This window comes from Natator depressus, chromosome 26, assembly GCF_965152275.1.
Source record: "Natator depressus isolate rNatDep1 chromosome 26, rNatDep2.hap1, whole genome shotgun sequence".
Classification (NCBI taxonomy): Eukaryota; Metazoa; Chordata; order Testudines; family Cheloniidae; genus Natator; species Natator depressus.
In genome coordinates this window covers 7,776,294-7,914,945 of record NC_134259.1, presented here as the reverse complement: position 1 = coordinate 7,914,945, position 138,652 = coordinate 7,776,294, and the positions used below count along the sequence as shown (strand labels likewise).

General features: G+C 42.7%; 2 protein-coding genes and 2 long non-coding RNA genes across 6 annotated transcripts; all 4 read right to left on the bottom strand.

Moving 5' to 3' along the window:
- Positions 1 to 12,872: 12,872 nt before the first annotated feature.
- On the bottom strand, positions 12,873 to 21,593 carry LOC141978192 (uncharacterized). Its single transcript, XR_012636347.1, has 4 exons — positions 21,553 to 21,593; positions 19,539 to 19,821; positions 13,139 to 13,370; positions 12,873 to 13,028 (listed from the first exon to the last, which is right to left on the bottom strand). It is a non-coding gene; the product is annotated as an uncharacterized LOC141978192 (long non-coding RNA).
- Positions 21,594 to 40,204: 18,611 nt separating this feature from the next.
- On the bottom strand, positions 40,205 to 59,137 carry BNIP3L (BCL2 interacting protein 3 like). Of its 3 annotated transcripts, none has more exons than XM_074939928.1 (6): positions 58,665 to 58,683; positions 49,829 to 50,015; positions 47,485 to 47,557; positions 45,193 to 45,320; positions 44,280 to 44,429; positions 40,205 to 42,960 (listed from the first exon to the last, which is right to left on the bottom strand). In XM_074939928.1, the coding sequence occupies exons 2-6, from the start codon at positions 49,993 to 49,995 to the stop codon at positions 42,912 to 42,914; spliced, it is 567 nt and encodes a 188-aa protein (XP_074796029.1). In that variant the 5' UTR covers positions 49,996 to 50,015; positions 58,665 to 58,683; the 3' UTR covers positions 40,205 to 42,911. The 3 variants fall into 3 exon arrangements, with proteins under 3 accessions (XP_074796029.1, XP_074796027.1, XP_074796028.1); XM_074939926.1 differs by lacking the exon at positions 58,665 to 58,683 and adding an exon at positions 58,932 to 59,137 and having other exon boundaries at positions 40,206 to 42,960; XM_074939927.1 differs by lacking the exon at positions 58,665 to 58,683 and adding an exon at positions 58,932 to 59,129 and having other exon boundaries at positions 40,214 to 42,960; positions 45,193 to 45,296.
- Positions 59,138 to 62,808: 3,671 nt separating this feature from the next.
- Positions 62,809 to 137,824, bottom strand: PPP2R2A (protein phosphatase 2 regulatory subunit Balpha). Its single transcript, XM_074939938.1, has 10 exons — positions 137,700 to 137,824; positions 134,956 to 135,033; positions 92,204 to 92,301; positions 74,347 to 74,512; positions 74,034 to 74,146; positions 73,423 to 73,600; positions 71,990 to 72,154; positions 70,380 to 70,549; positions 69,730 to 69,821; positions 62,809 to 65,870 (listed from the first exon to the last, which is right to left on the bottom strand). Exons 1-10 carry the CDS (start codon positions 137,704 to 137,706, stop codon positions 65,591 to 65,593), a joined length of 1,347 nt encoding a protein of 448 aa, XP_074796039.1. The 5' UTR covers positions 137,707 to 137,824; the 3' UTR covers positions 62,809 to 65,590.
- Positions 127,201 to 131,196, bottom strand: LOC141978089 (uncharacterized). Its single transcript, XR_012636330.1, has 3 exons — positions 131,061 to 131,196; positions 128,615 to 128,701; positions 127,201 to 127,513 (listed from the first exon to the last, which is right to left on the bottom strand). It is a non-coding gene; the product is annotated as an uncharacterized LOC141978089 (long non-coding RNA).
- Positions 137,825 to 138,652: the final 828 nt, after the last annotated feature.

The window sequence follows — 138,652 nt, the reverse complement described above, 5'->3', positions numbered from 1 at the left end:
TTTCTCCAAAGGCAGCAGCTGGAGGGTGAGCACCGCAGGGGAAGGGGGCGAAATGCTGAATCATATTTGGGGGGGGGGGTCAGCGGTGACCCGGCTCATGCAGCGTCCCCTGGAGTGGGGGGAGGCGGGTGGAGACAGTCAGAGATGGGGAAGAGAAAGAGACAAGGAAATTTGCCCATTAATCAGGACTTACCTCCGGAATTAGTGACCTTGCAAGACAGGGAAGCACCCAGCAGTGCCAGACCCCCACCCCAGATCTCACTCCTAAAAGGGGGGGGGCAGAGGGGAGGCACTAAATGGCTGTTGAGATTTAATTTAAATTAAGGTTCAAGGCTAGAGAGCGCGCGCGATAAACCCTCCCCTCCCAGCTCCTAGCAGAGCCCCTGCGTTGGGAGCTTGGAGCGGGGTGGGAGACACCCCAGCCCCGCGGATCAGCTGCTCGCCCCGATAAAAGGGAGTCGCCCAGCCCTGCTCATCTTGGGGGTTTGCCCAGCGCGGCTTTCCAGGCGCTGTCCCTTCAGCACCAGCCTGCCCTCTGCATGACTCAGAAGAGATGCGGCTGCTATTGTTAGGGGGAGAGGGAGGGGGGGATCAGCCCCAGGCAGGTACGATGGGAGCCGGCAAGATGATCATGTCCATATTGCAATGCTTCCATCCATCCCTCCACCCTTTTATTATTTAAGGGCGTTGCATTAGCTGCTGGGTTACAGTCCACACACACACACCCCCTTGTAACACACTGAAGTCCTTGGCTCCCATGCCTAGCCTCCCAAGAGAAGGTGAACAGATGTAAAAAAAAAAATCTTATTCCATCATTTTTCATATCTAAATGAACCGTTCAAAGGTCTGGAGAGAGAAAAAATGTTGCCCTGATAATTTCTCAATGATTGATTGCAGCCGACTGCACTGTGAGTCTGTGTACGTGGGGCGGGAGAGGGGAGGAGAGATATTTCTATCACAAAGGTAAGTGGTACAACACACAATAGGTTTAATGTAGCTGTAACCATCATCAGATGTCGTTAATAATGCTAATCTGTATTAAGGCTAAATCCACATTCAATATTGTTCTGAACCAAACTCAGTTGCTAAGCTATTCATTGCTATGCATTATTCATTAATATGCATCTATGTATATGCATACATTAAATGTTAATTTAGAGGCAACTGTGCCCAAAAGGGTAGCAGGCACCTTAGTGAGAAACACATTTTTTTAAAAGAATCAATATATTGTCACTAATAAGGCAAAGTGCCCAAGTAACGCCAAGGTCAGACGCAAGAGAAGGCATAAAATAAATGCACAACCCCGTTATAAAAGATTCAACTAAAAAGGAAAGAAGTAAGCCTGGAGTGTTGCCCTGAAGGATGATGGCGATGTGCTCTGGTGACTGATGAGGGGGAGAACAGTCCAGAGACACAGGTCCTCAAGGGAATAAACCCGACTCCTCCTTTTCCTCCCAAGATTGTATCTGGGGATGGCCCTGGGCTGTAGCCAGGCCAATCTCAGGTGCCCTTATGGGACTCAGGGCAACATATGGTCTATCAGGTAAACTAAATCCTGTATTATTTAAGCTTTATAAATATTAATAGCCAAACCACTGCTGAATAGGCAGTCACTACCAGCCTCAGAGAGCACTGACAGAGTCTTCAGCCTGTTAACATCACGGAGCAATTGTACTGACACATTCTGCAGTTGCTGCAATGTAAGTCATGGTTTTCAGGGATACCCCAAAATAAAGCTCATTCATTGCTTAACGCATCCCTGGAAGGCGCTTGGGTACCACAGTGATGGCCACCAAAGAAACATCTCAATAGACTGAAATTCCATAACCCAGCCTAGGGGGTCATGAAGGCATGGAGGGCTGGGAAGAGACCTGGGTCTTGAAGAAAAGTTCACAACTTCCCAGTGTTTCAGAGCTGATCAAGGCTACTCCTACTCCCAAGGCTTCCACACTGTTCTCATGCTCAGAAATGGCCCCATTCTGCCTCACCACGGCAAATGCCAACAATGCATAGCGCAATCACAGATCAAGCAGCGTCCCACAGCCAGTTCCCCTTTTCCACAAGTAACTCCATCGTCTTTCCGCATCTGTATGACACTTCTGGGCACGTTCAGCATGGACTTTAATTGCTGTGCTGTGTTTAGGTACCGTGGTGACTGGTGATTTATGAGAATTATGAGATGCTTACCAAGATTTGGAAAGGATGCAGTGCCCTATCAAGTATCTAACTTTCTGGTTTCACATGTATACTGAACCACAGAGGCAATAAAATTTAATCCTGCAGGATTCCATCCACACAAAAGAAATTACAGAACCCCTCTGAAGCAACCCGATTCTAGATCCATCAGTCTATGCTCTCAGGCCTGATGTAACCTCATGATCAAAAGGTTCCCTAGGTAACTAACAAAACAACGTGGAGACCTGTCTCAGATTCATCATGCACTCTTCCGTCATGGTCTGAAATCAGACTGGAAGATTACAAAACTCTAGCTACCCTCGAGTGGCCCAGCCATCACCTCTGTAACCTCTTTCCCCCACCAGCCTATAAACAAAGGTTGATCTGACCTCAATGTTTCTTGAGCAGCACTCTCCATACATCAGCTAGTCAGGCATAACCAATGCCTCCTTTATCAAGCACAGGGTATCAGAGCCCATTCAATAGAATAACTCCCCATGACTGGCTTTGGGGAGCTATGGGTGTGATCTTCAAAGGATCCTAAGGGTGCTGGCATGACACTTCCTTTGAAAATCCAAGTCTATATGGTGATATTCTTCAGTTTGGTTATTTCTGGCACCTTTGGTTTACAATTTTGTCAATTTATGATCATTTTATTTATATTGGAAAATGGGGTGTAATTTTTTTGAGGTTTTGTTATGACCTGTGAAATCAACCAAGAGTCAGGCCTTTAAAAATGATCAATTACAGTCACTTTATCTTCTTCGTTTTTGTAAGTTTGTATTGTAATTCTTTAGTAAACCTATGTAACTCCATAGTTTTATTGCTACTCCGTTAATTTCTTCCTTTATAGAAAGTGCACTCATCAACCTAAGTCTCTTTCACATTCATTCACTACAGATCAGAGAGCTATAAACATAAATGTCAGCAGATCAAATGCCGCTTGCCGGTTTGTTTTCATGTTTACACAACAGAAAAAATGGAAGGTAGTGACGGAGCAAAGGCAGGGAATCGGAGGATGTCTTGCTGAAGATGAAGACCAGTCATGGACCTCAGAGGTTTTGTCTGCATTTCACAGTTAAATCGACTGTGCTTAATTCAAGTTAGGCAGCTCAATGTAAGCCAACAGGTCTAAGCGCGTCCGAGCTTGGTATTCGCACACATGCTTAGCACATTTACTGTTTGCAGTGCTGTGGTAGCTGTGTTGGTCCGAGGATATTACAGAGACAAGTTGGGTGTGGTAGTACTTTTATTGGACCAATTTCTGTTGGTGGAAGATACAAGCTTTTGAGCGACAAAGAGTCTTCTTCAGGTCTGAGGAAGAAAACAGAGTGTCTGAACTAAACACAAGTTGGGACAGATTGTGAAGCAGAAGACGTGGGAGGTAGTCACTTGAAATGAAGTGGGGAAATGGGGGTTATATAGTTAAGCACAAAGGGTTTGAAGTGGGCCATTAAGGGTCGTAGGCAATGTGGTGTGTCACAAATTGTTGTAATGAGCCATAAGACCAGCGTCGCTGTTATACCCATGGCTTTCAGTGTCTAGCAATTTAAGGTCCCAAGGTCACCTTTTGATGATATTGTGCACATCTCCTTTGAGGACAAGCATTGAAAGATCAGCTATGAAGCAATCGCTTAATGAAAAGTGTTCGCCCAGAGATGATATGATGTTTTTCTTATCATTTTTCTGTGTGAGTTCATTTGAGAGCACAGTGATTGTCTGGTTTCACCCACCTAGTTGTTATTGGGGCATTTTGATTCACTGGATGAGGTACTGGTACCCCATGTTGTGATAAGCATGTGTAGGACCCATGAATCTTGAAAGGTGTGTTGTGGGAGGTATTGATCATCATAACAGTGGAAATATGTCTGCAGGTTTTGCATAGGTTGTTCTAACAGGGTCCGATGCCGCTTTGAGTTTGTATGTCTAGGTCTGTGGGGAGCTTGCTCCTGATGGGTGAGTGCGGGTTTTGAAGGCTAGAAGAGTGGGGTTCAGGAAAGATCTCTTTCAAGATGTGATCCCCATCAAATATGGGTTGTAATAGTTTAATGAGACCCTGTATGTGTTCCAGTGTGAAGTGGTAGGTGATAACAAAGCATCTGTGGTCAGGGTTGGGTTGTTGTTTTTTTCTCTATTGAAGCAGGTTCTTCTAGGGTATTTGGGTGGACTGTTCCATGATGCAATCTGCTTCTCTCTGGTGGAGCGTGCTTGTTTAGCGAAGGTGGTTTTAAGTGTGTTTAGGTATGTATCCCAGACTTTCTCTTTCGAGCAAAATCTGTGGTAGCTGAGCGTGTAGCTGTAGATAACAGATTTGTGTGTGTGTCTGGGGCGATTATTGGATCTGTGAAGGTAAATATGGTGATCGGTGGGTTTCTTGTGTATCATTGTTTGTGGAGTTCCATCATTTAAGCTAATCATGGTGTTGAGGAAGTTGATGCTGGTGTGGGAGCATTCTAGAGAGAGTTTGATGGACAGTTAGTAGTTGTTGAAGTTGTGGTAGAAATCTATGAGGGATCTTAGGTCTTCCGTCCAGAGGATGAAAATATCATCAATGTATCTCAGGTATATAGTTGGTTTTGTGGCACATTTTCCCATAAATTTTCCCTCAAGGTGGCCCATGAAGAGGTTGGCATATTGGGGAGCCATCCTAGAACCCATGGCTGTTTCCATGGTTTGGACAAAATGATGGTATGGGAGTTTCATCAAACAATTACAACCCATATTTGGTGGGGACCAAATCATGAAAGAAATCTTTCTCACACTCCTTCTTCTGGCCTTTAAACACCCGCCTCCCCAGCCTGAGCACACATTTACTGTCTCTAGCACATTTACTGTCATGCATCACATCCACCCTTGTGCAGCACCCAATTATGTTAGACACAATTGTACCCTAGTGGCCAGTGGATGACATACATGTCCTCAGCATCCAGTCCAGTGAGGCTATGGGTCTTGTCCAGCTCTTGGTATGAGAACCTGGTTCTTTGCCTCAAGCTGTAGAGACTCATGCTCTGGATGTCCTCAGTTGAGTGTCCAATGTTGGTCAAGATGTTGGCTGTCGCGCAGGTGGGGACCTATCTTGGATCTCAGAAATCCCAGCCTTGGAAGGATTTCAGAGCCTCCCAGGAGACCTCCTCTGTCCACAGGAGGATTGTGGGAGGAAAGGTCAAACTCTCAGGTGTGCGAGAAGAATACACTTTTGACTGTTGGATCACCTAGCAGCTGTGGTATCTTCAGCAATGCCTCCCTAGACCCGCAAGCCCAGAACAGTGAATGATGCCTGCTCTTTGTGTGCAAAGGGATTTATTGCACCAAACATCAGCTTGACTTTCTATGACCAGAGTAGCTATGGAGTGTTGTTATCCCCTCATCATGTATATACTGTATATCCGTTTATATCTTTTACCTGCATAAGCTTTGGTATATTCTCTGTGCCTCCATATCACTCTCCTTTTGCCTCACAAACGGACAGTTGTTTGTAAAAAGAAGAAGAAAAGGAAATGGCAAACAAACAAAACAAACAAACAGTAACTCCCTGAAAAATTGCAAAACTGTCATAGAGATACAATGTGATGTTCACCTGGACCGAAACCAGTGCGCCAATATGCAGATTCCCTATCAGTTACAAATAAACCAGCATGTATGCTTGGAAGTACGATGGACCCGAGTCTGTTCTCATACCACTGTAAAGAGAGAGTGATGTCAGTGGCACAGCTTTGTAAAACTGGTGTGAGCTCAGAATCAGGCTCACTAAGTCTAATTCACATAGTGTCAAATTCTGATACACTTACTCATATTACCTTTCTCCTCAGAGGATCCTATTGATTTCAATAGGACTATTCCAGGATTAAGGCACTCCTCAGTGTAAGTAAGAAGTTCACAGTCTGGCCCCTCGAGATTATGGGCACAGATCCTCAACTGGAGCAAATCAATTTAGCTCCACTGATTTACCCCAGGTGAAGATCTGACCCAATCATGTATGCACAGTGAGGGACAATAAATCTTAACATTTACCGTACCACAGCATTATCCTTTTACCCATATTTGTGGTATTTCCTGCACTTAACACAGGAGCTCCATAAGCACCACCATCAATTAATCTGCTGCAAGTGGAAGTGTCAAGCTTTTTATTACCCCCATTGTAGCACGTGTAAAACAAGTTTCAACATGCATATTTTAAATACCACGTGATACAGGTCAAACCACGTGACTCGTCACCGAGTGGCATTTGCATCAAGAATATGAGGCCGTGCTTACAAATCAATGTGCAATATCACATACACACATCAACCTGTTACCATATCCCATTAACCATGGAGGCAAAACGGGTGTTTCATCAAACAACTACAGTAATTAATAGACACAAACTCTTCTGTTGTCCATTCAAATCATGAAAGTGGACCAAATTTCCCCCACTTGCATTATGTGAAAACAGGGCAATGCTTACACCTAAGGCTGTGCAAAATGGTCAGACTAACCCCCAAACTGCAAAGTACTCACCTGGTTTTAGATTTCCTTGCCAACTAAGTTCAGCCTAGGTTCGTCAGCAGGTTCCTGGATTATGATGGCAGGTCCTAGAGCAAGCCTGGTGCCAGTCTAGGATTTTGAATCAAAGTAATGTAAAATTAATGGTTTTACTTAAGAACAGCAATACTGGGTCAGACCAAAGGTCCATCTAGCCCAGTATCCTGTCTTCCGACAGTGGCCAATGCCAAGTACCCGAGAGGGAATGATCAGAACAGGTAACCATCAAGTGATCCATCCCCTGTCGCCCATTCCCAGCTTCTGACAAACAGAGGCTAGGGACACCATCCCTACCCATCCTGGCTAATAGCCATTGATGGACCTATCCTTCACATGATTCTGATGTGAAAGCAGGTGAGCTTCCATCAGTTTTTTATGAGGGAATTTTTGTTCCTGCCTGAAACTCAGACTCATGCAAATCCATCCAAAACAAAAGTTAGCCCCAGCCCTTCTGAGGTGAAGCACAGTGATACTTAGAACCAGAGATCAGTCCCAAGTATGGAGTTCAGAGCCTAATCTGAACTGCTCCAGAGCACTCTGTTGCTCATATTCCTTGTTCACATTCTAGCCCCCCACAGAACAGCCAAACAGCTGAGTCTGGATCTAGAATCCAACTTCTCCAGAGTTCACTTTTGTTTGAAAGTCATTTTCGAGTTCAGATCCATCTAACAGCACAGCATATTTAAACCTGCGCCTGTGTGGTTCCTTACACCATTTATCTTTGATACAATTTTACTTGTATGTATTATTTATTCATATTTAATAGGGGAAAACAGATACAGACTAGCAACCAATACTCTGGAATATTTAGAGCAACTAATCAGTTTACCGAGTTCATGAAGAAGTACAGATACCACGATCCAGAAAGGCATGTCTATTAGGAAAGCATTTAAGTACATGCTCAATTTTAAGCACGTGTTTAAGTCCCATGGACTTCGACACAATTCAGTTCCTGAATAGGAAATTTAAGCACATACTTAAAAGGTAAGGGTAAATTTTTCAGACGTCCTTAATTACTAATGAAAATGGCACTTAGGCTCCTAAGTTATTTTAAAGCTTTGTCTACTTTAGTTAGCTCACAGCAAGATGGGGTGTGAATCTACCCCACACTAGCCTGCCGCAGATTGACTGTCGTACCTCAACAGTTTGTCAATGTATTTTGATCTAGTCCTCTTTGATCAAAGCACATTAACAAACTATTAATGTGCGTCAGCAGGATCCACACAAATGGTTAGAGCGCGGCAGGCTAGTGTGGGGTAGATTCACACCCCAGCTTGCTGTGAATTAATTGTCCATGTAGACAAGCCCTTAGGCACTGAGGGTCAGTGTTTAGAAGCTTAGTTCACATTGAAATCAATAGAAGTTGCGTGCCCAAATACCTTTGAAAATCTGGTGTTTAGGAGCATAAGGGCTGGTCTACACTGGGAATTTACACTGGCATAGTTATGTCACTCAGGGGTGTGAAAAATCCACAGCCCTGAGCGATGTAGTTAAACTGACCTAACCCCTAGTGTAGACAGCACTAGGTCAGCAGAAGAACCTCGCTACCACCTCTCAAGGAGGTGGATTATCGATGCTGACAGGAGAACCTCTCCCATCGACATAGGTAGCGTCTGCGCGGAAGCGCTACAGCTGTGATGATGTAGATGTTGCAAGTGTAGACAACTCATCAGACTTATTGAAATGTGTTAGGTGCCTAAGGCCTTTTGAAAATTCCACTAGGTGCCTTTCTGCATCTTTGGGCACCTAAATACCTTTGGGCCCGGACTTGGATTTCACGTATAGTGATGTAAATTAGGAGTAATTCTATAGCAGTCAATGAATCAAATTTAACCTTGGTGTCAACAGATGAAATGCCTTTAAAGTAAATGGAGTTACACAAATGTAAAACCGGCTTTGAGTAAAGAACTGGTCCCATTTGAGTTACACAGATGAGTAAGTGAGATTAGAGTCAGGCTGTAACAGCCTTTAGCATTTATGCAGCACTTCCCATGTTCAAAGTGTTTCATGAACATTAATTAACCCTTGCAATATTGCTGTGAACAGGGTTAGCAGAGCTAACAAAAAAAAATGTGAACAGTTATTTGCCAATAATTTATTTGCCAATCAACAAGAAACTTAACTGAATACATTCGTCCACTGACGTTAGTCAATGAACTAATAGACTTGCTTTAATAATGGAAGGGGAAATATTTGCTGAATAATTTAGGGAACGAAAACTGCATCGAAAGAATTTTTAGCCAATATTTTTCAACTCTCTTTAAAGATAAATAGCGTTATCTCCGTATCATAGATGGGGAAGGTGAGGGAGAAAGGTCACGTAACTTGCCCTAGGCTACAGAGTGAGTCGGTGGCAGAGGTAGGTTTATACTATAAATATTATGGTAGTGCCTAAGGCCCTAACTGAGATGAGGGCCCCACTGAGCTAAGGATTGTACAGAGAGCAAGATACAGTCCCTGCCCCGAGTTTACCGTCTAAATAGACAAGACACACAAAGGGCTGCACAAAGCCCACTAGGGATTTTGCTATTACTTCTACACGGAGGTATTGGATACTATCGTGATTGGTCAGAGTATAACGCTAAGATATATAGATGGGGAAACAGGAAAATTGACTTGCTCCTAGCCACACAGTAGGTTGTGGCAGAGTGGGGTTTAGAACTTGGGGCCTCCTGACAGGCCAGTGCCCTATGCAGTAGACCACACTGTCTCAAGAAAACTCAGGACATACAACTGTGCACTCATTCTTCTAGACCATGTTGCATCTAGCTAATACCATGATCCTACATATTTCAGATCCTACATTTCACGAGATTGCAACAACCCGCCTGACTTCTCAAGCACAAAACAATAGAAGTGTAATTTCTGCTTTATTAAATTCCCTTTCCATAAGTACCTACATGTGTACTGTGCAGCTGAACGATCAAACTTTATTTGAATTAATAATGCAATGCAATGCAATACAAGCTTTAAGTTACTTTAACTCCCCTGCAACCTTTAGGTGAGACCCTTGCCCCAAATACGTCATTTGGTTCACTGTTTAAAGATTAAGAACTCAGACAGAAATTAAAGCAGAACATTCTGCCTATGTCGCCATTATTAAAAGCAAATGACAGAGACTGCCTCAAAAGCTGGAGCTTTCATTATTAAAAAATTAATTATTAATATCTTCAATGTATGCTAAATTTATCATGCAACATAGGACTTTGTCACCCCTCAAATATGTATGTTTGTGAAGGCAAAATTCCATGAAACATACATTTCTTCCTGTATATTTGCAAAAGACAGAAGGATTAATATGATGAAGCAGAGGTCAAATCCTTAGCCGGGGTAAACTGAGGTTTCATTAACTTCAGTGAAGCTATGCTGATTTGCACCAGCTGAGGATAGGACTCCAGATATTCAAAGATTTTAGGGGTGCAATTCATGCTTAATTTGCAACCAAACATGAAAATTAGGCACTTGTGCATGTAAGTGCTTAATTTGTGCATTGCAAGCACAAAAAGCCATTCAAATTCATGCACAGTTGCATGCCCGATTTCTTTGGACATCTGAGGTGAAACACTGGCCCCGTTGAAGCCAATAGCAAAACTTCCATCGTCTTCAATGGAAGATTTCATCCCCGATTAATTTATTAGCCACAGGAATACAGATTTATCCTAGGTTTACACCATTATTTACACCAAATATTTACACCATTAAAGCAATATTGGGATTTGGGCAGTGCCCGTCAGGTAAAAGAATCTATAGTACACTTATTCTTATAGTACACATATTCTTGCTGAATTTGGAGGGGGGGGGGATTTCTTTCTGACCCCTGTGAAGATGAAGATTGAGATTTGATTGCTCCATTTTAAATGATGCTTCGAGAAGAGCAGAGCCACAAAGCTTGGCTCTAAAGCCACATCCAAATCCAAACTTCCCCAAAGTTTGCGGGTGATCACATTCAAGGTTCTGATTCGAACCCATCTCCGCAAACAAACATTTTGCAGCCGTTGGAATTATCCACTTTTTTAATGCAGTTCTGTAACAGCCTATGAATGTTACTACCTGAGCACCTGCTATGGGAAGAACTATTTTCTTTTATTGGTTATCAATTTAGTTACCACTGATGTAATCAAGCTACCTCATAATTCTCATGTTATGGGGCAATGGCGAAGTATCAAGAGGAGGAAGTGGATAGCTTTCACTACACTTCAAAATCATACACTAACATCAAGAACCAAACCCTAAAACGCTTGATTAAATGGGAACTATTCTGGCATAGCATGAAAACTGAAAGACCAAGCTGTAGCCAGAGAAATCATTAGCTAGCTTCCCTTTGGGATATGATAATTGCTGAACTGTTTGACAGCCTCTCCTGATACTGAGCACTCCAAAAGAGAATGATGGTCATTTGAAAACATTAAAGACCAAAAGAAAGTCTTTGGGCAAATGAGTTAAGTCTATTCAAATGCCCAAAGCTCATTTATTTTCCTGCTCCATTTTTTCTTGCTTACCCTTGTTTTCCTTTATGGTTTTTGTCCTCGGCAACCTCGACTCACGTAAACCTGTCTTGGTGAATTTCTGCCAGTCAGGGTTTGTTGCCAATGAGTTTTAGTCCATGAAAACAGATTGCCTAAAAGCTACGTTGTGCCATCTTGCCCACAGCCAGTAGGGCAAATATTTAGACATTTAGGAATAGATTTTCCAAAGGCACAAATGGAAATTAGGCACCTGATTCCCACTGACTTTGGATGGGAGTTGGAAATCTAACTGCCCTTTCAAAATCTCACCCTTCAAAATGATTCTTTAAAAAATAAATGAATGTTTGTGAAAAGTGCCACACTACCGTCTCTGGAGTCTAAATTCTTTCATCTATCCCCGCAATGGTAAAGCATGAACGGCAACAGTGCAAGCTCCTTCACCCCAGATTCTGCCTTTGAGATGAGACTTCAAACAAAAGTATTGACTGCATTTGGGTCATTAAATAGGCCCTTGACATTTTCACAAGGGCCGGGGTGTTAACCCCTACCATACCAGTCAAATTTCAATTCAAGTAAATACGTTATGTCAACCTCAGATCTTCCCTGTATATGGTATTCTTTTCCACTTGTCTGAAAGATCGCTGAATGTTTGGTGTGCAATGTCAAACAGCAGCTCCGTTCCACACCAGAAGGGGCTGCATTTCAGTTGTCATGGAGGTGAACTTCAGGTTAGTCCGCAAATCAGTACATAAAGCACTTTGAGAGGAAGTTGCTATTAAAGGCTCTAATTCAGCAAAGTACTGAAGCACAGGCTTAAATTAATGGGACTACACACATGCTTAAAGTGAAGCAAATACTTAAGTGACTTGCTGAATCAGGGCCTAAAGGTGAGATCCTCATCTAAATCTCTACTCTTATACCTCCCATCTTCTCTCTCCCTCCACTTTTCCCCACCCTTCTGCCTTAATCTTCCCCTCATCAGCTCCCATTCAAAGCTTAAACCTGATGCTTCAACCCCAGCAACCCTCCTGAATGGCCTACACAAATTGGGAACATTTTATAATCTTGCTATGGAAGAGTTTCAGAACTCTGCTGTCCCTGCTAGCCCTGAAACCCCATGAATTCCTGAGATTGTAACTGACTGCCCCTTTAAGAAACACAAATGCAAAGTAACGCCTCAAGGGAATTACAGTGCATCTCGTTAGCAGAAAGTGGGCATAAAAAGGCAGATCTCACCAAATCTCTTCATCTAGAATGCTACTAGCTCCAATCATAATAAAGCTTCCCTGGGAATACACTGCTATGCTAAACCGATGGATTTTCTGTGGATGGTAAGTTCTTACCCTACAACTGAAAATAAAGATTCAAAAATACATTTGTGATATCAGAGATATTTGTTTTAATTACAGATGTGTGAATAATTGATTTTTTGGTTTACCTGCAATTCTGGAAAAAAAAAATCATTTCAGGTGAAACCAAACATTTCATTTTGATTTTGAGCTTCTTTTAAAATGTTTTTTTTAAAGAAACAAAGAAATTTCAAAAGAAAAAAAAAGTCATTTTGAAGCAAAAAATCAAATCAGATCATTTTGAACAAAACCTTTTTATTTTTTCAGATTTTTTGTAGGTTTTTTTTTTTTTTTTTTTTTTTCCCTGAGTGAAACATTTCAATGAAATCAGCACAAATTCACCAGGATCAGATCTCAAGGGGGGAAAAAAGAAGCCTGGAAACTTGAAGGATGTTATGACTGAATGTATCAAGCGAGAAAGAAATCCACCAACTCTTGGTGCAAGACCCTTCTCCTTTGCACCTCTGGCCAATTAGAGCAGCCTCCCTGATTCTCTCTGTCTTGTCAAGTCTTTTGCCTGTATCAAAAATAAAGATTTTTTTCTCTCTCCAGTGGAAATATTTCACACAGCAAAGCATTTTTGGATACAACTCGTCACAAAAAGTTGCATCGTACTCAGAAACTCACCTGCAATGGAACGTGTTTATGCTCTGTTTATCTGGTTTGTTCGTTGGTTACGAGAGGACCTTATCTTTAAGCTGCATTAAGCAGCTTCACCTGAGTGGCTCTACTGTCTATGATGGCCTTGATGGGTATTTTAAACTTGGCTAACAAACAGAGCCATGGCCTTGGAATGATGGGCATGTAGCAAAACAGCTCTGGGTCCATTTTTTCCCCTCATTGTTCATCTGAGGAATTCCTGGAGAGAGAGAGAGAGAGCGAGAGAAGGTGAAAGGTTTTGAATCCACTGGCAAAGGTAAACAGATTGTCATCCTTTATTTAGGGAATGGAAATGAAAACCAGAGACAATTCTTCAGAAAAGAATGCATCCCTTGGCTAGAATGTTATTGAAGACAGAGTTAGATTGTCCAATCCTCCCACACATGAGATGAGCACTTTCAGAAATAGCCAATGAGTCCCATGAGTAAGTGTTCACCAAGGAGTGTAAGGGTTCAGTAATCTGTCTTTTCCTGGCTCCACCCTTCTTCACAGACAAAGGGCCCGATTCTGATTACAAATCCACCAGCAAGAGTCAGGTGTAACTCCATGGAAGTCGGTCGAGTTACACTGGTGTAAAACTAGCACAAATGAGACAGAGTCAGGCTGAAAGCTTCTCAATATATTCAGTTTTATTATAATTCATCAGTTATTAACTCAGATTGGGGCCTCCTTAGGGGCCGTGCAAACACATCATAAGAGACGATCTCTGCCCCAAAGCAGATTCCTAAATCTTATGCCAAGATTTTCAGAAGCGTCAAGAGATTTTGGTGCCCAACTTGAGAAAGCTTTCAAGGGGCCTGATTTCCAGAAGCTATACTCAGTCCATTCAGGCCCTTAAAGGTACCTCAAGCTGGGCACCCAAAATCACTTGTTATTTTTGAAAATCTTGGCCTCACAGCCTGAGTAGGCAATGCAGACAAAGGAAGTATTATTAGCCTCTTCTACGGATGAGGAATTTACACAGAGAGAGATTAAATGGTCTGCTCAAAGTCATAGATGGAATCTATAGCAGAGTCAGAAATAAAACTCCGCTCTCCTGAGTCCTACTGCAGCGATTTAGCTACTAGACCCCTCTCCCTGGGAATATAAGTGCCGAGGAAAGACTATGATAGAATAGAGGAGGAAGACAAGGTTGTCACAGTTCTGAAATGCCAAGCTTGACCTGGCAGACTGAGAAGTATTAAACTAAAATACCACCTCCTAACCCTACAATGCAGAAGGAAAAAAATCAGACCAGTCTGCGTTGCTTCATAAAACCCATTAGCCCTGGGTGCTTTTTAGCTAAGGTTAAACTTGAACCAATGCCTTCATGCTCTGCTTATTGAATACATCTAATCTCATTAAACCACATTATGACCTTTTGTTTTATAAATCTATGTGCTTCCCAGAGCTTCCGGAGAATTAACTCATGAACTCAGCACCAAATCTCTCCCCCTATCAGCTCTGCAGTGGAAACTCTTCCAGCACTTGGGTTAGAATACTAATACCTTATGATTACATAGCACCCGATGACCAGAAGGATCTCAAAGCGCTTTACAGCTATTGCCTGGATCCAGCTGGCTGCTGCATGGCTGTGCTAGTCATTACAGAAAATCTCATCCAGCAGAAGGACAAGACCCCACTGTAATGCCTAAATTAGGGAGACAGATTGTAGCAGCCAGGGGGATGCAGAAGGGGTTTTCTGGCCAGGAGATATGGTGAGAAGCCATGCTAACGAGCAAGCATGCTTTATACATACAGGGCCACTTTACCCACCAGTGAAATGTGGCCACCTCTGGGGCAGAACACAGCAGCTGTTTTAATGGCACACAGCAACGCTGCACAAAAGCTGAGGACAGGAAGTGAAGAAGTTGGTAGCTGTAATCCTGCCCTGGCTTACACCAATCTAAACCAAGAGTAACTCAGGGTTACTGTTGTTTAAAGCCAGTGTGAGAGCAGAATCAGGCCCACTGTACTAACTGAAATTGCAGTTTATTATTATGGTAGCACACAGGGGCTGCAACCATGAATCAGGGTCCTAGTGTGGAAGGCGCTGTCCAGACATATACATTTCAAGTGTAGATAATACAAAGTTTGCTACAAGCCTCAATATATTTCTATAGTTAATAAGTAGCTATACCTGAAATGTATGTGTTTGGCACCTGCTTGGAGCACTGGGTTAGACAGGGACTACACAAGGGGTTTGCGCTGAAACAGCTATGGACCCCAAGATAGACAAGGCCTTGCTGTGAGCCGGTTTAATTGACGTGGGGTTTAAACACACCAGAGGCCATGGAAGCTTTTTTTAATCTACTGAGGATCTCAGTACAGCTAACATCACAGCAGTATCTAGCTGTGCTGGGTAACTGTGAAAAAAAAATTCCCGTTGCAGAGAGTGCGCATTAGTTGTCCAAATCTGACCGTGAAACCCTAAGCAAGAAATCACTTTATTCTTCAGGAGCGTCAACATTAAAATTGAAGCGGGAAAAGCAACTGATGGTAAATCAATTCCCCCTGCATGATCTCTGGCTCTAACGGCAAACAGGCAGCCTGGAATACGCAAAGCATTTAAGCGTGTGAATAGTGAAAACAATGGGACGACTGAGCTCATAAAAGTTAAGCACGTACTTAAGCTGTTTGCTCTATCAGGGTGCTACAGTGCTCAGCATCTTGCAGGACTGAGCCCCAGAACACAATGGAGAACTTCCCGGGTCCATTCAATTCTGTAGCGTACTTAGCTTCCCATCTGGGTAGCTTTTATCCAAAGGCTTGCGGGGGGGCGGGGGGGGGGCGAAGCCACCCGCTAATTGGTCACCATTTTCTTTTCCTAACAGAAACAGACAAGTTAGTATTAAAGTACGACGTGCACCAGCTGCTCTGCAATTTTTCTATTTGCTTTGCTAATGGGCGTAAATGTAACACTCTGGCACAGGATCTGATACTGCAAGCTGCACACATATTAGCAATCCCACTGAAGTCAATGGGAATATTTGTGTAAGGATTGTTTAGGTAATAATCTGTAGGGTTGGGCCCAGAGTAGTTCTCTCACTTAAGCTCAGATCTCTTTCCCCTTCTTCCCCACAGCCCAAAATCTGATTAGGAAGGGAAGGTGCATTGTCTTGGGGCAGCAGTAGGGAAGTGAGAATCAGGACTCCTCGGTCCTACTCCTGACTCTGCCACTGATACACTTTGTGACCTTTGGCAAGTCACTTCACCTGTTTGTGCCTCAGTTTTCCCATCTGTAAAACGAGGATGATACTCCCCTATCTCTCAGGGGTGGGTTGTAAGGATTAATTCATTCAGGATTGTAAAATGCCTTGAGATACTGGGATTAAAGGCCCATGAAATATTTAATTATGAAATGAAGTGACCTGAAGGCTCCTTGCATTACACATAATTAAGCAATTATCCTCTTGAAAACTGGCTCTGAGGACTGTTAATGTTACAGTAAACGGTTAGAGTCTCAAACTCAGTGTACTAGGTGTACGTATCATCCTCAGATGGATGAAAGACCAGTCAGTTCTGAGGAGCAATGAATTTAAATCACATCCCTCATCAGAGGAGCTCGCGACTCGGAGGGGGATTGAGCTGGTGAGCCAGCAGCGTATTGAGGCCTTAGAACTCTAACCAGGCACAGCAAAATTGACACTACAAGAAGGGCACCTACCCCCAGGGCAAATCCAGAATGTCATCTTACCAGGACCTGGGGCTGCGTAGGGAAATCAAGCCTCTTGGTCACACAGCATGGATGCTCACAGAGAGAACAGACTGCTGGGATCTTTTACATTGCAAGGGAAGTGTTACCATTCTCATTGGAGAGAAAAGGTTAAGGTCAAAGAACTCCGGAGATCTAGGTTCAGTTCCTGACTCAGCAACAGGCTTTCTGTGCACCCTAATACGAGTGATTTAATTTCTCTGGGTCTCAGTTCTCCATCTGTAAAATGGGGATAACAATACTCCTTCTCCCACCCTTGGTCTGTCTTCTCTATTTAGATTGTAAGCTTTTCAGTACAGGGAACTGTGTACTGCACCTAGCACAATGATGCCCTGATCTTGGCTGGGGCCTCTGGGCACTACCATAATCATCAAAATTATAGTGGTCTTGCCCAGTGCCAGGAACTCAACCCCCCGTGTTCTTATCCCAGCTCTGACAAAGGTTCCCTTTGACCTTGGGGGAGTCACTTCTCGTCTGCGTGATTCAGTTTCCTCATTTATTAAATGGGGCTAATAATACTGAACTGCCACTCCAAAATAGATAGATTAAATAGATTCACCCCTGGTTTACGGTGTCTTTCAGCAGCATAAGGCAAAGGTCCACGGCGGCAGAAAATCCAGCAGGGACATTTTACTACTGCTACCGATAAGCCACAGCCAGCTCGCCAGGCCTGATCCTGTGAGGTGCTAAACGCCCTCAATTCCCACTGATCCTGGAGGATCAATGCTGTGAACAGCAAGCTCCCAAAAATGCACAACCCCTTTTTCTCCCCAGCATAGGTTTGTATTGAAAACTGGCCCTGATTTGCCTCCTCTGCGCAACGTACGCTGTAACAGAGAGAGCAACGCAAGCCCACGCAGAGATGCCTCAGCTGGAACACACAAGTCTCTGGCGGGTTAAAAAGAAAGCAATCCTCAAGCATGTTTGAAGCAACAGGGTGTCAGCTGGAGCCTGCACTGAGGCTGCTCCTATCACCATTCATAACTAAATCAGGAGGTAGCAAGTTGCTATAGTAATGGCAACAGAACGTGGCATGGCTGCTCCTCAGAGGGCGTGAAACACCGCCTTCTTAAAGAAACCCTGGGGCCTGGTTCTCCTCTTTCCTAGGGGCTGTCTACCCGCACCTCTGCACTGGTTTAGTTAAACCACTGAAAACCCCTGTGTAGAAGTTCTTATTCTGGTTTAAGAGGGGCTCACTGCCGTTCAGCTTAACTGGCTTAAATTGACATGAGCCTGGTTTAAGCCCAGGTTAAGTGCCCACAACAGGGCAGGCCGCCCAGGGCGCTGTGGTCAGGGGGACGCTGTGGTTAGGAGTCAAGGAGAGGGGTGGGCCTGGGTGTGAGGCCACGGAAGGGAGCTCAGGGCAGTGGGGTAGAAGGGGGGCAGCCGTGGCCAGGGAGGATGGGCGGGAAGCCCAAGGAGGCAGCGGGGGTCAGGGGCACCAAAATACAAGTTTGTCTCGGGCGCCATTTTCCCTAATGCCGGCCCAGGAGTATCTGGCACCGGTTTAACTAGATCAGTTTACAAATCACATCTTAAGTTAAACCGGTGCAACTCTGCATATAGACAAGCCCTGAGAGTGGTGAAAATCAGGAGTGACCGCAGTGAGATCAAGGGAGTTAAACGGGTGTAAGGGGAGATCAAAACTAAACCTGGTCTCCTTTCATATTCCCAGAGGTTATTTCCAGTTTCTATGAGTAAAAGGCTTGACGATGAGCGGTACCCATCACGCTCGTAGTCCTGTTGACAAGCGCCCTGGGAGGTGTTCCTCAACACAAATGCTCCGTGTCAGAATCTGACCCTTCCAAAAGAAATGTTCTTTTACTGTGGAGAAATCGGCACTTGAGCTGGACTTCCAGAACTGACCCCCTGTTGTAAAATTCAGGGGGCTGGTTTAAAAACACCATCAAAAAGACTGTGGATGTTAAATTCTATCGGTCCACTTCTCAGTTGTGATTGGCCTCGACGCTCCTCTCCAGCAGTACAAAGGGGTCAGAAAGCCACTGGAGATGCACCTCAGGAATTACCCCAATGCAATGGGCCTCACTGCCCCATATAAAGCCAGCGCAAGACTTCTTCCCCACTCAGTATAAGGGTCGTGTCAGGGATGGGCTGGGACGATCAGAGGAAGGGGACATTTGAGGGGGACAAAGGGGAATGTAGCCAGAGCACTGTGCTAAGGGTGCATGGGGAGCAGAGTGTAAATTATAGCAGCCCTAAGGCTGATCTAATTTACACCATGGGCACGGCAGGACCCCAACCTTCTCCAGAACACGGGGAGCACAAGGTGGTTTATAAAAACCCCTCCCCATTGTTCCCATGCCAAGCAGAGCAACCCAGAATCAGAGCCTGAAGCAGTTTTCCCTACGGCAAAGGCCTTGGGATGGATTCTGCTTGCCATTACAACAACGTAAATCTGGAGTAACTCCAGTGGATTCACACGAGAGCAGCACGTGTTTCACTCTCACATGGGCACTTTGGGTTGCTAAACCTTTCTTTTCTTCAACCAAAAAGTTGAGGAGCTGCAGCAGCCTGCTTAGCCATTTGCTGGGCATCGTCAAACCACCATTTAACGCTGCTCCCCCGGGCAGCGCCCGCTTTAATTTACTCAGCTGGGTGGCAGTCAGTTCTGATAGGCCAGGCTGATGCCTTTGCTTGCCTCATCGATCTTACCTTGTCTTCTCCAATTTTTAATGCTGACCAGTTCTCCGCACAAAATGGGGATCTGTAGCAAGCAATTATTTCAAAGGAGGCCCTGTTGCCGTGGTTACCAATCGTCAAGCTCAGGCGTTTGCAGGCTCCGTCGAGATCAGCCTTCCTCTCGGTTATGTCCCGTTCTTTATATTACAGAAAGATTTTTGCTCTCAGGCACCCGGCCAGATAGAAAGTTGGGCTAGGAATGAGTAAACGCCTCAGGATGTGGGTCATTCCTGGAGGTCCCGCATAAATCACAAGGCTGACGAGAAATAAGGAAAACAACAGATGTGACATTTTTAGCCTGTCCGTGAAGATTTCGCAAGGATTTATGACAAGAAAATATCCTGAGGACCTGGCTTTCTCTCTGTTATTATGATGTGCATTACAGGAGCAGCAGAAAGCCACAACTGTGACCACGGCCTCATTGTGCTTGGTGTTGTACAAACACACAGTACCAGACAGCTCCTGTTCCAAAGACCTCAGAATCTAAGGAGACAACACTGATAAAGGGTGGACAGGAGGAACTGAGGTCCCGAGAAATTAAGGGCCAGAGTTTCCAAAGAGCTCCACCTATTTAGTGCACGTTGGGTGCTGGCTGCTTCAGAAAATTTGGCCCTTATAGAAGTGTCTAAATAGGAGCAGAGCTCTTTTGCAGGCCGGGCCCTAACTGTGGGTGCTGAGCACTTGAAAAGCTGACCCTGAGTTCTTTCAAAAACCAGGCCACATGTGGCTTGTCCAAATTGCAGAGCCCGCAGTTGAACCAGGCCTCCTGAGTCCCAGTCCAGTGCCTTAACCATAAGACCATCTGCTCTCTCTTTTCTCCCCATCCCCTTTTGTGGCTCTCCCTGTTTATAACCAGGTAATCTCCAGGAGGACCTGCCTCAGAGTTATATATTACTTTGTGCTTGATAAAAGAAAAGGAGTACTTGTGGCACCTTAGAGACTAACCAATTTATTCCAGCATAAGCTTTCGTGAGCTATAGCTCACGAAAGCTTATGCTGGAATAAATTGGTTAGTCTCTAAGGTGCCACAAGTACTCCTTTTCTTTTTGCAAATACAGACTAACACGGCTGTTACTCGGAAACCTGTCTTTGTGCTTGATAGTTACTGCAGTTTAATTTCACATGTGTCAGTAAGGAGGGGGGCAACCCTAGATCTAGGTACCCTTAAATCCCATTCAAGAGGGTTGTAATGGGATTGCCACTCACCGCTGGTGCACCTCCTTGCATCTAGGTCTGGGAAGGTACCTCCCTCGCTGCTCGTTGCTCACTCTGCAATGGTCTTTCTTCTGGTAACTTGGCCCTCTGGCCAGGTCATCATTTAGTCTACCTCTTCGGGGGTGACAAAGTCCAACAGAACAACTCCAGGCAGTGTTCAGCCCCCCTGCTCAGGACTCTGTCCCATTACCAGTGGCTGGTACGTGAACCCAGGCCCATCACGACTCCAGGTTCCAGCCCAGGGATCCTCTAACCACAGTCCAGGTACTCAGTCCCCATCCCTTTGCCATTTCCCTGGGCTCCTTCCTACCAAGCCTCTCTATATTCTCTTCCTGGGTTCTAGGTTTACTACAGGACACTCTACTCCCCACGGCTACTTCATCCCCTTTAGCTCATCAAAATATACAAAGTAAATATCCTTAAATCAAACTCTAATAAGCTGTCAAGGAGCATTTTTCTTCACCTATCTGTATATTTCGATTACTGATAGAAATATATTTTTGTCAGTTTGTGTGTACAGTGAAATCGACATTTACCGATGAAAGTCTGTTGCTTCCAAGACGAAATGGGCTGAAACTGGGTCCTTTCATTTCTGGAGTTATTGAGCCAGATCCTCAACTGGTGTAAATCAGTGTAGCTCCATTGGCCCTGCATCCTTAATGATGCTTAGGGTGCTTTTATAAAGTTGGGAAAGGGGTGGAATCAAACTCAAGAGTAGAGCGAGATAAGGTGAAACAAATGAGACATCGTCTAACTTCCATTCCTCACCTACCTTGAAGAAAAAACACCAGTGTCTCTTTTCCCTCCTTCTCCGTTGATGTCCTACAGTTGTAGACTTTACTGGATCTTCCGTGTAGAAATGACCTATTCTATGCTCAGGAATGCCAGAAAGGAAAAAGAAAAAGAGAACAGGATTTTTAATTCCACCATAATCTATTCAACTGGGTTTCTTGCAAACACTTCATTTCAGGGACCACGCAGACCAGAGCCAGGAAAATCCAACCTAATATGGACACTTAAAAAAACAACATCAAATCATACAGCAAATACAGCAAATCGATCACTAGGAAGTTGACCAATCTGTAGTTTAAGGTTAGGAAGTACTATAAATTAAACCATTTGTCATTCCCAGTTGCCTGAAATGAGGAAACAGCCAATTTTCCTCCCATTAGACGATGTTCTCACATGGGCTGCTGGCTACGGACCATTTTTGAAAATCTGGTCCTTAATTTCTCTGAGAGAAAGCATCCAAGACCTACAAAGAAAGGTGAGTTCTCACCAGAAGGTAGCCTGAGCGCAAATCCTAGTGAAGACAAACCAGTATGAGTTTTAGCTACAGTTAGCAGGTTGAGTTAGGATACATCTTCTCTGCAGAGTTAAACTGAGCTCTTACTTTGGTGTTGCTCCAACCCAGCTCCTGTCAATGCACAAAACCCTCTGATCGGAATTTAGTAGTGCTTTCAACCCAGCCTAGCTGGCCCATCCTGGGACTATACGCTAAAACCCAGACGCTGCTTTCACTCAGGTTGATAACCTGCCCATTTTGCAGTGAGGACGCAGGTTAAATCCCACAAGTGCTAATAGTCCTCCAATGCCTTCCCCCAATTCCCACCATGTGACTAGAAGGACAGACAACTGGTCACTGGGAAAGAACTTTAGAGCAGCTCAGCTCACTGCAGCACAGAGAACTATGCAATATCTCCCCCCCCGCCCCGAAAAGCCCTAGAGAGACACACAGAGGTGACTGCAGTGCCAGTGAGGACACGGTTACGTGCTAAAATAACCCAGGTGCTCAGACCTGGATGTAGATCACATGGGTTAGCTCTGCCGTGAAGACAGAGCCTTAAAAGGCGACAGGGCACCCTGGTGTTTAAGTTGTGCTGCTAACTCATGTTAAAACTACGCCTGCCTCGTCTTCACTAGAATTTGAACTCAAGTTAAGAACACACCTTTTTTGTCATGAAAACAAGGCCTAGGTGACTTTGGAGACTAAATCCCACTGACGAAATCCCTACCCTCTCTGGCTCTGTTCTCCAGCTGTCAAACGAGGATAAAATCTTGCTTGTTACCCCCCCCCCCCACACACACACACACTTTGTTTGTTTGTCTTGTCCATTTAAAATGCAACCTCCTCAGGACAGGTTTCAGAGCAGCAGCCGTGTTAGTCTGTATTCGCAAAAAGAAAAGGAGGACTTGTGGCACCTTAGAGACTAACCAATTTATCTGAGCATGAGCTTTCGTGAGCTACAGCTCACTTCATCGGATGCATACTGTGGAAATTGCATACTGTGGAAAATGCATACTGTGGAAATTGCAGAAGACATTATATACACAGACACCATGAAACAATACCTCCTCCCACCCCACTCTCCTGCTGGTAATAGCTTATCTAAAGTGATCATCAAGTTGGGCCATTTCCAGCACAAATCCAGGTTTTCTCACCCTCCGCCCCCCCACAGACAAACTCACTCTCTTGCTGGTAATAGCCCATCCAAAGTGACCACTGTCTTCACAATGTGTATGATAATCAAGGTGGGCCATTTCCTGCAGAAATCCAGGTTCTCTCACCCCCTCACCCCCCTCCAAAAACCACACACACAAACTCACTCTCCTGCTGGTAATAGCCTATCCAAAGTGACCACTCTCCTTACAACCTGCACGAAAATCAAAGTGGGCCATTTCCAGCACAAATCCAGGTTTTCTCACTCCCCCACCCCCATACACACACAAACTCACTCTCCTGCTGGTAATAGCTCATCCGAAGTGAGCACTCCCCCTACAAAGTGCATGATAATCAAGGTGGGCCATTTCCAGCACAAATCTAGGTTTTCTCACCACCCCCCGCCCCCAACACACACACAAACTCACTCTCCTGCTGGCAATAGCTCCTCAGGACAGGCACTCTCTCACTCTCCGTGTGCCCAGCACTCAGTCCAATGGGGCCCTGATCTTGGTTGGGGCAGCTAGGTACTATTGCAATACAAATAATGATAGGTAAGATCGTCCAGTAGGGAGCAACGTTTCCTGCAATGCTGCACATTGAGACTTTTGAGCAGGGTGACTTGGGCCATTCAAGGTGTGGGGGGGGGGCTCGTTTGCATCCCTTGTGATGCAATTTGTTTTCACTTCTCTGTGCTTGTCCCTGGTTAATGAGTTTTTAGTGCACTGACCCCTACTTAAATCACTGGTTCAAAAAATGAGAATAATTAATCAATTATCGGAGAGGGGCCGGCTCACTATCATTCTCACGTACTGATCATAATCACCACCATGAAACGTCCCTTTTCGGATGATCAGTCCCTTAGCACAATGAGAGACCTTCCTGCTCTGCAGCCTTTGCAGCCTGGATGGTATAACATGGCCACAGGCCAGGCTTTGTCCCTTTTGTGCTTGGCTCACTTCCAATGACACTGTTTCCTGTTGGAAAATACTTCCCCCACCCCATCCATGTTAAATGACCACTGCTGTTAACAGGCAATCCTTTGTGAAGCACGCTTTATGTTTTTGCTCCTCAATAAAGGCTAATTCTGTATTACCAAAGGAGTTTATGAATCCCTCAAACTGTGCAGTTTATAAACATCTTAATTCTCATGCTGCAGCTGGCTTGGTATTAATGTTTTAATTGCAAACTACTATATGTCTGTCAGTAGCATCTAGATGCTGCCATGGGTCCCATTGTGCTTGCTCCTATACAATACACAGTATGAGACTCCTCGCCCCAGAGAGCTCACTGTCTAAATAGAAGGGGGGGGGCGGGGGGGGGAAATGACAGAGAGATTAAATGACATGCCCAATGTCACACAGAAAGTCAGTGGCACAGTCAGGAATAGAACCCTGGTCTTCTAAGTCTTGGTCCAGTGCCCTATCCACTGGGAAACACTGCGTCTCTGGTAATTGCACCTTTGCCCAAGTCCCTATGGACTATTTAAAGATAATAATCCCATATTGCAAATCATGTCTAGTTTGTCTTAATAAATAACATTATTACTGGAGCAGGTCAAGACGCCCTTGCTCAATTTTTATTTGGCTCTTTCTCTGACGAATTCCTCCTGCGTTCACTGAACTCTGAAGAGGCTGAGTCCCTGCCAGGATGTGGCCCACTGAAATCACAATAGCCATTGCCTGCTACCCTTATTGAACCTCCTTGTACCTTAATTTCCCCGTGTATACAATGGGGCTAAAGATACTTAAGGACATCGGTAAAGCCCTTTGAGATTTGCAGGTGAATAGGGCTCTGTAACTGGCCAAGTGTTGTTGATTAACATATAGGGATAGTAGCGGTCTCTATTCCTAAAACCACCCAAATGAATTCACTGATGCTCAGGGGGGAAGCTTCCAAGTATGAGCGCTGTGCTATGCAAAGGAAAAATACTCTTCCAACTTAATGATTTCCTCGCTTCATAGCTGTAGAGTTAAAATCAGGAATCAGAAGCAGCCCTTTGAAAAGGTGAATATCCCTCACACTCACCCATAATATTTTAAAGACTTGCTGGAGCCCAGACTGCTTCGCCATCTGCTGACGTGTCCGGCCCAGATCTGCAAAGGTACTTCCATGCCTAACTCAATCTGGGCCCCAGCGAATAAAGAACCAGGGGTATTTTTGATTTGCCTTTTGCCGCGATGGATTTTTTTTTTAAAAAAAGGCAAGACCAACAAACTTTAAAGGCTCTTCTGAGGCTGGATACAAAATAGGGCTTCTGTGTAGCAGCCTCCCTTAAAAATCAACAAGAAAGCTTTTGGTGGAGATTGTCCACGGAGCCTAAGGGAGTTAGACACTCAATTCATGGAGTCATCGATTTTAAAGCCAGGAGAGAGACCATTACGTCATCTAATCTCATAGACTCATAGACTCTCAGAGTTGGAAAGGACCTCAGGAGATCATCTAGTCCAACCCCCTGCTCAAAGCAGGCACAATCCCCAACTGACCTCATGTAGAACACAGTCCACAAAATTCCACCCCGTTACCTCTGTATTTAGCCCAAAAATCTCCTGTTTGACTAAAGCACAACTGTAAACACGTGTAGTGGGAGACGGGCACCTCACAACTCCCTTCAGCTCCTCTGCAGTTCCCAGCCTTGCTTTAGGTAAGGGAGTGCATGACAGAAAGCTCAGGCTCGAGAGAACAGGCATCAGCTGCCCGGATGGGCTGATCTACTCCGACGCTTACAAAATATTGGGGCTGACAGGGAAGTTGCATTGCTGGAGGGCAGCAACTTCCTGCTACGGTTTTTACTGCTGCTGCCCTCCCTGAACTGCTGAAGCCAGCCGGCTAATCCTAGGAATAATAAACTGGGAGCAACCCAAAGCTAAGCCATGCTGTAGTAAACAATTCTCCTACGGGCTCTGGCGTGAAAGTGAGGGCATGATCTAAGAACCTCAGCAGATAGACACCCACGCCTATGCCACAGTGCAAGATTTTCAAAAGTGACTTGTGAAGGTGGGGTCCCAACATGAGACGCCTTAAAAAGGGCCTGGGCTTTCGGCCTCAGGGCTCGTCCACCTGTTGCAGTCCTTGGGCTCTTCAAGATTGGGAGCTGTAGCTGAAAAGTCACACGCTTGCTCCCTTTCATGCGCCCTACAGGAGACTGTGTATAAAGCTTCCTAGTAATGTTTGTGTCTATCCCATTTATACTCAACATCGTGAACATATATAATCTATATGACATGTGCTTCATTTTCTGCCTCTGTGTTTTTTTCTTCAAACCTTTTTTTATCACTAGAACACCACCACCAAACAAAAAACAAACCCAAAAAACAAAAAAAACCCACCAACCAAACTGAACAAAGAACACGAGTTACAGGTTATTTAACGAAAAGGAGTACTTGTGGCACCTTAGAGACTAACAAATTTATTTAGTCTCTAAGGTGCCACAAGTACTCCTTTCCTCTTTGTGAATACAGACTAACACGGCTGTTACTCTGAAACAGGTTATTTAACATCTTTCTGTCAAGGGTCCCGTCTCAGTCACCTGGGGTTGGAGGCGTGAAGAGCACAGACCAAAGGAAGGGCTCACAAGCCATCTGCAATGCAAAGCCAGCTCTGGGGAGAGAGGAACACTGATTTTAAAAAAGGGTTTGGTTTTGCCCGCTGTAGAGTCACCAAAGGAGGTCCAGTCTTAGGCAGGGGAGCAAACAGGAGAGACCCCTTGGTCAGTGAAGGGGCTTTCTGCATCTGTCAGGCAGCTGCCTGTGAAACCCTGGAGACAAGGACTAGACAGGGCCCTGAAGGGTGGTGAGATGGATCAGGCAGCTTTCTTGTGTTATCTTGAGTCTCTGTTGATAAGGAAAGCCCTGTGAAATTAGCTGGAGCTGAGCAGTTGCTTGGAGTGTGATTTCACCTTGCCCAGCTGGTGCATCAGCTCACAGGGCCTGATTTTCAGATAGTGCTGAGCACCTGTCCTCTGACAATCAGGCCCATTTAGTGAGTCCCAAAGGGGACACTCAAAATCACTCCTCACTTCTGAAAACCTCGGCCTTAATAAAGGGGTCAATAGAAACAACTCGGAATAGACAACGTAATAAAAATGGTCGCCTTTCTAGAGCAGGGATCATTCTCTATTAAATCCTATGGAATGGTTTTAAAAATAACCCGCAGAAAGATCCTTTTTCATTAAATTGCAGACAACTTCTCCATCAGGGTCGTGAAGATAGATCCCGTTCTGACTGCAGCACTTTAAAAGCAGCAAACCTCATTGAAATCCAGGAAGCTCCTCTCTGTGTCCCTTGCAGGGGGGGCGGGGGGAGAAGAGAGCACTGACAATGCGGATGTTTACCAGGGGATTTCAGGGGGGCTGGGAGCTACAGCACTGCAACTCACGAATGGCAGCACTGCTTTTCCTTTGTGACATACAGGCATGTCCTTTGCTTGTTAGGCAAACCAACGGAGAAAGAGACGTTACCGTGTTTAAAAGCTATCGAAGAAACAGGCTGGGAGAAAAAAGGAACCTGACCCGCATCGATGAATAGGGAGGAAACCTGCCTGCAAATATACTGTTGTCATGCCAGCCATTCCCGCTACCAAGAAACCAGCTGTCTGCTAGCAACGACCCCACCCACTGCAGACGGCTTTCTGAGTCTGCTTGGAACGGTTTCATCTGGTAGTCTAGACAGTTTCTAGGGAAAGTCAGCTTTCATGGGTATCTCCATACAGGCTGGCCAGTAGAATGGTGCAGAATCATTTATTTATCAGGATTCTGCCTGCATTTCAGCTGGGTGTCGAGACAGCTGCTAAGGACTCTCCCCCGCAGTCTGTGTCCTCGGCTCCAGGTATACATTCATGACACACCCCCCCCCCCATCCTGTTTTTGTTAGGGAGGGAAATTTGCATCTAGGGGGAAAACAGCTGAATTAGTGTAACTACAATTCTTCTTCCTGCCCCAGGGTGCACCAGTACCGTAGGACTCAGAAACTATGGTGACGGATGCTTTAAAAAAGTATCTATGTGGGGCTAACTCCTGCTTTTCTTACTCCCGGGGGTGGTCCCATTCAAAAACATATGTACGACAAACCTGTGTCTTTGTTCATATGATCAGTCCCATTTCAACCTGTGCATAGGTCAAATCTTGCTCTCCTTAATCACACAAGTAATCACACTGAAACTAGTGTATAGGCCAAACCCTGGCTTTCTTATTCACTAGTAGTCCTATAGATCAAAGGCAAGATAATCAATTTGGAGGAGTTAATATAACTCAGTTTAATATTTAGGTCGACCTTGATGAATTGAATTGCTACAGCCAGCATCTGTCTCCTCTCTCAAACCTCAAAACCCATGCATTCCTGACATCAAAATAACTATTCCATTCAGAGATTATTTTTCCCTTCCTCTGTTTTGGTTTGTATTTCCTTTGATTATCAGAACAGGCAAGTGGCAGGAAAGAATGGACTTCACAGGAATATTTTCCGCACGGCTTTACTCCTCGGACATGAGCATTCGAAAAGCCACCGCCAACTCACAAACCCACCAGTTCAGTTCACTTCACATTGGCCAACAACAACCTGGGAGGTGAAAGACTCCATATCCTGTTTTTAAAAAATCCCCATCCCTTCCCTTCTTCCCCTTTTTTTGAACCTTCATCTAAATAGTTCCTTTCTTACTTTTTTGAAATTTCAGAATTCCAGCCAGCTCTACTCCAAAGCCTGTGCCAGGTGTTGAACCTCCGTGGAGTGCCACGCAGGACAAAGATGCTCTGATGGACGAAAGTTGCAAAGTGAGAAACCTGGTTACCTTAATTCAGTTTAAAAATGGAGACTTTGAACTTGGATTATTTTTCTGAGGAAGTTATAGCTTTACAGGGGAGGGGACGTTCGAGAAATTCTTTGTGAATCCAGCAAACTAATTATTTCCCAGTGTACGCACATGGGGTAAGACGGAACCTCTGTGAGATGCTAAAAGTTGCCTAGGATAGAAGGCAATTGAGAGCTTTTCAGGGGCAGGAAATGTACCCTTCTTCTGAAAGCATCATACACGTTTACAGCATTATCTTAGGGATTCTTATTAACAAGCTGCAGTACTGGACACCTGCTAGACTAATTACATCTCAGCATGTCTGAAGACAAGAGTTGTGCTGGGAGCATCAGCGGACAGAGCTGCACTGAAAACAGCAGCTTTAGAACGGATAGTGCGGGCTTCTGAGAGGGCTAGACCGCTCTTCAATCCCCCTTCGTGGGATCCCTTTAATAAACACAGCAGGGGTAGTCAGCATGATTGGGAGAATGGCACACAGGACAGGAAATCAGGATTCCTAGGTGCTATTCCTCACTCTGGCCCTTATCTAAAGCCCACTGACATCAATGGAAGGACTCCCACTGATTTCAACAAGAGTTGGATCAGGCCCTCTGCTGCTAACGTGCTGCGTAACCTAGCAACTCACGGTCTCTCTACACCTCAGTCCCTCCATCCCTGAAGTGGGAGGGTCCTGATACTTCACTTTGTGAAGGGCTCTGAAACCTGCTGATAAGGCAATGGGTGAAATTCACCCTGATACAGAGAGCGGGCACAAGGCCTATGCACCATTTACCTTGCACAGAAAAGGACCTCGTGCACAGTGAATTTTACCTACCCTTCTAATCGGTATAGCTGTTAAACCACAGCAGGCTGTCTTTCATATCGTCACTCTTCACCTCATAATCCATAGTACGGGCCTGAATTTAGTGAGCATCCACAACCCCCAGACTAAGAGAATTCCAATCCCTAGGCACAGCACAACATGGGGTCCTTGTGGCTCTACCCTGACAGCCCAGCCTCCTTGGAGTAGCAGTGGGACAGGGCCCTTTCCCTTCACAGGGGCGGCAACATAGGGCCTCTCTCTGCTTAGGAGTGGCAGCAGAGGCTCCCCACCCACTCAGAAGCACTAGAGATGGCAGCAGTAGGGGGTCCCCATTGCTTATCCTAGCAGCCAGGCTGTGGCTACTTGGGTGGGCGGGCCTCCTGCCAGACAGATCCCGCTGCAGGATCTCCAGACCTGTGGGCTGGGAGTTAACACTCCATTGAGATGCATGGGACCGTTCACCCATCTGAGAGCTATTGTTTCAGGTGGCCTGCAGATGCAGACAGACATCACTGCATCATTTATACTCAGGTCACTTTTCAAGCTTTTCTTCCAGGCAATAAGGGCTAGAAACTTTTTTTTTTTTTTTTTTTTTTTTTTTTTTTTTAAAAGGAAAACTGGATTCTGATGTACTCACACAATTCCAGGATAGGAGCCTATAGTGCTCATACCTAAATCCAGCCCTATCCCCATTGAAGCCGAAGGAATAGTGGGTGTTTGATGCCTCTCAGGATTTGACCTTTTAGGAGGTTTAAATTATTGTCTCTGCCCAGCTTTCTAATCTCACTGCCTAACCTCTAGGGATCATCGTTAAGATTCTAGCTCACTGGCCCATTGCATAAGATAGAAGTATTTGCAGCCTATCAACAATGTTTTCATCTTTCTCCATAGGAGGTCCAGAGAAGTTGTCAGATAATCACCAGTCATCCAGAGGAACACAGGTTTCCTTCCTGCATAAAGAACCGAGGGAACAGATTAGGGAGACAAAATTTTTGTTTCACAGATTATACCAAATCTTTCTTGAACTGGAAGAGTTGGTCTTCCAACTCTGCGGCATCTATGTCCTAGGCATGTCTAACAGATGTGTGATATTGTATTTGGGCAGGTTTCAGAGTAACAGCCGTGTTAGTCTGTATTCGCAAAAGGAAAAGGAGTACTTGTGGCACCTTAGAGACTAACCAATTTATTTGAGCATAAGCTTTCGTGAGCTACAGCTCACTTCATCGGATGTTTGGGCAGTGCTGTTTGTATAATTTAGGGCTCAGTCCTCCATCTTGTTCCATACAGACCGACACCTGCACCCAAGCAGATGCCCACTGCTTTCATTTGGGGCTCCAGGCAGGTACCAGGGCATCCACACAGAACAAGTTGCAGGATCGGGGGCTTAGACTATAAGCTCCCTAGACCATGACCCATGTGTTCGTCTCAGTTTGGTACACACTGAGCCTAGGGAATAACACAGCATTAATAGAAGACTAACTCCTGAGCTGGGTCCTTGTACCACACTCACGATCATAGCCAGCAGGCTGGAAAGAAGCACCTTATTAAAACTTACCGCAGCGTGGACACCTCTCCACTGAACTGATACCACCAGCTTGCTTCACATGGGCTGCTAAGTGTCAGATGTTCAGTTTTGAAGGGTATGTCTATACAGCAGCTGAGAAGTGGAAATCCCAGCTCGGGTAGTTATACACATGACTAGCTCTGACTGAGCTAGCCTGCTAAAAACAGCAGCATGATGGAGGCAGCACTGGCAGTGTTACGGGCTTGCCGGTAAGTACATACCGAGGACCTCAGACGGGAGTGGACTCAGGCAGCCAGCAGAGACAAGCCTCAAAAACCTTGATGGGAGCAGCTGCAACTCCACCCAATTCAGTGCAGGTTTGAGTCTCTTGGGACTCTTCTAAACAGAAAGGATGAGCCAGATTTTCAGCTGGCGTAAATCAGCACAAATGCAATAGACTTCCATGGAGCTCCAGGGATTCATGCCAGCTGGCACAGAACTAGTAAATATGAAATAAATTATTGGAGATCCTCAGACAAAAAGGACCACAGAAATACTGTTTTTTAAACAAACATTCATTAACATCCCTCTGAAGTAGGCATGGACGTGCACAAGTCCATGGGGCCGGATGCGTTGCATCCGAGAGTGCTAAAGGAGTCGGCGGATGCGATTGCAGAGCCATTGGCCATTATCTTTGAAAACTCATGGCGATCCGGGGAAGTCCCGGACGACTGGAAAAAGCCTAATGTAGTGCCCATCTTTAAAAAAGGGAAGGAGGAGGATCCTGGGAACTACAGGCCAGTCAGCCTCACCTCAGTCCCTGGAAAAATCATGGAGCAGGTCGTCAAGGAATCAATTCTGAAGCACTTAGAGGAGAGGAAAGTGATCAGGAACAGTCAGCATGGATTCACCAAGGGCAAGTCATGCCTGACTAATCTAATTGCCTTCTATGACGAGATAACTGGCTCTGTGGATGAGGGGAAAGCGGCAGACGTGTTGTTCCTTGACTTTAGCAAAGCTTTTGACACGGTCTCCGACAGTATTCTTGCCAGCAAGTTAAAGAAGTATGGACTGGATGGTGGATAGAAAGTTGGCTAGATTGTCGGGCTCAACGGGTAGCTATCAATGGCTCCATGTCTAGTTGGCAGCCGGTATCAAGCGGAGTGCCTCAGGGGTCGGTCCTGGGGCCGGTTTTGTTCAATATCTTCATAAAAGATCTGGAGGATGGTGTGGATTGCACCCTCAGCAAGTTTGCAGATGACACTAAACTGGGAGGAGAGGTAGATACGCTGGAGGGTAGGGATAGGATACAGAGGGACCTAGACAAATTGGAGGATTGGGCCAAAAGAAACCTGATGAGGTTCAACAAGGACAAGTGCAGATCCTGTACTTAGGACGGAAGAATCCCATGCACCGCTACAGACTAGGGACCGAATGGCTCGGCAGCAGTTCTTCAGAAAAGGACCTAGGGGTCACAGTGGACGAGAAGCTGGATATGAGTCAACAGCGTGCCCTTGTTGCCAAGAAGGCCAATGGCATTTTGGGATGTATAAGTAGGGGCATTGCCAGCAGATCGAGGGACGTGATCGTTCCCCTCTATTTGACATTGGTGAGGCCTCATCTGGAGTACTGTGTCCAGTTTTGGGCCCCACTTCTTGTAGAAGGATGTGGAAAAATTGGAAAGAGTCCAGCGGAGGGCAACAAAAATGATTAGGGGACTGGAACACATGACTTATGAGGAGAGGCTGAGGGAACTGGGGATGTTTAGTCTACAGAAGAGAAGAATGAGGGGGGATTTGATAGCTGCTTTCAACTACCTGAAAGGGGGGTCCAAAGAGGATGGCTCTAAACTGTTCTCAGTGGTAGCAGATGAAAGAACAAGGAGTAATGGTCTCAAGTTGCAGTGGGGGAGATTTAGGTTGGATATTAGGAAAAACTTTTTCACTAGGAGGGTGGTGAAACACTGGAATGCGTTACCTAGGGAGGTGGTAGAATCTTCTTCCTTAGAAGTTTTTAAGGTCAGGCTTGACAAAGCCCTGACCTGGGATGATTTAATTGGGGATCGGTCCTGCTTTGAGCTGGGGGTTGGACTAGATGACCTCCTGAGGTCCCTTCCAACCCTGATATTCTATGATACTATGATTCTATGATCCCCATTTTATAGATGGGGAAACTGAGTCACATAGCTAGGGTAACTTTCCCAAGGTGATGCAGCGAGTCAGTATCAGAATAAGAACCCTGTTCCCCTGACTCCTAGTCCTAATCCACATCCCTGCCCCAAGAGAAAAACCCTTAAACGGACGCAGTAGAAAATAAGCTCAAGGTAAAACAATACATAAAAGCTAATGCGCCAAACTCAGCAATGACAAGGAGGGCATGGTAAATTGGTCAGAAGAGGGTGTAAGCAATAGAGTGGCAATAACGTGCACTGATTTGGTTTTCAGTGGGTGTGCAAAACATGTAATTTACATGCTGAGCTGCGTGTGTGCAACAGGAACAGCAACTCATCTCTTTGGGACAGGGACTGTGTCTTCCTATACAGCACCTAACGTAGTGAGGCCCTTATGGGGATAAAACGCCAAGGTGAGTGGGGGTGAGGGGATTTTCTACTTTGTTGTACTTAAGTTAGTTTTTCATGCTTCTCTTCTTGTACACCCATCCAGTTGCACTTATTTTGCACACCTACACTGGTGCATGTTACACTCATGCCCACCTAAACAAAATGGGCAATCTACACCACCACTGAAATTTGGCCCTGAAACTTTCCCAAGACGGACATGCCCATACACCAGGCCTGAGTTTGGCTCCATGCATTTAACAAAGTGAAGATGTCTGAGAGCAGCCTGCCTGCATTCTGCAGCAGCCAGTCACTCACACCGTGCAAAGCTCGGAAATTTAATAGCCTCCCAGCCGCTTGCTCCTAATTTTACATTCGCTTTGACTCGCCTCCACTCTTAAATAGAGCAGTGACTTCTAGCGGACTCTCGCCTTTCAGCAGGAAATGGGACCGATGACGTTTCAGCACCAATCTCGCTCTCATTTCTGCTGAGAGAGAAAAGCCGGGGCCTGAAAAGTGCCAGAACACAGTCGTGAATAAGCTTGCCTGGGTGACATCACTTGTCATGCCACTGCGATCCCAGCCAATTGGGTATGTTTTCTCTCACGGAAACTCGTTTCCCCCCTTACAAGGGAACCTATTGCAAAATAGTACCCATGAAGGGAAAGGGTTAACTCCCTGGTTGTTGCTGTTAATCCCCCGCCCCACAAACACAGACAGACGGTGAGGCAGGAGCAAGAACTTCCTTTCAGTTCTGCACATCCATGTTTTTGTTCAGCGCTGTTTTTAGAGGAAAGAACAACTCACTGCTGCGAATCCTTTAGAGTGCCTTAAAATGATAATACCATGCAGGCCGAGATCTTTGTATTGCCAGAGCATCTTCAATCCCAAGTCAAGGCAGTTAAATTCTGTGACACCCCTCCAGAGATAAGCAAATAGTACATCTGACCTAGATGGGGAGAGCACAATAGAGAATCTACACTGGGGCATACCCTGGTTATATCCATCATGTAACTGGGCCAAACTGTGACTTGCACTGCAGCAGCTTACCCCAGGATCAAGCAGGAATAGGATGCACTGTTGCAAACTGCAGCGTACAGTGGCTTACCCTATCTACCCCAGGGAGCATCTGGCCATGGCTGTCTGAAATACCCAACACAGACAAGGCCTCAGTGACTTGTAACAAGCTCAAATGTGAAGACAGGGACAGAGGCAAAACAGAACCCTGACCGTCTGCTCTAACAATCAGACAACGCTCCCTCAAAGAGAAATCTGGAATTGTCAGTAAATTTCACCTTGAAAGAAAAACAGAAGGTGGTCCCGAGTAGGTTGAAAGCAGTTTTTGCTTGCTCATCTGAGTGGGAAAAAACAGTGTAGCTGTCTGGGAATTCAAAAGCAGGTTATAGATCATATTACCAAAGCCTGGGCTCTCCTGTTGTATATCCACAATTTGTGTGCCCATAACTCTGAGTATGATTCAGGCCATTTAGAATCAAAGTAGATAGATAGATACCAATTTTTACAAACACACTCACCACGATAGTACCTGAATATGACTCCACTTGCAAATCAGGCACTTAGAACATAAATCACAGGTCCCAAAAGGAAAGCCCAGTACAGGCCAGGTTGTGCCTGTCAAAATCAATGGCAAAATTCCCATCAGCTCCAGATTTTGCCCTAAATAGTATTTACTGATTCTAAATTAAAGACTCAGGAGTGGTGCTGGCTTGACAACCCCGGAGAATGCTGTTCTCTGTTCTCCCCCAGAAGAGATGTAGCATGGGAAATAGCCGTGCCAGCTTCTTCCACATGGCAATGTGCCCTCAACACTGTGCTGGAGGGACCACCTTGCCAGGATGAAAAAGGAAAGTTCTCCACGCTCCATTCAGTCTGCTGCCTTTTTGGCAAGACTTTTGACTACGGATGCAAATTATAGCAGGGAGTTTAATATTGTGGACCTCTGTGCACGATGAAATCCACCAGCCAACCATCAGCCAATTATCCCTTTCTGTCTGTGGCCTATGGAACCGAAGACTTGCAGGTAAAAGGATGCTTTATCCTTACCACCAGTCCCCCAAACTATCCTTTCCACCACCTATATTTCTTCTCCGTCCCATCCCCAGAAACCAGCTAATGGGGAAAAACCTGACGCTCCATGTTTTTGTCAGCTCTGTTTTTAATTTTACATAAAAACGGAGTTGTGGATTTTTTAATCCAACACACCCTCCCGCACAGGAAATGTGAGCTCAGAAATCTCTTCTACATGCTCCAGGGAGCAAAGCTGAGGTGGAATAAGCAGGATGGTCAGAATCTAATCTTGGTCTAACTGATTTATGAAGTCTGAATCACTGTCCTCCCTACAGACCTGCCCCCTTTTGCTCTGCCGCTTCCTATGACCTGGAAATGCGATGATGCCTCTTAAACACACCTGTTTTGGGCTTTGCATAATCCAATAAAATGGATCAGGTACAAATTATACAGGTGGCACCAGAAGAGTGCGTGGCTCTGTACAAAGGTTCACAGAAGCCATAGGAAACAGCACCGTATGTGCCCCCAAGAACTGCTGTCCTCAAGGAATGAGTGTGTACTGTAAAGTTCAATACAGTACAGAACAGTGGTGTGTGGTCCCACTACACAGAATTGGTGGATCTTCTGGAGGAGGGTGCTTGCCAGACATTAATTAAGAGGCTGTTCCAAGCATGAGAGGCTGCACAAAGACAGGAGCGGCTGAAGGAAACAAAGGGAGCAGTCAGGAGGGAAGACGGGGCAGCGCATAGAGAACACAAGGGCATGCAGGAGAGATGAGGGCAGTTACGTACGCAGCGGCAGAAGTGCTTAGCGGAGCGTTCAAGGAGAGGATGAGGGCTTTGAACTGGATGAAGGGAGCGGAAGCCAGCAACAAGACTCAATAAATGGGAGATAAAGAAGCAGAGGTATGATCCTGCGTTCTTTGGGCCAGATACTCAGCTGATGGACTTCAGTGTTGCGTTATTCATTGCAAAGTATTTATGAAGTTTTATACCAGCTGCTGCTGTGGCTGATTGACTTTAACAGGAGCAGGATCAAAACCCAGGAGGGAAAGATGGTAACTGTGGCATGTAGTGCTTGGCCTGCCAAACTTCCATTTTATATCCTATACAGTCCAGCTTTGGTCTAACTTGTTAACGACTCTTACAAAAATGGTCAGAAACATTCTTTTGTTTTCCAAGCAGCAGAGCAGAAAGCACCAACATTTAAGACTTGAACTACTTGAAATTTATAACTGCTATTTTCCTACAAATTCTCACAAAAAGGAGGGAAGGAAGGAAATCTTCTTTATCAGAGATTTTCAAAGGAGTGCAAGAGAGTTAAATGCCAAACTCCCATGGACATTCAGTGGGAGTTGGGTCACTAAATCACTTGGGCTCCTTTGATAATTCAGCTGTGGGAGCAGAGAGTGGGTAGAGGCAGTGGGCATAGGAATCAACGCTTGCTCTGCTGGCATTAATCTTTTGTAGCTAAAAGTCTGCCTTGTTCAGAGCAATTAACAAATATTCTTGCTGCCTTACTATCCTACAAATGTCCCAACTCAGATTTCATTTAACTGGAACAAGATATCATCCTGGGTACTGATAAGTTGTTGTATTATGAGATCGATAACATGAAGTCCTGCCGTGTAGCTGGGAGTATGACCTGCCCCCAAAAGCAGTAACATTTGAAATACTTCAAAGAGAACTTGTTTTATACTAAAGATCTATATAGTTTGCTGGGTCACAGTCTAGGAGTACCGCAGGGGAAGAATATTCCTATAGTCGAGGCCTCTGCAATCTAGCAGACAAAAGCATAACAAGGGTCAATGGCTAGAAGCAGAAGTCTGACAAAAGCTACACTCAAAGTTCAATTTTTTAGCGGGGGGAGGGGTGGTAACTAACTATTGGAATAACTTAGCTAGGGCCATGGTGGATTCTCCATCAGCTAAAGGCTTTCTGTCAAGACTAGGTGTCTTTCTAAAAGATATGCTCTATTTTAACCAGAAGTTACGGATTTGAAGAAATTACTGGTTGAAATTCTATGGTCTGTGTTATGAAAGAGGACAGAAATTATTTTAATGGCCCCTTCTGGCTTTAATCTATTAATCTACTTGTATATGGCAAGGGCATGCAAAATTGATCTGCACTGCAACTTGAGATTTGTCACCAGAAATCCCACAATCTGCAGAAACAGACTTTTTTTTGCTCATGCTACCGGTTGATATCAAAGAAGTGTTATTGTTTAAAATGGAAAATGCAAGTTTCCACGCTGCTCACTCTTCTGTCTGCACTTCAGGGTTAACAGCTAAGTTTACTTTGCTTAATGGAGAACCTCCCTCCCTCTCTTCCCTCCCCGGAACATCAAGAGTAATCACACTTTAGTGCTGCAAGGAGAAGTTGGCTGAGTCAGCTGCTCTTGGCCAAGTCAACATGCAGTGCAGGACACAGAGACTTATTTAATCAACTGGAAGTAAATTGAGCTTTGTCTTTTTCTTGTGGACGGCTGCAGTATATACCCAACATGCGATTTTCAAGCGCAGTTTAAGGTTGTAGGTTCCCTTTGAAATCTCACATCTATATACGCATGTGTGGTGGTGGCAAGAACCATGAACCATACAGCATAATACCAGAGCAAGTAAATCAAAACTGTCATTTAATATCCTCTTCAAGTCCCCAATTCAGCAAGGGACTTAAGCAAACAATGTACTAAGTACAAGAGTAGTCCCTCTGAAATCATCCACTGCTTAAAATACTTTGGGTGAAATACTGGCCACACTGAAGGCAAAACTCCCATTGACTTCAATAGGGCGAAGATGTCATCATTTAGATATGAAGTGCTTGAACTTCAAATTGGAGGATTTGACCTCTCAAACTATCGTATTCTAAATGTAATGGTAGGATTTTCTGTTTTTAGGCTTACCCACGTAGTTTAAAATAAACCAAAATACTAGACACGATGATAGGCTCTGTATCCCTATGGAAATTGCCCAAACCAGTTGCTTCTTCAGATTGAAAGAGAATTTGAAACACCCTCCATCAGCAAAGAAATCCACAGTTCATAATCTGTCAAGTAAAACAAATTTATCAAATAAAATCAAAGCCACCATTTGAATACTTTAGCTGGTATATATTGCCTCCTGTCATTAAAATGAGCCAACTTTGTTGGACCGCATAGGAATAGAGTTATGGGAGAACTCTGTATACAAACAATTTTACTGGCAATTTCAATCCACTTGGAACTTTCACAGAAGGGAAACTTACTCAAGATTTAGCTTATTTTTCTGTTTTCTTTTCCAATCTTGACACGACACAAAGTGTGTGCACTGTATGCATATAGCTATGTACAAACAGAACCATCAAGCTAATGAAATGTGTGATTAAAACTTTTCTGCAGTCAGCCTGATTAACACACACCAACCCCTTTTACATGAACCGGACAGCTCTTGTAGAGAGAGTAAGAGCACCACTGAATTGGAAAGAGTCTTAGTAGCCCAGCTGAACTGGGAGACTAATAGCCCTCTGCAACTCAGTTATGATTGCCATTTAAAGAACAACATTGTTAGAGAAAGAGCATTTCTGGTCTATAAAATGTTATTACATTTTCTTACTTATGCGGACCCTGCACTGAGTCTTTTGGGCTTCTAAGTAATTTAGGTGCTTTTGAAAATTTTATTCTTCATTTCTTATACTTTTTTCCGAAATTTTACATTGAAAAAGAAAAAACCAGGGAGGAAATAAAATGGGCCACAAAAACTGCTACTTTTAAAATGTATATAGGTATTCTCCAATACCTTGACATCCTTAAGGTAAGGAATAATCTTGTGCTAATACTGTAAGGGCAGATGCTCAGCTGCTGTAAACGGTCATAGCTCTATCGACTTAGAACAAGGAATGGCCTCATCTCTTCAAATTGCATTGGTAACTGAATTGGGAGGAGTCTTAGAACTATAACTGGCCCAGGAGACAATGGATCTTAAAGCACAATACATGGTTCTTATTTTTGGTGTCACAGTCTTCCTGATCTATAAGGAGATCAAGGTGCTGGGAGAGGATGGAAGTAGTGAACATGGTTGACGAAGGCAATATTTTAATTACTTTTCAGCACAAGAACTTGATGATCCCACTCTAATAAAGACAACCTCTTGGTTCATTTAACTCAGGATAGTTATTACTTCATAAACAAGCAGCAGCATAAAGTTATCCAACATCTTCCCTGGGGGGGTTGGGGGGTGGATTTGGTACAAAGTGATCTAACAGACACACAGTTTTGTGAGAGCTTTAATGGCACAAAATGTTTATAGCTACAACTTATACATGTACTGTAAACTGTATATAATGTTACAAAGTGCTAACTAAATATATGAAGGATGCATAATCACTTTGGCTCAGTTAACTTCAATAATTTCAACAAGTGGGTCAATTAAAAAATCTGAATTTCTAAGAGTCTTCCGTTTTCACTTTTCAAAACAGAGTAAGTAAATATGTACTTGCTACAGTTAAGTTAGCCTGCCACATTTTTTTAATGTGTGAGTTTATGTATTTTTGCTTGATCCTATTTACAAATATTTTAAGCCCGTTTTCACTGAACGTAAGAAAAATGAAGCCTGCATTTTTTTTCAAAACTGTAAACAGGTATAAAGCTTTTAAACAATATTTATCCTAACAAAACTTCAACTATCAATAGCTGAAACCCCTTTTCAAATGATACAACAATCTGTTTCAGTTCATTGTAAAACTAAAAGTTGTAGACTTCCATCCCGAGCTTATATTAGGGTATCAATAAATACTGCATTGTATCATTGTATGATAAGTGCTACAGTGATCAGGTATCCATTTTTTCAATAATATTTTCCATGAACAATTTTTAATTTCACAGCTGCTTGAAATCTTAGCACATAGCTGTGTTTATCCTCTAGTCACAAACTTGAAACGTATTAATTTATCAAGTATTATGCAGATGAATCCATCTAATATGGATGGTGTTTATTTAAAATAAAGATATTCCCTACTTAATATAAATCTATTTTTCCACTATTCCAATTTTCCTACAAAAGAAGATGCTATAATTAGTACTAATAAAGTATACCAGCCTTTCTCCCCTTCCCATTTTACTTAGGTCTCTCAAATAAGGTGGTTCATACTGCCTAAAAACATCCTTGCCACTTGTTTCTTCCACATGTCTGGATGAAACCCAATATCCACGCTTGAAATAAATATGTAGTTGTAGATAATTCAAGAGCTACTAATATTTGAGATTTAAAACAAAACACAGATGTCTAAACAGAATACTTCAACTACCCTTTCACCCTGGACTTGTCTTAAAACCTTCTCCTAAAGGCCGTGAGAAGTGGAGAATAAAACGAACACATTTTAGAAATGGATTTCATACTTCGCCTCTTTGCTCCCTGAGGTGCCTTTTTTTAAAGCAAACCTCAACTAGGAATTAGCCTCCATGTCTGAACTGTTTTGAACTATCACTGCTATACCAAATCATCAACTTTATCCGATGCAAGCAGAAAATTTAAGGTACCTTTCTCTTCCAAACTCGCTGACCAGATTTTCTTAACATTTTCTACAAGTCAACCTAATGCATTTTCTATTTAAATGAGACTTTGCTAGTTTTAAAATTAACACTGGTTCCCTAAATATTTCGTATTAAAGTCTATATTATATTATTTATCTATGATAAAATATATATTTAAAAAAAACAAACAGAGTATTCTATCCTTCAGAGTCATGCTACATGTTTTGAAATCCAATAAAATCTACTTAAGGACATGGCTATGTCCTGATGCTTTTTAACAATTTGGTACTAAAGCTTCACATTTTGAAAAAGGTGTCACTGAAGAAGGACAAGACTGAGTGTTCCCAAAGATAAAAGTTCAACAACATTACTGAAAATTCTACCTAGCTACATAAGACGTCACTAGTGACCTTAGGATCTACGTTATCCCCAAGGGAGACCGTACAGTAAACAATGAGAAATGGGAATATTAAAAACTTCACGAAAGGAGACATCATGTCAGAGATTTACAGCTTGTGCTTCTTTACACAACTGCAAGACTGTTCCCAACAGCAGGTCAAATGCTTTGAGTAGCCACTGAAACGACCATATCTTTGTAATTGTAGGTGGTTTCAGGAGACTCCCCTTTTTACAGCGAGTCTAAATATACCAAAAATATTTGCATTCAAACTGCTTTTATAAAGGAAAACTTTACATTTAAAATTTTCCAGTAAGGAAAAAGCTAAAGGAAAATAAAAGCTTCTTCACACGCAAACAACGCAATTCCTCTTACGTTTTCTAGCCATTGGATTTTCCTACCAGAAACAAGGAGACTATTTCATAGAAAAGACAAGATTATGACAATTATCTAGTATTAAAATATGCTGATGACTTTAAGTTGTTATCCTGCTTTACGTTTTGTGCAGTCTTTGCCTTCTGCAAACTAAACGTCATGGCCAAAATAGGGGGTTAGTAAATTACCCAAAAAGCTGGTTTTAAAATTTATTCATTCTTTATTGCCAATGATTTTTTAGTTTGACTTACAGCCAACAGTTTCTAAAAACAAAGACTCACTTTTACTCTAACCAACCTTGAGTTTCTTTTAAAGAGATTGGCAATTGTTATAATACAGTCCACATTTATTCCAAGAGCGGTTTCAGATTTAAGTCAGGTTGTACTAGAGGAGGCAACAGCATCACTGATAAAATTATAATTTGCTGGTGGAATTTTTGTACCTAAAGAAGCCCTTGCAATGTATAGACAATTGTAAAGTCTGTTAGGCAACTGACGTGTTTTGCAGGCCAAAGGGTGCGGGGAGAGAAGGTGGGTAGTCAAACACCTCAACAGAGTTCCAACACAATACTGAATTCCAAGGGTTACTGGAACCTGGATATGTAAAGAAAGGGCGGGGCTGGGATCATGCTTAAAATGGTCTCAAGTTCAAATGTACTAATGTGACAATAACATCTTCACAGGTCACGTGGATTTCCAAGTTTTGCACTCTGCTTCTCTCAATAAGTGCTGGCTGAAGGCGTGGTCAGGCGTTTTCCAATGTAGATGCTGAAATAAAAACATAAAACATTGTATTTCATGGGAGTAGTACCCTTCACAACAGTCCTTGCTCATTCAATTGTACTAGTTTGCCCTTGTCAATCGTTCCCTTTTTTTTTGGGTGATGTTCTTCCATAACACCCCCTTCTCTTCTATATAACTGACTTTATCTAAACACTTAACTGTAAAGGCTGAGATTTCCAATAGAGCCCAAGGGATTTAGGTACCCTGATCCCATTGAAATTCAATAGGAGGTGGCTGTCTCACTCCCTAAGGCTCCTTTGAAAATCCCAGCCAAAATAATACGTACACCAAATTCTTTACGCTACACTTAAAGAAAAAGATATTAGCACAGGCTTTAAAACATTGAGTGTTATGGGCTTACAAAAAGGCAAATCTCTAACAAATTAACCGAGGCAACTTCCCTACTTTATTTCAGAAATACACTTATTTGCTACCAGACAGCTTCTTTTCACATTTTCTATCCAGCTAGTTTAGCCAATAACTAGGACTAAGGAAAAAATCATTTACAAGAATATGTTAAAATCAGAATGAAAGGCAAACTTTGTGCAAGAAGTTAAATAAAAACTGAAATATGGTATTTTAAACAGTACATTTCTCAGGCCCCACCACAAGAGGGCGTGAGATAGATATTTGCAAACCTAAGGCCTTCAGCATACTCAGTCATCACTTCTAATTACAGAAATGCTAACAGCACTGAAAATTCAGTAGCTGATTTTGAAAGAAAGAAATATACACATCACAGTTTGTACCCGTTTCAAGTTTCAAACCCTTAGTTTCAGTACCATCATGCAACTGCAGTAATGCGAGCCACTCAGAATGAGTGGGAGCTTACACATGGGTCTGGAGCATTATCTAATGATGTTACACAGATTTTTCTTGGCGCAAAAGGTGAATAAAAACTAGAATATTTATGCTTAGAGTCTTATTTTTCTTTTATTACACTATACTCTCAGGAATTTGAATAGAATGAGCAAATGAACAAGTGGGTCATGCCACAGGACACTGCAAAGCTTCTTTGCAGTAGGATCTCAGAGTCAATTAAGGTCACTGATTTCATGATAATCTGTGCATTCTGAATGCATGAACATTCAATCTCAAACTTTTCCTACAATCAAGTAAAAAAAATTGGCGTCACTGCAAAGGTAGTTTTCCCTACATCTCAAATACACTTGATGTATCAGCACAACGTCAAGGTAATCTGATCACTCTTATTATGCTCTTCCTCAGACTGGTAACTCCAATAGCACTACAATAAGTATACAAGCAATAAAGATGCAAAGTTTAAAATTAGTCTTTGTACTTACCCTAGTCCCAGAGCCAAAACATGAGATATAAACAGAGATGGGATGAAAACCTTAAGAAACTCGGCAGAGAAAATGCCACCTTTCTTCATAGCTCCACTCTTTCTCATACTTAAAGATACTGCACGTTTAGGATGTCTGAAGTGAAATTCCCTGATGGGAAAAAAATAGACAGGAATATTGCAGAACTGCACAGAACACTGCCAGATTTTTTTCAAGGTGAACTAGACAGGGCAAAAGCCAGATTGCAGGGGGACCAAATTGAAATATGAGGCAGCGTTGAAAGACCACTTACTCAAGTACAGAGACAATGGGAGCACAAGCTGAAGAGACAAGCAGGTCTTGGAGAGGAAATTTCAGTACATGACTTGTTAGTAATAGCCACAGTTTTGTTTCAAGCAGGGATGTAGAAATCTCCCAGATATGGACAGCATCCTCCAATTTAACTAACGCTTCGCACTCACATAGTGCTTTCCATTCATGGGTTTCAAAGCTTGATAGCATCTAGGGTCCCTGTGGCATCATAAGCATTATACTTATTTTACAAATGCAGAAACCAAGATGCAGAGACTTTAGGTGACTTGCCGAATACCACACCAGTCAGTGAGATGTTACACAACCCCACCAATGCAAGCTCCAGGTACCCTACTCTAACAAGTAAAGACACTGGTGTTACTGGAAAAAGTAACTTCATATTAAGCTTATTGTTGGGTTGCTTTCAGTAAAAGGATCTCAGTTATGCTAATACATTTTTTGCAGCATTTATTGGTTTTATGCTATCTATCCTCCAAGGGAAACCCAAGTCTTCCAAGTGATGAACCCATTTTGATAGCCTGAATAATTCCATATATATGTGCAGCATGATTCTTCTTTCCTTCTTACGAAGGAGCGTTTATAAGTAAAGAGTTCAACTCACTTGGGAGGAATGTTTTCAGGCCTACTCGACCAGTGTGAAACCCAGTCAGCGCTTCTCTTCAAAACTTCCACCTCTTTCTCTCCTTCTACTGCTTCCTCTTCAGACTGAAAATACACATGGGACATGCCCTGTAACAACACTTAATCAGCTATTCCGCATGGTATTAATTTTAAGAGCACCAACTGCAGTGACAAAATGATAAGCAGCAGATGTTGGCAGTTTTCATTCCACTGAGCTCTTTCTGCATATGTTGGGATTGGGGAGGGAAAGGCAAGGCAATGATGACTGAAAAGATATTCTTTCATCAAGCGTTTATTTGGAAGGGATTTTACTATGCCCACAGGGTCCGCTGAAGTCAGTGCATCTCTGATAAATGTATTATTTTATAACAGACTTAAGCAAGCTTCACTGTCATGATATTTAAATATATATATATTACAAATTAGAGCGAAGAACAATTGAGAGGATGATTTTAAAAATAGTCTGAATAAGATGGTGTCGCACAAAATGTTTTCAAGTAAAAACCTTTCCCTAAAACTTTAGCGATTCTTAAATCACATGTAATCAAACGAAAAGGGCAGTATTTCTGCCCAAATTGTACAAAAGTATTTTAAATAATTTCTTCCAGAAGCTTGTCAATGTCAAAACAAATCTCTTTTCTTTGTTATTTTACTACCGTTATTTAACATGTATATATGTATACTACGGTAGACCTCAACTAGGTCTGGGCCCAATTACGGTAGGCACTGTACACGCATATGGTAAATGACAGTCCCTGCCCCAAAGATTAATACCCGCTTCTCATGAAAGGATTGCCATATACAGTGCTTAATTTGTAATGGAAGAGGTGCCAGGGCTCAAGAAACTGTTTTACTTTCATAGCTGACGCAGCAAGCTCAGAGGTGCCGTGGCTATGAACTGCCAAGCCTAGAGCTGTATGTATTGGCATTCCCAAGCTGTCCTCTCCCCGCTGAACTCAATGGGAGCCTGAGACCAAATTCAGCTTTTAGCAAGGTTACATTTCACCACTTGGAGTACAGCTTAGCTGAAAGAGGCACCAGAACAAATGGAAAAAGGGAGCCATGCTGAATTGTAATAGGGAGATGGCAACCCTGAATGACAAAACAAAAAGCAAAGGAGCTCACTCAGAGTAGTACGGTTCTCTCCAGGGCTACAGAAGGATGACGATCCTATTGCTCGGCCATCCTCTCTGACAAAAATTAAACTCGCACAGTTCGTTTTTCCACTACTGCTCTCAACGTGTACTGATGAAGACAGCAAATTTCATAAAATGACCAAACTAAGAGTTCAGCATTAGATTCCCCCTCCATTTCGGGTTGAGATGACTGAGAATTATGTGAGCTCACTAACCACAGAATGATGATCCTGAAGTCTTAGGTAGTAATTTAAATATTTGTAAAACAAATAGTTCTATCACATACCTACATAATTAGATGTGAAAAAGAAATCCTGCCAATCTCTCTGATAACTTGCTACTACATTTACTCAATCACATTATTTCAAGTTCAGGATTGGTGCCTGATATTCTCTCTCTCCAAGATTTAAAAATTGAATTTTTATAAAGTCCAAGTTGTATAACTCCAAAGCATGTGTTTCAAACTAGACTTTTTTTCCCTCCCCACTGCTGGAATTTAAACATACAAACAACTCTTTCTCTGCTCAGTAAATTATAAAAACAATTTTTTTTTATAACACCACCTCACAGAGCAAAGTTTAATAGACATATTATAATCTCCTAAAATACAAGTTTATAACATAGTTACCATCATAACCTTAACTATACAAAAGCTTTAATGATTCATTGAGTCTATTTACATGGAAGTAAGCAAGAATGGATAATTTTGTTCACACAGTTCAAGTCAAATGGTTAATTTTAAAAAGATAAAAAAGAACATGGTACAATACAAGTAAACACGGTTATTCCAAAAGGCTAAAGGACATTTCCAGATTTTGAACAAACAGGCTTTCGACAATTGGAGTTTAATATTCTTGGCCTTTAATTCAGTATAGGTACTGTAGACTCAGATGTTTCCATACCATATTAATAATGCATTACGGGAAATTAACAGTTTAAAGCTGTATATTTATATACAGAATTTATCGTTTTAAATATTTGGCTTCAGTCCTCTAGCATGCTTCACTAATTTATTTATTTTTTTTTTTTACTCATCTTGATATGAAGTTGTCTATTTACAATAGACAAAATTGTGTCTTAAACACTGCTCTCCTAGACAACATGTTGTGTACTTTAGAGTTTACTGGAGAAAGTACCTGAGAACTATTGTCTTTACTCGTGTGCATTTCCACATCAAATGTTATCTGTCCGTCTTCTTGAGGGGAAGGGCTAAAGGAAAGAATGATGGCATTACTGTCACTTTTGGGTTATTAAATTACTCAAACATCAGTTTAATTGCATCATAGTTCAATTAGTTCTACATATAAGGTACGCAGACAATGCAGATGAGAAACAAGGATCCTTTATCATTATGCCCCACAAGGAAAAATCCTCCAAGCCCCAAAGAATTCCCATATTCCCAGTTTGTTCTTGTTTTCATACCATCCCCACCCTCAACTACCCTTCAGTTAATCATAAAGAGATGGGCAGGACCCCCTCTACCATCAAGAATCAGCACAGTGACTCGACTGTAACTCCGACCCAGGAGCAAAAGACCAAAATGGAGTCCTGAACTCTCATCCCCTGAGAGGCAATACATTGCTATTGTTGCTACATCACTGGGCCATCTTTCTGATATACAGTAAAACTAACCTTAAGCAGTCACTAGCAAAATCAAGTTACCTAGAAGATGGATCCCTCAAAGGAGTTTGAATAAAACTGTACCTGAAACTTTGTAGGTATTTTAAAAGTGGCTGCTTAAAGGACTATATCTGTGGGACGAATTCGTTAGTGTTGTTCCATGGCACACTAAGGAATTTCTCCAGCAGGCATTACATGTTACATACCCAAATATCTTTTAATAGTTAGCAAATTAACCCAAAGGAATAAACACGTTTATTTTCAATACTAAAACCTGAGTATACTCTACTACAGGGTTTCTCTTTAATAACATTCACACCCAGATGGGAAAAAATGCTAGAGAATTTAAAATCAGGGAGAGTGTAAAGGTACAGCGTGATGTAGACACGTCATTTCATTGCATCAAAATTGTAGACACCCTTCTTTAATCTGATATTAGCCCTCGTTAAAAAGATGGATAATGAATGGAAAAAAAGTTACACCGGGAACAGGACCTTTCTTTTAAACTACTCAGTAAATGGTTTATAGCCGTTTGCATTTCTTTCTACAAATGTTTTAGACCTCAGGTTTCTATAAATATCCGACTCTTGTCCATAATCATGAGCTGATACGCTCACTACAAAATTGGAAGTTTAGTTTTCCAAGCATTTGCTGTTGAGAAAAAAGAAAAAGGGATTTATCTTCATCTGACATTTTTATCTGACAGTATTTAAATCAAAAATACTGGGGCAATTAAAGGTGTGGGGGGAGAGAAAGTCCCTACCTTGATAAGAATGAAAATGAGCATTACAGACACTACCTATCAAATGTTTCTAGTTGAACTGGACAGTGAAAACATACTATGCGAGTTACTGGCAGCTTACAATTTTCTTAGAAATAAAGGTATAGCAAACAGTTGGCTTTTTTCTGAGGGAGTAGCTTTTAAAAAAATTTTTTTTTTTTACTCTTCTGGTCCATTGTACTTGGTAATTCTATTTTGAAATGATCATTGAGTTAATGTCAAGTTCCATCCATATTCATTGTAGGTGGTACATCTGATCTAGCTTGACATAAATGTTACATACTTGACATGGCAAGAAGAGAGCATTTGTCCAGCAATATAAGAAAAAGAAAAAGAGGCCCCTAAGACAGCTCCAACACAGTCTTAATTGTCCAACAATTCTGAGGGTGATACCTTAAGAGTACCGCTTGCTTTGACATGACAAGCAAGATTATTTTACCAGATATAAATAAATACATTTTGCCTTTAAGGGAAAAAAAGTAGTTAGGGCTTTTTTGAGTGAAGACACTTTTTTTCTCCCAACTACTTCCTCTGTGAGAGAAAGAGGGGTGGAAATTATAAGTCAGTTGTCTATTCTATCACTACCTTGCATTTATTCTTGCCTGGACACACAGTATACAGATGTAACTGAGTAAGTTACTTTGAAAAAATTCATAAAGCCAATGTATTACATTTTTATCATAGTCAATACTATCTTCAGTCACAGTATCCCTTGTTCTTACCTTCTCTTAAATAATCATGCATCAGTAATCACACGGTTAATTATTTTTTACACAGTACATGAACAACGTTAATATGAGATTTCACACTGACATTGATGCAATTTGTTCTACTCCTGCACTTTTTTACTTTTTGTTTAACAACAATTACTTGCTTTTCAAACAAACCAAGTTCTATACTGCTTAAAGCTGGCAGGATTCAGCAAGTATTCCAAACGGCACATAGGCTGGATGCAGAAGTATACAGCTAATAAAATGTTATTTGCCCTTGATTAAAGCATCAAGAATGGAAATTGCATCACATAACGTATGAAAAAATGAGTGGTTCAAGGGAGACTTGATACAGCTGTGTTTCCTTACCTGTCACAGTGGGAACTAGCCCTTGAACTACTCTGTCCTGATTCGTGCTGGGCATCCAGAAGGATTTTTTCCATGTCTCCATTGTGGATAGAGGAGGACGAAGGGACATGTTCCAGGCCCCCATTTTTCCCAGTGGCATTATCATTGCTATTGCCATTGCCGTTCATCTGTAACTCCACCCAGGAACCTGTTGGGCCAGCCAGACGGCACTCATTAAAAGCAGCGAAACTAAAACCTCGCTTAAAGTTTATCATTCACACGCAGAAAGAATGTGAACATGGTGAATTCAGATAACATCCACGGATGCCAGAAAAAAGAAAAATGCTCATAAACAAATAGAGAAGACAAGAATGGCAGGTTTGTTTCCCCCTGTCCCTTAAGTTAACTGTAGACTTAATAGCTCTGAACTAAACAGTCTTGATTTGGGTAACTAGAAACAACAACAGTCATTCCCCTCCCTCATGCTATTTTTTTTTTTTAAATCCCCTGACAGGCATCCCCTTCATATGTATCAGGTTTAAGCTCCAAATCCTCACCACCCCTCTCTCTACACCCCACTCTTGAACCAAACCAATTCCATTCTTTAATATTCCCTTTGTTCTTCCCCACTTAGAGTTTCGTGCCTTTCTCCCCGCAATGCCCCCTGTGCTTGGAACAACCTCCCTCTCTAGCCATATGGCAAGCAATCTCCTTTTCCTCTTCCCAAACAAACCTCACTTCTTTCAGCCGGCCTTCCAATCCCAATCTCTTCTCCAGTACTATCCGTTACCCCTCACATCAGAACTTTAATAACTGGGATTTATCCAATTTAGATTATAGATTCACAGATCTATGAATTATTAGATCCTTGAGGTAGGCCCCTTGTTTTCCCACATATTTAAAGAACTATGCACATCTACTGTACGCTAAGAAACTAAGTTGGTTATAATTAGCTGGAAATGGTGCTTGTGTGTTCACACATATGCTCCATTGTTTATGCTCGGTATGTGGGAAAACTGGGGTTCTCACTTTGTAATACGTTGAGCTGGGCGGGCGAAGTCTCTAACCATCTTAAAGTCTCATCTAAATATTTCGTTTAACATTTTCTAATTCAAATAGTGCAAATAATTATTGTTAACCTAGTTAACCGCTTTCTTATAACTGATAGTTACAACCTATTTTTGCAGGGAAGATTCTATATACTAAGTACTACACTTCGCCTACATATATTGTAATTCATCCTGCCTCTGCTCTTATAACTAGTTTTAACGACAGGATCTTAGTGTAAGGGCCTCAATTGGATTGAGAAGCTGCATGCATCATATTAGCACTGAAAACACATGCTTTAAACTACTAAAATACAAGAACATAATTCCAACTGCAGACTGTACTAAACATGCATAGTAACAACATAAAACGTTTTACCAGTACATTAAGCAGTCACAGATTTAATTTAGGATATTCTGAAAATATTCATAAATAGGTAGTTTATGTTCCGACTGGCGAATTTAAACCACTTGAGTCCTCACATATGGGTCACCTATTTAATCCAGTGCCCATTCAACTGCAAACCTGTGGTTCTTATTCAAACTCATTAACTGTATCACTTGAGAATATAGACAGTTTACTTTTTAATCGGAGTCCATTAATCGTTTGAGAACAGTTGGCCTAAGCTGAAACACTAAGTTTCTTTTCTGCAGAAGCTCTTGTTCTTTGGTGCAGTAATTTTACGTTTGGTGTCGCTTTTGCCTTACATGGCTCAAGCAATTCATTTTATACCTTTTTTCAGACCCTCATCTCAGACTACATTCAAATTCAGAACCTGATTACATCCTATTTAGTCTGAAGAACTATGCCACTGAGATGTTACAAAGTAGTTTGTGGAAGAAGTCGTTGTTTTGCATCTTTACATACTAGCAGGGGTTTTCTGTTGTCAATACAGCTCTTTGGTGTAACTAGGATTTATTATGGCATACAGACAATCTAAATACTCTATTTTAAAATCAAAACTATTAGCACGCTGGACTACTTTAAAAACTAACAATTTTGTTTAACGGGAGGAATTTTCAATAGCAACAACTAATGGGACTCTCACCCTGTTATCCGAACAATATAAAGTTGCTACCTCTTAAACAAAAATTGTTTTCAAAGCTTAATACAAATTTTCTTCCTGTCAATATATGAACTGCGATAGCAGAGAGCAAATACTCTCAGAAATAACACATAACTATTATCTTAAAAGTAACATGCTTTTCTGATTCTTTTAAAAAACTTACGACTGTCACACCTAAAATATTCCTTCATCGTTTGTTTACTTTTTGCATTAGGGTATAAAAGGTGTCACTGTTATCTTGTATAATGTCAGGTTCCCCAATCTGTGTCATCTTTTCACTTCAACCAGGGAAGAGAAAAAAACACTGTAAAAACAGAAACTGGGAGACTGGAAAACCTAAAGTATTGGCAGGGGTAGTAGTAGAAACTACTTTTAATTCATTTTTTAAATTTACTAGACTAAATTTAACACTGTGCATACAAACTATTGGCCAGTGATTTTTTTTTTTTTTAAGTGAAAGTGAAATTTTAAATGGAGATTCAGTTCTGGTCCCAGGGAATATCACCACCACCGGCCTCTTAAGGTATTCTACCTTGGCTACAAAAAGCTCAACAATATGCAACCCATGTTATTTGATTCAAACGAAGCCATCAATTATTAATTATGCTTAGTACACTCACGTAGAGCCCATGTTCAGACAGGTGCTGGGCTCAATTACATGAGCTGCAACGATTTTATGGTATGACATATCGCAGTGACCTTTGTGGGTGATAAATTATGGGCGAATGCACACTGCCCATGTACAAACCCATACGCATTCTGGGAGTGGAGGTCAGATTCCAAGAATTCCTTTTCTGGTTCCAGAAGTTGTGTCATAGAACCAGTGGATCAACTGCTAACTCTTTCATACCCGAGCAACTTCTCCATTACGCTTCGGTAACCAGGAATGTCTCCCAGGCTGGAGATGCTGTTGATTATATTCACTAACGCAGCGTGTTGGTTCCAGGAGTCTTACAGAGCAGCTGCAGTGAGAAGATGATGGTGTTTCTGCCACTGTCAGAGCACTGCAAGATGATCTGGAGCCCATGCACCAGTTGAACAACCGAACGTCTGGCTGTTTAGCCAATGAAGCACTCGCTGTGGAAAGGCAGTTTTAGGTCAGACCAACCAGCATGGAATGGTGGGACTACTCTGTATTTCAGACCTGGGATAATCAGCAGTGACTGCAGAATTTCAGAAAAGGAAGGCCACGTTTCAAGAAATATGCCAGGACAGTTGACCTACCCTAGAGCAACCCCCTTCCATTATGAAATCACTAATATCTGTGGGAAGGCATGCTGCAATTGCAATTAGGGAATTATTTAGCTCAGATAGCTACAAGTCAGTTGGTAACAACTTTGGGTTCAGAGAAACTATGGTGGGATCTCGAATGTCTGAAGTCAATGAGGAATTTCTTTTCACCCTCAGCCACCCCCACCCCTGCTGATGTTGTACAGCAGAGTTCAGAAACAAACAATCGGCAAGAAATGAAGGCAGAGATATTGGAGGCTGACAGTAAACATAAATAAGGAAGGCCACTTCTTGTAAGGTTAGCCTTGTGGAGGAGTTTTGGTAGATGACCAAAGAGGAAGCCTGGGACTGCAGTGAAGGACTAATCAGAATGGACTGCTATAACCTATCGCTGCACTGGCATGATTAGGACTCAGTTGTGCTTAAGTTTTGGCTACAAAACACAGTCTTAATAGAGCCTATGCTACATTGTGGAATTTGCTGTTTAAAGTTGTGTTAGAGGCACACTGGAGGAAACAAGTTAAAACAGAATTAAATACTCCTCCCATCAAAAGAAGGCCTAGGAGAGAGTTTACATGACAAGCTGCACGTTCTCCATCTGACCACTCATCTCTGATGAGTCAAAACATGTTTAATTAGCGTCAACGCATTGTGATATCAAGCTTTAACACTGCCACCCATTTCCAACACAGAGCTCAAGGAACAGCCACAAATTGCTGTTTGAAAAGGTGCTTGATGATCCCGTCCATCAAAGACCCTGTGTTATAACCTTCCTTCTGGATGAGATGGGCTGGATATGAAATCCTCTAAAGTCCATTCGTGCAGCTCCAAAGTGATGGCCAAAAGTAACTGCTGGAGATCACGTATATTCCCTTTTCCTCTGCTTACAGATCCAGATATGCTGGCTGTCTAGTATTAGGACTGGGAGGACCAGCAGCAACGTTATCCCAGAAAAATATTTGAGACTAGAACAGTGGTTCTCAACCTGCAGCCCTTTCAGCACAGAGCTGCGGCACCTGTGACATCCTCGGGTCCCTACAGGTAGTATTGGATGCGGCCCACATAACACACTGTGGGCCAAATAGGTTGAGACTAGACGAGACTAGGTTGAGACACTGGACTACATTAACCAAGTTAAAAAACAGTGCTTCTCATCCCCAACCCAGCCTCTCCAAAGAGTAATATTACCCCCCAAAGGGAGAACATTTCATTTTGTCACACTGTAGTTTCAAGCACCACACTAAAGATTGGCACTTTATTCCTCCTAAAATTTTAACCAGCCACCTGAAAGGTATCTGTTTTGATAAAAATTGTGAATTTGACATTTTCTCAAAAGAGAAAATTGTCCAAAAAGCAATCTGAAGCAATGTCATGTACTTCTTAAAATAGAAATTTAGTCAAGAGATTAGTCTGTCATAAAAGTGACACGGTCAGCTTTTTTTTTCTTTAAACTCCTTACAGATAGCTAACAGATTAAAACCAAAAGACTAGTTACTTTTCCCCATTTTTTACTTTCTTGCATTTTAATAAACTTGGACACACCACATACAAATTTCAATTTTGTTTTTAAATGAACAAGTTCAGATTTACTTTCAGGTTCTCATGGACTAACACAATGATAGGGTCACATACACAGCAAAGGAATAATTAAATGTTAAACTTTCATTAGAAAATTTATCTGTCAAGGAAAAAAATTCCATAAAGCTTAGATTTCACAAAATTTTTACCTTAAAATTCTGGACCTAAAGTGATATGACAGTGTCCCCTTTACAAGCAACAACTGTATGTATCCAGATCATCAGGCATACAGAGATGCTTAGGAACTGAAGCATGTACGAACATGATTGTTTGCCACACAGCTTTAATAACCTCGCTTCTGTAAATTAGGTCATACTACAGAAAAACTTTAGCCAAGGCTTGTTGCAGAGTAGGATGGATTTATTGTTTTGGGTATTAATCAAAATTCAATTTACTTTTATTAGACTCTGTTTCTCAAACTGACATCACAGAGTCCTGTTGAAGGCAATGGGGCTCTATGCAGAATAAGCATTTTACCACACTACACGACTGCAGGGGTTGGTCCAACTGGCTAATTTCTGCAGTAACATTAAAGAAATTCACAGGCAAATTTTCCTAAATTCTACTGCAAGTCTGAAGCAGTGAAAATGATGCTTTCTGGCTCATGGCCATGATGCAGTCACAGCATCTTCTATTTGATAAAAAATTCCAATGGACTTCGCTCTTACCCTTTAGTTTTTCATAATCTCATAAAAGCTATAGAATCTAGCATAATCTGTTGACTGCTGAAGTATCACTCACTAAATGCTTAAGTAGTAATTAAATATACCATTGTCAAAAAAAAAGCTTTTCCATTTCCCACAGTAATATTTTCCATCCAACAGATATCCCACACTAACACTTTAGGGTTTTTTGCTTCACCTTTACAATAAAAAGGCCAGAATGATGTAGCACTACTTCATTAGCCAGGGACTTTGAGCGCTTTACACAAGTACTGGTGGTCACTTTCCAGCAGCACTCAACAATAGCAACCTATAGTACTCAACAATAGCAACCAGACTTCTCACAAGACGGGATGTAGAGCCATAACAGAGACTACCCTGTTTTTTCCTCAGTAATGTAGTAAATATTGTTGAAAAACAGACACAACATAATTGTAAGTGTGTTTCAGTTTAAATTGTTGAGTTTGGGGGGTTTTTTGTTTATTTTTTGCTAATATCTAACAGAAGGACGAGGTAAGAATTCAAATCCGAGTGAGGCATCAGGAAATACCAGAGAGCGCACACTCTTGTGGTTAGTGCACAAGACTGAAGTCAGGAGTTCCAAGTTCCATTCCCAGCTCTGTCACTGACAAAATGGGCAACCCTCACCTCTATATGTGATTTGAGATCTTTGAATGAAAGGCGCTAAATAAATGCAAGGTATATTTTAGAACAAAAATGAATTAATGTGTAGACTCATTAGTCTGACAAAATTCAACCGGCAACTGGTATTGAGCCTTCATGGAGGTGACTGGTTACATCTGTTTTGCTCATGGGGCCCACTGCTGAAAACACTCCATGCTACCACATAGCACTTGCCAACCTGAGGAGCTGCACTGATTTCACTAACTCTTTATGCTCTGATCCCGCAGAGAGATATCTGTGGCAGCCCTTGGAGGCACCTGCATGATGCCCCACTAACTTCAATGGCAATGTGCCCCTGTGGAGTTCATTTCAAGTTTCGGACCTAAAATGTTTACACTGAACCCCCTCTTGCTGCTCTCATCTTACAGATTGACGTCTCCAACACAGTAAGTCAGTCACTGTAGTAACAGTGAACAGAAAAAGGGAAAAAAATGAAGTATGGAAGAACGAATATCTTCAGATCACGGATAAACTAATTTTAAGTTGTAGAACTAAACATTAGGTTTACTTGGACACGCCAAATATAAGATGAAATTTCCAAAAATTAAAGTGAAATCTTATCAATTAATATACACTGATATATTTTTACACGTTAACAGCCCTGAATAATTTGGATATGGTGCCTTTGTTTTGTTTATTTGTTTGCATGTGCAGTTCTCCGAGGCCAACACACCAGAGAAACACACTGCTGTAATTAACATGACACTCAATGCACAGACATCAAATGCAATGGCAATGTTGTTATACCGACATAGTTTACTCTCATCTAATACATTTCCCACTGAATTACGCGAGATCACTTAGCTGGTCCTATTGAAATGGTTTGTGGATGATTTAGCAAACTAGGATAGAGGGAACGGTTAATCATTAATACATTTTGTTTTACCACAGTATCCTTGGCACTTAAAAACAAACCAATATATATATATTGAATGGCTGTGTATTTGAGATGTAAAACACATCAGTTAAACCAATGTGAGTTCCTAGATAAAATCACCAGTCTTCCACACAAATATTATCCTTAGAACAAAAGGATGCAGCAAAGCAGCTGACATACATGTGAGATACTGAGAAAAACAGCTCACGTCAGTGATATTGAGTCACTGAATAAAGTCATTCCCACAGTCAAGCTCCTCCCCACTTTCTTGCTGTACCATCATCTTTGCTGTTAGAACCAGTCACTAAATAAATTCATTCCTGTCACAAAACAAACCTACTCCCTCTCCCCATTAAATATCAAGTCACATCCATCTTTCCTCACATCCCCTTACCTCATATCCCTGTTATTAAGCCTGCTACTAAAATTCCCCGCCCCCTTCTGCATTTGACTCACCCGCTGTACTTACACCCTACCCTCTAAAACTTACTGAGTTAAACGTGATGGTTTGGTCTCTTGATATTACCTAAACTCAGCCATTCAATAAACCTATCACCACCACAAGATAATCCACTGCCCATGGTCCCCTCAGCTGCTTCCCATTCTGACCAGCGCCAATTTCATCCCCCTTTAACTCCTGAACACCCTCCCCTTTTGTCATCCTCCCACAGACCACCAGCCCTCATCTCCACCCCACACTACACAATAATACACCTCCCCTCACCACTCTGTCTAGTATGCAAGACGCAGACCACCCCGCCCTCCAAAAAAATCCATCCAGGGGGCCTCCAAAACCATAAGCGCCTTCCAACCCCCTACAGCGTGTCTTATTCCTCCTCCACACCCCAGTGTCCCCCAATCCCCTGGAGCCGCCCCACAGACCCTATTCCTCCTCCACACCCCAGTGTCCCCCAATCCCCTGGAGCCGCCCCGCAGACCCTACTCCTCCTCCACACCCCAGTGTCCCCCAATCCCCTAGAGCCACCCCGCAGACCCTATTCCTCCTCCACACCCCAGTGTCCCCCAATCCCCTAGAGCCACCCCGCAGACCCTACTTCTCCTCCACACCCCAGTGTCCCCCAATCCCCTAGAGCCTCCCCGCAGACCCTACTCCTCCTCCACACCCCAGTGTCCCCCTAGCCTCCCCACAGACCCTATTCCTCCTCCACACCCCAGTGTCCCCCAAACCCCTGGAGCCACCCCGCAGACCCTACTCCTCCTCCACACCCCAGTGTCCCCCTAGCCTCCCCACAGACCCTATTCCTCCTCCACACCCCAGTGTCCCCCAAACCCCTGGAGCCAGCCCGCAGACCCTACTCCTCCTCCACACCCCAGTGTCCCCCAATCCCCTAGAGCCGCCCCACAGACCCTATTCCTCCTCCACACCCCAGTGTCCCCCAATCCCCTGGAGCCGCCCCGCAGACCCTACTCCTCCTCCACACCCCAGGGTCCCCCAATCCCCTGGAGCCACCCCGCAGACCCTACTCCTCCTCCACACCCCAGGGTCCCCCAATCCCCTAGAGCCGCCCCGCAGACCCTATTCCTCCTCCACACCCCAGGGTCCCCCAATCCCCTAGAGCCGCCCCGCAGACCCTACTCCTCCTCCACACCCCAGGGTCCCCCAATCCCCTAGAGCCGCCCCGCAGACCCTACTCCTCCTCCACACCCCAGGGTCCCCCCAGCTCCCTAAAGGCCCTCAGGGTGCCAACGTACCTTCCCCCAGAGAGTCCCACAACCCCCTCCCAGTGAACCCCAACCCCACAGACCCTCCCCCACCCCTCGAAGCCCCCCAGGCGGACGCAGCCGAATCCAGTTCGCCCGGGACCCTAGGGATTGGCCCGGAGACGCTCGCGTGGACCCGTTCTCCACCAATCCCAGCCGCGCGGGGGGGGGGGGGGGGAAGAGACACTGGGGGGGGGTGTCGCGCTCCCCGCAGGCCCTCTTCATTTACATGTCATTTGCCTATGCTAATGCACTCACTGTTGAGGCCGGGCTCGGCCGGCGCCCCCTCGGCCGGGGGGTTGTTGTTGTTGTTGGGGGGGGGGTGGTGCTGCGGCGGCTCCGGCAGGCAGGACATGGCGGCGCGGCGGCAACTGACGAGCCTCCGGGGCTGGGACAACAACAACAAGCCAGACTCCGCACGGCCCCAGCACCCCGCCTCCCGCGGCGGCGCAGGCGCAGCCCTGAGACACCGCCCACTCTGACGCAAGAGGCTGCCGGCGAACGGCTCGGCCTCAGCGCGCAGGTGCCAGCGTCACGTCATCTCCAGGAACGACGCACGTCCTTCCCCGAGGCGCCGCCTGGCCATCACTGCGCTTGCGCCACTCCGAAGCGCCGTCTCTTTACACTGCGCATGTGCCACTCCGAATCTGTTCCCCCCGCCGCCGCTGGTGTACTGTCTACACTGCTCCTTCCCAGCGCTGAAACTTGCAGCGCTCAAGGGGGTGGGTGTCAAGTGGCAGTGTAGACAAGGCCTCACCAACTCCTAGGGAAACCAGTTCCCTCTCCCTGCAGGTGGCAGACAGTGGGGGAATGGGGAATTCCCAAACAAGACCGAGACAGGACTCTTGCGGGAGGACTCAGGGACAAGAGAAAGGGATGGTATATGTTGCTTCCTCCTGTACGTCCCACGGCATGCGGCGGATGAAGTGGGTTTTAGCCCGCGAAAGCTTATGCCCAAATAAACGTGTTAGTCTCCAAGGTGCCACACGTCCTCCTCGTGTTTTTTTAGTCAAAGAAGGTTCTGCAGTGGTCAGGAAACTGAGGCAGAGAACTGCATATTGGGTTTTTTTAAAAATAGATCTGTATATTTTTTCTGCTGTTAAAGCGCAACAGTGGGTTCAAGTACTGTGAAAAGTCTCTGTGTGTTACATACTATGCCTACCATATGGCCCCGTGAAGAGGTGAACAAGAAGGCTCACACTGGTAATGGGATTCTGGGGCAGGCAGGGTGTGTTTAGACTTTGAGAGAGCCCCCCCGGTCAGCACTGATTTGAGGGACTGGGCAGTGGCCATTGGAGGGGGTGCTAAACACACAGTCTGCTTAGTGAATGGAGAGATCCAAAGACGGCAGGAGCCCGTTCAAACTGTCGCTGAGAGGCTTTACAGACTGAGGGATTCAGCAGCTGGATCCACCCCCTGCCTGGAGGGCAGGCCCAAATAGATGTGTGATGGGCCAAACTTAGTATAAGGAATTCAGCTGCTGCTCTTGGTGACATCACTATGTGAGCATGCCAGATCTAAGGACTTGCACTCCCTCTTCTCCACTGTTGGGCTTGTAACAGACTCTTTGTAAGGCCACATGAAACAACTTATTTGTACTTTGCAGAGAGGGGCCTAACCAGGATTCAGGACTATACTGTACCATCTACCGTATAAAAACATCTCACAGACAGTCCCTCCCCCAAAGTGTTCAGTCTCTCTTTTCTTTGTGCTTCAGCTGGAGTTGAAATGTACGAAAGATATTCCTTGAAATCTGCATGCAGCTAGATTTGGCCACATGGACTTTAATGTCAATTGGCAGTTGACGGTTCAAAAAGCAGCAGACATTGATGCAAAGTACTAAAATTCCACAGGATATGTTGACTTTGCAAAATAAAACCATGCGCAGGACTGTTTTAAAATCCTGCTGCAGTCCCACTCTGCCATACCCGCTCCCATTATTGTTTCTTACATTTATGTTTATCCTACACCCACCTCCAAAAACCTTAGATCCCGCATATTCCACAAAAGGGACAGATGCTCCCCGCTACTAAAAAAACAGTCGGTATGTGTAGATATAAACATAATTCAGACAAATTTTACCACTAAAACAAATCTTGCTTAAGCCATGTAAAAAGCACTTTTACTCCTCGTAGACATCAAATCTAGCCCTTACTTAAATGTAAGTATTAAAACCTTTATTTTAGAAAAAGAAAAACTTGCTTTACATTGCTGAAATTTCTGTTTGAGACAAACTGGAAAGATGTAGCCTTCTCCCGCAAATTAGCGCAGACTGTTTTTTTGCCCACCCGATCCTGCCCCCAAACAAAGTACTTTTTACCTGCTCCTGCTATTAGGGCAGTGGGTCCTGCGGGACCCAGGGGATCCCAGTCCTCCTGCATGGCTCTATTGCAAAGTACCAATCAGGTCTGGTGGGAAACCAAATACTGAAGCCCTCTGTACTCTTGCTCACTCTCTCTCCTAGGAAACATTTATTAGCTTCCTAGTGGAAGATACCAAAATAGAACGAATAAGCATTGCATCAGAAAAATTCTCTGCAAGACCTCCCCTCCCCATTTTAAAGAAGCAGTGAATTGTTTTTGAAATGTTGAAGGACTGTTAAAGCTCAGCTGGGAGAGCAGACTGTGGATGAAAAGGCTGAACGGGTTTATGGCGTGGAAGACAGACAATCAACAGGGAAGCAGCAGTTTAACAGGGTTGATCTCTGACCTATATTGTTTTCCATAAGGCAGGTCTTTCTATTTCCCTTGTTCCAGCCACTGCTCCTAACAGCTTTCACCTGTTACTCCTTTGTGTTAATAAATACAGACATGACAATTTTTCAGTGCCCAGTTGAAAAGGAACTTTCTGGGAGTGAATATGCATGACAAGTTCGAGGGGCCAGTGGGCACAAATAGAAATACCTTCAATAAACAAAAGGCAAATCACATGGATCAGCCTGTGGACATGTCTCCTATTGCTCAATTAGATAGAGGGGTGTGTTTGGGGTTGGGAACCTACGTGCCTTCTGTGCATTACCACGGACGTGACTAGTCTCGAGTAACCATACCTTGTGATGTCCAATTCCAATTTATCAGAATAGACACATTAAAACTAGGAAATGTGATTTCAAAAAAATCCTATACCCCTAATAAAATATTCCAGAATATTAAATCATGCACCCCCACACATCCAAAATATAGTTTTAAATGTTAAATAGGGAAACTTCCCCCTTTTCCGATTACCAGATTACTTTTTCTGAGGGCAGTAATCTCACCCCTTTACTTCAACCACCACATCTGGTCTTCTCTTCCAGTGTGGCTGGGACAGAGAAGTGTTCCTCTTTAACATATACAAAGGCTAAATTGGAAGTTAAAGTCCAGATTTAGCGAGGTATTGAGTAGGGTGAAGAGGAACCCTTCTATGTATTTGACATGGCTAGGAAATGAAGGCAATAGCTACTTCTCAGCAGAAAACAGAGATTTAGGGCCTGGTACTGCACCACTGAAGTTAAAGGGAACATTGGCCACAGGCCGTGTCTACACACACAAGTTGCACTGGTTTTACAACAGATTTAGTTAAATCAGTGGAAAAAGTATTTGGTTGAACAACGGCTAATACTGGTTTAAACGCGGTCTGTAAATTTCAGTTTTTCCACAGGTTGTTGCACCATTTAACTAAATCCATTTAAAAATCACACCTTTAGTCAAAGGGGGGAGCAAGACTGTGTTTCAACAACATCCGAGACTTCAGTTAGGGGGCAAGATTGGTCTGATAGGGTTTGGGTCAATATGCACTGAAGTTGATTGAAAGGCTTGCATCGTCTTAACTGGGAGTAGGATCAGGCCCCTAAAGAGACGAAGCTACTTCCTGTGATTCTGTTCTTGTGGAGGGACCAGAATTTTCTTGCAAACTCTCCTTCCCTCCCAGCGATCTAGGAACAGGTCCAGATGCAGCAGTGCAAATGAAGCAGGGTGATTTGTTTCATTCGGATGGGGGGGGGGGGGGAGGGGTAGAGGAGCTATTGGTAACCTGAAAATCCTCATGAAATAAGGGGAGTAGAGGATAAAGAGCAACCTGACAGAAGTACATTTATTCTTATGCATACTTTTTATTAATAGAAAATAGAATTAGCATTAGCATATAAACTGATCAGCAGGATTTACAGTGTACGTCAATAGACAGTGTGATTAAAGAATTATAATATATATAGTTGGAATATATGTGGCAACCTCAATCAGTAGCTAGTTTTGGGGGAAAGAGGGATTTGTTAGTGATATGGAGTGGCATGCCAGAGTGCCACCTGTCCATGCGAAGCAAAATTCAGACTCTCTTAAAGCCACTTTATCCTTTTAAAACCATGGGCATTCCTGACAAGCACGACAGAGGTCCCAAAGGCAGTTTTACTTTAATTCAGTAGTGCTAGCAAGTTGTGCTTCAGGCTGTTTGTGAAATCTGCCTGTTCACGGTCTGCATCTTTGTTCCATCGCAGATTCCATTTTGTGTCTTTGATAAGCGAAGTGTTCAACTATTCAATACGAAATCCAGAATATACACACACACACACACACACACACACACCCACACACAAGTTAAACATGCGAGTAAAACAGCACTCCTTACAGATGCCACAACCCCCTACAGAACACTTGGATTGCCCCAAAACAACAGATGTGATTAGATATACCACCATCTTTGCTTTATCGGCCCTGGCACACACAAAATCTAATTGCCGACCCACTCCCATGGCCAGGGTAATGAACAAACCTCAGCCTTGATCCTGGGAACACTTGTGTACGCAATTAACTTTACTCACATACGCAGTTCCAAATACTTCAAGGAGACTAATAATTTGAGCAAAATTAAGCTAGTGCACAATAGTACGTGAGATTGTGGCCGAATATTTGACTTGCCCATCAGTTACGATCCCCAGGAGCGTTACATTTTGCTAAGGCCAACAAATGAAAATGAATAAAAGGTATCGCTCATACTCTCACAAAAGGCTCACAGGTTACAAAATATCAATGTTACAAAAGAGTTATATATTGTATCCACGCAAAGCGAAACGTAATGAGTATTTAGAGCGTTTAACATTTTCAAAACACTACACAAGTTCCAATGAAACGAAGGCATAGTGTTGCATCAGTGATCTTGCTAACTATGTGCAATCCTGCCAACATTTTACAGCAGAAACAATGTTTAAGTTGATTGGGTTACTGAAGCATTATAGAAATTTTACTTGCAACTAAACCACAAAAATAATGTAAACGTAGTTGATTTAGAAGTATAGTTCCTCCCAATCAAAGGTAGGCTTTACTATGGACTAAAACGCCATTGACTGTTTGTTGAATGGTAAGTACAACTTATTAGACCTTCTAGTGCACCAGAAGAGCACAATTAGCAAAAACATACTGGAGATAAAAACCCACAAGTTTTTTAAAACGTTAGTATCCAATTCTTCATCTTTGGATAAGCCTTATTTGCTTAAAAAGAGTTTAAATCAAGTTACAGACAACTATTAATATTTATCTCATGCAGTTTCTGTACTTCAAGCATTTTCTGATCATTGCACCTTTTAAAGTTGATCTTTAATTGCTTTGAAAAGCCAGAAGAAAGAAGCAGCACTCATATGGTATTCTACATTTTCATTCAGACACTGATAGCAATAAAATACAGAAAATATATATGTACTCAGAATGCAGTGTAAATTCTCATCTATAATTACTTGATATTAGTTTTCCACTACATCATACTGTTGAACAAGAATTTTAACAATTAAAAAACACTGGCTTTGTATTCTAAACAAGGTATTACATAAAATTAGGATGAGATTAAACATATTAAAAAGTTAGTGCCCAATAAATGGATTTGAATTATACAAATTCAGACACTGAGACATAAGGGATAGTTTAATTAACAGATAAAGGGGCTTTAAGGAGATGGAACAGGTCAATTACTGTTCAAGAGTATGGCAAAGTCTGGTCGCATTTCAAGGTTTTTGAAATGGAAATGGTCAATAAATACCAGAGTTAGAATGATCTTTTTCATACATGAATGACAGCCAGACAGTTGCAAAAACCCTCCCTCTCCCCCTGCCCGCTGAAAAATAATTATAATGAATACTGGTTAAAATCATTACAAAAAAACATCACTTTATTTTCATGCATCTAAGGTAAAACACAGAATATTTGTAGAAAGAGGTAGATTAAAAAAAGAAAAAAAAACCCAGATTCTTCATTCTTTGTCACTTTTATTCAGTAGTTTTTTTTTTTCTTCCTTATTTTCTCTTTTTGGTGCCAAACATGGCAAGGAGTGATTACAGTCAACTGCTTATTAAAACATTGTTCGCAACATAGACCCCTTCCTTTACCACTGACCCCAAACTGACCCATTTCATGTGCTTTATTTCATTTTTTTCTATACACCACCACCAGGGAGGGGTGGAGGGGATGAAGGGGAGGGAAGGGGGAGTCCAGGAGGAGGAATGCTACAAGCCACAGCAAGAATGAGCTGCATTTAATAAAAAAGGGCCACAAATGATACAGTAATGAGGTTACACAATTAAATCCCATAGCATGACTGAAGGCTTTCCCTGTGTTTGACGTCATCACAATGGAAGGCATAAAAAGTGGAGTAAACCAATGTTGATACAGTCCAATCTAGTCCATTAGGCAAGATGGTGCAAGTAGTCATTAAATTAAAAAGTGCCCTACCCTCACCTAAATGGCTAGCAAACATGGAGAACACCACTGTGATGAATCATCAGAGCTTTCTCCATGTAGCTAAAAAAAGTGTGTCATATGGCACATTTTTAAACACTGGAAAGGGGTGCCACAATGGACCTCTCTCTTTTATTCTCTTTCATTTACAGGTACAAATGCTAGATTCAACTATCTCAACTATGCAGGAAGTGGATTCTTCGGTTAGGAATGCCAACCCTAATTCACTTTGTCTTGAAATATATACAAGTTGTTTGTAGTAGCTACAGCAATGATATTTTCCTTGGGATGCCAGGCTGTATGTAGTATCTTCTTGTTGAAGTCTAGGCTGTCAACACTAATTTCATCCTTCTTTCGCTTTCCACTTGCACAGACTTTGCGGGGCTTCAAAACGGTGCGGGGTTTATTATTTTCCCGTGATGCTTCCAAGGTGATGTCTCGCTTTGTGTTTCTGTCAAACATTCTGAAGAAATTGTTGTAAGATCCCGTCATGACAACACTGGAAATAAGAAAGCTAAAGATTAATCCAAGAATGCCACATTTTAAAAAAGGAAGGAGTTATTTGTATTACGGTAGCGCCTGGAGGCCTCAACTGAGAACAGAGCTCCACAGTGCTAGACGCTGTACATATAAATAAAAAGAGTCCCCGGCCCAAAGAGCTTACGCTTCAAACAGAGAAGACAAAGGGGAGTGAAAATAAAGTATGTGTTCACATTTTACAGATAGGGAGCTGAGGCACACAGGGGGATTAAGTGATTAACCCAAGGTCCCATGTGAACCCACTCATCACCCAACTCCCAGTCCCATGTCTTGACCACAGGATACGCTTCCACTCTAGAAGAGCCCAGAAATCCTGCCTTTCCATTCCCTTTCACCTCTTCAGAAAATACCTTTCAGTTGCACAGTGGTGGGGAAACAACGTCACCTATTTTGGGACTGCTGCAGTCAGATGCTGTGTGCCCTCCACTCTTGAAGTCAACGGGAGAGGAGGGCACGTGGAACCTTACAGAACTAGGGCCCGTAGCGGCCAATAGAATTTTTTCACCTCAAACAGCTATTTTAAAAGCCACTAGAGGTACAACTCAGATTTTTATCCGGAACCTCACTCAATCATCAACTACCTTTGCCAAGACCTTGTGACAGGGAGCTCTCGCTCTGTACATTCTTTGTCGTAGGAACTCACATTGTGCCAAAATTAACCCCAACCAGCAGTCCCCATGGAAAGCAATACTTCAGAAAAACATCTATGTTATTAACTTCAAGAAGTAACCAATACGGTCATACCCCAACTCAAAACAGCAGTATTCTTTGAATCACAGAGGACCAATTTTGACTCTTTGGGGGTTAAACACTGTTTTAAAGTGATTATGGGCTCCATTCTACAAGGTGTTGAGCATCCTCAATTCCAACTAACGTTGGCAGTTAGTTTACTCAACATGCTTCAGTAGATGCTCAATATTTCACAGGATTAGGCCCTATAGATCATACCTGTGACCCCCAAGGACCTTCTGATGCCAACAGGGGTACACAGGACTATAGGGATCACATGACCGCTTCTGGTGAACACGTCAGATTTCCACTGAAAGCCTGTGTCACAAAGGTCATCCCTGTCACTGTGAGCTGTATGTACAGATAATATGTGAGGAGTTAAGTGTATGTACTAAAATTTATGTTCTCTAGGTCTGCGGTTGAAAGCAGGTCACTCCAAGGCAGCGTGTCTTGAGACAACACTTATCCAGACGCTTATCTCCCTGGGTGACATACAATAGGAGTCTATTAGCATACTAAGTCAGATGCTAGTAAAGAGCTGAAGAGGACTTCAGAAGGAAATTAACAGGAAGAGGTCAACAGTGGGTGGGGGGAGGAAGGCACTCAGGTCAACATTAAAAGTCTCTCTTGGTATATTTGGCAGTGCAGACACACACCCTGGCATCCATCCGTCTGTGAAGAAAAATTGCCAGTGGGCTTAATTTTGTGAAAGGGAGCCTCTAGTCGAGAACCCTGGGGAGAGGACTTGGGGAAGCTATCTTTGTAGAAGATTAGGGCTGCAGGAGACCTCAGGAGGTCATCTAGTCCAATCCCCTGCTCAAAGCAGGGCCAACCCCAACTAAATCATCCCAGCCAGGGCTTTGCCAAGCTGGGTCTTAAAAACCTCTAAGGATGGAGATTCCACCACCTCCCTAGGTAACCCATTCCAGTGCTACACCAACCTCCTAGTGAAATAGTTTTTCCTAATAGCCAACCTAGACCTCCCCCACTGCAACTTCAGACCATTGCTCCTCTTTCTGTTGTCTGCCACCACTGAGAACAGCCGAGCTCCATCCTCTTTGGAACCCCCCTTCAGGTAACTGAAGGCTGCTATCAAAACCCCCCTCACTCTTCTCTTCTGCAGACTAAATAAGCCCAGTTCCCTCAGCCTCTGCTCATAAGTCATGTGCCCAAGCCCCCTAATTTCATTTTCGTTGCCCTTTGCTGGACTCTCTCCAATTGGTCCACATCCTTTCTGTAGCGGGGGCCCCAAAACTGGATGCAATACTTCATATGTGGCCTCACCAGTGCCTAATAGAGGGGAATAATCACTTCCCTCAATCTGCTAGCAACGCTCCTACTAATACAGGCTGGTCAGGCATGACTTGCCCTTGGTGAATCCATGTTGACTGTTCCTGATGACCTTCCTCTCCTCCAATTGCTTCAAAATGGATTCCTTGACGACCTGCTCCATTTTTTTTTCCAGGGACTGAGGTGAGGCTGACTGGTCTGTAGTTCCCCAGATTCTCCTCCTTCCTATTTTTAAAGATGGGCACTATATATTTGCCTTTTTCCGATTATCCAGGAATTCTCCAGATCACCGTGAGTTTTCAATGGCTCTGCAATCACATCGGCCAACTCCCTCAGCACCCTCGGATGCATTGCATCCGGCCCCAAGGACTTGTGTTTGTCCAGCTTTTCTAAAGAGTCCTTAACCTGTTCATTCACCAATGACTGTCTCTTGTTGGAGACAAGAGAATGTCTTTTGAGTTAAGTTTAGGTTCTAGAAAGCATGTTATGATTTTGTTTTGTATACAACTACTCCTCGTTTCCAATATTCTCCCTTTCTATTACTTGACTCTCTGTTCTTTGATACCAAACTTATTCTTGTTTTCACTATAAATATACCGAAGTGCTGTATGTTCAGATGAGTGGGGATTCCGAGTTGACTCCTTGCAAGCTGGGGTGTGCTATTCCTTTGGGAGCAGCGAAGCAGAGTTCTGTGAGCGTTCAGTGTTGAGTCTGAACACTCCAGAGGGATGCTCAGAAGAGTCAGGAGTTGGTGTGTGCCTACTGCTAACCTGTTCAGAAAGAGCGAGGCCTGTGGAAAATTGTGTTGCCAGAAGCTAGTGGATTCAGGGAGCTCAACCACAGCGGGCACCGACAACATCCTCACACTAAGGGCAGGTGCCTCACAACCCTGGGAAATGTCACAACCTGTTACAAGGTTCTCTGATTAAGACAAGCATTTGAATTTCTGCACGTAAGCAGTCAGTATTGCCCTTATGGCTAGCAACAGAGTGTCCCCTGGAAAGAAATGCCTGATAGCCAGAAGGAGTCGCATTTTGAATTTGGCTCAAAGTACATGGCTACAATTGCATGAGCATCAGGACCAAAATATACCCAACTTTTTATACACCTTAGAGTTGGCTAGTTTTAGACCATCTAATGGAAATATATCAGATTTTCAGTTAGGCAAGTATACTTAGAGATTATCCAAATATTTAGATCAACAGCTGTTTCATTTAAAGAGAATGATCCCCTCATGATGAAACAGATGAGGACTCAATGAGCTGCTTCAGATTTGGCAAATGAGTGGCTCAATGCATTTTTTTTTTTTTTTTAAATCATCATTCAACTTAGGTTAACAGAAATATTACTGGGGAGACGGCCATGCAAGGCAAGCTTGAAAAGTCATTTAAAAAAAATAATGAAATTCTTAGAGGGTTGTCTACCTATTTTCATGTTTTGGCAAGACAGGATTATTAAGGAGAACAACACAGCTCCCAAAGCATACTAGGAAACTTACAGTCATAAGAAATATATACTCTCCAGTGTGAAGAGTACCGAAGGCCTCAATCCAGCCATAAAATCTCCATAAGCAGATTCTCACCCCCTGCGCATCAAATTGCAAGACTCCCACAGTAAGGGCTAATACACATTACATTAGCTCATAACACTGTAAAAAAAACAACCAAACCCAAGAAGAAAAGGATTCATACATTTGAGGCTACATTTTGTATTTCTCACGTCAGAAGGAACCCATAGTGCTGCTTCCCATTCTCAAAAAACTCAGGCTTAAATATGTGAAGAAAAACTATTAGACTTGCCTGTCTGATCCATTCCAACAGCACTCAAATTTGTCAAAAATGCAATCATTCTCATACAGAGAACAAAGTTTACTTCGGAGGTATTCATGTACCTAGGGGAAAAAAAGTTTCTTTAATATTTGAAAAAGCATGATTTGTCTGTGAAAGCGTCCAAGCAAGCTACATGGAGACCAACCCGATTCTTGAGGAAAACTGAACAGGACCCCCTTCGGATACTTTCAGTCCACCCTATAAGTTGACAGGAAGCGTCACAATTGGCCCTCTGGCACTGGACTGTCCCTAAACTGAGCAAGTGTCCTGCACAACACTGCCTCCTGTTGCCCAGGCAGAAAGGTGTGAACTCTGGTCTCCTCTCAGATGCTGCAAAACACCATCACTATGCTAACTCGTGGCCCAGAATGCAAGTCACGCTATTGTGCCCTTCACGATTCCCACCCCACGAGAAAAAGCATGTCATACATGTTCAAATGTAGATCTTAATCCTACAATCAGACCACAAAGAGCAGAGCCCCATATGTCTTTGTGCCCCACTGACTTTGCTGAAGCTCTGAATAGGAACACACAGATCCAAATACGGGATCAAGGCCATACTCAGTACATGACATACTTCCAAGGTTTATAATACCAGTGTATGACATTTCACTGGATACCTGGTATGTTTCCACAGGTCTGTTTTCCATATTTAAATCCCAGATCTTCACCGACAGATAATCTCTAGTCATCATATATCGACCACTATGGCTGAATTTTACGTCGGATATGGAAGAGATGATTTCAGAGAAAAACGATCTGTTGCTAGGGTCTTCTGGTTCTTCAAACACTAAGTAAAAGACAGGCATGCCGATCAGCAAAGTACTCTAAGTCAATTCCATACAAGCTCACACGCTTCAAAACAATAATTTCAATATGAACCTTGGAAAAAAAATCTCAAATGGTTCTGGGACAGCATTTTATACATGCACCGACCGATGAGTGTCTCCCATACCCCAATACAGCGTACTCATCATTTCACGAGACAGACATCACACGACACAGACCAATTAGGAACACTGCAGATGCTCTTAGTTATCTGGTGTTTGATTCCCACATGAAGAAGAAAACTTATCGCCCTAAGTAATATTGGCACAAGGACATTAAAAGTTGCATACTGATGTATACGGCAAATGCCACTTATGTTCATGGCCTAAGGCTGTAACATCCAAAATACTGGAAGAATTAAAACCCATCAGATATAAGACCTTTGGACCACGGAGCGCATCTCCTCAGAATTCCAGGATACAAGTCCCTGCTAAAACAGGGATATACCCAGATAAACTTATTACACATTTACAGCGTATTAGCTGTGCTAGAATAAATAGCCTTGCTGCCCTTATGTGCAGTATTTCAGAAAAATAAAGCTTTGTAATGTGACCTACATGCAGTGAAGTAAATGATGGATTTATTCAAACTTTTTCCTGAAGTGAGCCTCTAAAGAGATAGCGAATCGAGTGTATGTAAGACTGAAGAAGTAAAAGGCAAGTCACTGTACATATTGCTTCCTATAGTTCGATCACAATAAAAAAAAATCCAAGAGAGTGAAGAATCTAACTTTTGGAGGGTGTACTCATTTGCAAGTCTTGAGCATTAGCGACGGATCTGAGTTGGAACTGAACCGGTAATTTAAAAGTTAAAAGGCTGCATTAAGCTGTTTCCAATCCTCTCAATTGGCCAGTCCTCTGGCATTAATTTTTTTAAGTTGCAGTAACATTAAGTTACTCTTTTCACTCAAGCAAGGAGATAAAAAAAAACCTTAATGGGACACTGGGTTTTTTTCCTTTTCCCCCCATACGAAGGAAATTCACTATACACTCACAGTGAGGTCTGTTAGACATTTATTGACAAAAGCCCCAGTTTACAGTACTTGATGCTTTGGCACTACACACAGCACTGTCTACACTAGAAAATTAAGTTGGCGTAACTACTTCACTCATGGCTCTGAAAAATCCACACCGCAAACCAGCGTAGTTAAGCCAACCTAACCCTCCAGTGTAGACAGTGCTGGGTAGAAAGAAGAAGAATTCTGTCCACCTAGCTATCGCCTCTCAGGGAGTTGGATTACCTCTGCTGATGAGAGAACCCCTCCCGTCAGCATAGGTAGTGTCCAGCTGGCTCAGCTGTAGCATTTCAAGGGCAGATAAGCCCACAGCTTCACCTAGTAGGGAAATGCGGAACGCTTTAAAAAAATGTGGGGGGAGGGGAATCAATTAAAAGTAGAACTCACATTTCGAATGTCTGTCACAGAGTGCCGATGCTCTCATGTCACACAGACGAATTGTTCCTTTACTACTGCTGTATACAAATGTGTTACAGCTGTTAGGATGGAACTCTGCAGCTGTTATCACCTCTGTCAGCTCTTCCATGTTGGCAGGCTTAATATCTACAATATCTAGAGTGCGTTTTATTAAGGAATTCTCTCTTCAAATGTTCAGAACACACTTATACAGCTCTATACATTTATTCCACAACGCCTCTCCAATTACCAATAAATGGGTATCTAAAACAGACAAACATAAAACAATCCAAAGAAGAAGGCAGCAGTGTGGCAGCAGGGAACTGGGAGACAGGACTCTGCCACAGGCTCTCTCTGTGACCCGGGGTAAATCACCATTTTTCTGTGCCTTTGTTTATCCGCTTGAAAAAATGGAAATGTAGTCTTCTTTTAATTGGCTATAAAACCAGTCAACATACCCTGAAATATAAACACGCCGTCATTTAAAAATTCTTCTATCATCTAGTAAGCGACAGCCACCAATATATTTTATAAGCTTAAAATAATTAAAATCCAACCTTCTAAATAAATGATTTTGCACCACATCAGTTGTTCGGTTTTGATCTGTAGAACATCAGCTGGCCTGTGTCTAATTTTACCAAATGCCGCAACATAACCAAGGCTGATTGTCACAGGAGTCATGGATTTTGTGATTTCCTGTCCCCCCCCCAGGAACTCTGACACTCCTTATTTTCCCACTGCTCCAGCTCCTGCTCCCCACACAGCAGTGGCTGAATATGCTCCTGTGGTTCTAGAGACCTAGAACCTTTGCGCATGTGTGCAGGAGTGGAGGGGTGGGGCAGCAGGGGAGCAAAAAGAGAGAGAGAGAGAGAGAAGGGGGCTGGGAAGTTCTGCAGCAGACCAATAACTTGAGGAACTGAGGATGGTACCTCTCCCGCAGACCTGGCTCTTAACGTAGCTCAAGATCTGGTTCAAAAGACAAATACTTTCAAATTCTTCTCTTTCCAGCTCTGCTCCTCTTCTGTTCCGGGAGCGCTACCTTTTCCTCCTTTCTAACAACAAATGCCATAACTTTCCCATAATTTTTTTGCCAGGAAAACAACCAATATTAATCATAACTCTGCTTTGCCTTATGTTGCTTAAAAAGGATCCTACGGTATTGGCATGCCAGAAACAATATTCTCTGCAACTGCAAAATAACTAAGAAATGGAAGCAGGTTTCCCAGTGGTAGCTGTGTTAATCAGCAAAACCCCCAAGCCTGCCCAAATAAATTTGTTACTCTCTAAGGTGCCACGAGGACTCCTCTTTTTTTTAAGCAATGGAAGGTGTCTTAAGCATACACTTCAAGGGAAAAGAGAAATCTAACAACTTTAGTTATGGCAAAAAGTCCTTCTCCGACAAAAAGACAAACAGAAAAAGATACTAAAACTTCGGTCTGTAATTTCTAGGTGCCACAGATTAATCCGCAAGTCATCTGCAGATAGGTATGTTTCATAATCACTATTGATGGAGATAGAGTTGATGTGATACGTGTGAGCATTTGCAAATATTCTTCGCGGACTGGCTTCAACCATAAGATCCATGGGTCTGAATACTGGCACCTGCAAAATACAAGAAAACACAAAATATAAGCTGTGCATGTAATACAGATAAATGTGTACTGCCAGCCACCCATCCAATGCACCCATGCACCTCCACCAGCCTGACAAACAAGAACCCTGAAGTCATTTCAAAAATCCATGTCCTACGCATAGCAGGCAAGGAACTGCTGGAGTACAGTACGTGGGACACCATAGAAAACTCACAGTTAATATCACTGTACAAAGGATGGTCTTGTAGCGAACGACTGGCACATGGAGTCAGGAGTTCTGACTTCTATTGCCAGCTGAGCCACAGACCTATCTATATGGGACCTTGAGAAAGTCACTCAACTGCCTCTGCCTTGGATCCCGATCTATTAAATGAGGCTAAATACTTACCTACCCTCAGACGGTGACTCTGAGAACTATCACACTAGACAGAGGAGCTACTCACCCGTAATGTTGTAACTGTAGAAGGGTCCCTATACCGCCCATCTTCTTCCTTCAAGTTATAGCCCTCCGGTCTTTTGTCCCTTTCACTAATTTTCCATAACTTTATTGTTTTATCTGAAATAAATATATTAAAATATATTAAATTCTCAGTTTAAAAAAAAGCATAAACAAACTTTGATGCTAGTCAAAGCTGAGTATGCTGTAAGTAAGGACAGAAAGAGGAGCAGAAAATTTGAGATTCATTCTACACAGCTTTATTCTGCTTTCAAGCTTACTGTGTACAACAAAACAAAAACAAAAACAAACAAACTTACCATTTGTAGACAATAAAAACTGAGCAGCATTTTTCTGGGGTAACCACCGAATTTTGTTGATCTTTTCTTCAATTTCTAAACTTTTCAAGTAGTCAAATTCTGGTTCATGGCTTTGAAAAGTACTGTAAACATTGTATTCCCCTCTGCTGAGGCTCTGGATTTTGTTCTAAAGAGAGAGAAAAGATTTGTTTCTGAGAATTATATGATTAAGGCTTATATGCAGTGCACGTGTACCAAGCTTGTAGGGGGGATGTTTACACAGAGTGCATATGTAGACTAATGGTTCGAACAGGAGACTGGTAGCCAGGACTATGCCTGCCTCGGCCAGTCTTGTTGTATATCCTCTGACAAGCTGCCACTTCTCTGTGTCTCGTTTTTCCAATTCTACAAAATGGATGCAACAAGCCTCATCCATTTCACAAGGGTTTGGGTAAAGTTTCAGCACCACAGAAGTGCCGAGTACATACTGTTACTTTTGATATGGCACAAAGACGGTACAGTTGTGCAGACACTTGATTTTAACCAATCCCCCCTTTGCACTCACTCAGCTTTCGCAGTTTTCTTTTTGGGCTGTCATTTTCTATGCTTTGTTTCAATGTGATCAGTGTTTAAAGTTTCAGAAAAAAAATCCTTCAGTCATTTAATCCACTCGTGCACAATTTACAACATAGTTACTTGCCCCCTGTAAATAACTCAAAAGAGCTGAACTTTGAATCTTCTAACTTTGCAAATAAGCAGCCCTCAGAGCTAAGAAACTGTCGGTAAGTTTTTTAAAACTATGTTAGCATCTCATCCAGCCCACAGAATACGTAGTTTCCTAGGGAGTATAGTCCCCAAAGTCTCCAGAAGACACACTCTGCTGCACATCGGGTTAATCTAGTCTGAGGAAGACTGACCTGCTACTCAAGTTGTGAGAATCCCAAACGCAACCACAGTGCAAGCCAGATATAAATATATATAAATCAGCTCTTCCACCCCTGAACAGTCTTAGTTCCTGTTTTCTTAGAAACCCCTTTTCCTTCCTTTTGGGAAGCTACGCTGGGAAAAAAAAGAAGAAGTCAAAGCTTCTACAGTGAAATCTCAAAGTTACAAACAAAAGAGTTACGAACTGACCGGTCAACCACACACCTCATTTGGAACCAAAAGTATGCAATCAGGCAGCACAAGTGACAAAACAACAACAAAAAAATGCAAATACAGTCCAGTACTGTGTTAAGCATAAACTACTTAAAAAAAAGGGGAAACAGCACTTTTCTTCTGCATAGTAAAGTTTCAAAGCTGTATTAAGTCAATGTTCAATTGTAAACTCTGGAAAGAACAACCATTAGGTTTTGTTTGGAGTTACAAGCCACCTCCATTCCTGAAGTGTTCCTAACTCTGAGGTTCCACTGTACCACCTTTAGCCAGCATAGCTTTAATATTAAAACCACACCTGTGATTGACAGCCTATGCTATGAGGGCACCCTGGATGGATGGAAGAGCTGCCTGGAATGATGGGAAGCCTCAAATCTTACACAGGCCGCTGCTCCCCCGGCTAAAAAGCTTTTTTTTTTTTTTAAATGTAATGATTTCTTAAAGGCACTCTCACACTGGAGAAATTTGACCTCCTCTTATGCGAAAAGTGACCAGGGAGAAACAGTTCACAGCTGAACACACCGCTAGCTTCAAAACTTGTGTGGTTTCATATCCCACTAGGTTCTAGCAATCCCACCATCACCATCTTAGGTTGACAGGTGAATCATGCCTTTGCTGTGATGAGCTCTGGGTTGTGAAATTTGTCCCTCCCTTTATTTATGACTCAGGTCCTTTCATCCACAAATTGTGCTCCCAAATTATCTCCTGGTATGATCATTACTGGCCCCAAACACATTACATTTTCCAAATCCCTCTCTCTTGTACCACATCCTTACATTTTAATGCAGGCGAGGAGTTATTAGAATTTATCATGTTGTAGAGTAAGCCAGGAGCAAGGAGAAGAAAGCTGCCTTAGAATTCACGCTATTTAGCACCAGAATACCACGCCCACCAATTATTTTGGCCTTCCCATCCTAGAAAGAGGAAGGAACTTGCTGCTGTGCTTCAGTCATGCCGAACAAGTTAAGCAGGGTCAAGCAGTCAGTACACTGAATGGGAGATTTCCAAGGCAAAGCTATGGTGCTGTAGGATGTGCTGGTCATGATTCAGTCGCGTTCTCTACTTTGAGTCAATACTAACCTCAATGTTTCATACTGACACAAACTTGTTTGTGGATTAATAAAAAAATATACAGGACTAGAAGGTACTATAATGTAGGAGACACCATCTCTTTTGCATGAAAAGCAAAAGGTCTTTGGAGTCACTTTGGATATCGTAGAACTCAACATAAAAAAGCAAGAGGTATAAGCAAACCCCTGTCCCTCTAACTAGGGACGAATTCCAACTAGGATAATTGCAGTCCTCCTCCATGAGTTCCTCGTGAAGTTTCAATTGGATACAACATTCATTTCCTGTCCTAGCTTACGTAACATTTTTTGCTTTATACTGTTGAACAGTTGCCACATCCCAACTCAAGACATGGTAGCATTTCAGTGGTAGATGAAGTTACACATGCTTGTATAACGATACAGAGGCATCACATTTCAGTGACGCTCTCTACATGTTATAAAGAACTCTAGAATGCGCTGTGTCTGATGAAAGGTGAAATATGAATCTAAGATATATTACAAAATACTGCTGTGTAAATAACTGCATTTATGAAACAACTCCTGTGCCAAGGTCACACACGAGTAGTTACAAAATAATAAATTCTGGTGTATTATTAGGGCATCCATTTTTCTGAACTTATTCCCTGAAATCTCAGGAAAGTAGTCAACATATATGCTCCCAAAGCTCTATTTTGAAGGTAGATTTTCTGCTCTTTGCCACTCATGTATTTCTGTGGTCCCCATCACCAGAGTGTGACTCCTGAACACAAATGAATTAATCTCCAAAATGTTCATGTGAAGTAGGAATTATCATCTGCCTTCTACAGATGGGGGGGAAAAATGGAGGCTAAATGACTTGCCCAAGGCCACATATGAAGTCTGTGGCAGAACTGGGAACTGAAGGAGAGGTTACTTACCTGTAGAGTAGCTGGAGTTCTTCAAAATGGTTTGTACGTATGGGCACTGTTGAGATTGACTGAGTCCTAACCGAGGCGGAGTCACTCGAGGCGGGGGATGCACTCCAGATTCGTCATAATAAGGTAAGATGCATCTTGAAACTCACTTTGGCAGTCTGGGTAGAAATTGGTTGTCCCTTCACCCTTTCAGCAAAGGAGATAAAGAGTCTGGGAGAGGCCCTGGAGGGACTTATTCTATCAAGGAAGATGGCAGGAGCCTCGCACACTTCCAGAGTATGAAGACTAGCCTTTTCTCTTGGGATGAGGCTTGGTGTAAAATACTGGGAGTCGAACGCCCTGACTGATGTGGAATTCTGATATGACCTGAGGTAGGCAGCAAGGGTGGGGATGTAAGGTCACTTTGTCATGGTAGAAAGTTGTCTAAGAGTAGGTCACAGCCAGGAGTGCCCCTTGCTCTCCTACTCTCCTGTCCGAAGTTATGGTTATGAAGTTTGGAAAGACAAATGAAGAAATGAACAGCTGCCCATGGGTTCAAATGGAGATTAACTCAGGGTGTTCAGAACTAGGATAAGGTTCCAGGGTGGAGCTGGCGCCTTGTCGTGAAGGAAAAGGTTAGACAAACATTTAAAAATTCAGGCTGCACTAGAGTGAGCAAAAACAGAAAAACCTTCATCAGGTGAGTGAAAGTCTCTAATGGCAACTAGGAGGACCCTAATGGAACTGAGTAACAAACCTTGGGGTTCTGTAATTAATCAGGTCAGTTGATTATGTCTTTGAGGAGATATGGCTCAATGGGCAAGCCAGGTTTGGAAACACTTCCACTTTTGCAGGTAGGTTTTCCTCAGGACAGATTTTCTACTGCTCAGGAACAGTCTTAACTTCAGGAAAACAGTTCAGTTCTACGTCTGAGAACCACTGAGGAGCCAAACCTTGAGATGCGGTGAAGAGATGTTGGGGTGGGGGTCATGGTGCCTGATATCCGGGTCAGGAGAGCCGCCGTGAGTGGACAGCAAAGATGCACCTACAGAGAAAGGGGCAAAGTAGATTTGGGAACAAGTAGATTTGTGGCCATAACCTCTCCTCAAGTACAAGCAATGGAGCATCACACTGGACAGCATTACAAAAAGATATCTATCTCCAGGAGGCCCCAGGGCTGCCATATGCTCCAAAAAACCAAACTGCTGAAGATCACTTGTGGTGTTTGTCAAAGTGCCTGCTCATGGAGTCTGCTATGGTGTTTTTCAGAGTCATCTGGCCATCTGAAACGAGGGATTGAAACTGCTCTTTGGGCTTAAGGCAAAGGATCACAAAAATGTTAACAAGTATAGAAAATTATATTTTGCCATCAAGGACTGATAGTTCATGATCCTAAACCAGAGAGCAGATGATGAATAGCTCTTTTGGCTTAAGAGGTCAACATGCTTGTGCATTTGTCCGAGACAGTCGATTTGAAGCAAGCTTGTTGATGGTCGTTGTCGAGGCTGTCCACAACCAAGGAGCTGGGGGTGTCCGCCATGCAGGCTAGTGAAAATAGTGCCTCATTAGGGTCCATGAGTTCCTTGTGGCTGTGGCCTCAGGAGAAAGGGGAAGGTGTTGAAGGCCCCTTAAAAGAGTCGCCGTGTCTGTAGGCTTCCGCTGCCGGTACCGATGACTGCGCCATTTGGTGCAGTTTGCTAGAAGACGTCTCAGCGCGAGGTGTACCTGAAGTATTTTTGATGGGTACCAGTATCTCGGTACCAAGGCCTGCAGGAATCTTAGCAGCACTTTTACCGGGTATCTCCTTCCCTGGCCTCAGAGATGACTTTCCTCTCCTTTTGGAGTCTGTCTCCGGGGAATGGGTTTTCTTCATTTTGGGCTGTGTTGTTTCCTAAGCTGCCCCATAGTCTCTGCATACCAAGGCTGAAGTCACCAGTGCAGTCTGAGCGGTAGAGGCCTATGCACGTGGGATGAGGAAATAAAGAATTGGACCCCACCAGCCTCAAGGAACACTCCATCCAGAGAAGCTTCAAACTTCCCTCAGCTTCTGCGATGCCTTAAATCCAGAGCAGGCCTCGCACTCAGATGGGATGTGAAACTCTCCAAGGCAGCAGAGGCAACTGGAATGCCCATTGCTGAGGGGAAAAGAACTGTGACAGGTCTGGCAGGCTTTGAAACCCAGTGTCTTTGGCATATCCGCCGCTGTCAGGGAGACTGCAGACAAACAAAGGCTGAGTGTGAAGGCGGCCCTGGCCGCAAAAAGAAAATTGGGGGGTTGGGGGGGGCTCCAAAAAACACACATCTATGCTTAAAACGTACAAGAAAACAACTAAAGACCAAAACAAAATAAAATGCTAAAAAACCCACAGAACAACATGGTATCTGAAAAGCTAAACAGCAGACACCACACGGCTCTCTCTCAAGTTGAAAGTAACTGAGAAGGAACTGGAGACTGTATATCCTTGCACAGGAGCACGAGGTTGCATAGGGCACAGGCACTGACATTGCTAACTAAAATCACCGATCAAAAGTGCACAGGTGCACTCGCATCCAAAGGTGGAACACGCCCATAGGGACTGTAACTTGAAGAAGAACTTAGATCTCCTGAGTCAGAATCCAGTTTCTTCACCACAAAACATTTACTCCTTGTATTCAAGGGTAACTGGAACTGGCATGGAGCCAAGGTGCAGATGCTGGCTTGATGCACATTAAATTTAAGCAAATATTTACCCAGTAACTGTTCAAATTAAGACACACACACCCGTTAATAAACAACGCTCTGTATTGAAAACAGGAAGTCTGCATAAACACACAGAAAAGGTACTCAACTACACAAGACCAACGGCAGCACCTGCCTTTCTGACAGCTCTCTGAGGATATCCTAGCCAGTCACACTGGACTCTGATCTTCAGTCATGCCAGTGACCGGAAATTAAGGGGAGCTTTTCAGAGCAGCTGAGCATTAAAATCAAGTATTCAGTGACTTCCACTTCCTTAAACAGATCCTAACTTGTAACCAGAATTGCTAGACTACGAACAAGTTGCTGCCTATCCCCACCTCTCCAAGACCGTTCTGATATTTAAACAGGGCAAGATTCCATATCCTGCAAGTTCAGTCATCTGAATTTTCACCACTTCAGTGGCCCATAAAACAACTGAGGCAATGTTCTCTTCTGAAACAGCATAATGATGCAACACATAAGGGTGCAACAGAATTTGTCCCACCACAAAGGTGACAACTCATAGCCAAAAAAGTTGCAAAAGCAGTTAAACCCCTAGTGGGTTGGTCCTGGGGATTCCAAGTGGACAAAAATGAGCTGGACCCAGACAGTGCTGGCCGTGAAGAAAAGCTGATTTAGGAAGGAAGCTTCCTGAACCAAATCACTGAGGATAAATGGTGAAGGAAACTTCTTTGGGAAAGCCACGAAGAACTTTAAAATCCTAGAACTGTACAGCCTTACACTGCTTAAAAGGACTAGCTGTTCTGTGATGCCCCAGGAATCGTCAGATAAGCAATCAGAATATTTGCTACGCAGTGAAAATGTTTGAGTTGTATAGGCTGTTGCCAGGCCAGCTGCAAAAATAAGAACTAAACGTGTGAAAGAGACGCTATTTTGACCCCAATGAAACAATGTACTTCTAATTATTATTTAATCCTATTTCACAGAATATCAGAGTTGGAAGGGACCTCAGGAGGTCATCTAGTCCAACCCCCTGCTCAAAGCAGGACCAATCCCTAATTTTTGCTGCACATCCCTAAATGGCCCCCTCAAGGATTGAACTCTCAATCCTGGGTTTAGCAGGCCAATGCTCAAACCACTGAGCTATCTCTCCCCCTAAATTTTTTTGCCTTAGATCCCTAAATGGCCCCCTCAAGGATTGAACTCACAACCCTGGGTTTAGCAGGCCAATGCTCAAACCACTGAGCTATCCCTATACTCTTTTAGGGGTGGTGATTTTAAAAGGTAAAACTGATTTTAGGACAGGGCTAATCCTGGGTTTTTAATATTTGTATTTGTTTTACTAAGTTGTGTTGATGTAAAGTTTGTGTTTACGTTTATATTTATATTTACAGTATTATGCACAATGGTCTAAGGCTAAGGTGCTACATCAATAAATTTGAATGGGTCAGAGATCTAGGATTCATGGGTTATTCAATTTATTCTGCATTAATAGATTATGGTACAGAACTACAAGAGTCAACTATAAAGATAACCTACCTAGGGAAGTCAAGATTAGCTGTTTAGTCTTTTAGATGGTAATAATTAAAGTTTCTTGGACACTAGCCTGTATAAAGGCTATTTATTTAGCATATCTATATTCATAAAAGCATAAATCTGCAGTGAATTTCACATTACAGTATAGCCAACAGAAGATTATAGTAAGAACATCCTGCATTTTACATTACATTACAACCATAATGCAGCTAAACAAAATTATTTTAAGGCTACTTGTCCTGATCAAAGTCAAATAAACTCCACTAGATGGCACTAACTGACCCTAGTGATTTATTTGCCCAAGACAAGTTTCAATTCTGCACAGGCTGGAAGCAAACAAGTTGTTGCAGGCAGTGGAAGAACCACCTCCTTCGAGAATGGCAAAATTCTCATTGCTTAGGCCTTTTACAACTAGACTGAATGAACACTAGAAAGCGTCCTCTCGCAAATCCACCCCGTATCGACAGGGAGATAAAAGGGACTCTTACTCCTCCTCCTCCTCCTTCTTTGACACTCAAGCCAGTCTGAAACCTATTTGTCTATTTCCTGCGGACTATACAACTCAATCATACAGGTCATTAAATATTTTTTTAATGTTTAGCAGCTTTTAAAAAAACCTTATAGGTAAGGTAGTTTTGGCTCATGATGTGATCACAATTATGGCAAGATTAAGTAAATTAGTTATACCTCTCTGAAGAGGCATGGTCTAAGTATAGATTAGGGCCCCAAGCACTACCTAACTCTAATGCCAACTCCAAGTCGTCTAATTCCAATGCCAACTCTGTGCAGCCTCTGCTAAATTAAACTTTCTACCTCAGCTCCCCTACCTTTAAAATGGGAATATGTACCCCACCAGCATACTGGGAGGATTGTTTGTGGAGTGCTATGAAGACAAAAGCACTATGCAAGTACTGGTTATTACATGGATAAAAGAATGCCATCAGTTCCATATCTTAACTGGGGTGGGATTTTCAGAAGTGCCTAAGTGATCTAGGAGTACAAGTCCCATTCACTTAATAGGATTTATGCTCCCAATTCACTCAGGCACTTTTGAAAATGCCACTAATTTAATAGGCTGTGACATTCTGAGCCAAACATCGGTGCAGAAGTTAACAAACATGCTGTGGGAGCAGAGGGATCAAATCTTAAAGTCCTTCCAAAAGCACATCCTTTGTCTATCTACAAAACGTCTCTAAATGGTATCAATGATGAGCAGCTTCCTCTCTGGTTTTGACTGAGTATTAGCTAAGCTACTCACTAGCTTTGAAGCTGGTCTGGAAGAATTTCAAAATACAGCCTCAAATCTGCATCTCAAATTGTTACCCACCTGAACATAATAATACAACTATTAAGATATTTATTAATTTCTATTAACTAAAAAGCAGACCGTGATTTGCTTGTCAAGTAGATTAATACGCCTCTCTACTGCTTATATCCACGCACAAAAACAAAAAGTTTACTTATTTTAATATGAATGCAATGACTTTCATAAGCAGACACTTCCAAAGAGGCCAACGCTGACAATGACCTGCTTTACCCTTTAAAGATTTAACAAAAGGCTCTTAAGCCAAGAGATTCTACACTCTTTTGTTGAATAGAAGTAAGCCTATTCTATTGGATAGTCATTTCCACAGCTCAGAGCTTGTGACATATTCACGGAGCTTAAATGAAGTCAGAATTTCCACCTAAGAAAATCAGGGCAGCAAGATTTTTTTTTTTTTTTAATTTAATACAGAGAAGACACCGCTATCTAATATTAGTCACTGGTGCAAGAGATGGAAAGCATTCTGTACCTGATGCAAACAGATTTTGTGGGGGACAACAGCCATACACACACACACACCCCCCCCCAGATCTCAACTAAATACAGTACAGTATACATGAAACATATAACTTGGAGGGTAGTAATGTACACATTGTTCATAAATCTTGATCCCTTCTTACTAGCGGACTTACACACGCATATATATTTTTTCCAGAATAGGAAAGACAGATCCATATCGGCATCATTTCAAGGTATTTTCCCCCATGCTCTTATTTTTATCCCTCCTTAACGACATATGGGCAGTCATCTGATGTTTAATTCACAATGTGTTCAATACTGCATATAAAGTTATGTCTTTAATTCAGACAATTAGTATATCCGTCGAAAACTCTTTGACAGTCACATGCTTTTCAACTGCTTTACGTTGCTTCAAGAGGGGGGTGAAAGAGTCACCTATGCGCTTTGTATAATTTCTATCGCGTACTATTCTTGCCACCCAAGTTCTCCAGTCCCCGGTGCTATTAGTTTTAAATACCCCAGAGAAGTAATGCCAGAATCAATTTATTAGTGTTTGTAACACACTGTGAGAGCCACAGATGAAAGGCCCTACAGAAGGGCTAAGTATTATGACGGTCTCTCATTTGAAAATTATTCAGAACAAGGATAGAGTTAAAGGATTGGAATAAATACTTGATGTATATGAACCTGTCTTCAACCCTTGCAATTATTCATCAACAATAGGATCTCACTCATCTGCACACTTGATAATTTGCACAGTGGCTGTGTCTCCTCACTCCTCAGCAAACATTTAAAAGCCTCCAAGGCAGTGAAATTTCACTGCATGACTTCATTATTTTTACAGGGTATATTACAGTACATGCTGAAGTCTTAAAAATAAAATACAAATTGCCAAATAAGTCAAGTTCATTGCAATGCACTATGGTTGTTTTATTGTGGTTACTCGAATTCATAGAATGCAATAATTTTCAGTGAGCCTTAGTCAGTGTATAGTTCTACTGTAGATTTAAATATCACTAAGCTTCGAGTTAAATCAGAAGCCAGAGAGATTACATCACATTCAGTAGCAAAAAGTCCATGTCAATCTGTGAGCCATGCTAAAAGGGACAAGAGCCAGTGGCAGATTTAACTTCGGGGCAGCGTCTGATCAAAGGGAAATTTGGTTAATAGGTAGGGTTGCCAACTTTGATTGGACATATTCCTGGAGGTGTCATCGCATGAGATCGTCTTGAATGAAAGATTCATGTTTAATTCCTGGAGACTTCAGGATAATCCTGGAGGGTTGGGCAACTCTATTAACAAGAAATTGCTTTGTCAGCCAACTCTAGGATAATGAGAGCAGGCACAGACGCACACAGTTCTGCCAACAAGCCATGGGAATTCGTTTAAGGATACGATAATTAGATACAGTACCAAGGGACAAAAAATCTTATTAACATCCTCTACGCCTCTCCATCTGAAGTCAATGTATTACACAACGTATTAGTGATAATACTGTTCCATCCTCAAAAACACTTCTCTCTCCAAAACTCCCCTGGAAGGCAATATTCCCATTTTACAAGTGGGAAACTGAGGTTGAGTGCCTTGCTCAAAACCAAAAAGTGTCTCAAAACCAAGCTTAGAACTTCCTTGATCATCTTCCTATGTTCAGAGAAATATAGCTTTGCATGAATCCCATTCATTTTTGAAAAAAGAAAAAGGAGGACTTGTGGCACCTTAGAGACTAAAATTTATTTGAGCATAAGCTTTTGTGAGCTACAGCTCACCTCATCGGATGCATACAGTGGAAAATACAGTGGGGAGATTTATATACACAGAGAACATGAAACAACGGGTGTTAGCATACACACCATAACGAGAGTGATCAGATAAGGTGAGCTATTACCAGCAGGAGAGCGGGGGGGGGGGGGGGGGGGGGGAGAGAGAGAGACAGACACCTTTTGTAGTGATAATCAAGGTGGGCCATTTCCAGCAGTTGACAAGAACGTCTGAGCCCTGGTGTACACTAGGAGTTGAGGTCGAATTTAGCAGCATTAAATCGATTCAACCCTGCACCCGGCCACACGAGGAAGCCCTTTTTTCGACTTAAAGGACTCTTAAAATCGATTTCCTTACCCCCCCCCCCCCCCCGGACAAGGGGATTAGCGCTGAAATCGGCCTTGCCGGGTCAAATTTGGGGTACTGTGGACGCAATCAGACGGTATTGGCTTCCGGGAGCTATCCCAGAGTGCTCCATTGTGACCGCTCTAGACAGCACTCTCAACTCAGTTGCACTGGCCAGGTAGACAGGAAAAGGCCCGCTAACTTTTGAATTTCAATTTCCTGTTTGGCCAGCGTGGCAAGCTGCAGGTGAGCGCAGAGCTCATCAGCAGAGGTGACCATGATGGAGTCCCAGAATCGCAAAAGAGCTCCAGCATGGACCGAACGGGAGGTACGGGCTCTGATCACTGTATGGGGAGAGGAATCCGTTCTATCAGAACTACGTTCCAGTTTTCGAAATGCCAAAACATTTGTCAAAAGCTCCCAGAGCATGAAGGACAGAGGCCATAACAGGGACCCAAAGCAGTGCCGCGTGAACCTTAAGGAGCTGAGGAAAGCCTACCAGAAAACCAAAGAGGCGAACAGCCGCTCCGGGTCAGAGCCCCAAACATGCCGCTTCTATGGTGAGCTGCATGCCATTTTAGGGGGTTCAGCCACCACTACCCCAGCCGTGTTGTTTGACTCCTTCAATGGAGATGGAGGCAACACAGAAGCAGGTTTTGGGGATGAGGAAGATGATGATGATGATGAAGTTGCAGATAGCTCACAGCAAGCAAGTGGAGAAACCGGTTTTCCTGACAGCCAGGAACTGTTTCTCACCCTGGACCTGCAGCCAGTACCTCCCGAACCCACCCAAGGCTGCCTCCCGGACCCGCCAGGCGGAGAAGGGACCTCTGGTGAGCGTACCTTTTAAAATACTATACATGGTTTAAAAGCAAGCATGTTTAATGACTAATTTGTCCTGGCATTCGCAGCTCTCCTGGATGTACTCCCAAAGCCTTTGCAAAAGGTTTCTGGGGAGGGGAGCCCTATTCCACCTACCATGGTAGGACATTTTACCACTCCAGGCCAGTAGCAGGTACTCGGGAATCATTGTAGAACAAAGCATTGCAGTGTATGTTTGCTGGTGTTCAAACAACATCCGTTCTGTATCTCTGTGTTATCCTCAGGAGAGTGATATCATTCATGGTCACCTGGTTGAAATAGGGTGCTTTTCTTAAGGGGACATTCAGAGGTGCCCGTTCCTGCTGGGCTGTTTGCCTGTGGCTGAACAAAAATGTTCCCTGCTGTTAGCCACGCGCGCGCGGGGGCGGGAGGGGAGGGGGGAGAAGGGAGAGGCAAAATGTGACCTTGGAACGAAAGCACATGTGCTAGGTATGTAATGTTAACAGCAAGGTTTACCATGAAAGAGTGTACCCATTTTTCTATAAAATGTGTCTTTTTAAATAACACTGTCCCTTTTTTTTCCCTCCACCAGCTGCATGTGTTTCAAGGATCACAGGATCTTCTCCTTCCCAGAGGCTAGTGAAGATTAGAAGGCAAAAAAAAAAAAAAAAAAAACGCACTTGCGATGAAATGTTCTCTGAGCTCATGCTGTCCTCCCACACTGACAGAGTACAGACGAATGCATGGAGGCAGACAACGTCAGAGTGCAGGAAAGCACAAAATGACCGGGAGGAGAGGTGGTGGGCTGAAGAGAGGGCTGAATGATGAGAGGAGGCAGGATTCAATGCTGAGGCTGCTGGAGGATCAAACTAATATGCTCCAGCATATGGTTGAGCTGTAGGAAAGGCAGCTGGGCCACAGACCACCGCTACAGCCCCTGTGTAACCAACCGCCCTCCTCCCCAAGTTCCATAGCCTCCTCACCCAGATGCCCAAGAGCACGGTAGGGGGGCCTCCGGCCACCCAGCCACTCCACCCCAGAAGATGGCCCAAGCAACAGAAGGCTGGTATTCAATAAGTTTTAAACTTTTAAAGTGCTGTGTGGCCTTGTCCTTCCCTCCTCCACCACCCCTCCTGGGCTACCTTGGCAGGTATCCCCCTATTTGTGTGATGAATTAAGAAAGAATGCATGAATGTGAAGCAACAATGACTTTATTGCCTCTGCAAGCGGTGATCGATGGGAGGAAGGGAGGGTGGTTAGCTTATAGGGAAGTAGAGTGAACCAAGGGGCGGGGGGGTTTCATCAAGGAGAAAACAAAACAGAACTTTCACACCATAGCCTGGCCAGTCATGAAACTGTTTTTCAAAGCTTCTCTGATGCACACCGCGCCCTCCTGTGCTCTTCTAACTGCCCTGGTGTCTGGCTGCGCGTAGCCAGCGGCCAAGCCATTTGCCTCAACCTCCCACCCCGCCATAAACGTCTCCCCCTTACTCTCACAGATATTGTGGAGCACACAGCAAGCAGTAATAACAGTGGGAATATTGGTTTCGCTGAGGTCTAACCGAGTCAGTAAACTGCGCCAGCGTGCTTTTAAACGTCCAAATGCACATTCTACCACCATTCTGCACTTGCTCAGCCTGTAGTTGAACAGCTCCTGACTACTGTTCAGGCTACCTGTGTACGGCTTCATGAGCCAGGGCATTCAGGGGTAGGCTGGGTCCCCAAGGATAACTATAGGCATTTCAACATCCCCAACCGTTATTTTCTGGTCTGGGAATGAAGTCCCTTCCTGCAGCTTTTGAAACAGACCAGAGTTCCTGAAGATGCGAGCGTCATGTACCTCTCCCGGCCATCCCACGTTGATGCTGGTGAAACGTCCCTTGTGATCCACCAGAGCTTGCAGCACTATTGAAAAGTACCCCTTGCGGTTTATGTACTCGCCCGCTTGGTGCGCCGGTGCCAAGATAGGGATATGGGTTCCGTCTATCGCCGCACCACAGTTAGGGAATCCCATTGCAGCAAAGCCATCCACTATGACCTGCACGTTTCCCAGGGTCACTACTCTTGATATCAGCAGATCTTTGATTGCGTGGGCTACTTGCATCACAGCAGCCCCAATAGTAGATTTGCCCACTCCAAATTGATTCCCGACTGACCGGTAGCTGTCTGGCGTTGCAAGCTTTCACAGTGCTAGTGCCACTCGCTTCTCAACTGTGAGGGCTGCTCTCATCTTGGTATTCATGCGCTTCAGGCAGCGGAAAGCAAGTCACAAAGTTCCATGAAAGTGCCCTTACGCATGTGAAAGTTTTACAGCCGCTGGGAACCGTCCCAGACCTGCAACATTATGCGGTCCCACCAGTCTGTGCTTTTTTCCCGAGCCCAGAATCAGCGTTCCACCGCATGAACCTGCCCCATTAGCACCATGATACACGCATTGCCAGGGCCCGTGCTTTGAGAGAAGTCTGTGTCTATGTCCTCATCGCTCTCGTCACTGCGCTGAGGTCGCCTACTCGCCCGGTTTCGCTTTGCGAGGTTCTGGTGCTGCATATACTGCTGGATAATACGTGTGGTGTTTAATGTGCTCCTAATTGCCAAAGTGATCTGAGCGGGCTCCATGCTTGCCGTGGTCTGGCGTCTGCACAGATTGTCTGCCATTGCTCTGACGGAGGGAGGGGCGACTGACGACATGGTTAACAGGGTTGGCTTACAGGGAATTAAAATCTACAAAGGGGGTGGCTTTACATCAAGGACAAACAAAAACAACTGTCACACAAAATGGCCCCCTCAAGGATTGAACTCAAAACCCTGGGTTTAGCAGGCCAGTGCTCAACCCACTAAGCTATCCCTCCCTCTGGTATTTCAGGCAGGACTGAATCTCCATTAAAGTTTTCAAGGTGCCCCGACAGACCTCACCAAAATGATTGTCGGCCGTCGATTTCACGGAGGGAGGGAGGGGGGAGCAAATGAATACAAAACAAACCTGGTTTATTTCTTGTTTTGATCCACTCCATCTATCTTTTACATCTTTGGCTGGCAGCAGACGGTGCAATAGGACTGCTAGCCATCCTCATCTCCTGCCTGCCCAGCAGAAGATGGTGCAATAGGACTGCCTGCACAACTGAAGAGAATGACCTGGTCGAGTCACTCCAGATTTAGTCCCTGCACCCATGTCTGCCCAGGTGCTCCTGACCGACCTTACCGAGGCGGCCAGGAGCACCTCGGACACGATGACGATGGTTTTCAGGGCCTATTGCACCATCTGCTGCCACAAAGCAATGGGTTGCTGCTGCTGTGTAGCAATGCAGTACCGTGTCTGCCAGCACCCAGGAGACATATGGGGACAGTGAGCTGAGCGGGCTCCATGCTTGCCGTGGTATGGCGTCTGCACAGGTAACTCAGGAAAAAAGGCGCGAAACGATTGCCTGCCTTTGCTTTCACAGAAGGAGGGTGGGAGGGCCTGACGACATGTACCCAGAACCACCCGCGACAATGTTGTTTGCCCCATCAGGCGTTGGGATCTCAACCCAGAATTCCAATGGGCAGCGGAGACTGTGGGAACCGTGGGATAACTACCCACAACGCAACAGTCCGGAAGTCGACGCTAGCCTCGGTACTGTGGAAGCACTCCGCCGAGTTAATGCACTTAGAGCATTGTGTGTGGAGACACACACAATCGACTATATAAAAACGATTTATAAAAAACCAACTTCTATAAATTCGACCTAATTTTGTAGTGTAGACATATCCTGAGGAACGTTGGGGGGCGGGGGGGGGGGGGCGGGAGATAAACATGGGGAAATAGTTTTACTTTGTGTAATGACCCATCCACTCCCAGTCTCTATTCAAGCCTAAATTAATTGTATCCAGTTTGCAAATTAATTCCAATTCAGCAGTCTCTCGCTGGAGTCTGGTTTTGAAGGTTTTTTGTTGAACAATTGCCACTTTTAGGTCTGTAATCGAGTGACCAAACAGACCTAAGTGTTCTCCGACTGGTTTCTGAATGTTATAATTCTTGACCTCTGATTTGGGTCCATTTATTCTTTTATGTGGAGACTGTCCAGTTTGATCAAGGTTCCTGGGTTAGTGGTTCTGTTGGGTGGTGTGTGGTTGCTGGTGAATATTTGCTTCAGGTTGGGGGGGCTGTCTGTAAGCAAGGACTGGCCTGTCTCCCAAGATCTGTGAGAGTGATGGGTCGTCCTTCAGGATAGGTTGTAGATCCTTGATGATGCGTTGGAGAGGTTTTAGTTGGGGGCTGAAGGTGATGGCTAGTGGCATTCTGTTATTTTCTTTCTTGGGCCTGTCCTGTAGTCGGTGACTTCTGGGTACTCTTCTGGCTCCGTCAATCTGTTTCTTCACTTCAGCACGTGGGTACTGTAGTTGTACGAACGCTTGATAGGGATCTTGTAAGCGTTTGTCTCTGTCTGAGGGGTTGGAGCAAATGCGGTTGTGTCGTAGAGGTTGGCTGTAGACGATGGATCGTGTGGTGTGGTCTGGATGAAAGCTGGAGGCATGTAGGTAGGCATAGCCGTCAGTAGGTTTCCGGTATAGGGTGGTGTTTATGTGACCATCGTTTATTAGCACTGTAGTGTCCAGGAAGTGGATCTCTTGTAGATTAGTCCAGGCTGAGGTTGATGGTGGGATGGAAATTCTTGAAATCATGGTGTAATTCCTCGAGGGCTTCTTTTCCATGGGTCCAGATGATGAAAATGTCATCAATGTGGCGCAAGTAGAGTAGGGGCGTTTGGGGACGAGAGCTCAGGAAGCGTGGTTCTTAGTCAGCCGTAAAAAACGTTGGCATACTGTGGGGCCATGCGGGTACCCATTGCAGTGCCGCTGATTTGAAGGTATACATTGTCCCCAAATGTGAAATAGTTATGGGTGAGAACAAAGTCACAAAGTTCAGCCACCAGCTTTGCCGTGACATTATCGGGGATACTGTTCCTGACGGCTTGTAGTCCATCTTCGTATGGAATGTTGGTGTAGAGGGCTTCTACATCCATAGTGGCTAGGATGGGGTTTTCAGTCATTTATGATTTCGTTTAACAGACTACTGTGTATATATGCAATGTATATATGCAATAACTTGCATTTTAAAGTAAGAAACTTATGGCATAGGTGCATTTTCTAAGCTACCAACAGATTCTAATCTGAATAAAAGGATATTCAGTGCTTGGTTACTTAAAATAACCAGTTAACTTTAGACGTGAGCAAAATTATTACAGTAAGGAAGCAAAACTTACCCACAGTTCAAAACTCAGCAGAAGGAACTTCTGTGTTTAGTTTTCGGAGAGAATTCCCTCTGCTGTTAAGACCTTTACATCGTAACTTTTAGCAGGCAGAAAAAAATCTGCTCTTAAATCACCCCAAAACAAGCTGCAAAGAATCAATGCTGACAGAAGAACCTTGACCCATGTTTGCCTGATATACATTAGAGTGTAAAGGGCCATCTTTGGCCACATGCTCCCTTAGAGCCACTTCTCATTTCCCAACAGCTACACTGAAACCGGCATTAAGGAACATCCCCAAAAGGCAGCAAGCTATCTGAAGTGACAACTTCAAGAGGTCCCCAAGGTTTTTAGTCAAATTTTGTTCGCACTATAAACTGTTTAGACAACCATTTAGAAACAGGACCAGATCTTTAAAGACCCTAATAATGTAATCAATTTTGATAGTTCTTTTGGTAGCTGCTTTGGAGTTTCACTGTTTATTCTCCCAGCACCTTAGAATGATCAGATACTTATTATACAGCAGAACTGCACAATTTCTCATACAAGTATACACCTCACTCCAAGAGGTCACTTGCAGACAGGGGAAGAGTTTTAATACATGACTTATTTTAAGCACAGTTAACACTCACCTCCTGCTCCTGCTGAAAGATGACAACTCTACCTCCTTTGTCTCCTGTTGCTAGTAATTCTCCAGAATGGTTAAATTCTACCGTAGAAATTATATCCGCTGCATAACCAAGAACAAAAAAAACCGTGAGTCAGCCTTTCTTCTAAACATCTACTCAAAAAGTCAAGAAAATTATAAATGGTTAAGGAGTACAAACAGAAAATCTTTCCCGACAGCTTGACAAAGGCTCATTTCAGTCTACATCAGTCTTATTCTCTGAATAAAATGCTCATAACAGGGAAAATGTCCAAAATTGTTTGTTCATCCAGAAAAAGGCCGGTAATAGTGGGTTTTTGGTTTTGTTTTGGTTTTATTTATATATATTTCTGCTCATTTCACCTAGACCTCTGCCATTCATTTTTAACAGTAGAACCGGACATGTGCCCATTACCCATACTGATCTCAAAGCCTGTCTCTTCAGGACTGTATGTACAGATCTGAAAGCTTTAGGCAGAATTGTTTTATTCGGGTGGACATGCTCAAACATCAGCATCTGAGGAATGCAAGGAAGCAGAACCACAACAACTACACTCAAGTTAAGATCTTAAGTTCAAATGACGGTCTTTTAAAAAAAAAAAAAAAAAAAAGTAGAGGAATTCCTGTTCTCAGACTACTTCCTCATCAGATTTAGACTGGGTTTTTACCTGCTAAAATTATTTACTAAGGGTTTTTTTCCCCTTTGAGAGTGCTATATAAAATTGGGCAAGTTTTGTAATTCTATATACGGAGTACTCATCTCTGCCAATCATCCCTTTAAGAATGGAATTTAGCCTACAATATGTACACAACTGGTCTTGCAAGAGAGGCAATGTCAAATGTCAAACGTAGGATGAAAATTAAGCCCATACCCACCAATGTATATTAATTCCTAGCACACATACAAATACACACGTTTGTTTTCATCTGAGTTATATCTTTCCTCTGCAGAAATTAAAACTCAGCATAAATTATTTGGAACGTTGTGCGTGGATTCCTTTAGACTTCCTGAATCCTACATGACATGCTATTAAATTAATTTTTAAATTTAAAACATTCAGAATTTAAAAATGTTTCAAGTTTAACCTTTAAACTTGCCACCCCTGATCCAACTCAACCAATCGTCAGAGCATTTTCATTCTAGTTACTTTTTAATACACAATACGCTATAGTGTCAGCAAAGAGACAGAGGGGAAAAAAGTAAATGTCCAGCAAAAGTATGTATTTTTCCTGGAGAGGAACAAACCCAGACTATTTTCTTCAAAAGCAGAAGAGTAAGTACATGAGGGAATCAAAACTTGCACTTCAGTGTAGAAATAGATATGTTTACCAGATTATAAACACTTCCTTCCATGAAACCACAGTATTTATATTCTCCATTAACTAAAAGAGATATTTCAGTTTATTCTGGGAATAATATCTTCAATACCTAATATTTAATTTGCAGACACTTTCCACTTCACCATAGAGCAACAAATGTAAGACTTTCTGGCAGAAAAAAAAAGTACGTAAGTTATTTTCCAGGCAGAAAATATCTTTTCTTCTTTATTCTTGTGTAATGGAGATGAACAACGCACTGCACAACTTTTGTTATGGTTGTTGTCGTTGCCTGATCTTTTCTGCTTTCTTGTTTTACGTTTTGGAGCTCTGAGGAGCTACTTTGCATACTGAATGCTACTGAGCAAAACGTTCCATATTTATCTTAACGTTCACAGATTTCTGCAGAGAGGCAGGTCCATGTTATGAGAACAGAAAGCAGACACCAGAAGTACCAGGCCCCTCTCATTTAAAGGAAGACAGGAAATTTCATGTCCTTTCACCGTGATTTTGAAGGGAGACATTTTTCAAATGGCTAAGGTGGATCTTATGCAGAAATCATTCTGATGTTATTCCAAAAAGATGGGTGGTGCCCTTTGTGGTCATTACCAAAATATCCTGTTTTCTATTTACTGCAATATACAGCAATTGTAAGTGCAGACTACTGTCTCAAAATTGTGCAGTCCCAAGACAGCTTAAACATGCAGGCCAAACTGAGCTGCAAAATCCCCAAATATCAAGGAAAAAGATGCAAAGTCAGACTTCTGGCATGTATGGGAGGATGTTCAACACACAGCTCAGTTCTGCTCTCCGATATGCAGTGTTCATTGCCGCATATTAGAGAACTGAAAATAGAGATGATGCAATTTCTCACTAACATGATCCTAAAGTTAAATATGTAGATATGAAGTAAGCTTCTTTCTAAATACACCAACAACAAAATATAAGTTTATCCTTCATAAATTGATTTCTTCCCCCCCAACCTTTTGAAAAGTAACACTATCCATTCATTCCTACTCACTGCTGGCTAAACTGATATTTGCCTCTCACAAATGCTGATGTTTGAGACTACTTTTTTAAAAAGATTTCAGAATATTTATGTAAATAAACAATAGCATGGGTGTTCACTGTACACCCTTCACAAGTTAGACTGTAAGGGGCAGAGACAGTCTTTTTATTTTGTGTTTGTACAGCACCTAGCATTCTGATACATGACTAGGACTCCAAGGCACAACGGTAATACAAATAAATAATAACGAGGATGATGAGTAGACGTAGAAGCCAGGCATTCCCAAGTTCAAATCCTGACTCCCTCTGTTATCTTGGGTGAGTAAATTTAAAAACCTCTATTTCCCCATCTGTAAAACAGGGACTAACTACTTATTGCATAGGATTGTTTTGAGGGTTAGTTAATGTAAAGCACTTGCAAGTCTGAGAAAGCTGTATGATTCAATAAGCAATATTAAAGGAAAATATTTATCAGATAAAAGCCTTGGCACCCCATTCCAAGTCAAAATGGATATTGTGTGGGTTCAAAAAACATGGAATACTAACAAATGTACAGGATGACATATACTTTAAAAAGCATTCCGGAAACGAGCTGTCAGCATTTGCATTGACAACTGAGCTAACCACGGTGAGGAGGAGACAAGTTTGCTAATAAACCGGAATAGCACCTGCAAGTTTGAAAGGTAAAAATTGGCTTTAGAACCTGACTGCAGAGGACATGAGTAAAGCTATCACCATACTTATTTGGCCAGGAAAAAGCGTGCTTTGAAAACATTACATATTCACACCAAAATACATATTTTTGCAAGCCTAAATAGGAATGTTTATAGGAATGACCAGAACAGCAAGTCAAGTCAATGAATGCACATTTGATGCATTTCATGACAAGTTATTTTGCAGAACTGCCATTCAAAAATGGAAAAGGATAAAGACCTGACATTTAAAGCCTTACAATCGTGATATACAGCATCAAAAGTCAGGACATTCTAAGTTAGGAGATTGTAATTGAATTTCCCGAGATTTGTTGGTCCAACTATTTCCCTTGAACGTACTTCGTCTGAAATATATTCAGAGAAGCTTCTTACCGTCTTTGCTCATGAAGGTAAACCAATTACCTGTTTTTCACCACAGTTTTACGTTCTGTACACATATTTATAATTTTAAGCCCAGAAATCACCTCCTAAATGCATCCAGTAGCCTGTGGGAGGTCTCCCAGTCTAAATATTATCTCTCACCTTGCTTTCTGTTCCTAGTACCTTACGGGTTTGTGTGTATGTTTGAGTGTCTGATTAGCGGCCAGCAGGCTGACACAGCTCCTGTTTTGTTTACAGAATCAGCTGCATGAACCTCCATCAGTGAAAGAAGTTTCAGTGCTACCATCCCCACGCCCTCCAAGAAAAGACAGCATGCTCTTCGGAAGGTGACAAGACATTCAAACTGTGAATGCTGCATCTACTTGTGTTTTATTTTTCTAGTATCCAGAAAACGGGTATTTTAAACAGCTTGGATCAATTTAGTTTTAAATGTAAAAAAAGTTCTTTATTTGCAATTACAACAGAAAATTAGCAACTCCTTTAAGCCCGTAAAACTCACTTTAAAAAAAAAAAAAAAAAAAAAAAAAGTAAAAATGAATCTAAGGAACCTGTCTCTTACAAGGCAAGCTTGAGCTATTCATTCTCAAAGGTCAAAACACAAGTAATCAAAAAAAGGCTTTCCTATTAGCCTGAAAATAGTGCTGAGCCTGCACATTTATATAAAGTAAGTACTGAAAGCAAAGCAACTATCAAGCATTTTAAATCGAGTAACTCACCGTTAAGAATACTGTATTCCCATACCTTGGTCAAAGAAAGAGGCAGACATCAAAGCACTGGTGTTAGACTGGGCGGATTTAATAGTGTTTGAGAATTGACAGGGGAAGCATTTCATCTTCCGCAGTGCACTAATTCGCTTGTGTATTTTCATCTGCGTTAACACCCTTGTTCCCAAATAAAATGAATGCTAGTCTTTTCTTTCAAATGGTAACTAAAATCCCAGTGACAATTGCAAGGCAGGATTATTTTAGTCCTTCAGTGCAGCAATGGGAAACAGAGCATCTACAGAACGTGCTGCTTTCTCTTGCCTCCTCCCTTTTGTGTATGCTATTTTCGCTACAGTCTCTAGGTGGAGGTCTTGGAAACTCTCAGGGCTGCTTTCACCACTGCCCAGGAGCTTCCAAATGATAGGCCAACAGTACAGAGGAGGAAAATCTATGAGGGGGAAGCAGCAAACCTACTGATGCTCTAGTAAGTCTGCATCACAACAGACGTTCAGAAACATACTGCATTCTCTATTTTACTGCAGAATGCTCCCCTTCACCCGGAAGCACCAGTGCCAAAAAAGATACAATGAAAAACAGCCACCTAAAACTGCACATATTTGATACACCTTAGCAAACAGAGTTAACTCAAAAAGAAAAGGAGGACTTGTGGCACCTTAGAGACTAAGAAATTTATTTGAGCATAAGCTTTCGTGAGCTACAGCTCACTTCATCGGATGCAAGAGTTAACTCAGTCAAATCTCCTGACAGACCTGCAGAAAGTTACAGAATCAATGTGCAATGCACCTCTCTTAGGAGACCACTTATTCTCTGTATTTTTATTTATTTATTTAACTCTAGGTGATTTGAGATTTCCTTGACACTAAGGCCTTGTCTACACTACCAGGGTAAGTCGACCTAAGTTACGTTACTCCAGCTACATTAATCGATGTAGCTTAGGTCAACTTACTGCAGTACCTACACCAGGCTGTGTCAATGGGAGACACTCCTGTCAACTTGCCTTACTCCTCTTGTTCTGGTGGAGTACCAGAGTCGACCGGAGAGCATTCTGATCCCCAGTAAGTGTAGACATGGCCTCAGAAGCAGTATTCTGACATTTCAAGGGACCAAGAACTTAATTACAGTGGTGCAGTATCACGAGCAGGCAAGAGGAAGACACAATTCTGATAAAGGCAAAACAGGAGAGAGATTACCTTGGTTCTTACATGGCCCTCATTGCTATGGTAGCGGTGCACTTGCATTAATGAATTTATTCTCACCCCACCCCACTAAGGTAAGAAAGTACAATCACTGTTTTATAGACAGGAAAAATGAAGCACAGAAAAATGAAGTGACTTTGCCCAAGGTCCCACAGGAACTGAAGCCAATTCTCCTGAATCCCAGTCCAGTGTGTTAACCGCAAGGCTACTTACTCATCCTTAGATATGGGAAATCATCAAACTTCAAATCAGCAGAGCTGAGAAAAAAAGTTCTTTTCCTAAAAAGCCTGCCCCATCCCAACTCTTTTAAATCTACCTTGATCTGTTTCAGTAGTTTTACTCCCCAACAGACACCCCCACCCCCAATCACATTACAATTATAAAGTGAATTTTAAATTTAAAAACTTCATGGTGATAACCTTATTCACGTCTACTGAATCAGGGTATTAAGTTAATACACTAAAACAACCAACAGGATTATTAGGGGCCCTTATCAAAGATCGTTATGCTAAGCTACAACTCTTGTACTGTCATGATGTTTAGAAAAAAATTGCTTATTCGCTAAATTATATTCAATTGCTTACCTGAAATGTAATCTAGGAAGAATAACCTAAATCTACTACGAATATGCTTACTGCTTTGTAAATATGACTACAAAATAACGGATACAGTCAATTTAGGTACATAGTTAGCAATGTAATATATTTAGAGTTGGTTTTCAGAGTTCTGTTCAAATAAAGCTGGGCAGCCAATTGCAATGCATATATCTGAACAAATAAACCAATTAATCTACTACAGGCAACTCCTAAGCTACCACAGCACTAGACTCCTTGCAGGTATATTTTTAGAAACTAGAATTGTCTGCCTAATCCTGGATCAGAAGTGAAAAGCAGGTTTGATAGATTCCTAAGTGATCAAGGTCTTTCAGCAAAGGACAGTCAAACGTACATCACCAGGTTGGTCCCCTGCAGAGGTTGTCATGGAGAGGATAAATGGAGGACTCTTCCAGGGCACCTAAACTTCCTGCTCATTCGTCCCACCATAGTTTAAGTGGAGTTCTCCCAAATCTAAAAAGGAAACAAAAGTGACCTGATCTATCTTGCTTATTAATGTGGCATGGGATTGTCAGTTACTTTTATTGTTGGTTTTTTAACATCAGGCAGGAAGTATCTATTTAATTTCTACATTAGATATATAAAAGCCATTATACTTGAAAAGACGCAGATCTAGAGAGCAGGCAAGAAAAATCCTCTACATCCAACTTTGGACCTTTTTTATTTACTGAAGAAGGGACTCCCCATCTTTTCCTTCTTTCTTCCCCATACTCCCATTTTCTACCCATTTTTCCTCCTTCCAAAAGGGATAAAAAAAAATTACTATTGGGGCCAGAACTTTCTATAGTCAGGTCCACGATACTGACAACAAAACTGACTACACAGAATAATCAAGTAACAGCTTGAAGGTCTCTTCTTTGTAGGCACAGAGAAACTGTCACAATGAATCAGAACAGGATGAAATACTGTAAGTATTCAAGCCAATAGCAAAACTCCCATCATCTTCTCTAGAGCTAGGATTTCACCTCAAAGGTCCATCCACAATACACTGTTTTATAGTGGCAGTACCAGATGCGACAGAGGAAGAGGCCAAAATATCTGTAGTGCACAGACATGAAATAACTTTCCCGTAGAGAAGTTCTTCCTCTAACCATCATCAGACAGGCTTATTCCAAAGTGGGAGAGTTTATACACTTACCAATTTTTTTGTCATTACTCATACAAATACCTATTTCTTTTATTAATTTTACTAGGCCTCAAGCTATATCTTGAGACAGTGAACTCCAGAGGTTATGTAGTATTTAAAATTGCATTTCCTTTCAATTTGTATTTGTCACCTTTCAGTTTAACTGAAGGTAGCCTTATTCTTGTTATAAGGGAAAACAACCACACCCCAAATCTGTATCCTACCATCATAGTTCCTCTCGTTCGTGTCTTCTCAACACTAAATGGAGTCAGTCTGTCTCGTCTCATATCTTCTCATGTGTATAATCAATTTCACTGCCCGTTTCTGCTATATCCTTTCTGAGATGGGGTGACCAGAACTGAACACAATATTCCAGGGAAAGGCATACCATTGAATTATATCATAGCATTATAATATTTGCAGTATTGGTCTCTTTATACAGCCTAACGTTTTGCTTATTTATTTTTTTGACACTCACTCCAGAAATTTACATTGCGTTGCCTGGCCCTCTCTACCCCCTGCCCTCACCCCAAGTGGTTAGTTAATATCAGAACCCAGCAACAAATGCATCACCTCACAAATTTCAACATGAAATTTCATCAGTCACTGTGGTACCCTTCTGAAACTCCCCACAGTCTTCTTTAGTCATAGCTAACCTAGACTATTTTCAGAGTAGCAGCCGTGTTAGTCTGTATTTGCAAAAAGAAAAGGAGTACTTGTGGCACCTTAGAGACTAACAAATTTATTTGAGCATAAGCTTTCCTGAGCTACAGCTTACAGAAAAATCCAAAAAAAACCCAACAACCATCATAAAAAAAAATTCAAAAAACCCGCAAAAACCCTAACACCTTTGTCTCCAGGCAAATAGGCAGAAAACCCCTCTAGTTACTCTGAGGTAAAACAAAACAAAACAAAACAAAACAAAAACACACACACTTCAGGTCTGTGAAGACTTGTGAATTTCCCTGCAGGAGGTTAACCACTCTGCCTTTAGGTAGAGGAAACTGCAGCTCACAAAAGACCATTCCCTTTTGTCTCTGCTCTGGCCCCCTAACCTTTGTCATATCACTGTTCACCTTTTTCCAGTTCACCTGAGCTATTTAACATTGACTGTAGGACTACTGGCATTAGATATACATGTTGTATACCACTTTAAAGATGGAAAACCCAAATTTTCTGTGCAGTGCTCTTCACTAGCTCCAGCTGGGTGCGATATATTAGACCTTAAAATCTCATCATTCTGATTGTAGTCTTGATTTTCAGAGGCTGGATGCTCAGCACTTTTTGAAAAATTAGGCACCTTAAAAGCATCACAACTTGGATACACAAAAATAGAAGCACCGAAAATACGAGTCCCTTTTGAAAACACTGGCCCTCCATTTTTTTTTCTTAGCATTATTATATGGCAGGTATCTCAAGAACAGCTGAAAACAAACCAGCACTTTATGCCAACCCATCTTGGAATCACATCTTTTGAATGGTATAAAATGCTCATCTTCACCTTCAGTGGTTCATAAGATTTTGAGGACTAAACCTAGGTGGGAATCATAGTGGAAGAATTAAAACAAGATGGTTATCAGGATGCTATATTAAGGTCCAATATCATGCAACTTGCCAGGACTACTCGTACCTTTGTTGGCTCAGTACAAACCTTTTAATGACTTGTAAACATGACCCAACGCTGGTCCTGAACCAGTGAATCGAAAGCAAAAATTCAATTCCTACTACCAGATGAAAGACCAGCTTTCTTTTTTTTTTTTTGGTGCACGCCAGGGACAACTGGAGAGGGACAGCCCATGTTACTGCTTAACCGATCAGAAGTATCACTAGGAGAATGCCACCCTGTGTGCCAACCTAAATGAAAGACTGTGAATCAACCCAGATACATTGCACAGTAGCATGAAGTGTCACTGAAGAAATAAACCAAGCCCATGATCTTAAACAAGTATCTTAAAATGCCCTACAGAATTGCGGCTGGAGTTTCCTGGTAACTGACCCTAAAGCATTGCCATATCCTAACAGAATGCAGTCTGCTCTGTATCAGGAGTCCTATAAGCCTTCCAATAGCTATCCCAGCTAAAGTAGATGCAAGCTATAACTTTTTATAAGCGTGAGAGTGGGAATATATGTATGATCTTCATTCTGAAAAGCTGCAGTTAGCTCACTATGGCTTCCATCACAGACAAATCTTCTCCATTTTACTTTTAGAGTTCTAACAAAAATCAAACACTATCTTGGGGTCAAGAAGAAAACTAAATCTTCACTATGAGGATCAATTCTACTGTAGTTCCAAGGTTTTCTAGGTAAACATAAAGATAGAGACAACGACCTGCAGGTCTCCTTGCTAAAACCGGAGCAATCCAACAAGGCTCCTTTCCTTTTACATCAAGGAAAAAAATGGTAGGTATGAAAAGATGTTTTGATGATTGATGCAATATGTTTAGGCTCCACAGTGGGAAGACAGGACATACCGGAAGCTTTAAAAAAATAAAACATCTTATTGCTAACAGATAAACCACCCCCAACAGCAAGGTGGTGCAATGAAAAAATAGTCACTCAGTATTTGCAGAAAAGCATGTCTCTTTATTGTGTCTCAAGTTGGGCTCCCAAAAATAGTCAGTCACTTTCAGAAGTCTTGATCACTGTATACGTTTACTGTACTGATTTTATACTACTCTGAGAAATCCACTTCCAAACAGAATAGTGATGAGAGGCTTAGTGTTCTACCGCACAGAAATATTATTAATAAAAAGGAACCGTGTCAAATTAACCACAATCGGATTTCCCAGTAGTCTCAAACTTGCACAGGTTGGCGTGTGTGGGCGGTGGGCAGGGCATATCACATTCAGAACTATCAGTATTTAAAACAAAATCTGAATGGAACCAACTCACCTTGAGTTTCTTCCTGGCTCCTCAATTACGTTGAAAGGATAGGCACTGAATTTGGGACGTTAGAAGGAATGGCTGGAACATGGGTGGGAAGAAAACCTACAGATCTGTATGGCAGCATGAGTACCTTTCTGTCAAAGGACGACTCAAGACTGCCCCAGTATCAGACTGGTAATGTCTACTCATGAAGTTACCTGAAACATTTTCAATGAAGGGACCATTATCAGCGTTAACATGACTTATGGAGAAAAGATTTCAACCACTGCTGACTCTATTTGTCTCCCTCTTCAACTGTTCATGGAATATGCATACAGTCTGCAATGAACCCTTCCAAAGTAAAGAAAATCCAGAAGTTTAGGCAAGAATCTATTCCATGGGGGAAGCATAAAGAAAGCTCTCATTTCCTTTTTTCTAGTAACAATGAAATTACACCAGACTTTGGCATATGGTGCTTGTATTAAGGGCAGGACAGCTAAAGCAGAAACATCAGGTTTAGAACCGTCCTTCGAAGCAAGAAGCCAAGCAAACGAGTTAGTCCTCAAAAGAAGTTCGTGTATACCTCTTCAGAGCATCTTGCCCTCATCTGTAAGTTTCACCCTCGATTCTCTTACTGGGAAACTGCATGAATACTTGCTTGTTGACAAGCAGGATGTGCTTAGGTCCATTATATTCTTTAACTAGAGTGCAAGGTCCACTGTAGAAAGGCAGCCATGTCAGGATTCAGGCGAAGCCGAGAAATGAGCCCGGGCCAGAAGAATTAATGACGGGCAAGTCAAACAGAAAGAGAAATGTCTAGTAAGCAAACCAGCTAAGATCACGCTAAGGGATGGCTGAATAAACATATCCCTGAGACCTTAGAGTTTTGCTCTGAAGGAGTAACGGGTTTGAAGTAGGAATCTCACTGCTGGTGACTGGTTAAGGGATCTTCCACACTTCTTGACACCGGCCTGAAAACTGAACAGTAGATAATTTGGCCCACGAGACAATGCAAGCAAGTCAGAGTGTCTAAAAGAGATTTTAGTAAGCAACAGCTCAGAATGGGTTAAAATACTGAAAACTTCGTTAGTTCAGATTAGTCTGATGAGCTGACTCTACTTTCATGCACTGATTTAATTCCACAAATTGAACCTGTGTGACTCTAACAAGATATCCTGCACTCAATCTGTAGTTCTAGTCTACAACTGTAATAGAACATTTATTTTTATCGTCAGAGGTTATATATTTTAACGTACTATGAACTTCAGACAAGCTTCGCTTACAAAACATGCTTGGCAGGCAGAACGTGTTACCTAGTCTACAGCAGTAAGGCAGTCATGGCAGCTAACAGAATGCCTTTATTTCACCAGTCCAAAAAAGTTTCTGCACAAGATTTTGGAACCACTTTGGTCTCGCCAAGTGTGTATACACTCAGCAAGCAAATCAGTCAGTTTACACAAGTGGAGCAATCTGCTCATGCTTCTAACGATTCTGAACGAAGAAATGCAGTATTCCAAAATATTTTTGGAGCTCTGTTGTTTATGCACCTTCTCAGGGACCTTAAATACCAATTCTGGAATTTCTAGGTTTTATGGACTACTGACAATTGTCTTCCAAAAGAGAATAAGGAAGTGTTATTCACCTCTTCACGTAACACAAAAAACAGGCGTCACCCAATGAAATTAATAGGTAGCAGGTTTAAACAAACAAAAGGAAGTACTTCTTCACACAATGCAGAGTCAACCTTAGGAACTCATTACTAGGGGATGTTGTGAAGGCTAAAACTATAAACTGGGTTCAAAAGGGAATCATAAGTTAATGGAGAAAAAGTCTATCCTCCTCGATGGCTATTAGCCAAGATGTTCAGGGATGCAACCCCATGCTCTGGAAATCCCGAAGCCTTTGACTGCCAGATGCCGGGACAGGACTACAAGAGATGGATCACTTGATAATTGCCCTATTTTGTTTATTCCCTTTGAAGCATCTGGCATTGGCCACTGTCAGAAGACAGGATACTGGGCTAGACGGACCATTGATCTGACCCAATATGTCTTCTCTTATGTTCTTCTAAAATGGAAACAGAAAATTCAAAGGGCTGATGAGGACACCATCTCTGAGGTTTGTTAGCGGCCTGTGTCCTGTCTATAATTAACTATTATTATGAACAAATGAAGAATAATTCTCAATCACATTCCTTCACAGTAACTCAGCAAACCATCTGGATTGAGAGATATCCAAGAAACCCATCACTCTTTTGACCATATTCCTGTGCCAGCCACAACAGCGGGACTACCAAAGCATTCGTCAGATCACTGATATACAGGAGCTCAATAGAAAAGGCAGTCTGCAAACACCTGCCTTGCAGGCCCTGTATTATAAGATACATAAATAATAAACAGCCAAACGCAAGTATGCGGAGAAGTACAGACGGGTAGCCTGTAAAACTTCTATGGAGAAGGTGTCTGCCCACAAGGTTGACACTCTCCTGGCAAAGTGGACTTTGAAGGATGTGGAAAAATTGAAAAGAGTCCAGCGGAGAGCAACAAAAATGATTAGGGGGCTGGAGCACATGACTTATGAGGAGAGGCTGAGGGAACTGGCGTTATTTAGTCTGCAGAAGAGAAGAGTGAGGGGGGGATTTGACAGCAGCCTTCAACTACCCAAAAGGGGTTCCAAAGAAGATGGATCTAGACTGTTCTCAGTGGTGCCAGATGACAGAACAAGGAGTAATGGTCTCAAGTTGCAGTGGGGGAGTTTAGATTGGGTATCAGGAGGGTGGTAAAGCACTGGAATGGGTTACCTACGGAGGTGGTGCAGTCTCCTTCCTTAGAGGTTTTTAAGGTCAGGCTTGACAAGGTCCTGGCTGGGATGATTTAGTGGGGGATTGGTCCTGCTTTGAGCAGGGGGCTGGACTCGATGACCTCCTGAGGTCCCTTCCAACCCTGATATTCTATGATTCCAGGAAAAGTCCTCCTACTATTTGAGGCTACAAAACAGATGCAACTTCCTGTGAGACCCCTTGCAATCGTAGCTGATGACAGAAAATTGTGTGTAGGCACTGACTGGCATTCTTAGCTGGATTTTCTCTTCTTTCCAATAAGGATTTTGTATTGCAATGATGCGTCTCTTTATCATGGAAAAGATCTTACAAAACACAGAGGAATCAAAAGTGGGAAACTGTAGTTAGACTTTCACTGAAGTTGGAAGTAATTTACAAAAAATTTCAAATACGGTTATGAAATTTCACTGTATACCTGCAAGTTTGAGCCATCCCACTGGTACTTCATTGCTTATGTGCATGTATTTTGCATTTATACAGAGTCCTTAATACACTAAGTATTTAATACAAATACCATAAAATGGATTACAGAGCACTAATCCTAAAAGCCAACAGAAAACTTTTAGGAAGAGTGAATCACTGTGATGGGAGGAACAGAGTTCCCAACACATGGGACAACACAACATGACACCCAGAACACAGACAGTCAGTGGGGATAAAGAGACCAGGATTGGAAGAGCACAGAAAGTGCGCACGGGACAGGCAAGAAGTATAAACAAACTCAGAGAGGTACGACGACAAATTTTTAATCTCTGGAAGGCAATTATAATTTAGATTAAGAAACTGCTAGGTAACAATTAACAGCCTTTGTTCACTGGTGGTGGGTAAGAGAAAGGGTATAAAAATCCCTCCCTTTCTCATCTTCATCCCTGATTCCCCACCCCTTTTAAGTACAGTGATTTTGTAACTGAGGGATACAACTAACGGTCTTATTACTGAAAACACTTCTGTCCTCCTCTCCATCTTCTTAGGTTTCATGCATGATTTTCTCTGGGTTCTACACTCAGCAGTTTAAACAAACCAACCCAGCATCTGTGGCAGCAACACCGTCTAGAACCAGGCAATCCTACTTTCAGTTTACACTATGGGAGTCTTTCCGGAACCATCTTTTAAACTGAGGTCCCTCCTGTCCGCGATAAGAGGGCATTAAAGATCACCTAGCTCTTTTCTTGGTAAGAGAAGGAGAATTGTGTCTCAGTATTCCCAGGCCAAAATTTCCACGCTTCCCACTGCTGAACATGTGAGAGCCAGCTGGCTGCAGCCCACCCGTAGAAGCCAATCTTGCAATAGTGCTGTACACACACACACACACGTATGTGAAACACTCTGGAATGAAAATTAGAATTTATACAACTTATACTGCTTAGTTTTATATTGCTGACCCTGCTAGCGTAGCCAGGCTATTAGGCAAAGCCAGATAAGTGATCCAGGCGAAAGAGGCTTATGCTGGTTTCTCTGGCTTTGAATGAATCTGGAAGTATGTACACATGGGGAGAAATATTCCAGAAGAACTTCCACGACCCCCCCAGAGTTCAAAATCTTTCGTCCCAGGAAGTTCAGAGTAAAGGTTTGTGAAGACTAGTAAGAATTTTTCTCTTTTCCTATTGATTCTGAAAGCATGCCAGTCCAGTTTGGAGCAGCAGTACTTTTACAATAGTGTCAGTGTTTTTCTGTTCTGTTGAAAGACCCCGTTATGAGGTGCCAGTGTCCCAAAATAGCCTCTTTGCTAGATTCTTGAAGAGCAGTGTTACACATCTGAATTGAACTGCACGATCATTCTGCCGAGATACACTCATTTTTCCTATTGAGCTTGTTACTCAAGAGCGAAGAGAGCCACTCTCTTGATGTTGTGCAATGTAGTTTTTAAACAAACCCCTGCAATCTCTGTAACAAGCAAGGCCTTAATCCCCAAAAGTAATATGCGGGTCACCACTCCCCCAAATAGAACTAAGGGAGGTGTGTCAGGGAAACAAGTACAAGTGAACTACTCGTAGGCTTTGACTACACACAAGCGTCACCAGCGTAACTATCTCAGTATAGGTAAAGGAGTAAAATCCCCCTAGTGAGGAAGCAGTTACACGAATACGAAAGGGCTTCTACTGGTATAGTCTATTCCCATGCAGAAAGGGAAATAAACTATGCCAGCGTAAAACACCTTTTTATTGATATAACCGCAACCACAACAGGAGTTGTATCAGCGTAACTATTTCAGTTTAAAAAAGAAAGCCACACCCCTAACTGAAATAATCGTATCAGTTCGAAAACTGTCACACAGGCCTAGATGCTACGTGCATTTTATTTTTCCTTATTTCCTTCTCTCACTCATTCTCTTCCCATTTCCTCTTCCTGTTTCTTCTCTTTCCTCTTGCTTTTGTTTGTTCTTTCGATGGGAAATGATTTCCCCCACATCAGAACAGAGGCATCCCTACCTCCTGTATGGGGATACCTTGTCTCATCCACCCTTTCTCCTTCAGTCTGCAGAGACCACAGTCCTTAGACAGCTTCACTCTGTTGGCCAAGAGACAGGTAGAACACAAAGGAACTGAGGCAAACACTTTGGGAGAGCTACCAAAGACATCCTGGTAAGCAGCACTTATGTCAATCAGTACTCATTGATTGAATGAACCCTCCTGAATTGAGCAGTGATGCAACGTGCTCAGTGAAATACAACAAACAAATGCAAAGACAGCGCCAGATCTGCAGAGTACACAGGCTAGAAGACAGATAATGGGAGACTCCAAATAGGACAGCAAATGGAAATAAAACAACTTTCAGAGGGTGCTAATTAGCACATCACAGGATTCTGGACCGCAAAGAATGGATCTTCAGGAGGAATATGAATGGGGAAGGTGAGCATGACACACTGGGATTGGGAGACATTTCCATTCAGAGGGCAACATAGAACACTTAAGGCGGCCATGGACATAGGTGAGAGAGAAAGGGGAACGGAGGCTGGTACCCTTGGCAGATTGGAAAAAAGGCATTTTAGAAAGACAACTGTCCTGCTTAAAAAAAAAAAGCAATTAAAAAAAATCACTTGCCTGATCCAATGGGGAAATAACGGACCCTGTTTTATACAAGCCGATTTACTAGTCTGACGTCTGTTTTAAAAAAATTTTGGTGCATCAACTTCTGAGAGCTTGGGTCGTTTACCTGCCAAGGATGCTATTATAGCTCTCATTTCAGTGTTCTACTTTTATTTATTTGTTTCAGGAAAATGGAGTTGTGCCCTTCCATTTCAGCCTTTCTTCCGACTTCCTAAATGGACTTCGGCCGGTAAAAGCCCTCAGTACGGAGCTGTGATCCACCTTGCACAGGGTGCCGGAAGGAAGGCATCTACTTTCCCAGCTGAAGCAGCATAAAGAGCCATCTACAAAAGGGCGCAGAAGGCCTACGAATACGGTGAAGAGCACAAGCTAGAGTTGACAGTAATACCATTGCTGAAACTATCCGCAGCCCTTTTAGAAGCAAAAATAGGAACAATAAAAGCTCAAAGCAGAGAGCTTAACAATGACTAGTACCGTAAAGGAAAGTACATATCAGGAGAGCTTTGAATTACAGATGAACTTATGACCTATTATTCCTGGGTAGTTCGGAGACAACGTAAGTCGGAGAATTAAACTCAAAACATTATTACTCAGTGGTTTCATAACCTCATGAGAACAGCTATTCCTGTCAAGCCTCAGGACTGCAGAGGAAAAATTAATAACTACAGCGTAGCAAACCCCCATCCCCTCCCATTGAAGTGACATGACAATGCCACTCCTAACCATCTAGATTCTGGCTGTGTGCAGAGCTGTTTGTTCCTTCAAGCAGCTTCACTAGGCTTGTAGCCCGTCAAGAGGCACAAACTCTGCCAGGGAACAGAGGCCACCCAGGTCCGCAAAGGAATGCTCAAAAGGGGACAAATAATTAAGTATCTATATTGATGTAGATGTAAAAGTTAATAGTAAACTAGCTCTTCTGTAGCGCTCTCCAGGAGTACACCTAAAAGCACTTTACAAAAGAAAGTCAGTGTCATTATTATCCCCATTTTACATATGGGGAACTGAGGCATGGAAAGGTTAAGCCATGTGCTCAAGGTTAACCAGCAGGCTAGTGGCAGAGCTGCGAACAGAACCCAGGCCTCCTAAATCCCAGTACGGTATTCTATTCGCTAGACAACACTCTCTTTCCCAGCAGAGTAATTCCCTGAACAGCTACAACCAAGTTTGAGAACGGCTGCAAAAGAGCACTTTGCTTCCTGTGGTGCCTGTTCAAATCCAGTTTCGCACATAATCACTGAACATCAACACGGGATAGCTGCTTGGTGTTCTACATGAATTAAGTTTTGTGATCTCAGCCCAGTAGCCAAGTGTTCATCAACAAAACAAAAATCTACCACCAATTTCCTCCTACTGTTAGCAATCAGGCAAGAAGAAAAGGATTGAACTGGCCATGGAGACAATCACCCCCTTAGCACAAGGGGTAGCGTCCGCAGTGTTGAGACCCAGTGATGCCGAGCAGTGCAGTGGAAGTTTGCTACTGCTTTCGCCCCTCGTCTGTGGGCAAAGAGCAGACTTCTGTCACCCACGCAGGCAAAAATGTGTTTATGAAAACCCTTCTCATGTCATGGAAGACTCTGAGAAGCCTAATGCAAAATTGTAATTTCTTGTTTCATCATTATACGCCAAGCCTTTATATAAGACTTAATTTGAGACTACTAAGCACAGAAGTTATAAAATTAGACATTTTTTCAATGAGAATATTAAAAACAGACTTCACACTAGTGTTTTTATTACCTAAGTCAAAGCTGGTGAATAGTTTAATATTGTTTGGTTTGTTTTTTTTTCCTGGTCAAGCAAATAGAGTGGATTTAAAATGTCTACACATGCCATCTCTGCAAATTTATACAGATCCTTAGTTATACAGGATATTTACTAACAACTGTCAATAATTAGATGTATTATTTCACCAAATATTTGCTCAAACTTGTTTTCTTTGCATTAGAAACAAACATTTCAAGTTGTAAATGTTTAATTTTCTGTAGAGGACAGGAAAGATTGGTCTAATGCAAACAAGAGGACTCAATCAACTTATCTACCTTGAGCAAAGGGAGTTTTAAGCATAGGAGGAATGAAAGTTCAGCCCCCTCATCTCTTACATACACCTCAGACTTTTCCTCTAACCCAGTGGTTCTCAAACTTTCGTATTGGTGACCCCTTTCACACAGCAAGTCTCTGAGTGCGACCCCCCAGCCTCCGCTTGTAAATTAAGAACACTTTTTAAATATTTAACACTATTATAAATGCTGGAGGCAAAGTGGGGTTTGGGGTGGAGGCTGACAGCTCAAAACCCTCCCGCATAATAACCTGGCAACCCTCTGAGGGGTCACGACCCCCAGTTTGAGAACCACGGCTCTAGCCTGTGTTTGCAGCCTTATTATCAAGCAAGCAAACCACTAGTCAAGAGTAGATACACTCGACCATCTCCCTCATGCTTATGGCCCGTAGACAGAGAGGACAGGAAGAAACGGATTCTATGAGATGAGAGTACGTGGCAAGTCTTGGTGGGGTGGGGGTGGAGACAAGAAACGCGAATACCATGCCACTAAAGTCCCATCTCCACCTGCTTCCGAAAAAAATTGGAAACACAAGGTCTCCTCTATGCAGAACTCCTAAACACTTACGGTATTGCCATCATTTTGCTATGTATCAAACATCGCCAGAGATGCAGGTCTGATTATTTTCAAGGAGATGGGATTTATATCCATTTAAACTGAACATTCAATGTTTCCTATCATTTAATAGGGAATTAAATCTCTTTAAAGTTTTAATTTTGGGGAGTTAACTCATTGATTTAAATTAAAACCTACTACGTGGTCAGGGAAAGTTTCCAAACCTTTAATTGCTTTAAATGGTGAAACGCTATGGAAATAATCCACATGTGTAAATGTAATAATGAAGCTCCAGCAGCATTCCATTTACTATGACCACCATCCTCTGTGTCTGTCTGGACTGTACCTGTCCATAGTGTTAGTATCATACCTTTACACTGCTCACCGAGATTGGGGCTTCTCTTCTTTGTTTCAACTTTCACACAATCTACTCATCATCAAAATGTTCCGTAAACCTACCGCACTACAAATCTAAGGCTATGTCTACACTGCGAACCTTACAACGGCACGGCTCTGCTGTTCTAAGGTGCGCTGTCTGGTTGCTCTTTTTCGCCGGGACAAAATAAAACCACCTCCAACAAGGAGCAGCCGCTTCGTCGCCGGAAGCACGGCTCCCACCAACAAAGCGTTGTCCACACTGGCACTTTTTGTCACTAAAACTTTTGTCGATCAGGGGGCTGTTTTTTCACACCCCTGAGTGACAAAACTTTTAGTGACGCAAGTGCCAGCGTAGACAAAGCCTAACCGTCTGGAAATGGGCAAACTAAAGGGTTGGGGCTTGTTGGCTGAAAAAAGCCTTTACACAAGTGTTTTGGAAGACATTTCAACTGTTCAAAAAATTAGGGGTTTGCGTTTATTTTTAAAGCCAAAACTGATTGGTTTGTGTGTGTGTGTGTGTGTGTGTGATTTTATATAAAGTACTAAAATCACTCTTCCTAAATAAAAAACAAACCATAGTTATAGTAGATGTATACAAGGTTATTCTCTCTATAGCCAGATGCAAAGCTGTTTGGTCTCTGGACAGACACCATTAACCCTCATCACCCTGATTAATTACCTTCCGTTTTTAAACCTTGAGAAAGGACATTACCGCAATTCCTCTCAGAACAAATGCATAGGAAACCAATGAGCAATGGTTCCCTTTCCCCAACTCAGTGAAATATAGACAGTGAACTAGACTTCGCTTTACCCAACTAAGTGAAATATAGACCCCAGCAGTATTTTAATAGCCTACCAAAAGCTGCAAACTACTGTACCTTTCAAACAATACCCCTGTTCTAGCCATTACTCAGTTGGATGAGCAATGCATGGAGAAGTAAAACTACACTACGAGCAAAAGGGCTGACTACATGTACAGAAGGAGAAAATGAAATTCATTTATGATCAATCCAAGTCCAATGAAGTACAGCCAAGACCACCAGAAAAGGCAAGGTTACTTGGAAACTGCTGTTTGACCTAGTCCGTCACCTCTATGTTAGGGTATATCTTCACTACAAAGTTAACTCAGGTTAGCCTAGCCTGGGCATGAGTAGCCACAATGCAACACCATATCCAAGTCTGTGTGTCCTCACTGATGCTTACTGTGTGTTGCTAGGACTTGTGCGGGCATATCCCACGGTTCTTTTTGCTGCTCTAAGCTCAGCTAGTCTATGATTCTCTCTCAGAAAATTATGAGAGAACTTTATGTCCATCTGGCACATGGGCAGGCTAGGGATAACACACAAATAAGAATCTAAGTTAACCCTGCAGTGAAGACACACCTTTAGAACTAGGACGCTCGGGGATATCAAAGCAATGCCCCAACAATTAGCACCAGTTCTAAAACGTGGCAAGTGTTCCTTTATCTCAGTCTCTACCAAAGAAACATTTACTCAACGATATCTTCTACCTTGAAATGGCAGCTAACCTCAGCCTATTCAAGACGGGAAGACTGACAATTTCTCCCACTTCAGGGACTGCACTGCTGACAGCCTGCTAGAATACTACATATTGCAAGTTTCTGGTATTTCCATCTGCATGAACTGCAACTTCCAAGAATGTTAGGTCTTTTAAATGGAAACGATCTCATAGAGGAGGAAGGCTGACTCCATTCTGGACTTTTACACCAGAGAAGTTTCATCAGCTGTGAGTGGAGGGTGTGAAAAGGTGGTCTGAAGCTCTAGCTGGAACGCTTGCTTTTAGCTCGGATACTTCCAATCCTTGCCAGGTCCTCTTAACCAGTTCTTAACTCGGGGATCCAGTTGAGTTCCTAAAACAAGTCTCCCTATAGTTGACTGTCCTCAGGTAACTGGGTTTGCAGATTAGCCACATAGAAGGTTAGCAACATTCTAATTATCTACTTCAACAAATGGATTTTCCCCAATTTCACTGCCTTATAAAGCACTATAATATGCAGGCATTTTTAGGGAAATTAAAGAAAAGTTATTTTAGACTTGCAAAGCTGGGAACATAAGTGAAGGTCAACTGCAAAAAAAAAAAAGTCATCTCACCTATAAAGCCTATACATATAATAAGCAACCTTCTGGTACAGTTGTTAAAGTTTACTTTGTATACATGCTCCACTAAAGACATCCCCGGAATATGACAGGAAATGCCTGTTTGCCTTTCCTATTCACTGTAATTCAGTTCTATTGTTGGTCGAAACAAAGGTCTTTCTACTCACATCACCTGTTCCCAGGACATTTGACACCAGTTTATTAATATCACACACACACATAAGAGACATACATGGCAACAATCCAGACCTGCCCCTGTACCAGTCTTAAATAACCTTGGAAAGGCAGGTGACCACCACCACCACAAGTTATGAAACCACAATACTTATCCACAATTAGGACTACGCAATTACACGTCACAGCTTTTCTGTGAGCCCTTCATTTGCAGGAGCTATATTAAATATGTTGTCATAAAATAAAATGAAGTTACACCATAGCATTTTAAATAGTTCTCTCCAGAACCCCGGATGGGTGGCAAGGAGTGGACGGATACCTTTCCTCTAACGAACAGCAATCAGAGACAAATCTGACACACTGATATTTGTCATGCCATCTAGCTGATCAATGCTAGTGCCAGAAGCGTGATTCAGTTTTCCAGCCACCGCACACGTCCGTTGTTGCAGTCTGCAAACCCAAGCAGCCTAATTCCATATTCAGAAGAAAAAAAATTTGGTTCCTTCCAGACAACTGTTTAACACCATCTCGGATCTTAGTTTTGCACCTCCTTCCTTTCCATTGCATGGGAACTTCTCCCACTACTTAATGCTCCATGTCGTAATATCAGCAAGATCATGCAGAGCATTTCTGGTAGCACTACACATTCAGAGGTTAGGTGCTCCTCAACTAATTTGTTCCTGAATACCAGATTTTAAAGCATATTTACAATTAGAAACATCATGGTGGAAACCCAACATGGACAAAGTAACCCATGCTATATTTAAAACATTAAAACCACAGACTATCTTTCACAAGAAATAACTTGGTGCTACAGTACATTTTTCAATCAAAATGTCTTAAGGGTTTCTAGCATGTGGACTGAACGCATACAGTAGATCCTCAGAGTTACAAACACCTTGGGAATGGAGGTTGTTTGTAACTCTGAACAAAACCATATGGTTGTTCTTTCAGAAGTTTACAACTGAAGTGAGTGAGTGAGTGAGTGGCCCGATTCTGTACTTCCAGTTCCAAATGACGTGTGGGGTCCTAACTCTGGTGCTCATAACTCTGAGGTTTTACTGTATGTGCTAACAACGTGTGTAATGGAATAAATGACAGCATACAAAATTTATACTTCTATTGGGAGAAAATTCAAAAGTCACTCTTCAGATTGGGTCAGACAAAAAAGCAGAGTCTGGACTTCACAGGCGGCAGAATTCCAGAGACCATAAAACTTATTCTAGTACCCATCACTGCAGGTTTGTCTACATGGAGCAGCAAGGCACTTTACAGGGGTGTGATTTCTAAAGCCTCCTACCACACTGCACATTTATTGGTCTGTGTAGACTCTGCTGGTGTGAACTAAAAGTTCTCTAGTGAGCTTTAACACAGTGCTGTATGTTAGATCACATTAGGGAACTTTTAGTTTACACCCACAGGGTCTACACGGACCAATCAATGCACAACAAGTTAGCGAGCTGTAGAAATCACAACCCTGTAGCGCACCTTACTGCTCCACGTAGACAAGTCGTACAGCATCTGCATGTGTCACATAAAAAAGTTTATAACCGTCCACAATGGGCAACAATACTAACCCTTGCTCAATCCGTTGTTCATTCGTTCTCTCACACACACACACAGCTCAGAATAGCAAGAAAAGTAAAATTCTGGTAACACTGAGTACCTTAGTGATGGAAGCCATAAGAACCTAGACGGAACTGCACAATTATTCTTTAAAACCCATAAGTAAAGTCCTGGCCAAAAAGATGGGGACTGCACCAGGCTCTGATAGAGACCAAACTTGTGACCTAATTGGGGGTGAGATCTACACAGTTGAAGGAACTTCCACAAACTTCCCTCGAGAGCACAAAATGTTCCCGCTAATGAAGTCAGGCGCGTATTCTGTACATGTATTCTATACCTGGCCTGGAGAGTGAGTCTACTGTGATTAAAAATGCTATTAGCACAGATCGCACAATACACTGTTTCGTACAATTACTTTAATAATGCAAAGGAAGGATGTATATATGTTGCAAGCAGGCACAAAATTCTACATATAATTTGATTTAGAACAACATTTCAGAGAAATTGTCTTCAAGGGTTACTAAATTGCTTACAATTCAAATACATTTTGGGTAAATCACTGGTCATTTTTGTGCTCTCTACAATTACATAGGGACCATATCTAACTGCAGGGGAACAAAATGAACTTGAACAGTAGCTTAATTAGTGACACATGAACTCCTTTAAGGCCCGAATATTTTGCTACCATATGCAAAACATACCAGTTATGCAGCTATCTGGAGTTAATACGGCTTTTTCTGAGCAATAGGAGATGAATTAACCCTAACAGGTTTATAAGGACATCATCTTATTTTTACCACTTGTCTAGTGCTAATACTCCAGTACATTAATTGTAAGGTAAAACTCTGTGGGCAGAAAATAAAGCTATTTGTTTCCAACTCTGTCACCAAAGATTTAGTCTTTCCAGACTAAACTTCATGCTAGGCTAGCACACACTGTTTGCAAGAGCCTCTAACTAGATGAGCGAAAAGAAAAGGAGTACTTACAGCCACATTCCTGTTCCTGCTTAAAATGTTCCTGCTAACATACTGGACCAAAGACATTAGTTATAGCAAAGAACTGGAAAGCAGGAGACCAGAGTCCCATTTCAGCTCTGCTACTGATTCACTGTTTCACCTTGGACAGTAACAGCTCTATCTATAAAACAGGGATAAAAGTTATATACTCACAGGTGTCTTGCTAGGTTTTTTCATTAGTATTTGTAAAAGTGCTCTGAGATTCTCAGATGAAAGATACTAAAGAAATGCAAGTTATTATGTACAGTCTCTGGATCCCACTAATCACCCTGGAAAGTTAGATAAAACTTTATGTGGGCTCCTACTTCATCCTTCCGAGATGATGGAAGATTAGAATTTTGGCAAAGCGTTTATCAATTTTCCCAGAACGGGCTAGTGGATTTATCTTGCTGTATTGCTAAGGTTAAGAAATGTATGTTTTGCCAGCTGTCTGATGTATACCTTTGTTTTCTTAAGAGAAATTTGCTCAATGTGCAATTTGCTTGGAAAGAACCAAAAGGATTGTTCCTGCAAAACCTCAGCAATACCATCAGTGGTTCAAAAGTCACTCCGGTTAGTTGTGAGGCTACCCCTCCCTCCTCCTCAGCCACAAAACCTTTCACTGCCATTTACGCTAAGGAACTATGTCTGGCCCCAATTGATGTCCATGTCAACTTCCACTCCCACCTGATGTCTGATGGTCAGGAAGAGCTTCCAAAGAGCTCTTGCACCAATAGTTGGATTTGTAAAGATTTAAGGACAGACCGAAAATCTGTGAGCTTTGATTTCAAGTTACGCTCTCTTGGTTTGATATAGGGTTTAATCCGTGAAAAACTAAGTGCTCATGCAAGACTAATAAAAACAAAAGCCCTCGCCCATTCCATTGTTGTATGCAGCGTTGTCGTCGTCAGCGTGACTGCTGGTGTACCACTCATTGATAAGCAGGTACAGAAGACTGCGCCTGAGTATCTGCCACTGAAAGCGTGGCTTTCACAAATGCTCAAATTGTTTCCATGCCTTCCGACACCTTCATTAAGACTGCATCCACTTTGTCAAGGTGTGCCTAGAAACTACACAGCTATTTTGGGGAGGAGCCCCACGAACTAGGAGACACTTAAGTATTTTCTCTGTTGCCTCTTGTGCCATACGTTGGAAGTTATACGCTCCTCTTCAAGAAAAAAAGAGAAGGAGGACTTGTGGCACTTTAGAGACTAACGAATTTATCTGAGCAGAAGCTTTCGTGAGCTGCAGCTCACTTCATCGGATTTTTCCATTGAACGCATCCAATGAAGTGAGCTGCAGCTCACGAAAGCTTATGCTCAAATAAATTGGTTAGTCTCTAAGGTGCCACAAGTCCTCCTTTTCTTTTTGCGGATACAGACTAACACGGCTGCTATTCTGAAACTCTTCAAGAAAACTGTCCATATTTTAATTAAGTTTTTCTAGATCAGGAACTGTTTTTTCTTCTTGTTAAGAGTTTCTGCTGACTTTCCCAAAGATCAAGTCTTATTATTTTAATATGTATTTTATGCAAAACTTGGCCATGGAATCACTCATATTCAAGAATGAAGACGCAATACAATTCTAATGCCTTATCCCTAGGAAGGATAACTGAAATAGTCACTATAAAATAAATATATGCACTAACTCACAGAACATCAGATCTATAAAACTTTGGCAGGGATCCTTTTCATGGATGGGCAACCTTCCAGATTAAAGCAACAGACCATATATATTAAATACGAATATTAACTTAAAATGTGATGACGTTAAAATGAACTCAATATTTGTTTAGGAAATATACCTGCAGCTCTTCATTGATAAGTTTCATATTTTTATTTTATTGGTTAGCCTTTCCTCTAAGTTCCCTTCAGGTCACTGATCAATCCGTATCTTTACCTTGAAAGTAGAAGTATTTATTGTTCAATTCCTTCCTATTCCCCACCTGCCTTCCCCCGGCCCACTCTGTGTCAAATAGAGCAAAACAGAGCTACATACAATGAAGTACTACTGTACATACCATGAACCTAGATTGAGGAATAGTCCTTGGAAGGCCATACTTCAGTTCTTTTCAGGAGGCCTGCTAGTGTTCCAAAGTAGGACAGAGCTATTTATGGAAAAATCTCTGCTGAAACCACAGCCAGAATTTCAATAGGCCGCACAGCACAGAAGAGCCAGTGGTTAGGTTTGTGCTTGCAAATGCCAATATATTTGGAAATAACGTACAAAATTATTGTTTTGCATGTAAATGTCGGAAGCCTTTAGGCAATGACTTCCTTGATTTGTCATTGAAAACATTACATATTGTGCAGTAAAAGCCTGGATTATCTGGATTTTTTTCTTTTTCTTTTTCTTTTTTTTTTTTTTAAGCTGAATCCACTCAGACATGCAATACAAATTTAAAACAAATATTTAATATGTAAGAAAAGTATTACTTTCAAAAGCATAAGTAGAGACTGGCAATGCATTTCATAATCAGCCACTATAGTTCTCTAACCCAGGGTCATTTTCCTGCTGTGGATTTTAAAACCATTATTTTAATTGAAGAGACCCGATTCCTTCAAGCCTCCTCACACAGCTTCTTTGAGCAATGCTTTAATGCCAGATGCTAAGGCTAAGTCCAGAAGTTTGTAAGGCCCTTAATCCTCAAGTGTCAAGCTCTAGACCACAAAGGAGCATGTCTCCTAGGGCCTGGGGAAGGTGCTTTCCTTGAAGGAATCAAATGAAAGCAAAATTATTCTTACCTGCCATAATGAGAGTGAGGGGCAGAGAGAGAGAGAAAGAGACTCATGCTAGACGGAGTTTCAGGCAGCCTGCTGGAAAGCTCAGCACTTGTGAAGGTCACAAGTACAACTTACATTTACAACAAGGATGAATACACAGATCTATCTATCAAACCATCACAGAATAAAAGCTTCTGATTACTTCACTCATGGAAGGACACAACTACTTTAATAGTGTATTCCTTTTTAAAATTCGTTTAATCTATTGTTTGTGGTGCCACTTGGAAGCTGGTATATAGTTTTCAATGTACCAATTTTTTTTTTTTTTCCTATTTAGCAAATATTTTCCTGTGTTTCTATTTTGGCACAAACAAAAATGGCTCAGTTTGTTTTCGTTTTTTAAAACTTCCTTGTTAACATGGGTCTAACGCCATGGGATGGATTTTCAGAGACAGGAAACACCCATGACTCCGAATTACGTGAATGGAAGCTGCAGATTCTTGACACCTCTGAAAAATCAAGCCCTGTACTTAGACATTATATAGCACCTTGCAGAGAGGCAGCATAATCGAGCACAGTGGTTCTTAGGGGTACACAGAGGTCTTTCGGGAAGCACATCAACTCATCTGGATCAGTGTCTCTCAACTTGGGGGGGGGAGGGGGGGAAAAGGAGTGACCCAAGATGGGTTTAGAGGGGTCACAAGCGCAGGGCTGGTGGTAGGGGGTGGCAAGCAGGACTATTGCCTGGGGCCCCAGCAAAACTAAGTTACACGCTTCAGCCACAGGTTGTGGAGCTCAGGCTTGAGCCCTGCGTGGCAGAGCTCGGGTTCCAGACTCTTGAAAGGGGGTACAGTAGTCAGGAAAGGTTGAGAACCACTAGCAATCTGAGCAAGACAGCTGCTTTGATAATGGCTCACTCTATGGCCTTGGGTAAGTCATTTAACTTCTCTGCCTTACTCTCATCTGTAAAATGTGGAAGTAAAAATTCTCCCTAGGTGCTATCAGGTTATTTAACAATTGTAAAGCAAGATATAAAGCATTAAGCGGTCATATTAAATTTAATCCAAGGATCTCAAAGCACAATACCATTATTTAAGCTTCTCAACACTACCCCCGAGACAGGCAGTCATACTGGCTTTACAGATCAATGAAACCAAGGCAGAGAGACTCCCCCAACTTCATACAGCAAATCAGTGTTAATTCAGGTTACAACCTCACTCCCATTTTCTCTGTATTCACGGTCAGCGTCACAGCATTTGGAGATATCAATCTGACAAAACATTTCATTCTTTAGGAAAAACTCAAACCAATGTAATAGCCTAACTCAGGCTGCAGCAGTTACCGAGAACACGCATTTGATGGTGGCAGCCAACTCCACTTCAGCTGCGAGGGAAAAGATGCAACTTTTAGAATGGGAATTTATTTTACCACTGCTGCATAAACAGATTTATACAGCAAAAGAGTGTCCTGTGCATGATCTTTTGCTGGGTTTTGCAGGGGGTGTTTTTTGTTCGGGTTTTTGTTGTTTTGTCTTGAGACGATGGAAGGCTAGAAGGGGAGAAGATGACCTGATTTGGGGCAACACTGGTGTTATTTTCCCTATAGTCCATCAGGAGCATTGTATTGGGATCCTATCACTTTCAAAGCTACCGTTACCCCCTACCTACCATGGCTAGGCTAAGTACTGTTGGGAGCAGCACCTTGGGAAGATGGGTGAGAGACAGAAGCAAGAGTTGGCCTGGCAGCACAGTAACAGAGCAGAATGCAGGATCAGGCCTCACTGGGTCCCAGAAGCAGAAAGAGGATGGAAATGCCACGGGGGAGTACATTCAGCCCTGATTGGAAGTATGTGCCTTGCTTGGTTCAATAACAGCCACCTCCGACCACATGAAGGATCAGCATCTACAGTCTCAAAAGGGAACCAGCACTGTAAGAGTTAATGAACACCCTTTTGGAAAGACAAGATGGGAGAGGTAGCATCTTTTACTGGACCAGCTTCCATACTGGAGTTTAGTCCAATTAAAGATGTTACCCCACCCACCTTGTCCCTCTAATATCCTGGGACCAACACGGCTACACCACCACCATTGCATACCGTTGTGGAAGGCATCCAAACACCTCATCCTTCAGTTTTTAAGCCACTCTCTCTTTGGGGTTAGCATAAGACCTTCAAGGGGGCAAATTACACCGCATCTGCTTAGCGTGGGATTTTTACACCTTCCTCTGAGGCATATGGCACTAGACACTGTCAGACAGGATGGACTATGTCTGTCAAGTCCTACATTAACCGCTCTCAGTCAGAGGGAGGAGTCATCACCTTTAAGGGAATCATAGTTTAAAAAAAAAAAAAAAAAAAAAAAAAAAGGATCCTGAGATACCCCTAAAAAGGAGAAGGAAAGTAAAAAAAGAACAAGGCAGATGACAGACGAAAGAGGGCAGGACAGGAAACAAAGCATAAAGTCGAAGACAGACATGTGAGAGGGAGAAGAGCAACAAGATCTGCATGGAAAACACTATAGAATTCTTCATCTACCAACCAGATTCTGGATGGACCTACATCTCCCTTCACCCTCACATGCTTGTCCAGCACTGGCCTCCTCTGGCCTCTTCACACTATCTTCTCACTGATGCTACGAGAGCCTTCTCCTTTGCAGCTCCTACCATCTGGAGCAGCCTTCCTACATCTCTCCTCAACTCTCCATCTCAAGTCTCAGATGGAAACATCTCTTTTCTCCCTTGCCTTTAACGCTTAAAATTTTAAGGAAAAAAAAAAAAGTAGAAGACAAGTTACATTTGTCCTTACATTGGTTGTTCAAGTGTTTTGATGGTAGCATGAGAGAGGCTGTAACAAAATTAAGTTTAGTGCTATTCACTGCATTGGTAAACGTTTACAAAAAATATCTCCTTCCACATCCATTATCATGTCAGTCCTCTTCCCAGCCCCAATTCGTAATATGGGAGAAGATTCCCCAACAGGGCTACAAATTGTATTCCTCTATTTTGCCATTATTTTGTGCAGGGGGAACGACATTTTAAAAAAATTCAGATGCCGTATCTTCTTCCAATTGTATAAATTATACCAGTTACTGTATTGGCAATTGATCGGTGGGTGCTTCTGCTCAGTCCTGGGTACTAGGAAGTTTGCCTGGGCACTTCTGAAAGTCCCAGACATTTGTGCTCAGCCAAACATCAGCTTTGAACCCCACCCTATCGTCTCCAACTGCCCAACCCCCACTTGATCGCCCAGATGGAAGTGCATACCGTTATTTGCCCTTACCCAAGGTTCTGAAAAGGCTGCCTCTGGTGTGGAAACTGCCCTCTATCTGCTTCACATTCATTCAAAGTTTGCTGCTTTAAAATCACGTCTACAAACCAATGATCAATCCTCCATTGATCAACCCCCTCCATTTGAGGCTTTTCTATTATTTCAGCATCGTTGAAGGAGCTTTACAGGCCACAGGTGCCTCACACTAGAACTGCAGAGTTGTCCTGAGTGACCTTGGACTGAGGTCGGGAAGAACGAGTGACATTTAGCTCAGGCAAAAGAGCTGAGCTTGGAGAGCATAGCATAGTACGGCAATAAGTAGGGTCCAACCAAATTCATAGCCCATTTCGGTCAATTTCTTGGTCATAGGATTTTAAACATGGTAAATTTCATTATTCCAGCAATTTAAATCTGAAAATTCACAGTGGTGTAATTGTAGGAGTCCTGACCCAAAAAGGAGTTGTGGGGGGATCGCAAGGTTACTGTGGGGGGGGGGGGAGGCCTGCGGTACTGCTATCAGTACTTCTGCGCTGCTGCTGCTGACGACGGCACTGCCTTCAGAGCCGGGCAGCCGGAGAGTAGTGGCTGCTGGCCGGGATCCAGGCTCTGAAGGCAGAGCCGCCACCAGCAGTAGTGCAGAAGGAAGGATGGCCTGGCATGGTATTGCAACCCTTACTTCTGCGCTGCTGCCTGCAGAGCTGGGCCCTCAGTCAGCAGCCGCCGCTCTCCAGCCACCCAGCTCTCAAGGCAGCAGTGCAGAAGTAAGGGTGGCAGGGTACGGGATTGCAACCCTTACTTCTGCGCTGCTGTTGGTGGGGCGCTGCCTTCAGAGCCGGGTGCCTGGTGAACAGCTGCCACTCTCTAGCTGCCTAGCGCAGAAGTAAGGGTGGCAATACCACGATCCCCCTAAAATAACCTTGCAACCGACCCCCCTGCAGCTCCCTTTTGGGTCCGGACCCCCAATTTGAGAAACACTGGTCTCCCCCATTAAATCAGTCTAGTATAGGGTAAAAGCACACAAGACCAAAATTTCATGGGGGCAAACCAGATTTCACAGTCCATGACATGTTTTTCATGGCCACTAATTTGGGAGGGCACTAGCAATAAGATTTGAAAATCCAGAAGCCAGGCACCCAGCTGCGTTTAAACTTTCTGACAGCTTAGGCACCTGATGCCATCAGCAGATATTTAAAAGCCAAACCAAAAAAACTAAACAAAAACACCAAGCACAACTCATGCTCTGAAATGTCCCCTTCTCTGAACATGAAAAACTGGGCAATGTAATCCTCTGCAAAGGAGGCCCTTTGAAAACTCCTCCCCTGTTAATATATGCGCTTCAATTTGCCTAATTTAAATTGTGGATGTTAGTTCTTACCTATCACTTCAGAGGTATTGTGAGGCTTAATTCACTGGCATGTTGAAAGCAGAGTACTTTGCATGGGAGGTGCTCAAGAAGTAAACAAGTACAACCATTTTATAGATGGGGAAACCAAAGGCAGAGAAGGTAATTGACTTACCAATGCAAATTCCTTACTCCAAATTGTGTGCTTGCACCACACACATCTCTTGAAAACAAGTCATGCTAGACAATTTTCCAAAAGCGATGATCATTGGAATTGAAGAGATTAAAAAAGGCCATTCAACACATCCATAAATACACCCCTGTGAAAAAGCATAAAAGACCTGGAACAGACACATTTAAGATATGTATTTCTATTGGTTATGGTCCTCTGCTTAACAGATGGTCAGGACCTCTTGGAAAAAAAGTTTTCTTTACAAGGACTAAGATCTGTTTTTATAATGGATCAAACGGGAAGCTGATTTCAGTATGACTGTCGCTCAACAGATTTTAATATGTACTATGATAATTTGCTTTAAAAAAGAAAAAGTATTTTGGGAAAAAAAGTCCTTTCTATTGAATGCACAAATATCCATACATACGCAGTATGTAGGTCACATATTAAAGTGACTGCTGTTTATGAAATCTTTTTCCATTGCCATGGTGAAAAGCACTGTTGCCATCACTGCTTTGAAGAATCAAAGAATGCTTCCTGGAATACTTTTGACATTTATCAGGGACACACACACACACACAAAAATCGAGCAGGATTTAACCAACATGTAGGAATTCAATGCAAATTTTAAAAGACAAATATGCAATATGAAGTCTTCATTATCTTAATGATCTTGGAATATATGTTGTTTATGCAGATAATTGAACCCAACTACTCAACATCATTAAGTACAAAAGCAGTATTTTCCCAGGGAGTCACTATTTGTTCCCAGAATCAGTAATTCAAAAAAGTCAACTGAAAATGCTAAGAAAAACCATTTTACACAGGATGTGTTTTACATACCTGAAGAACCAACCTTACTTAGAATGCAGCTTTTCCACTCTCTCCCACTGACCCTAAAACTTCTGCCTACAGTTCCCAAATTAGATGCAAGCGCAACTGCCTAGGGGTTTTAACATGCAACCCAAATAGGCTGGTTTGTCTTAAAATGTTGCTATCACTTGTGAATCTCTAAATGCAAAGTACATTTTTATGAAGACTGTGTGCCTAAGGTAATTACTTCTCCTTCGGTGATTAACTGAAGAATGGCGAGTTTGAAGAGAAGAGCTTGCAGCAGTTCCTAGCTCTGCAACTGAATTATGATCCATTTCTGAAAACAGTCATGTGAAGTTTCTGTAATATTATTATAATCTTCAGTAGTACCACCATAGTCCAGGGCCCGACAGCCAGTGTTTGCATTAAACCTTGATTTTTAGGGGAGCATAAACTAACTAACTCTTTCCAGGTCAGATTTTGTTTTGTTTTAAACCAGCATGACATTTTGTTTCAACAAACAGAATCACGTGGCCTTAAATGTGCCCTATGGGGATGTTCTGAAAACACCTAACATATTTCTGGTTGAAAAACAGCCCGAGAATGAAAAACATGGTATTTGCCGTGAAGGATGCTCAATTACGGAACTCCATACTATACCATGTCAGGATACTTCAACGTCTCTCCTCTTCCAGAGCACAAGCAATGTTTTTGATTACACTTTTTCTCCTTATAGGCAATATCGCAGCGAGCAAGTTTTCTTCCTCCACTCTCCTCTAGAGACCTATGAAGTACAATCTCACCAAGCCGGGAGCAGGGCAAAATGGTTCTAACCAGTATGAAAATCCAATCTGATTACTGTATCCTATGTACTGATACACAATCATTGGCACTATAAAAATATGTATGTAAATAAAACGCGTTTGAGCAGCATCATAATGCAGTTGCAACTTCACCTTTTTTGTTGTTTTTAACATTACACGTATAATATCCTGATTTTCAAGACTGAAATCTGCCATATGCCAGTGCAGGCATAATTTTGTTCAAATTTGTTTTAATTCACTCCACCTCTTTTTAAGTTTAAAGAGCTATTGGTGACCACCCTGCTGCTGGCAGCCCTTCACCCTTAGAAGAGACCTTCATGGAGGATAGGCCCATCAATGGCTATTAGCCAAGAGAGTCAGGGATGGAAATAAATATTAAAAAGTTCTTTACAATCCAATAAGGGATGGCTTCCAGATCTTAAGACTTAAACTCTAGCTTGGGGCTTTAAGAACAGTAATTCTTTTAAACCAAAAAAAGGAAGGAAACAGAGTTAAAGATCAGCAGCGATTCAGGATGTTTGGCACTCCTTTTAACTGTTCTCTCAGGCCAATGTTTTAGATTCTGGTCCTTCTGGGATGGCTTAACAAAGTTGATACTGGATAATTTGTCGAGAACAAGCCATCTAGTTCTCACTTTCGATGCAACTTCTAAGAATACAGATGTCCATTTAAAACTAGCTATCAACTGAATGCGCTTTGTTCTTTCGGGGCATTCAGTAAATCAAAATATATTCAACTCTTGTTTAGATTATGATGGTTCCCAAAATATACAAGGCACTTTCCAAAGAGAGGACGACACAGCTGTGACGGGTTCCCTCCAGGATGCCACCTGGAACTGGGGTACCACTGAACCCCCTGACCCACCAGCTGGGGCTCCCTCTCACACTGTACTGCCGTGACAAGCTGCAAAGCCCTCCAGCCTGCACTTTCACCAGCATTCATACAGGTAAGGACACACCCAGCTGCAGTTACAGGCAGGCTATCTGACCAGCCCCTGCAATGAACCAACAATAGAAAGACTACAGCTAAGGCAACTCCCATCTTCCCAGGGACGCACCCCTCGGGAGTATAAACCAGAAATTATACCGTTTTGTGCTGCACAGGGAGCTGTACAGCATAAGCTCATAAAATTAGCCCCTCCCTCAAAGTAGAGAGGAATCTGCAACAGCCTTTGCTCCCCAGTTACGATTCCCACACACTTCACTCCAACTCACTGGTTTAGATAAAGCAAAACTAAGTTTATTAACTACAAAAGACAGATTTTAAGTGGTTATAAGTGATAGCAAACAGATCAAAGCAGACTACCTAGCGTATAAACAAAAAATGCAAACTGAGCTTAATATGGCTTAGATATGAATAGCAAATTCTGATCTTAAGAGATGATACAAGTAGACTGCAGATTCTGAAGGGGCAAGCTGCACTTGCTTTATAGCTTGGAATCCCCGGGTGTTTCATTTACAGGCTAGAAATCCCTTTAGCCTGCGTCCAGCACTTCCCCCAGTTCAGTCTTTGTTCCTCAGGTGTTTCCAGGAGTCTTCTTGGGTGGGGAGTGAAGAACCCCAGATGATATCACTCCCTGCCTTGTATAGCTTTTGCATATAGCGGGAACCCTGTGTTCCCAAAGCTTGGTTCCCAGACCAGACTGTGGAAAAACACTGACATTCCAAGATGGAGTCGAGAGACATGTGGTCTTATCAAATGTCCTTGTAGAGTCATAGCAGCCATTACTTGGACGCGGCCGGTAGCATTTTCAGGAAGGCTCCCCAAGTGGGAGATAAGCTTCTCCTAAGGCCTACTGATTTTTTCTAATGGCCCACTGCCCTGAATAGGCCCTTCCCCACCCACTATCTAGACAGAAAACATCTTGTCTAGTGGGCGTTACCCAGGTGTAGCTGCATTTGAAATACAGATATGTAGTCAATATTCACAACTTCAGAAACAAAAATTATACACGCATACAAAGAGGATAACCATATTGAGCAAATCGTAACTTTTCCAGACACCTCACATGACTTATCTTGCATAAATTACATAAATTATATAAATTATATCACAATCATATCATAATATCACTATGAAGAATAGGGGGTGCAGTGTCACTACAGCCACCATTTTGGAAAGCTTAGAGATGTCTAAAAAGGTGACTCTTGCAAATGGAATGGGTACAATAGGCAAGTATAGTGACCAAGGTGGTGGTAGGAACCCATTTTGTTAGTTAGTTCTATATTTGGTTTAGTTTTTAAATGTCAAACATCCCAGACTGCACCTCTAATGACACCATCATTACTCCCTGACCTGGTCCTTCTCCACAAACTGATGTTCCAAAAACTATTGAAGTAAGCTGCTTTTTCCTTCAAAAAACAAATCCTAATTAAGCGCTCTCTCTCATTCCTTGCTCAGCATCATGATCCCAGCCACTCATTTTGTGCCCCCACTATAACTGCCTGCTGAAAATTTCTCTCTGCTCCTGTGGCACAAGTCCTCAACCTGGATAGAAATAAGAAATTAAAAAAAAAAAAAAAAAAAAATCACTGCTGATATCAGGATGGCAGTTAGGGTAATGACCTTCCTCCCCACTCAACCTGCTTATGCAGCCAGGGCTCAGGCTCTGGGCTCCAGGGAGGAGACTGGAGGGGAGGAGGAGGAGAAGCCAAATACTTCCAGCTGACCCACAGAACAGGATGTGTGACCAATCAGGAGAGAAAATCTACGAAGATATCCTTAGCTGACTCTCCTCCAGCTGGACACAGCAACTCTCATCCACAATCATCAGCAGAGGATGTGATTTCATAGACAGTATAAAAGCAGCAAACAGTAGGCAGAATGGAGTTGAAATACATACAGAAGATGGTTTCAGAGTAGCAGCCGTGTTAGTCTCTATCCGCAAAAAGAAAAGGAGGACTTGTGGCACCTTAGAGACAACCAATTTATTTGAGCATAAGCTTTCGTGAGCTACAGCTCACTTCATCGGATGCATTCAGTGGAAAATATAGTGGGGAAATTTATGTACACAGAGAACATGAAACAAAGGGTGTTACCATACACACTGTAAGGAGAGTGATCAGGTAAGGTGAGCTATTACCAGCAGGAGAGCGGCGGGGGCCGGGGCGGGGGGGGGGGGGGGACTTTTGTAGTTCTCTGTGTGTATAAAATCTCCCCACTGTATTTTCCACTGAATGCATCCGATGAAGTGAGCTGTAGCTCACGAAAGCTTATGCTCAAATAAATTGGTTAGTCTCTAAGGTGCCACAAGTCCTCCTGTTCTTTTTATATAGAGGACAATCACCCTGCTTCCAGCAGACCTCCACCCTTAGCTTCAAATTTTCCTTGTTTTTTGCGATTTGAACTCAGAAGCTTATTTCAATTTTTAAGACTTCAAATATTGCTGAACCAACAGCAGGATCCATAGCTGCTCTGCAATCCCCCCGCCTCTCTTAATTTGACACATGGTAGGAATACAAAAAAGACTCCGACTCAAACAACTATAATTTTTTACAGATTTCTGAACAACACTTGAGAGAGTATTTACACAGTCCAGCTTAGTTCTTTTTGCAAAGCAATAATTAAAAATATATGACAATTTCATACCTAGGGAGAGTTATATCTTGTTTTCTGACATTCTGAGGACTCACATCTCCCACCGACTTCAACTGGAGTTGCAGGTGCTCTGCAATTCTGGGGGATAAAAAATGCCAGGCCAAGGAATGGTTGAAGAGGATTGCAACTTCAAGACTCTTTCCTGCAATCACACTGGGGCAGTTCTTGCAATCCCAAGCAATATTTTTAGGAACGACACTATTACATTTATGTAACACTGTGGGTCAGGGATTGTATCCAACTCCCGGGGGGGGGGGGGGGGGGAGAGAAGAGGTTACAACTCCTCCAAGAACTGGGGGGGGGGGGGGGGGGGGGGTGATTAAGGTGAATCACTTAGGTTGTCAACACCTCCAGAGAAATACCACCCCACAGGGTGGCTTGCATACACTGCTTCGAATTGGGTTTTCCAGAGACCAACAGATAAAGAAAAGGATTTAAAAAGGTTGTGTTTAAACTGACTCAGGGCCTTCTTACTGACCTAGCAACCAAACAAGACCTTCTGTCCACAGGGAGCCTCAACCCTTGCTGAAGGGTTGGACAGACTTTGGTCTTCTAAGGTCCCGTAAGACTGACAGGTGACTCCTGATAGGATTTGTGTGTGTGTTTAAATGTGTTTAATGTTGCTGTTATATTTTTTCTGTAATGCTTTTATCTTAAGAATAAATATGCCTGCTTAGAAAGAGTGGTGTAGTAACCTGTAACTACTGGAAATACACTGTTCCTAGCCCTCAGAAAAAAGCAAAGCTGAGGCATCGGCCTTCAAGCAGACAAGTTTGCCGGAGATATCATAGCGTAAGGCAAGGGGCAGTGCAGCGTTAAAACCCCTGGTCGGAAGGGAGTGGGACCAGCGTCCCTGCCAAGAGACAGGTGATGGCTGGACACCAAAGACCTGATGGGGCATTCCTGGAGTGCGTGCCATAGTGGGGGAAATACAGGTGCAGTTACCCTGGAACTGAGATACATACCATGCGTAGAATTACTATTAAATAAAAAGGACACCCATATTAGGTCTACACTAGGGATTTTTAGAAAAATAATTCCTACCAGTGCTGAACCAGGGGTAGCACGAGTAAGAGCAAGGCTCCAGCAGCTCCCGGGTTCTTTTAACACTCATGTTTCAACCTTCCGAGAAGATTTAACTTCAGAAGCCAGTGGCGGAGCCTAGTCTACACCAGTATTCTGATTCAGCTGAACCAGTAAAGCCAATGGGTTCCCTCCACCCCAAACCCACTGTGGACAGGGTCTCAGAGTTGAGGGCAGATCATTCACAGGACTTGGGAACCTACAATGTGAATACAAATGTAAAGGAGAAGGGAAAATCCCATGGCCATGCATGCAAATGGACCAGCAGATTCAGAAAGCAAACTAGTACAATCTAGCAAATTAAGAAACAGACGATGCAATGGAAAGAACTATGACAACATGATTTGTAGCTATAGTAAGTCTACCAATATTGTTATTTTGAGCCAAAGTTTCATTTTATAATGCGTCTGCTGTAATTCACTCTGTAGGCTACAACTTGCCAGCATCCAATCAAAGAGCTCTTTTGCACAATTTTAAGGTTTTTTTTTAAAATCTCAACGATCTGATTCTGCATCACTCGTCCACCCAAAATTGCCTAAGTCTGCAGAAATTCTCGATGACAAAAAATAGAGGATCAGGTCCTCAGTATATATTTAAAAACAAACTAACAAACCAAACCAAAACAAAACACAACCCCACACAGGACGTTTCAACAAGTTTTTTAAAGAAAATCATATAAGAACATACATAAGAACAGCCATACTGGGTCAGACCAAAGGTCCATGTAGCCCAGTATCCTGTCTTCCGACAGTGGCCAATTCCAGGTGCCCTAAAGGGAATGAGCAGAACAGGTAATTATCGAGTGATCCATCCCGTTGCTCATTCCCAGCTTCTGGCTCTGGATTTTCATGTTCCTTGCAGAACACAGAAATGTTTGCTTAGGCATTTAATAAAAAATTATTTTTAGAAAGAGAAAACGTCTATTTTTCTCCTACATAGTGTGGTTTCTGATGGAATTCATACACTGTGGTAATCGGTTCACTTACAGTGTAAAATTAACATACACACAGCAATCACCACAAGGTTCATACTGTGGCTCAATGCATTACAGAACCCACATTATTGTGGATCATTTTCAAAATGCTCCTTTAAAGCCTCCCTAATTCAAATAACTCCTCACTGAGCCCCTTTAGCAGCCCTGGTATCTGGCTGCTCAAAAGCAACAGCCAGCCAATCCACCTCAACGATCCACCCCTGTGGAAACTTCTCCCCCTTAGCTTCACAAATGTTACGCAGAGCAGAGCAGACTGCTATGACCCTGGGAACATTTTCGGCATTGAGGTCTACCCTGCCAAAAAGGCAGCACCAGCGATGCTTTAAGCAGCCAAAGGCACATTCAATAGGCATTCTGTACCTGCTGAACTTGTTGAACAGCTCCTTGCTGCGGTCAAGGTTTCCGGTGTAAGGCTTCATGAGCCACAGGAGGAAGGGGCAGGCTGGGTGTCCAAGAATCACTATCAGCATTTCCACATTCCCAATTGGAATCTTCTGGTCTGGAAAGAAAGTCCCTGCTTGCAGCTTTCTGTACAGGCCAGTGTTCCTGAAGATGCGTGCATCATGCACCTTCCCTGACCACCCTGCAATAACGTTGGTGAAATGACCCCCGTGATCCACAAGTGCTTCCAATACCATAGAGAAGTAGCCCTTTCTGTTGATGTACTCTGTTGCAAGGTGGCCTGGGGCCAAAATGGGGATGTGTGCGCCATCTATTGCCTTGCCTCAGTTAGGGAATCCCATTGCCACAAAGTCATCCATTATTAAACACACATTGCCAAGAGTCACAGTCCTTTGTATCAGGAGGTGATTAACTGCCCTGCACGTCTGCATCACCATAACCCCCACAGTGAACTTCCCCACTCCAAACTGATTTGCGATCGATTGGTAACAGTCAGGAGTCGCCAGCTTCCACACAACGATTGCCACTCATTTCTCCACCATTAAGGCAGCTCTCATTTTGTTGTTCTTGCACCAGAGGACACGGATGCACGCCGCACCGACTTTCAGGAACGTGGCTTTGCGCATCCGAAAGTTCTGCGGCCACCGCTCATCATCCCATACCTGCAAACACTTGGCGTTTGTTTCTCAGACCCAGAACCGACGGTCCATAATGTGAAGCCGCTCCATGAATGCCAAAAGCATGGTGTCATCATCAGATTAGCAGCTCATGAAATATCACCCTATTTCTAACTCCTTTGAAAGGGAAAAATAAAAGATAAAAACCTAACATAAAAGAGTTCATGTTTCAACTCCCAAAACCAGTGAAAGTTGACTTAAGATTGCCAATCTACTGCAGCAAAAAGGAGTACTTGTGGCACCTTAGAGACTAACCAATTTATTTGAGCATAAGCTCTCACGAAAGCTTATGCTCAAATAAATTGGTTCGTCTCTAAGGTGCCACAAGTCCTCCTTTTCTTTTTGCGAATACAGACTAACACGGCTGCTACTCCGAAATCTACTTTAGGTCTCTTAACATTCACAGTTTGTATGTTTTGCTGAGGCAACATTTGGGTCAAATTTGGCCCAATGTTTACGGTAGACTTTTGTTCAGGCAGCTCTTACAAAACTTAAGACAAATGTAAGGTGTTTTCATTATCTGTTTTTAAAATTCAAATTTTGTGTGTTTTTAAACACACACACTCCCTGTTCCCCTACACTTACGCCTGTTCTACACACACAATGTTGTGCAGATCAAACTAAATGTGTTACTTTATACAGATTTAGTACCGATATAACTAAGAGTATGATTTTGTATGGATTTAGTTAAACTGATGCAATTTTTAATGCGGACATTTGTACTGATTTAGCTTATGCACAGGTGCAAGGTAAACCAAGATAAGCCAGCACTGATTTAAGCTAAGTGGGCGCAACTTGGGCATACACAAGCGCTAAGTGTTCACAGTGTAAACATTATAAGGTGCATTAATACAAAAGAACCAAGACAGTGAAACTTACTAACATTCCCCTAGAAACAAAAGTGAAATTACTCTATTTTAACCTTCTATGCGGAAAGAAATAAACTGCATAACAAAGTGAAAAGTAAATTAGAGTTTTAAAATTGTTGCAGTTTTAACAAACCAAGCTAGTAGTATTACAAGTAATTTGCTTTTAAATTGTGTATATTCAATGCAGTTGTCTTTTTAACATCACTTCTTAAAACAAAAAACCATACACACTAGTTGCAACCTTACAATAACCAGCATTTTTCCTCCATAATCACAGGTCATGCTTGTGAGGAGGCAATACACGCAAATTTAAAAGACCACCACCCTCTCAAGGCTCAGACAGCAACATTCTTGTAAGCTTTCAATATACTGCCTGCTTACACAGAAGAAGCAGAAAGGCAGACAGAGAAAAAAGTTATCAGCCTGGACTTAAAGCCATAGCATACTTATTCCGGTGCAATTTAGGAAGACACTACACACAGCAGAAACATGTAAAACTATAGTCCCAAGTTCACAAGGAGGATTATTAAAGGTGTGTTTCCTCAGTACACAGCTAGTAATATAACGAATGCAAGGAAATAAACGTAAGAAATGAAATTAACCAGTATTTAAACTATTCGAACAATATTTCAAGGATAAGGGATCTATCTCAAGTATAGCGCTACCTTTAAATACTTGGGTAGGAGCTCAAGTTACAGTTTGATTAGATGGGCAGACATCTTTCAATTGTTCTGAAAGAGTTTTCAGCATGCCATGTGGGAGTCAGCCATATGGGTAAAAGAATTCCAACTCAACAAAATCCATTATGGTCAGATACTCCCACGTAAATTTTCCTAGGGACCTTACTTAAGCAGCCATCCCAGTGCACAAGAAAATCCCAGGCCCTACGTAGAAGCCTTGTAATATGCACGGTTTTTTTTTTTTTTTTTTTAAATAAAAGCACCACACACCTTTACGAGATCATGATATAGCTGACTATGAAGTCATTATAATCTTCTTTGTCTCTCTAGGGACAGCTTGCACAATGAGCAGCTTATACCTTTTGTACAGTTATAAATGGATATTTATACAAAAAATTGTTAAAAGCAACACCGAGCGTCAGGCTGAAATTCAAGCTAGTTAATGTACTCTTGGTCTTTAACTCGACCCATTGTGACTAGCTATTCCAGCTGTCAGGAAGTGAGAGACGGGTAAATCATCTTTCATACTAAGTGTGTAGGAGCTATAATATTTAAGAACAAACAGCGGAGTTAAGAACTGAGACTGGCTCTTGGATTTCCAGATCCATTTCATCACAGATATATTAAAAAAAAGAAAAAAAAAAAGAACGGAGGCGGACGGGGGTGAGAGGGAAAGAGGACACCAATCACCACAACCCGTGAGTATTATTTAATGGAACAGATGTATGAACGTCAAAGGAACAGCTCTAATGTTTTTGTGTCTTAGCTCATAGGCTCCATCTATCAGTGGAGAAATAGGCAGAGTCAAGATTTCCTCAATTGTTTGCATTTAATTCAAAAGCCAGGTAGCTACAGAATGTCAATGAACAATGAAATTCACAGGAATTGAAGTCTGGTAGGAAAAAACTGAACAACAGTTACATAAATTAACAACATTCAACCTTTAAAATGTACTTGCTCAACAATTTAAAATGTATCCATCTTGCAAAAAAAATATATTCGTTTTTGACATTTGCTTCAACCTACTTGCTTCCAAAAAAACCTATCTTTCAGTTGGTAAGCATCAGACAAAATCTTTGAAGGGCATCATTTCCACAGGTTGCAAGTCATGAATTAAAAGCGAAACACTTGTGTCACTACAGTAGTAGCAGTTCCAGAATTTAAATCCGACCATGTCAAAAGTAAAAAAGAATGGAAATGAAACAAGTTACTACTTTCTTAAATACAACATAAATGTTTCTCTCGTTTGCCTGCAAGTTAGCGAGTACAGGACGTGTAAAATGCTGATGGGGAAAACAGACAAATTAGTAGTTCTGTCTCAACTGAGACTATTTGTCATGTGACATATTTTGGAAAACAAGTTAACTCCTGTCGCAATCATCGGGCCAAATTCATCTCTGACACAAGCAGCAGGAGGCCCATGGATGTCAGTTGAATTGCACCCACTTATACCACATATAAGTTTCATCCCAGGATATAGAGGGATGCCTGGATGTTTCCACTTGCTTTCCTATTTTAATACAATTATGCATAATATAACCCAATTCTGAAGGAGAAACTTCAGCAACACCCTTGCTACGTTTCATCAGCAATCGGATTAATTCACTGTAATAAAGTTTGTTCTTACCTTCTGCTACATCATCATCTACAGCCCCCTTCACCTGAGAAAAACACCACTGAATGTCATTCCCTCCTCCTCCAGCTCCTAGAACAAAAAACAAAAACAAAACAAAAAAATAAAACAGATCCTCATTAAATCAGTCTGAGTTTTGTGTTTACTCCGGTAAACACAGAGGCAGTATCCACTGCTGGCAAGTGACATAATTTAGACAGTACTGTACACACCTACAAAAAACAACGTTTCCTATGCAAATGTAGAGATTCCAAAAGTTGACTACAAACTGCCCCCGCTCCCCCAATCCTGATATTGCTTTTGTCAGTGACTTGCCTAATATTCGAAGCTGCATCTGTCAAAAGTAGCAGCAGGGACAATAAAAGTTGCTGTCTACAATTCTTGAAAACTCACAAAACTATCAAAACAAGCTCAGCTAGTGTTAATAAACTATGCCATGTTAAAACAAGCTCCAGTCGGTAAATGTCACAACACTTTTTAAATTTAAGAACTTCAGAGCCCTCTAAAAAACAGAGCACTTTACTTACAAGTGACTTAAATTTCTAAGTAAATATTAGATGCCAGAATGGCCCCTACAAGTTTTCCAAATATGTCAAATCATTAAATGTTTGCACTTTATAAAAAAGAAAAAAAATTTCTTTTGCAAAATACAGTACATTAAAGCACCTAAGTACTTCAGGCTAGAGAAAACAAGTTTATAATCCTCCCCCTCCTTCGCCATAAAAGTACCAAAAGAAATCGTCAGGCTTAGGTTTTTTAAAAAGCAACAAATCGGCCTGAAGTTAACAGCAAGTATAACTACCAGAGAAAATGGATCGAAGAGAAAACTTCAGGAACATTACCGCCTCGGCGGAAGGTAGTGATTCATTTGAACCTTGCCACCAAAATGCCAAAAAAACACCACCCATTTATTTTGCATTTCATTCTTAACAAATCACTGGGCTGGGTCCAGACAGGAAGAGAGATGGAAACAAGTTTGCTCTGTCTGCAGGAGGCTATCAAAATGGAAATTCCTTCTCAACCCACAACAACCAAAAACGACTACACAACAGATGTAGCTTGCAAAGCGTGAATGTGATGCAACATTCCGGGGAAGAGGGGGCATGCAGGAAGGATCCCTCCCTCCCCAAATTGAGGAACAAATTAAATTAAAGTCAAGTCAGGAGCAGTCTCTCTCCATGAAAGATCAAGAGGCTGCCTGAGCACCGGGGAGTGTGTGTGTGTTGGGGGGAGGAGTGAGAGTCTGAAAGTCTGAAAAGGATTAGCCTGTGGTCTGTATCTGGAGTTTCTTACAAAGTCCGGGAACTAGGGGAGACAACCTGAACTAGAATCAGTCAAGGTGATGGGGGAAATCTTATCAGGATGTCCATCTATTCTAGACAATATGAATTGCAATATTTGTTCTGGATACATGTACTGGAAAAGTATCCCACCCACAGCATCTTTCCCAGCTACCCACAACCCTATCCACCCAATTTCTTGTCCTCCCCCGACTTCTGCTATTTTCTATTTAACTCTTACTTTTAACACCTTGGAAGCATTTTGAGAATGACTGTTTGCAAGAAAAAACAATATACCGTATGCAGTAAACTGTATTTTAATTTTCATACAACTTGCTACATTCAAGGCCTTGTTTCCGTTGGTTAAGAAGGAAAGGAAAGAGAAGGGTGGAGTGGGACAGCCTGGTATGTGTGTGGGAAGCAAGGTGCAAACCTAAATACCACCTCTCATGCTGCTCTACATAATGCAAGGCACTGACGCAAAGGAGGGGAAATTAACATGTCACCAGAAGAAAAAAAAAACCAAGAGGAAAAGTAAGAGGAAGAGGCATCCTGTGCATTTGGATCAATTTTTCATCTCACAAATCGCACTTTAGGATGCAAGATAAGCAATCTGCAAAATGGAGAATGAACATAAATCTCCAGAAGAAAGAAAATAAGAAATAAAAACACCATACATTATTGCACACCCTCAGAGATACCTGAATTTTCTAACCAACTACAACGGTCTTCCCAATTTCACCTGTATCTGCAGATATTTACACAACTACACCCTGCAGGAGGGTGCAGCTGCACTCTAATTACAATCACATCTGCACCCTACAGCCACCCTCCTGTGCACATCTGCACCCCTACAAACTGCACTTCAATCACGCAACACCCTTGCAAAAACCAAAAAGTCTAGGGAAAAAATACAAACCAAAACACACACACACAAACACCCCCGCCACTTGGAAATCTCCTAACATGCTCAACTTCAGAAATACAGGGCTTCTTCCAAACCCAGCCACCACCACCACCACCCTCGTGAAACACAAATGTTTTGCAAGCAGGGAAGCAAAAGAGGGGAATGAACACAGATTTCTAGAAGGAAAAAATATATATTAAAAGGGGGGTGGGGAATGCAAATTGCATTTCAGGATTGAAGGTTTTAGGAATGCAAATTAAAAAAAAAAAAAAAGAGAGAGAAAGAGAAACCGAGCCCACATTTTCAGAGGAAGGAATAAAAAAAAAAAAAAGAGAGAGAGAGAAAGCGGGGGAATGAGAAAGAGGAAAAGAAGGAGAGACAGCGAGCAAGTATGCAACCTCCCACAGAACAGGCAACAGCTCAGGTTTGCAGGCTGCTTTCCAGGCCATTTTAGTGGCCTCACCTGCCCCGACACACACTCCCCCCGCCCCCTGGGCTCGATGGGCAGCGGGGGCCGGCCCCCGGGAAGGAGGGGGCGCTCTCCCCCTTACCTGCCATGTTGGGCTCCCAATAGCGGCCGGGTCAGGGAGAGCGGCCTCTCCGCTCTCGGAACGGGTCCCTGTGCCGGGCGGATGGCGAGCGTGGAGGGAGGATGGCGGCAGATTGTACCGGGGGGGGGGGGGGGCGCGGTGCGAAGCCGGCTCCGTTCGGCTTCCCCCGCTCTTCCGAGTCGGTCTTTCCTGCTCCCTCGTCCGCCCCCCCCCCCTCACCCGTCCGTGCCAAGGTTCCACTTTCAAAATGGCGCCGGCGGAGCTGGGGGTGACGTCACCCGGGAGGGGAGGACAAGGGGCGGGGTGAGAACTCCATGAAGAACGGGGGGGAGCGGGGAAGGAGGTTGGTTCGGTTGCGTCCGCCCCTTTTGCACTCTCTGGTGTCTCTCCGCTAGCGAGACTGCCCAGCCCCTGCCCGCTGCCCCCACACATCTCCCCTGCCCCTGCCAGCTGCTAACCAGCCCAGCTGTGCCCTCCCATCCACCCAGCTTCCCCCCCGTACCCTCACATATCCCCACCACCTGCCAGCTGCACCCCAGCTTCCCCCCGCGCCCACACATATCCCCACCACCTGCACCCCAGCCAGTGTTCACTGCACCCCAGCTTCCCCCTGCACCCACACATATCCCTGCCAGCTGCACCCTAGCCATCCCAACCCACTGTGTTTACTGCCCTGCCCAGCTCCTACCAGTAAGCCATGCCCATTCTCTCTATACACTGAGCCTGCACATCTGCCCAGCCCCCACCAGCTGCACATCTGCCAACCTCTCTGCGCATTGGGACCACTGCACCCACACTTCTCTCCCGCACCTGACAAAAGCATTCACTTCTCCTACACACCTGGCCTACCTGAAACAGCTATGTTCCCCAACAGGCCAGCCCTGCTTAATGCTGGGCCCACTGCACTTTCACCTCTGGCCAAGCTCTGCACCTATTCCTCTGCCCTGTCTGCA

Coding starts and splice junctions, on each gene's coding strand:
- BNIP3L (XM_074939926.1), bottom strand. CDS start 59,028: ATGTCCTGCCTGCCGGAGCCGCCGCAGCACCACCCCCCCCCCAACAAC. Junction 47,558..49,828: donor GCTAGTTCCCACTGTGACAG/GTAAGGAAACAC, acceptor TCTTTCCTTTAG/CCCTTCCCCTCAAGAAGACG. Junction 42,961..44,279: donor GTTTTGGCTCTGGGACTAGG/GTAAGTACAAAG, acceptor TTTTTATTTCAG/CATCTACATTGGAAAACGCC.
- PPP2R2A (XM_074939938.1), bottom strand. Junction 74,147..74,346: donor GTTTTTATTGTCTACAAATG/GTAAGTTTGTTT, acceptor TATTTATTTCAG/ATAAAACAATAAAGTTATGG. Junction 70,550..71,989: donor CTGTGACAGACATTCGAAAT/GTGAGTTCTACT, acceptor TCTTTTACTTAG/TGTTTGAAGAACCAGAAGAC.